The sequence below is a fragment of the Hakea prostrata genome, unplaced genomic scaffold (genome assembly GCF_041222555.1).
Source record: "Hakea prostrata isolate BN-2017 unplaced genomic scaffold, UWA_Hpros_2 contig_151, whole genome shotgun sequence".
Taxonomy (NCBI): Eukaryota; Viridiplantae; Streptophyta; class Magnoliopsida; order Proteales; family Proteaceae; genus Hakea; species Hakea prostrata.
In genome coordinates, this window is record NW_028291270.1 from 1 (window position 1) to 118,213 (window position 118,213).

General features: G+C 38.1%; 3 protein-coding genes across 3 annotated transcripts; all 3 read left to right on the top strand.

Moving 5' to 3' along the window:
- Nucleotides 1-3,250: 3,250 nt before the first annotated feature.
- On the top strand, nt 3,251-6,101 carry LOC148998762 (diacylglycerol O-acyltransferase 1-2-like; the record flags this gene model as incomplete). The annotated part of the gene is given in 3 exon segments (XM_089141733.1): nt 3,251-3,313; nt 4,236-4,289; nt 5,372-6,101. Coding segments are annotated over 3 exon segments (225 nt in total), but the record flags the coding sequence as incomplete, so codon positions are not given.
- Nucleotides 6,102-21,042: 14,941 nt separating this feature from the next.
- On the top strand, nt 21,043-53,164 carry LOC148998763 (disease resistance protein L6-like). The gene is made up of 8 exons (XM_089141730.1): nt 21,043-21,491; nt 21,546-21,666; nt 49,609-50,683; nt 50,793-51,071; nt 51,217-51,601; nt 51,674-51,952; nt 52,019-52,739; nt 52,876-53,164. The coding sequence occupies exons 1-8, from the start codon at nt 21,104-21,106 to the stop codon at nt 53,162-53,164; spliced, it is 3,537 nt and encodes a 1,178-aa protein (XP_088997856.1). The 5' UTR covers nt 21,043-21,103.
- A 6,522-nt stretch (nt 53,165-59,686) lies between these two features.
- On the top strand, nt 59,687-62,178 carry LOC148998764 (uncharacterized). The gene is made up of 4 exons (XM_089141731.1): nt 59,687-59,867; nt 59,979-60,901; nt 61,007-61,125; nt 61,560-62,178. Exons 1-4 carry the CDS (start codon nt 59,687-59,689, stop codon nt 62,176-62,178), a joined length of 1,842 nt encoding a protein of 613 aa, XP_088997857.1.
- The last annotated feature ends 56,035 nt before the right edge of the window (nt 62,179-118,213 follow it).

Consider the following 118,213-nt stretch of genomic DNA (forward strand, 5'->3'; position numbering starts at 1 on the left):
TGATAATTTCACTTTGTTCTTTGCTTAACAAACCCAGGGTATAAAAGCATCTTTTAAACCTTTTCTTACTAGCTATTTACTTTGAAAATGTTGCATTACACACTAGAAGGTAAAAAAGAAGAAAAGGGTAAAGTAGAAGGGAGGAAACGCATCATAGAAGAATAAGAAAGGATCCTTAACCTTTCTTTTCCCTTATTAAGAGATGGGTTGTGGCATTCTCTTGAAGCAATTGCTAGGTCCAATGTAGTAGTTGTAAACTGATTTGGTCAGTCCTTTTAAATATATAAATATCAACCAGAAAGTCATACCTGAACCTTTATCACTATCAAAACTTTGGTTTGCTTGTGAAGAGATGAAACAATTCTTGATAGGTGTTATTTAGGAGTTGACAATTCTTCTCCTCTAACAACCACCCCCCTTTTGGGGGGGGGGGGTTTCCTCTTGTTAAAAAGAGTGTCTTTGGAATGTTAACTATACTAGAAGACAGTTATGAAGGCAGCAAGGCAACCATAGTATTGGAGACTATTTGAAAAACCAACGCAATACCAACAAGGTGGGAGCCAAGGTGCGAAATTTTGCCAACACAAGGGGTTTTGCTACATGGCGAAACCCACGGAACTCCGAAATGTCAGTGAAATTTGGGAGAATTTTGTTGAGATTTTGCCCCTAGTTTCGGGGGGTGGGGTGGGTATTTGAGGTCATTTTGGCTTGCTTTTTGTTATCTAGCCTAATTTGAGGCCAATAAACACACTCAAAGTGCTATTTTGGCTAAAACATCACCTAAAGTGGTGTTCCTAATCGGCACATACCCGATTGTATGCGGGCGAAACTAAAAGCCTGGAACATGATTTTAAACCAATGTAAACATGCAAAGATGCAAAAGAACATAGATAACTTTCAATAAAGAAGAGAAGTACTAAAGTCTATAATTCATGATACAACTAGTGAAGGCAGGTGTACAAATACAATATACAACAGAAGTATACAAATGTAGGCAAGTACATAATAGTCATCCACTCATCTCAAATCTTAATACCAAGTATTGTGCCTAGGTGCATCCATCCCCTCCTAACTCTCCGTCAACACCCATAGTGTACAACATCCTCTCCCCCAAGGGCCCCAACCAATCAGCATATTGAACCTATGTCATTCAATACTGATGGTTGTTTAGATAGTTTTGAACTGCAACTCTATAGCAGTCATCTTCTGCCTCCAAGAGAACTCTGACGTGAGGTAAGTGTGAATAGGGAAAAGGAAGGTGTTATAGTGGTGGTGGTGATGTTACTAGTGCCTGTGAGTGTGCATATGGTGGGTCTATTTGCCATCCGAATATGAACTTTGTAATGGACTCTAGCCCCGAGAAACCACACTCATAATATCCATCATTGTGCCCATAGTGCGAACCACTAGAGGGGATACCCATACCCATAACCATAGCCATATCATAATATCAATGAGGAGAAGGGACACCATAAAGACCAATAGCCCCATAAGCAGATGTGGAATCTACAGACTCATCCAAGTTCATGGATCCCATCACTCCCACCAAGTTGTTCGCCAGATCCAAACCTGAAGGAGTTACGTAACAACCGTGTGATCCTTCATCATTATCATCTCTGTGCTGCTTCCCATGACCCCTTCCCATCTGTCTATAGGTCGTATTACAGACACACTGATGCTCACCACCATGATCTTGATCCTGGGTGGCATATGAGAAATGAGTCCTCTTGTATATCTCAGTGGGAGCTGTTGTGTCTCTAGTAATAGAACATGCAAACGCTCCTAACGTTCACCACCACTACCACCATCATCATCAGAATCCCTCCGAGTCAGACTGGGACTGGGAGGAACCGTGTCATCTAGATTATCGTCGCGCGTGCCTAGTGCCACAATCCAACCCTCATCCACAGTAGCAACTAGCTCATGTGCATGTTCTTGCCCATCTCGAGATGTCATAAACTCACCCACATCAACCCAGATGCAGCTTGAGCAAGCTCTGGGTTAAGCCTCCCTCCAGGATGGTCTAACATTGGCTCACCCCTGCCCATCAACCACTGAGTGAAGTGATCCTACTCTGCTGCACCCACCATGAATATATCGTTGAGGATTGTCGACTACTCTCAGCCTGTTTCTTGGATCATGCTAAATGTTCTCCAGTTCCTCTCGCACCCAGAGGCGCAGCAAGTCTAGGAGACGATCTTGATCGCTAGTCTCCTGAGGTTCGATGCACTCTTAGCATAGAGAACCCGCTACTTAGTTGCATTATCATAAAAATATTAAGTTAATACTTAACATATAATCTATTTATGTGTAAAATATAATAACCTGGATTAGCGTTTTCTCGCCCCTAATAGCAAAATTTGCACTAAAGGACCAAATGCGTCCCTAAACACCTTTATCCACAATCATTTGTGTTGATGGTTTATCTAAATTCTTTCAAAAATCAAATCCAAGTTCTCAGTCTGAAATCCCTGCTATCTCACCTTGGTGTGGCAAAATGATTGGAGTTGTCGATCTGGCTCCAACTTTGAAATCACGTGCATCACGGCATCGAGCATGTTTGTGTCCAATCCCAAATGTTCACTATACTGATATTTGTGGTTCAGATAATAGGTTGTACAATTCACAATAATTACTTACTAGCCCTATGCAGCGGATGCGTAAGATGATCGGTCCATTATTTATCAACAATACTTAAGAGAGCTAGGCGGCCTTTGGGGTTTGCTCTCTCTATAGCAACCTTCTTACGCTCAAGGGCTGCATACAAGTGGGGCATAGTGCCCCCTCAAGGAGGAGTACACCATGCACAAGACCTTTATGATGGGTTCGTGGTCTGCAACACAACCCCCACATTTCTCGAGAACTCATTGTGATAACTATGCTAGAAAACATGGTCTTTGTCATAGTATCAACCATTGAACTAAGAACCCAGCACCAAGGAGTTAAAGGAGATGGAAAATTAAGAAGACTAGGAAAGAGGACTAGAGGAGTCATAGATGGAATAAATTGGCTGACCAAGACCCCAATCAATACTATGTAGCCACTTAAGACATAAAATTAGACTGAACTCTACTGAATTACACATAGCAGATTAGGAATACCCTATATACGCCTAGTCTGATTTTACCACTGAACAGTCTCCTTGGTCTAAGGCGGGATGGTATGAATATGTTTTATTCTGTTCTGTGCTTTCAGTTGTTACTGTTACTTATTTTTTCTGATGATGACATCTTGCTTTGTATGTCTACAGTTATTAATTGGAGTGCCCTGCCACATATTCAACTTTTGGGCTTTCATAGGCATTATGTTTCAGGTGACTTACTATTTATAATATAATCTGTTTCTTTTTACTTTTATTTATGTATCATTTTAGTTTAATGGGCAAAGAGGGTCTTGAACAAACATTTAGTGTTGTTTTAATGGGAAAGCCAGCCCTGGCCTACCTTGAAATTTCTGGGATGTTAAATGCATCCTCTTGCATGACACCTGGACTTTCTAAAACCTAGTGTTTCTTGAACCTGTAATATATTATATTTAGAAAGAGGCAAGAATAAAAGTTGAAAAGGGACTTGTCCTCTCTCTTTCTCTCTGTGTCATCTGTTATCGTTTCCTCTCTTTCCATCTCTCCTTCTACCAGACCACCACCAGCTTTAGTGGTGAAAGGAGGCAAGGAATCAGCAATCAACAGTTCGAACTATGGATCTTCTACATTAAAAAATGACCGTCATTGTTGCATCCCTCTTCCTTAATTGATGTGCCTATAGCAATTCATGTCAAAGGTTTTCAGTATAGATTTTAAGGATTACATGAGAACATATTGTCTTACACAGGTTTTTGCTATAGATTTTGTAAATTACATTAAAGCTTATCCCAACTGATCTGGTGATAGCTAATAAACCATAACCTTAAGTTGTATGTTTTCGGTCCTAGTAAGCAAATCCAACTGGTAACAAGTACCATAGAGTCCAGGTATCACATGATCTAGTGTGCAATCTCTTCCTGTATGGCTGGGGCTATTCTTTTTTTTTTTTTTTGGGGTAACCATGGGTGGGGCTCTTCTTTGTCATGCTAAAAATTATGGGCTCTATGGCCATACAATTGCAAGATCTTCTGTCACAGAATCCATGGAAAACCTGTGCTATGAATTAAATAATTCTCTCTGCCTAACACTGTTAGTGGCAATAATTAATATTAGATGATATTTATGTGAGCTTTTGTTGTTATTTTGTTATCAGGTTCCTTTGGTCCTCCTTACGAACTACCTACAAAATAAATTCAGAAATACCATGGTATGGACTTTCTTCTCAACTATTTTCATCTAATAAGCTTGCCCTAGATTTTGCATACGATAGTTCAGTTGAGAGAGACTGTAAAGAGCACAATTTGATTAAGCTGATGTTCATGCTGTTCAGTGTGGGCATCCAATAGTTTGTGTGTCTACATCTTGGAACTCCCTGAACGAGCAGTGGGCTACCTGTTGGATGTTGCATAACAGCTAAACCACACCAAGTAGAGATTTATTGAGCTTTTCATGGGCCTTGCAATTGTCCCAATGCCTATTGGAACAAAAATCTTCAACACTGTTTGGTTTGGTTTTGAGTGTCATTCAAGTGGAAAAGGTTGGTCCATCTATTTAATGGGATCATTTAAATACTTGGATTTGCTAAGATGGATGAGTGACAAAACTAGGAAGGATAAGATAAATAATGATCATATTAGAGTTGGTTTGGGAGTTGCTCCTATAAGTGATAAGCTTCGAAAAAGTCGTTTGAGGTGGCACGATCATGTTCAACAGAGACTTATAAATGCCCATGTACGGAGAAGTGATATAATCCAGATTGAAGGAACTAGAAGAGCTAGGGGTAAACTTAAGATAACCTTAAGAGAAGTTGTGAGAAATGATATGCATAGCTTAGGCCTTGTATCGAGCATGACTTCAAACAGAACTTATTAGAAGGCAAGAATCCGTGTAGCCTACCCCATTTAATTGGGACAAAGCTTATTGTTGTTGTTGTTGTTGTATTTAAATACTTGGATTACATGAAGAATGGATAGGTTGAAATTGACACAGAATGCATCAATCACATCTATAGTACAGGACTTTATGCTAGTTCTATGTGGGGATGGGAGATGCAGATCAAACTTAAGCCTGTTTGCCTTGAGCTTCTTAGTAGGATTCTCTTCCTTACATCAGTAACGATCCGGAGTTCATGGGTAGATGGAAGTGGAACATTTTTTGAAATAACTCAATTACTCAAGTAGGAAAAAAAAGGGGGGGGGGGGTTGTTTTCTGTTCCAGTTTCTCCACAGTACTTCTTGAAGGTTCTTCTATGCATGGAAGCTAATTGGTTTTATTGTTGATCAATGCTAGGTTGGGAACATGATCTTCTGGTTCTTCTTCAGCATTCTTGGTCAGCCAATGTCTGTGCTCCTGTATTACCATGCTGTGATGAATCGAAAGGACAGTGTAGGCAAGTGATCCGATGTGTATCTCATTGACAAGTTGTGGGAAAAAAAAGAACAGCAGAATCAGTTTGGGGTGTTTAAACGTCGCAGCGCCTCGTTTGGTATTTTGACACCTAGCAGTATTGTTCGTTTTCGCATATCCATCTGATTTCATGGTGATTCATTCTTCATCTCATCGGATCATGGCCCTCACTACTGGATGCTTATTGGAGGGAAGGCATTTCCAATTCGTTTGATGTAATCCATTCTGGGCCGAGGATGGGACGTGGTAAAAATTTTCTATGAAGCTTCGAAGTCTTCATTTGTCTGATCATTCTTGAATCACCTGTAAATATATGGCTGTAGATTTTGTGTTATATTCATTTGTCATACAGTTGATGGACAAATCCTGAAGCTGCACTAATTAATATGAAGAGAGTTGGGGTAAATATTTCCGTGTTCACAAATAAAAGGGTAAGCTATGCCTTGGATATATCCATTCAAACCTCCCCTGCCAAAAGAATACATATTCCGGTGCTGCTCCTCTGTCTCAGAGGCCCTTCAGCAACTCTAAGGCTCCTTGTCGATGTTGTTTCTAGTTCTTCCTTCAGCAAAGCTACAGTTGCTGCTAGAGGAGCTGGACATTCCATCAACAGCTAGGCTCAAGCCCTAAAAGGCATCATTGTTCAATAGAAGTAAGAAGTGAATCCCAACAACAATGCCATTTGGGGCTTGAGCTTGGCCATTGATGGAATGTCCAGCTTCTCTGGCTGCAGCTGTGGCTTTGTTGAAGAACCAGAAACAATGTTGAGAAGGAGAGATCTCTTAGGGATATTGGGGCCTTAGAACTGCAGATGGGGAGTTGAAGTGAATTCTCCGGCACTCCAGAGACAGTGTAAGTGGCCGGGAGAAGGTTCAAAGGGCGAAAGTCCATTGGGCCGTCGATGAATAGAGAAGAGTATTAGACGACATTGAGAAGGATGAGGCTGCTGCAGAACTTAGAAAAATCCACGGATGCGCAAGTGGGAGGAGAGAATCTGAAGACATGGCCATTGAATCTGAACTTTAGACCTTGTCATTCTCTGTTGGCATGGAGATTAGTTAGAATGGAGATTGGTTTATGAATAGAAGTAGATGTGCATCCCACGTAGCAAGATATGAGTTTCAATCACATGAAAGTGGAAGTCATCTTTTTACCAAAAAAAAATTGTTTCTATTTCATGATATTTCAACTACAATATGGATTTACCCCACAAAAAAAAAAAACTACAATATGGAGCAAGGTGAATGATTAGTTTAGTTTGGTCTAGGTGGAGAAGCACTCTTTGAATGAGGAGACTAGCTGGTGAAGGGATAAAGGAACTCGAATGGCTTTTAATAGCATACGATTTAAGTGCTCGAGTCTCGTTATCACTTCAATATAAATCGAAAGGAATTATAGGCCGTATAAGAAAATGGCTAGGCTGTGATGCCAATTTTGAACCAAGTGTGAACCTTTTTCAACTAGAGGTGACCAATTTTGGTTTATATAAATGATCAGCCGAACACTTTTTGGAACGTCCCTTATTAGTTCTAAGAGTCATGCCGAGAATGAGCGCTTGATGGACTTCTCGGGTGCCGCTTCTCAACAAAAACACAGTTGGGCACAAGATAATCCTTATAAAGGTGGACGCGCATCAGAGTATTTAATGCTCCGTACCTATACATTAAATGAACTGCTCGTATTAAAAGATATGCCAATGTGTTCAAATCTCTAGGTATTGCTTCCCGCCATTTTGCTAAAGAGACGTATCTCATCTAGAAATTACAATTGGCAGAGTTCTCCGCCATCCTCGTGGATTGTGCACCAAATCCAGGGCTTCCCATGCAAGCTTGGTCCTAATCTTAATCTCTCTTGGACAATGGGATCTGACGATCGAATGGCTGAGGTTGATGTCCCCCGTGGTCTTTTCCTTCATCTATAATAACGGTGATAAAAACCTGGATGTGGTAAGCCAACAAGAATAGAGCATTAACTTCTACAACCACCTATGAAAAACACATCTTCTTGGGTGTTTATTCCTCCCTGAGAGATTTCTTGTTACCTAGAATCTAACTTCACCATCGGAGGCGGCTTCTCCCCACACTTCTTCTCCGCTACCTCTAGACTTTTCTTTGCAACCTCCAAGCAATTTGATACCTCTTCAAGCTTAAAGGCCAAATGCTAAAACCCCTTAAACTTTAGATTTGCCTCAATCAACTTTCTCTTATCCTTAATGGCCTCAGCATTGAGCACCAGCTTCTTCTGTGAAGTTCAGCCACTTCACCAACAACTGGTACATGTCCTTGTAGAACGAACAGGTCAACAAAAGAAAAAGAAGAAATCAAATGAATAGAAATCAAATAACTAGGCTTTTGTTGCTAACTTGCATGTCGGCATGACTTTCCAATTTACCCATCGACATTTCCTGGAACGACTTTTGATCCACAGAAGTTTTAGTATTTTTTATCCACTCAGTAGCTTTGACGGAGTCCCCCAAGACAATACTACCTTACACTATGCTCCATTTCAGAGCCCACCTATTGAAGGTTTATTTATGGATGGATTCCTCACTGTCGTGGGTACCGATCTTGTTGTTGTTGGTGCTGTTGTGGCTGTTTTGGATGCTGCAGCTATTGTCATGGCTTCAGTGGTTATTGGTGTTGTGATTATTGTTGTGCTAGTTGTTGTAGTAGATGTTACAACTCCCCCATACATGTCATTTGATTTTCCATACATGTCATTTGATTAAAAGGATTTTTTCCATAAAAATAAAGAGATGGATAGATTTTGTGAGGGAAAAAAGAAGAAAGAAAGTTGTACTGGGATAAATATAAGAAAAAATATATAATTTTAAAGAAAGTTAATGAAACTCTCCATACAATTTTTTCTAAAAAAATATTAAAAAATAAATTACCAAGAATATCTTAAAAAAAGTAGTAATTAAATATAAAGATTGTGATAAAAAAAATTTAAGGTAATAAGAAAATAAAATTAATTAAAATACATTTTTAAAGAAAGTAACTCCGCCAGTGTTTTGCTGCCGGTCCCAAGCCCGGGTAAAGGAGGAGGTTTGGTGCATCAGGTTGGCAGCCGGCATTGGAAAAAATCTAGCCAAACATTTTTTCATGGATTCGACCTTATATGATAAAAGCTATGCTAGGGCGTTCCCTGAAAAAAGAAGCGATGCGCTACACTATGGCCCGGGTGTAGTGATAAGTGGGCAAGGGTTAGCTAGGGCGTCCCTTGTAAGCCACGCATCGCATCGGCTCCCAGATGCGATGATAAGTAGGCAAGGGTTCCCGCGCCACGGACAAGTGCGGGTAAAGAAGCTAGTCCATAAGCGTAGGATTAGATTGGCATCCTGGAACATAGGATCTTTAACTGGTAAGAGCTTAGAATTGATAGATGTTATGAGAAGAAGAAGGATTAATGTAGCTTGCATCCAAGAGACTAGATGGAGGGGTAAAAAAGCCAAAGAGTTGGATGACTTTAAACTTTGGTATACTGGGGATAAAACAAATAAAAATGGAGTGGGTATAATAGTGGATAAAGATTTAAAAAATGATGTGGTGGATGTTAAAAGAGTGGGTGATAGGATTATTGCTATCAAGCTTGTAATGGAGAAATAATGCATAAATATAATTTGTGCATATGCACCTCAAGTAGGATTAGATGAAAGTCTAAAGCTAGAATTTTGGGAAAATATGGATGGATTAATGCAAGGTATTCGTCAAGGAGAAAAGATTATCATAGGAGGTGATTTAAATGGACATATTGAAAAAGATTAAAGAGGATATGAGAATGTTCATGGAGGATATGGTTTTGGAGAAAGGAATGAGGAGGGGATTCTAATTTTGGATTTTGCTACTGCTTTTGATCTATCTATATTAAATACTTACTTCAAAAAGAGAGATGAACATTTAATTACTTTCAAAAGTGGACAGCATAGAAGCCAAATAGATTTCTTCCTAACTAGAAGGACGGATAGATTGTTGTGTAAGGATTGCAAGGTGATACCGGGGGAAAGCTTAATTGCACAACATAGACTTGTGGTCTTGGATATGTGCTTAGTCCCAAGAACACATAAAAGGTCCAAGGTAAACTATCCCAGAATAAGATGGTGGAATTTGAAAGGAGAGTAATCTAAATCCTTCGTTAATGAAGTAGTCAAACAAAGAAAATGGGATTTTAAAGGGGTTACCAATGCAATGTGGAATGAGATGGCTATGTGTATTAAGAAGGTGGCTAAAGATGATCTAGGTGAATCAAAAGGAAAGATCCATTCTTATAGAGAGACGTGGTGGTGGGATAGTGAGGTTCAAGCTGCCATTAGGAATAAAAAAGCTAGTTTTAAGACATGGCAAAGAATTAAGGATGTTGATGATCTTCATAGGTATAGGTTGGATAGAAATGAAGCTAAGAAAATTACAGGAAAAGCAAGGGAAAGGAAGTATGAAGAGTTATATAATAAGTTGGGTACAAAGGAAGGGGGAAAATCTATTTATAAGATAGCTAAAATAAGGGATAGGAAGAGTAGAGATCTTGACCATGTTAGATGTATTGAAAATGGAGATGATAAAGTATTAGTTTGTGAAGAGGATATTAAGAAAAGATGGGAAACCTATTTCTCTAGTTTACTAAATGAGCATTCTTCAAGCACTTATGTTTCGGACGATTACACTTTTTACCAAGAAACCAATGTCCGAACTTATATACGTAAAATTTCGATGTCCGAAGTAAAAGAAGCTTTAAGGAGGATGAAACTCGGCAAGACACAAGGTCCTGATGAAATCCCAATTGAAGTATTGAAGAGCTTAGGAACCCATGGACTAGTTTGGTTGACTAAGTTGTTTAATAAGATTATGAGCATAGGGAAAATGCCAGATGATTGAAGGAGAAGTGTTGTGGTTCCAATTTACAGAAATAAAGGAGATATTCAAAGTTGTAATAACTATAGGGGCATTAAATTAATGAGCCATATGATGAAATTATGGGAGAGAATAATTGAAACCCGTTTGAGACACTTAACTACAGTTATGGAGAATCAATTTGGATTTATGCCGGGAAGATCTACAACGGAGGCTATTTACTTAATTAGGAGACTTATGGAAAGGTATAGAGAATGTAGGAAAGATTTTCATATGGTATTTATTGACCTAGAAAAAGCTTATGATAGAGTCCCTAGAGCGTTAATTTGGCAAGTACTAGAGAAAAGAAGTGTTGCAAGTAAATATATAGATATAGTTAATGATATGTATGATGATTCAGTGACTAGTGTTAGAACAGTGGGGGGACAAAGTAATGAATTCCCGATAACAGTTGGGCTACATCAAGGGTCAACTTTAAGCCCATATCTATTTGCACTGGTAATGGATGAATTAACCAAAGACATTCAAGATGAGGTCCCCTGGTGTATGCTTTTTGCGGATGATATTGTGTTGATTGATGAGACCCAAGTGAGGATTAATATCAAATTAGAATCATGGAGATTAGCTTTGGAATCAAATGGCTTTACACTTAGTAGATCGAAGACAGAATATTTAGTTTGTAACTTTAATCATGATCGGGCAGATGATGAGGTGGTGATACTTGACGATAAAGAGATTCCTCAGAGTGATTGTTTTAGGTACCTAGGTTCAATCATAAGTAAAAGAGGTGATTTGGAAGATGAGGTTTCCCAAAGAATTAAAATAGGGTGGATGAAGTGGAGAGGTGCGTCCGGGGTCTTATGTAATTGGCGTATTCTATTAAAGCTTAGAGGAAAATTTTATAACACCGTTGTTCGACCAGCTATGATGTACGGTGCAGAGTGTTGGGCTGTTAAAAAGAATCATATAGATAAACTCAGTGTAGCAGAAATGAGGATGCTAAGATGGATGAGTGGCAAAACTAGGATGGATAAGATAAGAAACGATCATATTAGAGTTGGTATGGGAGTTACTCCCATAAGTGATAAGCTTAGAGAAAGTCGTTTGAGGTGGCAATGCCACGTTCAACAGAGACCTATAAATGCTCCTGTACGAAGAAGTGATATAGTCCATATTGAAGGAACTAGAAGAGCTAGGGGTAGACCTAAGATGACCTTAGGAGAAGTGGTGAGAAATGATATGTATAGCTTAGGCGTTGTATCTAGCATGGCCTTGAACAGAACTGATTGGAGGGCAAAAATCCATGTAGCCGACCCCATTTAGTTGGGGCAAGGCTTATTGTTGTTGTTGTTGTTAGTGTACATTTTTAAAGAAAGTTAATTAATTCTACCAAAAAAAAAAAAAAAAGTTAATCAAACTTCCCTTAAGAATTTTTTTTCATATAAAAATTTAGATTTTGAGCGCACAAGAAAAGGAAATTAAATTCACAAGAATTGGATAAACTTTAAGAAAGATTTCTTTTAAAGAAAATTGAACTAAAAAAAAAAAAGGATTTTTTTTTAATTGGGAAACAATAACTATGATTATAATTTAGTTTAAAAAGAATAAAGCTAAAATGGTGGAAATGGTATAAAATTTTGAAGAAAATTGTTCTTAAAAAAAATTAAGCTAATAAGAAAATAAAATTAATAAAATTACATTTTTAAAGAAAGTTATTCAATGTACTGGAAAAAAAAATTATTCAAAGTTCTCATAAGAATTTTTTCATATAAAATTTTGGATTTTAAAGGAAATTAAATTCACGAGAGTTGGATAAATGTAGGAAAGATTTTTTTTTTTAAAGAAAAATTGAACTAAAGCACAAATGAGGATTTTTTTTTTAAATTGGAAAACATTAAATAGGATTGAAATTTCATTGAAAAAAATAGAAAATTAAAATCGTGGAATGCATAAACTTGAAGTAAACTTTCTCTTAAAAGGTTGACTTAAACTTTTGAAATCTTTTTTCCCTAATTACTCTCTTCTTCTTCTCTCTTTGTTTTAATTAACTTCTCAATTTAGATGAATTTTTTTTGGGAGAACATTAGAGATTGGATCAATTGATATAAAAGGAAAGTCAAATTTAATAAAAAAGATTTATTATGGATTAAATCGATTAAGTGAGTTTAAAATAACAATATTTATAAGTTATTTTTATATAATATCTAATTTAAACAAAATTTTATTTGTTCAGAATTGATATAAGATAATGAAATCAGTGGGAGAAAATTATCTTTTTTAATATGACATTTGAATAAACATAATGGAAACAATAGTCAAGGGAAAGATTTGTGGCGAAAGGAGAGTACATGCTTTTATAATAGTATGAATATATATAGTGAGCTTATTTTTGGGTTTGTGTCCCATTCTATATATAGTGGCCAAGATTTTTTTTTCTTTTAAATTGAAAAACAATAAATAGGATTGAAATTTCATTGAAAAAAATAGAAAATCAAAATCGTGGAATGCATAAACTTGAAGAAAACTTTCTCTTAAATGCTTGACTTAAACTTTTGAAATCTTTTTTCTTAAAGTTAATTATTAATTACCTGAATTTTATAAATTTAAATAAGAAAAAAATATAAGGATCTGAAAAAAAAACAAAGAAAATATTAATCAAGTTACAATTTATGTGGCTCGATATTTTTCCCTAATTTCTTTTTTTTTTTTTTTTTTGTTTTTTTTAACTTCTTTTTTTTTTTTTTTTTTTTTTGTGGATTATTGATGATTGATTTTTATTAAAAAGGAAAATTTAATTTTTAAAAAATTATTTTTTTTTTTTTTAAATTTTTTGTTTGTGGTTTATAAAAATAATAATATTTATTTTTATAATAATTATTTTTTTTTTTGTTTTTATCCCAAAGAGATTGTATTTCCATTTGATTTTCTTATTTATTGGGATTGTATTTTGGGTGATGTTGTAAACATCTCATTACACAATGTTGGTAGTCAATATTTCCATTCTATGCACCTTCTATCTTGGGCGACAATCTATCATTTCATATCAAGATTATCTTATTGTGTGTGTAAATCATATATTGTATTTCTTTGTAGACTTTGATATTACTATATCAGAGAATATACTAGTTCCATTATAAATATGTAATGACTAACTCAATAGAAGAGTTGAACTCATCTTGTCTTTCTTCTTTATTTTATAACACGTTATCAGCATGATTTCGCTCGAAACAATTGTGAACGACTTCGCTCAAAGTTATTGCGTTTTTTAGAAGAAAGATGACAGACTATATGATATTACGTTTTCTATTCCAAGGAGAAAATGAAAATTGACCTCCTCACATGTTTCTGTAAACAATGGAGTTTGTCTTCATCCATATTATAAGGTAAGTGCATCATGATAAAAATGTATGGTTTATTGAATTTAATAACCAAACAAATAATAAGATATTAGGTTGTCTTAACGATTGTGGTTTGTCATTAACCAATCTAAATATAATGGTTTTATTTATTGTATATAGTGGTTGCTAGTTTTGCACCACAAATATTATTAAATACACTTGAAGTTGCAAGATTTGAAACTGTAAATTAGTACAATTCTGCAGATGCGCTTAAAGTTGCAAGATTTGAAACTATAAATGAATACAGTTTTACAGATGCACATGAAATTTTATGTTTTGAAACTGTAAATTAGTAAAGTTTTGCAGATGCACATGAAATTTTAAGATTTGAAACTGTAAATTAGTAAAGTTTTATAGATGCACTTGAAGTTGTAAGATTTGAAAATGTAAATGAATACAGTTTTGCAGATGCATATGAAGTTGCAAGATTTGAAACTGTAAATAAGTACAGTTCTGCAGTTTTAAAATTAGTTCTCAATTGAAATTATGTAAAGAAAATATTATTGATGAAGATGACTTTTCATGCTTCAAATGTGCTATTACAATAGCAATATTATGAAAAAGGAGATTTAAGAAATACTCTGAATGATATGATGTCTTTTTGTGGCTGGGTAAAATAATGGACTATAAATGAAAAATCATGAAGCTCGTCTTATTTCTGCTTCATTCCTTGAAGTGAATGCAACAATTCATAATAAGCCTGAAAGAAGACAAATTTATAGTCTATAGTCATACTATGGATGTGGATGAAGTAAAAGACAAAATAATTAACGTTCTCATGATCGAAATAAATAAGACAATAATAAGAACTCTCAATCTAATTCTTCAAGGAGTAAAGATAATATATGTCATCGATGTGGTATGAAATATTATTGGGCACGTATCTGTTATACTCCACAATTTTTTGTTAATCTTTTTCAAACTTCAATTAAAGGAATCAAAATAATGTGGAGATAAATATGATTTTTCAAAATAATGATCACTGAAGCAAATTTTTCCCATAATACGAATGATTTTAATGGCCTTACAGATACTACACATCTAGATGTTGCAAATTCCTTTAAATATAATAATTGAAGATTTGGTTATATTACTGGAGTTCAAATAAAAATAAAATTGATATTATGTTATTTTGTAATTCTTTTCTCTTCAAATCTCATTTCATATGTTAGTTTATCTTAAATTTAATATTTTTCCTTTCTAATTTTTTTTATTGATTTCTATATATATTTTGATTATTTTGTTTCATTTTGATGAATAATGTGAATATTCTCTAATATGCTACGACACATATTATACTAAGAGAAAAAAATTATTTATCTTATTTGATGACGCAGAAGCTAATGTTCATATAAGAATTGATAGTACAAAATTGATTGAAGGCTCTGGAAGAGCTAATCTATTATTACTTGGGAGATCAATTGGCTATAGATAATACATTTTTTTGTAGTAAATCTCAAAGAAACTTATTAAATTTTGAAGATATATGTCAAAATGATTGAGACTACAAATAATGGTAAAAATGAATATATATATATTACTACAAAAGTGTTAGACATTTTCTCCGAGTTTGTACTACACGAATATTCGCATAATTGAAACACATGTTTGGGTAAATCAAATGAATATTGATTCCGATAATTTTATTATTTGGCATGACTGGTTGAACCATCCCGAATCAAGTATGATGCGAAAAAAATTATTGAAAATTCACTTGTCATCTATTGAAGAACCAGAAAATTCTTCAAATAAATAGATTTTCTTGTGCTATTTGTTCTCAAGGGAAATCTATTATTAGACATTTACTAGTTAAAGTTGAGATTGAACATTCTGCGTTTTTTGAACGTATATAGGGTGAAATATATGGGTCCATTGTACCCGAAAAAATATGGGCCCATTCACCCATCATGTGAACCATTCAGATAATATATGATTTTAGTAGATGCATCTATAAAATGGTCACATGTATGTTCATTATGAACTCGCAACTTGGTATTTGCGAAATTTTTTGCTCAAATAATTAGATTATGAGCACAATTTATGGATTATAAGATCAAGACAGTTTGTCTTGATAATACTAGTGAATTTACATCTCAAACTTTATGATTCTTGTATAAAAATTGAGATCTTTCTAACTGAATAGCATGTTACTCATATTTATATCCAAAACGGTTTGGCAAAATTATTTATTAAATGCATCCAATTAATAACTAAACCATTGTTTATGATAACAAAGCATCATTTGTAAGCATCAGGCCAAAAGGTTGTCATAAATTCTTCCTATTACAATTGGCTTATGATCAGAAGCCAAATATTTCTTATCTTAAAATTTTTTGATGTGCGGCTTAATTCCAATTGCTCCACCACAACGCTCAAAGATGAGTCATTAAATAAAGTTGGGAATATATGTTGGATATGAATCTCCTTATATAATTCAATATCTTGTTAATTATTGGAGATTTATTTAAAGCAAGACTTGATAATTATCATTTTGATGAATTAGTTTTTCCACCATGAATGGAAGAGAATAAACAGTAAGAAAAATGAGATTGATTGGAATGCATTATCATTATCTCACTTAGATCCTCGCACTGAGTAATGTGAATTTGAAGTTCAAAAGATAATGCATTTACAAAATATTATAAATCAACTGTCAGATTTGTTGACCTACTAAGAGTTACTAAATCTCATATTCCAACTGCAAATGCTCCAATTATAATTGATATCTCAGCAGGACAATCTATCAGTGCAAATATAATTAAACAACATTTAAAATGTGGAAAATCAATTGGTTCCAAGGATAAAAATCCTAGAAAAAAAAAAAAGAAATGAGCAAATGATCAAGATGGTCATAATATGGAGACAATTGATTATGAAAATCCTGAAAACATAACTTTTTATAAAACCCCAAAAGAGGTTCAGGTACCTGAGAATAATAAAAAGATTTCGATTAGTTATGTCACTGTAGGAAAAAGATGGAATCGAAAATATAAAGTTATCGACAACATTTTTGCATATTATGTTATTGTTGAAATAATGCAACAAGACGAGGATCTTGAATATAAATTTGTTGATGAATATAAATGAAGAAATGATTGGCCAAAACGTAAAAACGCAATTCAAGCATAATTGAATTCGCTTGAAAATTAAAGTTTTTAGACCTGTAGTCCAATATCTGAATGTATAAAGTCAATGGGGTACAAATGAGTTTCGTGCAAAAAATGAAATGAGAAAAAGAATGAAATCGTGATATATAAAGCATGAATTACAATACAAGAATTTTCGCAAAGGCATGACATTAATTATATGGAAACATGTTCTCTTATGATGGATGCAATCACCTTCAAGTATCTTATTAGTCTAGCAATATATAAAAATTTTGACATGCGTCTAATGGATATTATTATAGCCTATTTATATGGCTCACTCGAGTATAAAATTTATATGAAAATTCTCGAAGGATTCAAAATGCTTGAAGTACATAAAAATTCTAATGAAATTTGTTCAATAAGACTTCAGAGATGATCAGAGCATATATGGTATAATTTCCTTAGTGGATATTTACCTAATGAAAGGTATAAAAATGATCCAATTTATTATTGTGTCTTTATTAAATGATATGGATCTAATTTTTCTATAATAAGTATATATGTTGATATCATTGAAACTCCTGAAGAATTTCAAAAAGCAGTAAATTATTTGAAGAAAGTTGAAATGAAAATTTTGAAAAGACAATGTATTGTCTTGACTTGTAAATTGAGCATTTGACGAATGAAATATTCGTTCATCAATCAACTTATACAGAGAATATTTTGAAGCGATTTTACATAGATAAAATACATCCATTGAGTACCCCAATGGTTGTGAGATCGCTCAATATAAAGAAATATTAATTTCGACCCCAAGAAAACAATGAAGAATTTCTTGGTTCTGAAGTACCATATCTTAGTGCAATTGGGGCATTAATGTATCTTGCTAATAGTATAAGATCAGATATAGCATTTTCTATAAGTGTATTAGCAAGATTTATCTCTTCTCCAATACAAAGACACTGAGATGTTATAAAACATATATTTCGGTATATTCGAGAAATTATTGACATGATATTATTTTATGAATGTGGACATCAACTTACTTGTTATGCAGATGCATGATTTTTATCTGATCTATATAAAACTAGATCTCAAACAGACTATTTATTCACAAGTGAATGTTAGCTATTTTATGGCTAAAAAATTATAGGGTCACTTCTACAAATCATACAAAGATAATAGTGATTCATGAAGTCAATCGACAATATATTTGATTACGATTAATGATAAAACACATTGAGGAAGCATGTGATCTTCTACTAGAAGAAAGAGTTTCAACAATATTATATGAAGATAATGTTGCATGCATAGCTCAATTGAAGAAATGATATATCAAAGGAGATAAAACGATACATATTTTACCAAAATTCTTCTTCATTCATGGTCTTCAATAAAATGGTAAAATCGATGTTCACAATTAGTTCAAGTGATAATTTGCAGATTGATCTATCTTGAGAAGTTGCATATTTCAAATCTTGAGAAGCTGGTATATGATATTGGAATGTACGTACTTAAAGATACTCAATGATGTTATCATCAGGGGGAGTGAAATACGTGCTGCACTCTTTTTCCCTTAACCAAGGTTTTTTGTCCCACTGGGTTTTCCTTGTAAGGTTTTTAATGAGGCAGCTACCAATACGTATTATTTAGATATGTATATTCTTTTTCCTTCACTAAGATTTTTTTCCACAGGGTTTTTTTTAGTAAGGTTTTAACGAGGTACATTATCTATTGATAGACATCAAAGGGGAAGTATTATAAATAATATTTATTATGGATGTCCATTACCCCAAAGAGATTGTACTTCCAATTGAAGATCTCAATTATCTCAGGATGCTATATTGGTGAAGATCACAACCATCTCATTACACAATGTTGGCAGTCAATGTTTCCATTCTATACACCTTATATCTTAGGTGGCAATCTATTATTCCATATCAAGATTATCTTATTTTGTGTGAGAATCATATATTGTATTTCTTAATTTGTAGATTCTGATATTACCATATCAGAGAAGATGTTAGTTCTATTATAAATATGTAATGATTAACTCAATAGAAGAGTTTTTTTTTTCTTTTATAAATTTTTAATTTTAAATTTTTTTTTCCCTCGAGTTCATAAAATTATGCTGACAATTTCATTGTTTTCAATTCAGTCTAATTCTATGACCTACAAGTGATGTTGATCTTGACTAAAATATTAATTGGAATTCAGTTATATTTGAACCATCATTTTTTTTTATACTAGAACCATTTAGTTTATTTTTATTTTTGGTAAAGAACCATTTAGTTAAACCATTGACACATGATCCAACCACCATAATCCTTTAATAATCTTGAAAATTGAAACATTCTCACACAATAATAAAATAATAATATAAAAAGATGTGGGAACATCTTAGTATCACAAGCCACGGTCCAAAGTCCAATCTTTTTTGTGTAAACTTGTAGAGCAAGTATATGATTTTTCACAAGCCACGGTCCAAAGTCCAATTTTTTTGTGTTTTTATTCTGTGGTGTCTTTGCCCGTAAAGCATTTAATTCTTTGGGATCACTCCTCTCCTTAGTTTCCCATCAATATTTATGAAAAGCTTGAAATTATTGCACTAAACCTGTAAGTAATACTTTTCAAAAAGTGATGGAAGAATCTTTCGCATCCTTTCACACGAAACATGAAAAAGAAACATGTACGTACGAATCCGGATCTTCTCCCCGTCGGGGGAGCACAGAGTGCTCTCCCATGGCTTCTTGACCACAAACATCAGTGGGTCCCACTGGTGAATTTTTTTTATTTTTTCTAAAAAGTGTTTTTCACCGTGGGCCCCACTGATATTTGTGGTCAGGAAGCGTGGGGGGAGCACTTTGTGCTCCCCGTACGGGTCGCTGATCAGGACTCTGTACGTACAGCGATGAGCCCTAGACACATGGGTAGTGTCATAGTGAATTGAATAATTTTCAAATTTAAATATTACACTAAATGACATTAAAAATAACAGTCAAATTGTCCTTGATGCTTTTAAAGGGTTTCTTTTTTTCTTGAGAAATTAACAGAACTACTCTTAATATTCGTGTCATCCCAAAATATAAACCAAAATGGGGTCATGCTTAGGTCATGATGACATCAAGCCATACATTTTCGACGGTAGGATCAGAATTTCGGTCGAAATTCCGAATCTAACGGTTGAAATTTTGTCTTGATATTAATGCGCATGACCTAAACAAAATTAACCAAAATATCAAGTAGACCCTTTTAATATATTATTTAAAAAAAATTGCTCAAACACCCCCATGCCTTTATGTATTTATACCCGTCTTTATATTTCATAAGCATTTTTTTTAGAATATGTTTCATAAACATAGACATCTTTTTAAAAAATATAAACATAGACATCCTAAAATTGAACTTATGATGGACACATTAGTCTAGTCCATTAGTGGTTTCTATTAACCATTATTATAATTATTTTAATTCTAAAATTATCTCTGATTTTAAACCAAAAGAAATATCGAACGTGTGACCTCTTCATTAAAATGTGTCAGTCATTACCACTAAACCCTTCAATGTAAACTTATTTAAAATTAAAACTATGAAAAAAAGTATAGTGAATATTAACAATTAAGATTGGCCAACATAAAAAGAAGAATAATGATACGAGGAGATACACTAAAGGGGTATAAGAGTTATTCTACTCCTGTAGGGTGTAATATGATCCTATATAAAAAAAAAAAAAGTCATTTGATTTTTAATGATTTGAGTATAAACCGTTTGCTGAAGGGGTTTTGTGAGATTTTTGGTTTTGAGGGATATTCCATAGTGTTAAATGGAAACGGAGGAGGCCTATGTAATTCTTCTACCCTTTCATCTTTACGTTTGAAAGTTTTGATGCAATTTTCTGTTTGGTTTCTCCAATGGTTTTAAGACAACAGCTCCCAGCTGTAATGATTTTGTCATTTTCTACGAAAAAGCTTGTATCCCATCAAGTCGAAATTTCGGATCCCACCGCCCAAAATGCATAGCTTGATGATCCTGCGCATTTATGGCGCAGGACCCAAACAAAGTCCCATTTTCTAGACGTCTGGTCTGGTGTGGTTTCCTTTTCTTTGATTTCTTTTTGAATTTTCTTAGCTCCCAGCTGTAATGATAAGCCACTTGCTAGCAACCGAAGACCGAGTTGACTTCAGAAATATGAAGAGGTGAAATGTTTTATAACAATTCAGAGAATAACCAACATTCACTTTTCAAAGGATCCGTTGGTTGATTATCAAGCAATTTGTGAGAATGGCATCCTTCTCCTCCTCCTCTTCTTCTTCTTCATCATCGTCTCAAGGTTGGCGTTTTGATGTGTTCTTGAGCTTTTGTGGTAAAGATGTTCGTACTGGTTTTGCTGATTGCCTCTATCATGCTTTGGTTGAAGCTGGAATTCAAACTTACAGGGATGAGAATGAACTCACCAAGGGAGACAAGATTGGTCATCAGCTAAACACTGCAATTCAAGAGTCAAAAATCTTCATTCCCATCTTTTCTAAGGGTTATACTTCTACCAAGTGGTGTCTCAATGAATTGGTCGAGGCATTCAAATGCAAAGAGACAAAGAATCAGGTCATCTTTCCCATTTTCTATAAAATTGAACCAAGGGATGTACGAAACGAGGAAGAATTCGATGCGAGTGCCCCTCCGGAATACAATTTGTGCCTCGACAAATACCAAAAGCATTTAGTAGAAATAAATGCTGAAGTCTTTGAAGATCACCAGAAGAATAATGAAGAGACGATCGTACAGGGATGGAAAAAAGTTGTAAAAGATGTTGGAGAACTAGTCGGATGGCATTTGAAGGAGCACATGTAAGTCCAACACAACGCTTCTATTTTATTGGATCCATAATATTTTAGGTATAGTTTCTACGTTTTCTCTTCTTTTAATTTAAGTCACAAAGTCGGATCTACTAGATAAGAAAATAAATAAGTGCAACTCAGCTTTATTTATGTGCAAGTAAAATTTTAAAACACCTTTAATTTTTTATAAATTTCTACTTACTGCAATTCAACATTATCTTTATTTTATGTTCCTAACCTAGCTTAAACGTATTTTTATTTATAGATTTTTTTTAATTTAAGTTAAGTTGAAATTGACTAGATCTATGTGGAAAAACATCATCTGTTGTCACAGTAGTGCACATATATGCCAAATAACTGGCTGAGAAAGCAAAGAAATTACAAGGTTATTTTAGACTTTTTAAATTTGAAGTCGAGCTTTAAATCTTAGCTAGTTATTTGGTATAAAAGTACACTATTGTGCACAATAGAAGATTTTTTTCTTTTTTCTTTTTTCGATTTATTATAGAAGAAAAAAAAATGAGGTTTATTTTGGTTTTGCACCGACATGTTTTGGATCTTTTCAATTTAGTATGTTTCTAGAAAATTTGTCACTTTAACTAATATTTTTAATAGGTTTTGTGCAAATGAGAAGATCCTAAAGCTCTTTTTACATTATTATTTTTTTTTTCTACTTTTTCTTGCTGGGGGTCTTCCTTTTCACAAAAGATGGCTCCAATCTCAAAACACTCTATTTGGTGTTCGGCTTCAAAAATATTGATTGTCATGATATTTTTTTTTTGGGTTACAAAGAGAATAACTTCTATTAAATTAGTCAAAAACCGAACAAGTACAAAGATGTTGCGGTACAATTTTGAACAGAGTCATAGGCCCTTGCATGTAGAGGACCCATTTGGCTAGACTAGTAAACCATTTTAAAAGAGTCGAATTATGGAACATCACTAGGGCAACCCATCCTATCAATTCTTTTATGCGAAGCATGGTATGGATGTGTCTAGTGGCCAAGGAAGTGAAAGACAATGAGGAACATTTGGATAGTATCAGGATTCAAGCACGTACCACACATTGGTCGATGCAAGTAAAGATCCACTAATATTGGATAATCCCTTCTGAACACAAAGAAGCATGTTAGGGAAGAACATCCCCTCAACCCCTATTCCTAATTCAATATGTTGGAATTTATGATTCCAATACACACAAAAGCACCAACCAATCTTCATACGCTGTTGACTAAAGATACCTACACACATTAAGAGAGAATTTTCAAGAGCTAGACCAAATATATTGCATATACAAGATGGAATACGATCATAGGAGTCTCTTGTGAAGAGTCCTCATGAAGCTCGGGTTTGGGGGGGGGGGGGGGAGGATATTTGAAGCTTAGAAATATGGGAAGAAACAGATTGCATAACTTTAATTGGGTTGGGGGTTTTGTTTTTGAAACTGATGCGTCCAAAATCTGCTCAGCCCTTAGATCTCCTCGAGATGACCTGCAAAACGAAAGCGTCAGATGTGGCCCGACCGCTGGGGTCGGGAGTCCACCTCCAAAGGCTAAGTCAGTTGATGAATTTAATCACAAACGGCTCTGTTAGAAGCACAGAGCTAAGGAATGAAGAACTGGGAAAGGTGATCTAGATCGTAAGCCGCTGATAGTTTAAGTCTATCAGTATGTATCTGAACCTGAGTCTCAGATTGTATCTTTTTTCGATCCCCTCACCTCGTATGTTAGTGAGGTTTATATAGAGTGTACCTTCGAATCTCCTTCGTTGGATGCACTTGAGCCTTCTTCGGGTAGTCGTTGGATCTTAACAGTTAGATCCGTTGAGCAATAGACTTCTACTAGTTTGGACTAGTAGAGGACTCTTGAGATAACCCTTTAGGTTATGCGATGATTATCCCTTCGATAATGATTAGCCGCAGCCGTCAGTTCAAGTCTGCCATCATTAGGGTAATTACCCTAATCCATAAGTAGGATTAGGGCGCGCTTGTAGCTGAATAAGTTTTCTTCTTCAGCAAGCCATCTTCTGGATCCGGTTCGCTCGGGAGCGAGTCGGTTCCCTCTGTCTCGACCGGGGTCGAGGGTCAAACCAGGTATGAACCCGGTCTGATCATAATTTCTCCATATCACGAGCCCCCCAGACCAAGCGTTCGGTCGATCCCGAGGGCTTGGTTTTTAACTGGGTTCTTCGTCAGGCGATAGTCTCTGCGTGCTCCATTAAATGTCATATCACATTTAATGCGGTGGTCATTTTTCCTCGAGCGTTGTGAGGGTAATTAGGCCACGTGTCTCTTTGCAGTCGATCTGTCGTGGCTCATGTAATCCAAGCGACGGTTTCCGAATGCCTGTTTCGGATTCGTGAGTTCAAACTTTCAAAACGTCTTTCAATCTCGTTCGTCGATTTTGAATCAATCTCGATCGTTCAGATTCCCGAACACTCGTGCGGGAGTTTTAAAAGCGGTTCGTTGTCTTCGTAGGTTTCATTCTTCTTGTCTGGAATTTGAACCTTTGTTGTCTGCTTCGCGCCTTCTTGCTCTCAAGCTTTTGCCTCATTGAATCGGTAAGTTTCTTGGTCTTTTTCTTTTTGTAGTTCTATGGAAACAAGTAATGGCGGATAATAGGGCTTCTCCGGTACCCAGTGTTGGTAATAGTAGTGAAGCTTTTGCTTCTCCTGCTTCTGAACAGTCGGATAGTGATAACAAAACCCTAACTGTCCTCTGGCGCGAGTTTGCTGAAGTTTCTCAAAAAGGTTTAGAGAGAAAAACCGAAACTCCTCTTGCCTTCCTCGAGTCTGGATCTTCCAAGATCGTCGAGTCTTCTAAGCAGCCTCAAACTTCCAGGTCCGATCGTGGACCTGGTTTTGTTCCCTCCATTTATAATGAGGAAACCCTTCTTTCAGCCATCCAAGATTTTGATTTTCCTTCCTCTTATCAGGTTAGGGCTCCCCTTTCTGATGAGAGGGTTGATTCAACCCTTTCGGGTGAATTTTCTCTGTACATAGATGCACTGGAAAGCGGGGTTCGCTTTCCCTTTTTTAATCCTTTGTTCTCCGCAGTTTTGAATCATTGGGACATTTGTCCCGGAATGCTCCTTCCCAATAGCTGGCGTCTCATCGTCGGCTTCTTGGGTTTGTGTTTTGAGCTTGGCATTACGCCATCTCTTTCTCTCTTTGTACATTTTCATGTTCTTTCTATCTCCCATCCTCCCAGATGGGTTTTTCTGTCCAAACGCAATAAGGCTGAACTTGATTGGAGGGGCAGCATCCTTGCCAAAGGAACTTGCCCTTCTAACCACAAAAGATGGCGCGAACGATACTTTTTCTGTCGAGCGCCTCCATCGGATCTTAACTTCCCAACCGCCTGGAGGCGGTGTACTTCTTCTTCCGAGAATAACCGAGGCCTCCCCTTATCCAAAGAAGACGAGGTGGTCGTCAGGAAGATCAAATCCATTCTATGGTATCAAGAGATACATGGACTTGAGGTGGAGTATAACTCCATTCTTCAGTACTGGGGCTTGGCTCATTGTGAGCTTCTAACCATCATCCTTTAATTTTACTGAAGTGATATGTCTTTAATTCTGACTCTTGTTCTTCTTTGCAGTGCCTCCAAGAATGAACCCCGAGAACCTGTGAGTGAAGGCCGCTAGGGCCGTTGCGACAGCCGAGCAACGATCACCCAGAGCCTTGACCGTAGATCAAAAGGCTTCTGTTCCCTCTCCCGACCCCTCCTATAGGGGTATCAGGAATATCAAGCCCGTGGCTGATGCTTCGGGTAAAGGGAAGAAGCCAATGGTGGAGATGTCCAATGTCTCCTCCTCTGCCCGAACCAAAAGGAGGCATGATACAATTGATGCTTCCTCTCATAAAAAATCAAAAGCTTCAACGAATTGTGAGGAGGTCTTCACCCCCCAGTGGACCTTGAAGTTGACCGACAGGATGACTCGGGACCTTGAGAAAGCTGCTGAGTGGAGCTCCCTCAGTCTTATTCCTTCTGATCGCCAGGAATTTGAAAAACTGGATGACGTTGCCCTTGTTAGTCAATCCACAAGGTACCGATCTTCTTGCTTACTTATTTTTTCATAATTTCTTATGACTTCTTCTGATATTTTCCGCCTTTCTAGGAATGCCGTATTGAGCTTCTATCAACACATGGAAGCATTGAGCCGGGTTGGCCGCAACAGGTCCTTGTTGCAAACCTGTGAAGAGAATTTGGCCAAGGCCAATTCTGAGATAGACCGGCTGACTGCAGCTGCTGAGGAGCTGCAGAAAAAGCATGAGGAAGAAGTGATCTCCCTCAAGGAGGCCCTCAATGCTTCGAAGGCTCGAGCTGCTGCTGCCGAGCGCGAGGCCAGGAAGCAAAAAAAAAGCTGCCACGTTGTTCGGTGACAGGCTTGAATTTCGATGTAGGGAGAACGAAGAATATCTGAAGTTGGCGATCCCTAGCAAGCCCGAGCATATAAAGCCAGAGCTTCGGATGGAGTGTGTTCGGAAATACCTGAACATCGTGCTTTTCTCCGAGCTGCTAGGGGCCTACAACATTCAAGCTTATCGCTTGGGGCAGAATGACGTTTGGGAGCAAATTCTCGCATCAATCCCTTCCTTCGATACTGCTCCCTTCAGTGAGGTGTGCCATAAAGAGGTCTTCGAGAAAGTTGGCATGGATCTCCCAGACTGGGCTCAGGAAGAAAATTATCCTTTTCCAGCTGGCCCTCAATATGAGGCATACCTGGCTGACGAGCCGGCGCTTCCAGAGGAGAAATCACAAGCCGAGTCTCAAGCTGCTGCTATAGAGGACTCAGTCAATGTCATTCTTGAGGAAGGCTCTTCTGAGAAAAGTCCTCCCGACCAGGGTCCCTCGGGCAACGATGAAGAAGAGGCTTAGGGAGCTATCTTTTTTTTTTTTTTTTGTAAAGATTGACCTCCTTATTAATGAATAGACATTTCTTTTTCATGTTTGGCCCTTCCATTTCCTTGTCTCCTGCTAAACTCCTGTCTTGAATATCGAAGTATAAATGATAAAACTTATCACTTAACTTTACATTCCTCGACGAATAATATTCTTGTAGAAATGTTGCGAAGATGCATTTTGGAAAGATGCATTAATCTTCCCCACTACTTCATTTATTGCAAAGTCCACACGTTTCCCTTCTGCGAAGTGCAAATGTTTTCTTGCTTTGGCATACCATTCATTGTTTCCAATGAATCGGAAATACACCCATTATTATAATGGAGGTGCGACGATTGGAGGTATCTCTGCATCGGGTGCTCGCTTCCACATGTTTCCATGTGGCATCCCTCCGACCGTTGATCTTGCTTTCTGCGAATTTCGAAGCGTCATTTCGATCTGGGTCGTTGGTTGTCCTTAGCTTTCAACCGTCGTCTTAATACCTGAGGCTATTTAAAGCCTTCGTGGGTACTCTCCATCTATCCTGCTAGCTGCAAGTTAGATTTGCTAAAGTGCTAAAGCGACATTCCGTCCTTCTGCCTGCTCCCGTATTCCTCGTACTCCAACAATAGCTCTATCAACTTCTGAACAAGTGAGTTTTTGTTTTCGATTACTCATCTCTTTCCCCACTTTCCCCTTGAGTAAACTGCACAATAGTAATACTTGGGGTTTAGTTAATCGGGTTTGTCAGAAGTGATAGAGAACTAGGGTTTTCCCTCTTTTTTTTTTTTTTTTTTTTTTTTTTTTTTTGTCGTCGTTGGATTTCTATACTAATACGGTTTTTCTGTTTGTATAGTGGTTCTCAAGATCAACCCGAACTTTATCAGAGCGAAGTCTAGCAAGAAAATCGTTCCGTCGGCGGTGGTTGGGGCCAGTGAGGTGGTTTCAGCTAGTGAATCCTCTAAGCGTAAGGCGACTGCTGTTGGTGAATCTTCATGTCAGATTCCCACAGTTTCTATTGATGCCACCCATACGCCTCTTTTGCCCGAAGTGATCGCTCGTCTTTCCCAGGAAGATCTTGATCACTCCGTTGTTGATGGCGCTGCCGACGCCCCTGCTGCAGAGACCGTTGGTGCACCCCCGAAGGAGACTCTTTGGGCATCTGAGGCAACTATGTTGGTGTCTAATGAAGGTGTGGTCCCAGCAGGCACTGCTCCTATTTCTAATTCTAGTGCTTGTTTGGCATCCTCCTCCTCTCCTTCCGAGTTGGAGGATTTTGCCACCAGGAAGCGCCGTCGGGTGACAGGTGATGCAGCTCATCCTTCTCTTGATGTAGCTCATCCTTCTCATCCTTCGCCCGAATTAGTGTCAAACGAGTTTGACAGAGCGTTGGAATGGTGCACTGCTGCTCGAATGACTTCTGAGAGCGCAGTTCTTTCCAAACTTCCAGATGAAGTCTTTACGAAGTCACTGGTGATGTAAGTCTTTCTTCATTATCTTTTGATTCTGAAAAATTACTCTTCTGCTCCTTTTTAACTCGGAAGTTGTTTCCAGGAGTCTTACTGGTAACTTCCACAACCAAGTGGAAGTAGTTTCTAGGCTCAGTAGGTTGAGCAATGAAGTTTCCAGGCTTCGGGAAATCTCTGAAGCTAAAGATGCTGAGATTGCTCGCCTTCAGAAACTAGCTTGGGAGGAGGTAGGAGAAAAGAATTCAATGATCGGTCGTCTTCAGTCGGATTTGGATGATGCCAGGGAGAAGATCCGGCGACTGGAGTGAGCAGTTGGAAAGTCAGGAGCCAAAGGATTTGAAACGTTACCCCAAAGGCAAGCTGTCGTTCCTTTGCCCGAATCCCTTCCAACTGATGTTCGCAGAGCCTGCATCTTCAAGTATTTACACAAGTAAGCCCTTTGTTGATTTGCTGAATGCTTATAACTTGCAGGGCGTCCGGGATGGTGAGAACGAAGTATGGGAATCAATATTAAGGAAGGATCCTCATTTTGATACGACTGCCCTCAAAGTCTTGTTTGCCATCCCGAAGTATTCTACCGACACGGGTATTCCTCCTCCCGACTGGACCAAAGATAAGATTGATCCTCCACCTTCCGATTCAGATATTATGCATTATTTGGAAGATTCTCCTGTTTATTCTCCCCTGGAAGAAGTCAATTATGACGAGCTCGTCTTGAATGCAGGTTTGGTCGAGGACCATACTTCTCCTGGACAAGCTGGACAAAGAGTATGAAATTGCGGAGGATCTTATGCATACCGAAACATTTTTTGTAATCCTCATTTCTCCTCTTCTTTTCCTTGAATCTACACCAATGGTTGACTCATATGTTTGTTCTAGCAAAGTTGTGTCGATCTTGTCTAACTTCTCAACAATCACTGATGATGACTTTCTTTTTTGACCGAAGATTGTATCCAGCTCGTGTAATTGTTTTGATACTGGCCTCTTTCGATCTTTTGAAGAAATAAGAAATTAACTTCATCTTGAACTTTGCTAGCCACTTGCATCGCTGTTGAATTAGGTCTTAGTTGTTTGAAACAATGCCTTTACTTAAAGATTTCCGGAGAAATACAATAAGTCTGAGAAGGAACTCACTCGGGTTTTAAACCGATGCCTTTACTTAAGGATTTCTGGAGAAATACAATAAGTCTGAGAAGGAACTCACTCGGGTTTTAAACCGATGCCTTTACTTAAGGATTTCCTGAGAAATACAATAAGTCTGAGAAGGAACTCACTTGGGTTTCAAACCGATGCCTTTACTTAAGGATTATTCGAAAATTCAATAAGTCTTGAAGGAACTTACTCGGGTTTCAAACCGACGCCTTGCAAAAGGAACTCACTCGGATTCTCATCCGATGCCTCGACTTAAGAAGATCCGAAAAAATTCCATAAGTGTTGAAGGACCCACACGAATTTTCATCCGATGCCTTATAGTTGGATCTTGTGCTTGAATGTGGTGTATGAGGCCCCCCAATCAAAAGATTGTTTGTTGAAAGCCAAAAATTGCATTGATTGAGTTGAAAATGATTACATCGTGAGCAAAATTGAAATCATCATCAAGGATAAAACTTTTTGAGATGCCTGGCATTCCACGACCGATCCAACTCTTTCTGGGTGTTGATGTTCTTCAGCCTGTAAGCTCCTGAGTCAACTGGTTTTACAATCATATAAGGTCCTTCCCAGGAAGGGTCCAATTTTCTTTGGTGACGCGGGTCGGAAGCTAGGGTGTTCCTCAACACCAAATCTCCGGCTAAATACCGACGATTCTTCACTCGAGTATTATAATGAGACGCTATCCTTCTTTGATAATGTTGAGTTCGTGCTATTGCCTTTGCACGAACTTCGTCCAACAGATCAAGACTATCAAGCAGTCCTTGTTCATTTGCTTTTTCCTCGAACTAACGATCCCGTAGTGTCCCCGCCATTATCTCCACTGGTGCCAATGCTTCGGATTCATATGCCAACCTGAATGGAGTTTCTCCTGTGGGTGTTCGAACCATAGTTCTATAGGCCCACAGTACATTATAAAGTTCTTCGACCCAAGAAGCTTTGTCAGCTTCGAGTCTTCTCTTTATTCCTTCCAGTAGCGTTCGGTTAGTAACCTCTACCTGTCCATTGCCCTGGGGGTATGCCACTGAGGACATACGATGCTCGATCATATATGTTCCGCAAAATTGCTCAAATTGCGGACAGTTGAACTGAGTACCATGGTCAGTGACGATAATCTTTGGAATCCCAAAGCGATATATGATTGACTCAAGCACGAATTTCTCCACTTTTTTCTCAGTAATTGCTGCCAGTGCACTGGCTTCAACCCATTTCGTAAAGTAATCAATTGCTACTATCAGATATTCCCGTCCGCCTGACGTCTTGGTGAATTTGCCCATGATATCAATTCCCCACACCGCAAATGGAATGGGATCTAGAATTGAAGTCATGGTTTCAGCCGGGCGCTTTGATACTGTAGCATGAATTTGACAGTTACCACACCGACGAACATATTCCATAGCAGCCTCTTGGACCTTAGGCCAATATAACCCAAGTCTTAGAATTTTGTGAGCCAGGGCTCGTCCACCCATGTGAGCTCCACAAATTCCTTCATGAACCTCAGCCAAAGCTGATTTTGCTCCTTCGGGGCCTATACATCTCATAAGGGGTCCAGAATAAGATCTTTTGTATAGTCTCCCATTCTGAATGACAAATCTAGCTGATCGTATCTTGATCAACTTTGCCTCTTTCAGATCCTCAGGTAATTTGTCATCCCTCAGATATTCGATTATCGGATCCATCCAGCAACGCTCTGCTTCAATATAAGAAATTTCTTTCTCATGATAACTTGAGAAAGTTATCTCTTCAATATAGACCGAAGGGTCTAGATTCTTTTCTTTGGCATTGGCTAGTTGGGATAGCTCATCTGCCATTGAATTTTCATTCCTCGAAATCTGAGATATCTTCAAATTCCGAAATTGGCTTTGAAATGCTTGCACTATCTCTTGATATTTCTGCAAGCGTGGTTCTTTAATACCATACTCCCCCTGGACTTGGTTGACTATAAGTTGAGAGTCACTATAAATAGTAACATCTGCAATAGATAATGCTTTTGACAACTGAAGTCCAGCTATCAGAGCCTCATATTCTCGCTTCGTTATTACTTGCTTCAAATGCAAATCTCAAAGCACATCGAATAATAAATCCTGCTGGACTTTTTAATAGAATTCCAGCTCTTGCTCCATCTTTATTACTCGAACCATCCACATATACCTCCCAAGTGGTTGGTATAATGGGATCCTCGATGGTGGATTCCACCGGTGCAGTAGTTTCTACTACAAAATCGGCTAATGCCCGAGCCTTGATTGCGGTTCGGGCTTAAAGCTCACTTGGAACTCGCCGAGTTCAATCGACCCGAGAGACCATCCTTCCGGACAAATCAGGTTTATTAAGAACTTTACTAAGAGGAAAAGTTGTAAATACCTCAATTGGATGAGCCTGAAAATATGGCCTTAGCTTCCTAGCGGCCATCATGAGAGCCAGAGCCTGCTTCTCAATCTGCGAATATCTTGTCTCCGCATCTAGCAACACGTGGCTTACATAGTAAATCGGCCACTGGTTTTTATTTTTTTCACAAACAAGTACTGCATTGACCGCTGAAAGGGACGTCGCTAGATATAGCTGTAATATTTCCCCCTTCTCTGGTCTGGACAAGATCGGTGGTTGCCCAAGTGCTTCTTTTAACTCCTCGAAAGCTTTCTGGCACTCTTCGGTCCATTTTGCTTCCTTGCTGCCTTTCAAGTCTTTGAGTGCCTTGAAGAAAAGCAAACATTTTTCTCCTGACTTGGAGATGAATCGATTCAAAGCAGCAACTCTCCCTGTTAAACACTGCACATCATGAACAGTTTTGGGAGCCTCCATATCAACCAGAGCTTGTATTTTGGCAGTATTAGCCTCAATTCCTCTCTGTGATACCATGAAGCCCAAAAATTTGCCCGAGGAGACTCCAAAGGCGAATTTTTCTGGGTTCAGCTTCATTTTATACTTTCGCAGTACTGAGAATACCTCAGTCAAATCTGCAATATGATTTGCTTTTGTAAAGCTTTTCACTAGCATGTCGTCAACATAAGCTTCAACATTCTTTCCTATCAGCTCTTTGAAAATCTTGTTGACGGCCCTCTGATATGTTGCTCCTGCATTCTTCAGGCCAAAAGGCATGACCTTATAATAATAGCTTTCACGATCAGTCATGAAAGTTGTAAACTTCTCATCCTCCTTGTTCATGAGGATCTGATTATACCCTGAGTAGGCATCCATGAAACTTAAAGTTTCATATCCTGCAGTCGCATCTATCAAGAGGTCGATCTGAGGCAACGGATAGCAATCTTTAGGCAAGCCTTGTTAAGATCTGTGTAGTCTGTACACATCCTCCACTTCCCATTCGCCTTTTTTACCATTACCACGTTGGCCAACCAAGTTGGGCATTCAATTGGTTCTATGAAACCAGAATTCTTGAGTTTTTCAACTTCGCTACGAACGGCTTCATACTTTTCAATGGAGAAATTTCTCCTTTTCTGTATCACTGGTTTTACCTTAGGATCTATCCAGAGTTTATGCTCTGCGACAGCCCGATCGATTCCTGGCATGTCTTCAACAGACCATGCAAATACGTCTTTATTCTGTTGAAGAAATAACTTCAACTTATTTTTAAATTCCTCCAGCTGTTCAGACCCGATATAAGTAATCTTTTTCTCATCCTCGGTACACAGCTGGATTTGTTCCAGCTTCTCCACTGGTTCGGGTCTTTGCATCTCTGCTTCTTCCTGATCGTCTCGAACTTCTATAGGTAGGGCAGTTACCTTCCTCGGGCCCTCCTTGTCTTTTAAATAGGCAACGTAACATTGCCGAGAGATCCTCTGGTCAGAGGAGACTTGACCAATTCCCATATCAGTCGGGAATTTTATCTTCAGGTGTTTTGTCGAAACGATAGCACCTATTTTGGATAAAGATGGTCGCCCGAGGATAATATTATAAGCTGGCAGTTCCCAAACCACCAAAAAATTGATTCGGACGGTTGTTTCCTAAGAAAAACTTCCAATAGATAAGTCCAACTGGACCGATCCTTCCGCCATCGCAGATGACCCTGCAAAACCATATAGATGTGTGGATGAAGGTTTCATCAAGTCCTGATCCATCTTCAATTTTTGATACACTTCGTAAGAAATTAGGTCAGCTGCAGACCCTGTATCAACCAAAACTCTATGCACTTCCCGACATGCAATCTCTACCTTGATGACTATGGCATCATCATGAGGTAAACAAACGTCTCTTTCGTCCTCCTCGCTAAAGGTGATAGAATCTTCACATTCAGCTTTTTTCGCTTATGCGTCTCTCCGGTTCCAACAAATTTGGATTTTGTTTTCAAACTCCGGAGTGATTCAGGCTCTGGTAAGGATCGGTGACCGAGTAGCTTCAGTCACCTCCTTGCTCTTCTTAGATTTTGGGGCCTCCCTTGATCGTTCTGAACTAACCGAACGATCCCTTTTAGGAGCAGCCGCGCGTGGCTCACGTGGCTCCTCCCTCCTTCTGCTAACAAAACTGGACAAATGTCCCTGAGATATTAATCTCTCAATATCTGCTTTCAGATGACGACAGTCATTTGTATAATGACCATAGTCCTTGTGGAATCGGCAATACTTTTCTCGATCCTGCTGCTCTCCGGGTTTCAAAAGAATTTTAGGCGGCCACTTCAAGATATTTTTTCTTTTGATGATATTTAAAATATCAGCCCGAGGAACATTCAATGGAGTATACTCACTTTTACCGGGAGACCTCTGGATCCAAGCCTGAGATTTTCCAACCCGATCACGGACATTTTTCTTTGGCTTCTGCTTTTGATCAGGAGCCTTCTGTTCCTTATTGGAGACTTTATTATCTCCTTGGCGCGCATCTAGAATCTCCATGACTTTAGCCTGCTTCTGGCATCTCTGTACCAACTCAGCATAAGTCGCAGGCATATCCTGTAGTAATAACTCCAGGAGTTTCCGATTAGTGAGTCCCGTGAATAGAGCAGTTTTGGCTACTTGCTCATCCAAATTTTCTATCTCCATCGTTACTTTGTTGAATCTTTTCAGAAACTCTCTAATTGATTCGTTCTTTCCTTGTCTGATAGTAAACAAGGTTTCTTCCGTTTTCTTGACCTGTATTCCACTCTGGAATCGCCCTATGAATTTGCGGGCCAATTCATCAAAGTTTATGATCCTTCCAGAGGGGAGGTTTGAAAACCACTTTTGTCTTTGCTCCGCTTAGAGATGAACCAAAAACCCTGCATAAAATTTCATCAGAATTACCTGAAACTGCCATGGTCTATTGGTAATAGCCAATGTGAGCTATTGGATCTCCGGAGCCATCGAATGTAGAAAAGGTAGGCAAGCGGAAGTTATGGGGAAACTGATATCCCGCAATTGGCTCGGCAAAGGGGGTCTTCCGAATGACTGAGTAAATATCCTCAGCTATCCTGCCCTTAGCCAACTGCCCTAATTTCTCATTGATGTTGGCCAACTCTTGACCAATCTGGGTCGGGTGATCTTCAGCAATATGATCACGACCTCGATTAACACGATCATCCGGTGCTATCCGATCATCACGAACAGCCCGTCCTTCCCGAACATTCCGCTCGTCGCGAACGGTTCTTCTGACAGTTGGTGAGTGAGTTCTTACCCCTGTATCCAACCTTGTATTTGAATCAGTTGTACTCTCTTGCGGTCTGTCGAACCGATCGTCTCACCTAGGTTGATCGTCAATCCTCCTAGGTCCTCGGTCTCCTTCATGAAAATTCTGACCGATATTCCGGTCTTCAGCCAATCTTTGATCACGTGGTAACGTACGTCTCCCTGAATCACGTTGATCAGGTTCTTGTGGTAAAACCACTCGTCTGGTGAGCAGGCGGAGTGCTTGGCTCACCACCAAAAGTTGAATCTTTACCTGATCCAATTGATCTTGGAATGTATCAGGAGGATCACGTCCTCTCTGACCATCATCTACCTCGATAGGATTTTGGCTTCCTTGGGGAATATCTGGATTATTCGCTCCAGGGATCTGAACACCGGAATTGTGCTGTGCAGTGGCTGCTGATCTAGTCACCATGGCTTTTCAAGTCGTTTCCCACAGACGGCGCCAAATGATGCGTCCAAAATCTGCTCAGCCCTTAGATCTCCTTGAGATGACCTGCAAAACGAAAGCGTCAGATGTGGCCTGACCGCTGGGGTCGGGAGTCCACCTCCGAAGGCTAAGTCAGTTGATGAACTTAATCACAAACGGCTCTGTTAGAAGCACAGAGCTAAGGAATGAAGAACTGGGAAAGGTGATCTAGATCGGAAGCCGCTGATAGTTTAAGTCTATCAGTATGTATCTGAACCTGGGTCTCAGATTGTATCTTTTTTCGATCCCCTCACCTCGTATGTTAGTGAGGTTTATATAGAGTGTACCTTCGAATCTCCTTCGTTGGATGTTCTTGAGCCTTCTTCGGGTAGTCGTTGGATCTTAACAGTTAGATCCGTTGAGCAATAGACTTCTACTAGTTTGGACTAGTAGAGGACTCTTGAGAAACGCTTTAGGTTATGCGATGATTATCCCTTCGATAATGATTAGCCACAACCGTCAATTCAAGTCTGCCATCATTAGGGTAATTACCCTAATCCATAAGTAGGATTAGGGCGCGCTTGTAGCTGAATAAGTTTTCTTCTTCAGCAAGCCATCTTCTGGATCCGGTTCGCTCGGGAGCGAGTCGGTTCCCTCTGTCTCGACCGAGGGTCAAGGGTCAAGGGTCAAACCAGGTATGAACCCGGTCTGATCATAATTTCTCCATATCAGAAACATACTAAATTACGTTCATTTCAAATGAAATAACAAGTTATAGTGAACACAAAACATCCTTTCAATGAAGCTTTATCAAGATCAGGATCTAAAAAGATAGATTTGTACAGGTGAAGAAAATATCTCCATGTAAATTTTTTCCCCCTCAACCCTAGAGGTCTCACTGCTCATATACGATTGCTCCATTCACAAGATAGAAAAAGGTGCCACTGGGACTTTGAACCACCATGAACAAAAGTAGATTGAATTGGGATGCAGTGGGATAATGTAGAGCAAACTGGTATACGTTAATTCAGAAGATGCCAAAAGAATAGTTTAAATTTAGGATGAATATTTAACTTCCAAAAAAATTTCACCCTGAAGTAAATTCATTGCTCATAGAATTATGCTTTAATAAGAAAAGTGTTTGGCCAACAAGTGTAGAGAAAATATGAGATAACGGATTTCCAATAATTATAAGAAGGGTACAATGAGATGGAAGAGACTAATTTAGCCACAGTTGGACTAAAGGGGGAGTAAATCTCTAAAATTAGGGCATGTCTAGTTCCAACCATGTCTGCGACACTGACACCCTATGGTTGAAGATGGCAATCGGTCACACCAATCTTTTGATCTGGGGTGTAGTAGACCCAAGGGTCAAACTAGAAAGAGGTGTTCTTGCCATCCCCCACACATCTAAGCACCATTATTGTGAGCAAATTTAGTATAGAACATAAGCTTTTCCAAGTTTTAGAACTACATTTTCTAGCAACCTTGGATCAAACAAGGAAGAAGATGGAAAATATTTTGCTCATAGAATTTGGCACCGTAGCGCAGATGGATTTGTCACCAGCCCCCATGTAGCAACAGAGCTCTGTTGAACTCCTCCATCTTCTTGAAACCCAAACCGCCCAGTCTTTTAGGTAGATAGCATTTGTCCCCCACAATAAGGGTCAATTTCTTGCCTTCTTGTGAAACAAATTGGGTCCTTCTGTAGGCAAGTAACCTTTGGAAAAGCCAAATGGTTCATATGTTGTAGCAGAAGAGATTGAATCACAAATTGAACAAGAACTCCCCTTCCTACAAAGGATAGGGATCTAGATTTACAAACATAGAGTTTCCTACACATATTATTAAGTAGGGGTTGAAAGTCTCTAGACCTAGCCCTAGAGAAGAACAAGGGTGTTCCTAAATAGACAACATTCTACTACATTTCCCTAAACCATAGAATTCTAAGAACCCTTTGTTTGTCCTCTATAGACACATTTCTGTTGAAAAAAGCCTGACTTTTCTCAAGATTAATAACCTCGTGAGTTAGACTAGAGAACAAATCAATTACAACTTTAATAGCCAACGTATAATCACAGGTGGCACGACAGAAAAGGAAGGAGTCATCAATAAAGAACAGATGGGCTACCTCTAGAGCTTGCTTAGCAACCTGGATCCCTTTGAACATGTTTACTCATGTACTTTACCAAGAGTCTGCAAAAGACCTCCATGACTAGAAGGAATATGTAAGGGCTAAGAGGGCATCTTTGCCTACGGCCGTGGTCCCAAAGAACCTTGATAAGGCAATCCATTAAGCTTGGTGGAGAAAGATGCAGTGGAGATAAGATGCTCAACTAGGCTATAACACTTTGGGTTGAAACCTAAAAAAAACATTACCCAAAGGATGATTTCCCATTCAACGTTGTCATAGGCCTTAGACATATCTAACTTTAAATCAACATAGCCACACTTAGCACAAGGTGAGTTCACACGTAATGAAAAATCTCATGTAAAATATAAATATTATCAATGACTCACTTAGATGGCACAAAAGCGCCTTGCAAGGGAGAGATAATACCCGACAAGAATGGTTTAAGCCATAAAGTAAGCAATTTTGCAATGATTTTATAAGCTACATTACATACACTTATGAGTCTGAAATCCTGTACACAAACTGCATAATTTTTCTTGGGAATGAAACATAAAAGAGTGTGAGTGATGCCAAAAGGGAGAGAGCCGATTCCAAAAAAATTCTTCACAAAAACATTGAGATCATTATAGATAGCATTCCAGAACTTTGGGGAAAAAATGGCTTGAAACCCATCTAAACCAGGGGCTTTACAAGCCCATAGGGAAAACAATACCCTTCAGAAATGTGCTTATGTCTAGAATTCTGAGACCAAAATAACTCTTCAGCAACGTAAATCTAAGACAAGCTATTTTTTCTGCATTGTAAGCACTCCAATTGGGGGTAGGGTATTCACAGATAGCTTTAGGTTCAGATTCAATTTGCATACATAGATTATTAATATTACCAAAACATTCATGATTCCATTTGCAAAGAAAATGATAAAGATTTCTAACTTCCCTTCCAGGCCATACTCAACATAAGGAATTCATGAAAAAGTTACTACCTTAAAGAACTCTAGGTAGAGAAGCCAAGCTGCTTGATAGTGGTAGAGTTTCTTTCCTATCATAAAATTAGGGTTAGTTTCTACGAGTAGAGAATTATGGTCAAACTCAATGGCTAGAAGGTAGGATAGGGATGATTTAGGAAAGAGACAGAGGGTATCATACCCCAGAAACAATTTATCCAAATGTTCACACACTAAATGAGGGGGGAGGTTTCTTATTAGATCAGGTGAAATTCTTACCAGGGCAAAGCAGTTCCAACGAGGTTGAAATCAAACAAACATTCAAGGAATGAGGTAAAGCAGCGGAAGGGCGAAAGGGGCTTCCAATTTTTTCTCAAGCATAGCAGATTTATAGAGTCTCTACGCAAAAAGAATGGAAGAGGGGAGAGAAAGGAGGGAATGCAAAGAAAACGATGCATCTTTCCCTGGGACCATACGAGGGCGGCCACAAACAAACACAAAGATCTATTCAAAATGTAAGTCATAGGATTTTACAGCAATGAAAGAAAACTGGTGAGAAATAACTGAGAATTTAATATAAGACTTTGCAAGGACCAAAGCCCCCCAGACCCTTTACTGCTTGAACTAACACACTCAAACACAGAGACCAATCCAAAAAAAGTGTGATTTATAAAAACCATAAGATTAGAGTGAAAGGCACACTTAGTTTCACATAGAAAGAGGACATCAAGATCATTGCGTTTGATTACCTTTCACATCCTACATACTGTAAATTTTCTTTTTTGAACCCCAGACATTCCATACAAGAGACTTCATGAAGGGTAAAAATGAAACATGCCAAAAAGCCTTGCCTTCAAGAATCAACGAACGGGGACAAAAAGCACAAACATAGGGACATAAGCACAAATAGAAACTCACAATTCCAGAGAAACAAGAAGCAGGAACATAAACAAAGGAGCACGCAAATAAGAGATAACGCGTTAGAAGCATAAAAACACTACATAGAAAGCCCAAACAATCTAGAATAAGCATAGACTAGGATAAAGACAGAGATGATATGAAATTTAAACCACCAGGAAGGAAGTTTAGAAAAAACTAGCTCAGATAAAGACACAAAAAAGATCAAGAAAAGTACCATTTTTCTAGAGAGCAGTGAGCTAGTGAGGAAATTTATTTGAATTGATTAAGGAAGTGGGCTCAATTTGGGGGGTCAAGATTGGTGATAGAAGTGATGAGAGCCCTAGGATTGGCCTTAGATTGAGCGTTGATGGGGTGTGTGTCGAGTGAGCGTCAGGTGGTGGTAGTGGGTAGGGTTTCCTGAGTCTCATAAGAGAGATCAACAACCGGCTGAATGAGTCAGGTTGATTCGGCCAAGGGGTTAGAGGAAACGTCAGAATCGTGGGGGCTGGAGAGGAAGCCTCGGTTTGGAAGTGTGGGACTCAATAGGTGGTGTGCGGGAGTAAGAGTCAGCAAGAGAAACCCTAGGAGGGGAGTTCGGCCTAGGTGGGTTCTCAAGAGAGGTGGTGGTCCTAAAATTGTGGGAAGTGGTTGGGTTGGTGTGGGGTTTACCTCACCGGTAGAGAAAGGAAAACACCTTTCATCAAACCCAACATGGCAAGAATAATAATTTTGCTAATACTAGGGTCAAACCAATTATATCTTCGGTGGCGGGAACTATATCCGATAAAAATATGTAATGCATACCTAAATTCCAACTTGTGTTTATCATATGATATCAAGCAAGGATAGCATGCACATCCAAAATTCCTCAAAGAATCATAATCAGGCCTTACTTTGAACAATTTCAAATAGGGAGAAACATTTTAGAACTTTGGTGGGTAATCTATTTATTAAAAACAAAGCAGTTTCAAAGGCATGCACCCAAATTTTTTTAGGACAAAGTCTCTACGAATGTCAATGACAACGCTTAACAGCCCCATTTTGTTCAAGTGTGTAAGGGTAAGAAAGTCTATGTTCAATTCCATTTTCTTAAAGGAAGGTAGAGACAATCCTATTCTTCTTCCCAGTCACTATGAAAACGTTTAATATATCTAGAAAATAGGTTCTCAACAAGCAACTTGAACCTTTTAAAAATTTCAACAACTTTAGATTTGATAGTCATAGGATAAAATTATGTATACTTGCTGAAATCATCCACATAAATAACATAGTAGTGATAGCCACCAATAGATTCAATAGGCGGAGGTCCCCACACATCTAAAAAACTAAGTCCAAGGGTCCATAAGAATTAGAATTAGAAGGGTGAAAGTGAAGTTTGTGACTTTTCCTTTCTGATAAGCATCACATAGAAAACAAAATTTTCTGATAAATCAAAACTTGAAATCAAACTTTTAATGACTTTAGAGTTAGAATGCCTTAAACACGAATGCCAATTCAAAAAAGATGTCTTTTCTCCAACCAATGCTTTGGGAGATGTCACACCCCACCGCCCGACAACCCGTGGGTGTGATCCATGCCATGAGATCCATAGTAACACTGTTAGTAATAATAAATACATAATCATGAGCAAAGAACAATTTAAACATTAATATTAGGGGTAAAGAGTTCCAAAATCCAATAAAGCACTAAATGAAATTGAAGGAATAATAAAAAGAATGTATCAGCGAAAGCCAAAAAAAAGGAAAATATCATAGTTAAGTATTGTTCTTGTTTTCTCAGGACTAACACTATCTTCCTCTAATTTCTCAATAAATGGGGTCATAATCGACTAATCCAAGTGATGAACTACCTGGACCCTCTTCCTGTCAATAGGTGCCATAAGAGCACTTCATACACCTGTAGGAAGCTTCGTGTTGTGCAGCACCAACTCCCATTGATGTATCCACAAGGTCTTCATTGGAGTTCTCCCAGTCATACAGAACTTTTCATGTTTCTTTATAGTCATCTGAAGAAAAACAGAAATAATCCAAAAAAATGAGTTCTAACGAACTCAACAAGGCAACAATCTCATATATGCTTCGATATCACAATCACATGATATGTAATGATGGAACAATGATCTGCAAAAATATGGATGCACCTAATAGCTAACTATATAAGTCTTTATTCAAGCAGACATGCTTCAAGTTATGACACCAGCCCTCCTCTGGGTAGGTCTTGTCACTCTGATCCCTCACGGACTGGCTACCTCTGTTGGGAAGCCGGGCAAGGGGGTATAGTCCTCGTCAATCAACCATGGTTGGGGTTTAGATCAACACTCTCTCACCACGGCCATTGGCATGAGTATTGGAGCATGTTGGGGATTTTAGCCCAATGCAAGGTCCTATGGTAACATACTAAATGTGGTCTAAATACCAACCCTATGGCACCAACCAACTCGGTTTAGTATCCTTTCCACCTAGAAATGAGAATCCTCAAGGAGTGATTACCTCTATTGAACTCCATTCCCTAACCCTATAGTCATCCCCATATTGTTGGGGTGGATGCTCTCATGTCTCCTCACGACACCCAAGCCGTCTCTTTGACGCCCATGATCTCAACTCTAACATATGCAAATCTATCATTGCATGACCAACAATGGACCACTGAATCTCCGCACGGACTGGCTACCGTTGTTGGATGAAACAGAGTCATGTCATTGTCATCACGGGTCATTCAGCTTCAATAACCCTACCGAAAGGTAGTAGCATGTGGGAGTACCTAACTATGCACTCTAGACCTCCTGGATATGTAGGACAACAAATATGAAAGTTCTAAGGGTATCAAGAGGATAGTGTCCCATACCACAACCCCTAATATTCCAAGCTAGGAGTACCCAGCATGGATAACCCTTAGTCATAGTCACTCACACAACACATCATCCACATAAACAAAATGATGCAATGCTTCAATCAATACTCATGATAATAAACTGATATTTAGACATGTACAACAGTAACCACACCAGGTAATAAAAGTTTGATCATGCTTAGAAAAGAAATCAAATCATCATATCATAAATTCAGTCATACATGCAATTGCAGCCTTACCTGTCTTAGCGGAAATATTACGGAAAAGCATATCAAATCTCTCAAATAACCATTCCAACAGACCTCAAAGATCACCTAGATTAGGATTAAGAAGTTTCATCAATGTCTGGGATCCAAACAGAGTGAAAACAAAATCAATAGAGCCTCTAGAAGTAGGCCGGTTTCTAAGGTAGTTGGTTGGGTCAATTCACCGCCTTAAGTGACCGCTCCATTCTTGAATAGAATTCCAAGTCTGAAATTCAGACTTTTGATTACCCATCCTTGATCTGATTTTGGGTTGATCTAAATCCGAATTTCATCCCTAGGACTCCAAAGAGGTCACCACACATCAGATCACAAAAGAAGAATGATTTGAATCCACATCATCTTCTTCGACAAGATCAGCCCTTGATTCGGATATAAAAATCCATCTCTTGGCATGATCCAATCGAGATTATCGATGGAAAAGATCTAATCACTCCAACTCACCACTACATGATTTTAGAGGGAGAAACTACTCTCTAACAATATAAAATACACGTGGAGTAAGAGAGTGCTTAACTAACCTCTAAAAGATCTGAAAGTCAAAGCAAGATCCAAGCTTTCTTTGCAAATCGAGAGTTCTTCACCACCAACCACATGTACACAACCTTTACTCAATCCACAACAGCCTCCATGAATATAATAATGCAAAATTAGGTCGTGGATGGCTATTTATAAGGTGTTAGGGGCAAAACAGGGTTTAAATCCCGCAGTCCAACCAGTCGAGCACTTGGGCCGGTTGGGTAGCCAATCAACTGCCTCAAGCAATAGCCCCATATTACTTTTCAATACTTGGGTGTTTTGCTCTCCTAGTTGATCCCTTTACGCCATGTCAACTTAAACCAACACGTGGAGGGCTCTTACCTTATTCACAAGCTTCTTCCAACTCAGCCCGTCACAATCCATCCTTAACATTGCCTTAAAGGAGACATCTCCCCATCGTACGATCTGTCACATAAAAGATATTAGGGTGAAGTTCAAACATAACGTTGTTGTCCCTTGTGAAATGTGCGATAATAAATTGTTGCAAATAGAGGGCATATAAATAATTGAATTTAGATATATCAGAGAGGAATTTGTACCAATAGAGATGTTATCAGTCTTACTAGTAGGCAAAACACAATCTGATCCAATGAGGGTTGAGCAACATGAAGGATGTCAAGAGCATTGATAATGTGGTGAGTCGCTCAAGAATCAAAGTACCAATATTTTCTAGAATAGAAGCACTAGAAATTTCAGAAATATTCATAGAAGGATGTGTTTTTTTGGTACCTTGATTTGCATGGTTGAAGTGTTGATAACAGTCATTGGCTTTATGGCCAAGACAATTATAGATCTAACAGATGATTCTTGATCTAGTGCCACCAAACTGAAAAAGTGACTAAGCTGAATGAGAGGGACAATTAGAAGGGAAGTGTCCGCGACCAAATCTACCCCTTTGAGAAAAAACGTTCTATAGGGCTGTCTTGGAGGTTGAATTCCAAGAGGTTGGCTACCAGCCAGATTTGCCATAGGCTGAGATGCATCAGCACTAGACAGTTTATCTTTCAAACGAATTTCTTGAGTTAATAACATACCTCGTAATTCACCATATAAGATGGGGGAATATCGATTGAAGATTATTCAACTCCCAAACCATTCAAAACATGGAGACACAGTTCTTCATGCGGTCTCCCGCGGTTGCAAGCTAATTAGAAATAGTCTTGATTCGAAGGAGCTAATCATGGATACTGTTGTTACCTCTTTTAACATTTTAAATCTAAAGGTGAAGTTGCATAATGTGACCGGTGAGGAAGCATAGTAGATTCACTTAAGCTACAACCATACATCTCGAGGTGTAGTGGATCCAACAATTTGAGCATGAACAAATTCAGTGAAGAAAGCAATAAGCCAACACATCAATAGTTGATCCTGGAAATTCCACTTTTGGTAGTCAGGTTTTGTCTTGAAAGTTGCAACATTGTTATTATCAATGATGGTAGAGGGTGGGAAAAGAGAAGATCCATCCACAATATCATAAAGATCATATGTTTCTAGAAGAGGCACAATCTGAGACCTCCGCAGTAGGTAATTCGTTTCATTCAACTTGATTGTGAAAAAAATGCAAAACAATTGGGTGGGAACATGAAGCTTTGAAGCCATATTAAAAGCATGGGATATAGAGAGAGGGTTTATGTGGCCCTTTTTTACTTTGCAACCTACGGCCATGAGAATGATAATTGCACTTTGTTCGTTCTTTGATTGCATTACATCTTACGTATATAGGTCAGAGACCTTATTCACCACAAGTCTAGGACTTTTATACTCTAGAGTTCTATTTCCACAAGTATAGCTAGGTACTAGGGTTTTATGTTGCCTGTGTCTCTTGTGTGTTTCAGATGAGGTACAACTCTAAGTGTATTTTAGTTGTTGGGATAATGCAAACTTCTGAAGACCTTGAGGTGTTTGAGATAATGTTAACCTCTGAAAGTCCAGCTGTTTTGAGATAATGTATGCTTCTATGTTTTGGATAAGGTAAAACATTGAATGCTATCTATTGTTGAGGAATAGGCCAAGATTGTATGTTGTCTTCCAAAAATACCCTTGATGACTGGAGATGAAGTAGTGGCTAGGCAACCCTAGGTTCGGCCAAGGTTGTTAGGGAATTGCCAAAAATATCCTTAAAACAAAGATATCAGACACCTCCATTTTGTGAACTTTTTCAATTAAATTCTATTGTTACTGTTAATATTTTTTTATTTTTTTGAAAACCCAAAACTACTCTTAAATAAGAGGTTGTTTTGGTAACCGCAAATTAACCTCAATTACAATTGTAGTTAAAACTCTAAGTTACACTCAATTAGTATTGTTATAAAAATCCCAAAATAGCTTCAACTACCTTAGTAGTTAAAAGCTAATTACCCTAAATTAATTAAAACTCCAAAATAAAGTTAATTGATGTTAATTTAGGGTTTTAACTACTAAAGTAATTGAGGGCATTTTGAGTTAACAATAATATTAAGAGCTTTTACACGGCACCTACTATTATTGGGATGAAACTAATGTCCACCCACCATTATGGGCTAAATTACATGACCACAACTTTCAAAATTACAAGTTATCCACAGATAGGATTTTCTTTTAAGTGGGTTGTAAAATGACCTAAATGCCCTTTGGACAATAAAATGACTTAATTACCCATATTTAATACCCTCTTATACCTGACCCTTAGGTGTGTCACCCATCTTCTTCCTATCCCGGGATGGAAACCACTCGCCTTTACCGGAAACCACCATACCCCCTCCTCGCCAACGAGTGCCAACCCCCATTTAATTAACCCCCCCCTCCCCCAATTTCTCTCTATCTCTCTGATGCTTCTTCTTCTTCTTCTTCTTCTTCTTCTTTCTCTGTTGCCTTTGAATACGTCTACAGTTGGAAGATCGGAAATTTGTTTCAAATGAATGTCTTAAATGAAACAAACTCATGGATCAGAAATAATGTCAAGCTGAATTTTTTTTGACATACATACTACAGGCTAACCACAAGTAGCAACAATTAAGTTCATATAAGAAAAATACAAATACAAGAATTTCTTGATTACTCAGTGCTCTTTTTCAAATTCTCCACCTTTGTGGAGTGGCATTGATTATTAAACCTTGCTCCATGAGCTAGGGTTTCTTTCTCCAGATGACGAAAAAAGGGTCTTCAGTTTTTTGCTTGGTAACAGCATGATAAGAAAAACTAACAACCAACCGGGTCGAATCACGATCGGTTCAATCACCCTGGTCGAGACCGTTTCAAGAGTTAAAAACAAAAGTATCTTAAAGCATGAAGAAACTTGATGCTTAAGGAAAGAGACGTGATCCCGTCACGTCTCCCGTCAAGTTTAGGATAAACAAATCGTGCCTCACATGAAAACCATAACTGACTCAGATTGAAGGAGGAAAACCCTACAATCGGATGACTACATATGGGACTTGTAAATAAATCCAACGGTAAAAAATAGGAGGTAAACCTTATATAAACTAAAGCACAGCACAAAGGAAAGGTAATTGAATTGTTTCCCTCCACTCTCATCTTTCAATTAAGCTCTGTAACTCACTGGAGTTCTGTAGTGATTCACTTATTGACTTAACCTTTGGAGGTGGCTTCCCAACCGCTAAGTCGGCCCACATTTGACATTGTTTTGCAGGAACCTGAGGGTTTATCAATTTTTGGACGCATCACATCATAGTGTAGGTGTAGAACAAAGAGTAGATCGAGTAATAAGCACAAGATAAAATGTTATCATGCTTACATTAAATATGACGCTATCACTTGACCTCAAATTAAAATTTCTAGGCCAAAGATACAGGACCAAAATATCATATACAATTCAAAGAACTAAAGCAATTATGATCAAATGGACCATGACCGTAACAGTCACATCAACCCTAAAAGGGGAGGAAAAAACTACATTCTTGAAGTGTAACAATTTAATTGAAGTTGCAAGGCATAGAATTAGAAACCTTATTGCATTGCAATCAAAAAAAGAAATGCAAAGGTAAACAAGAAGAATAAATATTTAACTAATCGCAAAGGGAATAATACTTCAACGGATTTGGGGAAACTTGCTGATGGTAACATTGCCATCGGGGCTTGAAAGCATTTTGTCCAAGCCTTTAGCGCCAAGTGAGGTGCGGGGAATCCGAGTGACGGCTTTGCTGGCCAAAATGTTAGCCTTTTGTGCATCTAAGCCTCTCAATCTAAGGAGATGGGGGATTGAGAGAGAGAGAGAGAGAGAGAGAGAGAGAGAGAGAGAGAGAGAGAGAGAGAGAGAGATGGGGTTAATTAAATGGGGGTGCATCGTGGCGCAAGGAGGGGGTGTGGTGGTTTCTGGTAGAGGTGAGCGGTTTCCAGCAAGGGATAGGAAGAAGATGGTGAAGGAAGCACCTAAGGGTTGGGTATGGGAGGGTATTAAATAAGGGCAATTAAGTCATTTTACTGCCCACTTAGCAAAAAATCTTAATTGAGTCTTATAATTTTGAAAGTGGGTACCATGTAATTTGGACGGTACTTTAGGATTTTAGCCACTATATAAAAAATCGATGATATATCGCTGTATTGGATGAACTTGACACCAAACCCATGGCTGACATTAATTTTGCCAAAAGTTGCCGATACATCATCAACGGTCAATTTCTTGCATATTTTTCGTCTTTTTTTTTTTTTTTTTTTTTTTTCTGTCAAACAAAATTTTCCGCAATTTTTTGTCATTTATATACAAAGTTAGGGCGAAAGGTAAAGTTGATTGACTAAAATATATAAAGTAAGGTGAGGTTGATTGAAAACTTGAAAGGCATAATTAGAAACCAATAAGATTGATTGAAATTATAATTGAAAATCAAATTGTAAAGGTAAGGTTGATTGAAATTATACTTGGAAACAAAGATGTAATTGAAATTATAAAGTATGGTTGACTAAATCTATAAATTTATAATTAGAAATGAAATCATAAGTTAATATTTGTATATCTTTCTCATATAATTACTATTTATTAAAAAAAATTTGACCGAGACCCCTACAAATGTCACTGAAATCAATTGGAAACAAAGATGTAATTGAAATTATGTAAAATTGTTATAAATGGAAATAAAAAAGTAATTGAAATTTTGTAAGGTTGATTGAAATTATAATTGAAAAAAAAATATTAAAATTATAAAGTGAAGTTGGCTAAATCTGTAAATTTATAATTAGAAATCAAATCATAAGATAATATTTATATCTCCTTCTAATTTAATTATTATTTATAGAATAAAAATAAAAAAGAAAAGAAAATTGACCGAAATCCTTGCAAATGTCGCCGAAATTTCAGCGACAATTCAGGTGTCAGTGGTGTCAATAACCACCCCTACACCCGAAATGCGACATTTCGAACCTTGGTTTAACTAATAGGATAATTGAGGATAATTTGGAGTTTAAGTTAAAAAAAGAATTTTAGTTGAGGGCAATTTGGGATTTTAAAATATTATTGAATGCTAAAAGTAGAATTTAACCAAATTTTTTTTGAGAAGGGAGGTGTTCAATATATTTGCGAGGTAATAGGGGAGATAAGTGATGTTTACCCTTAAAATTATTATGGTTTTAGGCATTGATTTAAAATTATCCCATGATAGGATGTGTACTTGCCAATTATACACAGCTGATATTATACACCTATAAAAGGTACTTATTGTATTTCATCAAAATGAATTGACCGGTACAATGAAATACTTGATACAAGACGATGTGTCTCTCAAAATCACCTTACCTATATAATACTCAATACTAATACTTCAAACATTAATTTTATTATTTTTTTCTTAAAAAAAATTATAAAACCATTCTTTGGTATTCAATATAGAAAGTTTTTTTTATTTTTTATTTTATAATCTCTTATTTTTATTGTTATTGGACTGCCTTTCATTTTTCTATAAAAAAATAAAAAAACTGTTTTTCATTTTTGATTGAAAATGGTTGTTAGTATTAGATTTTTTGACTAGGCAAAGAAAAGAATCATAATTGACACCAAAAATAGTTTTGCCCAACAATAAAAAGTGAAAGATAATTAGAAGAGGAAAATCAGGAACATCTTAAGGGCCGTGACATAATAGGATCAACATCCAAGTTTTTCATTATATATACTTTTAAATAAATAACATCAATTTCAATTTCTTTTATGTACTAAAAGAGAAATAATTGTATGTTGTCATCCAGTTCCCCTTTCTTGCTGATATTAATTTTTATCATGTTGAATATATATTCGGTTAAGGTCACTCAAAATTTGACATATGGGATATTGTTTTATTTGCTTTGCTTGCTTGCATTCTATTTGCTCATTATAAACTTTGTTTTCCTTTTTTTCCTTTTTTTCGCTGAAAGAGAAAAAACTACAAGAGAACTTCATTACAGATTTATACATCTCCCTTTGTCTTGGGTTACAATTGATGTCAATCTCCTCCAAGATAGGTAAATGGGTAACAAACTTAAGGTAAATACAGAAAGGAACTAAAGGTAGATGTTGTCACCAAAAGAGACTCAGAATATATCAGCCATGACCTAGTAGGAGATGTGATTGACTGATCCAAAAGCTGGTAGTCTGAAACAACAGAATGAACAGCTAGATGGAGAACTTTAGCCTATTGCAGCCCTTTATAAAGTGCTATAACTGGAATATTATGGACAATTTTTATGAAGAATTCATGCAAAATTGAAAGCATACAAATGAGACCCAAATATTAATCCACTTAATGTTTCTTCCCTGTTAAGAATTCTTCATCCGTTTCATTATATGTATCATTCATCACCTAAATTATTTTATTATTATTAAGTTTTGTTTCAACTATGCAGGTATGAAGGGAAGTTAATACAAGAAGTTGTTAAAACAGTTCGGATTGAATTGCAAAGGAGAAGTTCCATTATTCCTAACAACCTAGTTGGAATTCAATCTCATATTGAAAAGATGCTAAAGCTTTTAGACATAGAATCTAATTGCGAAAGAATTATAGTGGTCCATGGTCTTGGTGGTATTGGAAAAACAACAATTGCTAGAGCTGTTTACAGTAAAGTCTTCAATCATTTTGAAGATCATAGATTCATTGAAGATGTTCGTGACAAGGATCAAAAACATGGGATTGAATATTTGCAAAACCAACTCATCCCTAAACATGAAATTACTAGCAAGTCACAGGGATTTGAATTGATCAAGCGAAACTTCTGTAACAAAAAAGTCCTTATTGTGCTTGACGATGTTAGTGATAGTGATCAAGTAAAGTTTTTGGTTGGAGATGGTAAATCATTTAGTATTGGAAGTAGGGTCATTATCACAAGTAGAAATATGGATATCATAGTTGCCCCAAATCGAAGGACTTATGAACCCGATATAATGGATTCAAATGATTCACTTGTCCTTTTCAGCCACCATGCATTTAGAGCTGACCAACCTCCAACTGATTATTTGGATTTGTCAACAAAGATTGTGAAAACTACTGGAGGACTTCCATTGGCTCTTCAACTTGTAGGCTCATCTTTATATTTACAGAAAAAATCAAAGTGGGAAAACGTGTTAAAGAAATTGCAAAAATTTCCCAATACTGATGTCATGAAAAGCTTGAAAGTAAGTTATGGAGAGTTAGATATTGAGGAGAAACAGATTTTTCTTGATATTGCTTGTCTTTTAATTGGAGAGGATAAAGCCATTGCATGCTATTTTTGGGAAAAGGATGGTTTTTCTGCTCAAGAGGGGCTTGATACACTTTGTGCAAGGTCAATGCTAATAATCAATGAACATAATGAGCTAAAGATGCATGATCAGCTTCGAGATTTTGGAAGGCGTATTGTTTATGAAGAAAACGAAAACGAAGCGGGAAAGCGTTCTCGGATATGGTCTGGAGAGGAAGCCATTGAAGTACTCAATAAACAGATGGTGGGTATTGAATACTTTTTATTATTGTTTGTGAGGAGGTTTGTGAAATACTTTTAGTCTTTCAGGTTAACTTTGTAAAATATACTTAATTGAGGTTGTCATTTTGTAGGGAACAAGTACTGTTAAAGGACTCCATGTTAAACACTATGGATGTCTTCTGATGGGCGAAGGATTTGCTGCAATGACGGAACTAAAGTTACTGCATCTTCATAATGTAGGTTTATTTGGGAACATCACTAATTTTCTTTCAAAGCTAAGATGGCTTAGATGGAAGGCATTCCCTTTTGAAAGTTATCCACTCCCCAATTTCTCTCCAGAACAATTGGTCATTCTTGATCTATCCAGTAGTTGGATTACAGACAAATGGATTGGCTGGAAGCACATTAAGGTTTGGAAGAACATAGCTTTCTACTTCGTTTAATTCGTTAATAGCAAAATCTTGCAGGAAGGGAAGGGAAAAAAATAATAAAAATTCTCTATTTTGTCCTTCTCGAGCTAATTATACTAATTAATACATAAATTCAATTTTGTAGGTGGCTGTCAATCTGAAAGTAATAGATCTCTCGGCTTGTGCTAAATTAACTAGAACTCCTGATGTTTCAGCAAACTTACTGCTGGAGGTATTGATTCTTACTTATTGTTACCAATTGGAGGAGATTGACAAATCCATTTGTTGTCTCAAGAACTTAATCATGTTAGATATGGATCTCTGTTGGGATCTAAAGGATCTGCCGAGTGAAATTTCCCAGTTGACGTCACTCAAAAGGCTCAATTTAAGCGGCTGCGGTCTGGTGAAGCTCCGCAATGAACTTTGTCGGTTGACTTCTCTGGGAAGTCTTGATTTACAAAATTGCAGCTTGGTGCAGCTCCCCAATGAACTTTATCGGTTGTCTTCTCTCCAAAGTCTCAAATTACATGGATGCCACACACTACAAAAGCTGCCGGAGAAATTGGGTTGCATGACCTCCTTGCTGATGCTTAATATAAGTAATTGCGAGCAACTTAAATCGCTTCCAAACCTTCCTTCAAGTCTGAAACACTTAGATGCTTCTGATTGTAAATCATTAACGTCACTCCCAACGCTTTCAAGCCTAAAACATCTCGAAATGTTGAGGCTTGAAAGCTGCAGTAAACTTGGATGGGTTCCAAATCTTCCCCAAGGTCTGTTATGCCTTCATATGCCCAATTGTGCTTCGGTTCGAGGCATCTCAGGTCCTCTTCCATCAAGTTTGACTAGCCTTGATATGAGTTGCTGTGATTCGATTCGAGGCATCTCAGTTCCACTTCCATCGAGTTTGACTAGCCTTGTTATGCACGGTTGCCATTCACTTCGAGATATCTTAGGTCCACTTCCCTCAAGTTTGACTAGACTTCGGGCCAACAGTTGCACGTCATTGGTAACACTATCAAGTACACCAGAAGGCTTGAGGAATTTAGAGGAATTAGATCTTCAAGACTGCAGCAGCCTAGAAGAAATTGAAGGTGTCGACGAGAAGCTGGATTCCCTGGTGGACTTCGGGATTAGGGGCTGTGCAATATTGAAGAAGATACCAAAACTTAGGGGCTCGAAATATCTGAGGACTTTAAAGCTGCTTAGGAATCACTACATATCTGATTTTGAAGGCGAGGGGATGGACTCTCTGGATATGTTGGAATTACGGGACTGCAATTCATTGAGAAAAATACCATATCTGCGAGATTCAAAAACGTTGAGGAAAATAAAGATCGTTGACTGTCCTCTACTGTCCGAGATTGAGCTCCTTGAGTACTATGAATGCTTACAAGAGTTGATAATTGAGGCCACATCATTAGAGAGATTACCTGCTGATCTTTCAAGGATGAAAAAGTTGCGGATATTGAAGATTTTTGACTCTGGTAATTTAACCCACATTCCAGGCCTCAGCAGATTGGAGTCCCTGCGTGTATTGGTGATAGCAGGATGCCCTCTCATTCCAAGACTATCTGATCTGTCCAACAAGTTGAGTAATCTAAAGATCCAAGGCTGCAAGAATCTAACTGAGATTCATGGTCTTGACGGGTTGGAATTCATGGAGGAATTGCATATCAGTGACTGAATCTCTGAAAAGATTACCTGATCTGTCCAATTTAAAAAACTTAAAGCATCTATCGATTGTTGACTTAAAGAATCTAGCCGAGATTCATGGCGTGCATGAACTGGAATTCTTACAGACTCTGGATATTAGTGGGTGCGTGTCCTTGGAAAGATTACCAGATCTCTCAAATTTTCAAAATTTGGAGATGCTATATATCAGATCCTGCGAGAAGCTGACTGAGATTCAAGCTGGTAATGGATTGTTGGAGTCTTTAAAGATCTTGGATATTACAGGGTGTACATCCTTGGTAAGATTACCAAGATCGACACAGTCAAAGAAATTGATCAAGCTAAATGGTTTGTATCTAGAAGATTATGGATCACTAGAGGATTTGTTGGCTGCTGCATCCGCCATGGAATTGTTTTAGACTTGTTGCACCTGTTGACGAAGTATTTGTATAAGGTAATTCTCTCTCAGCTGTTTTTGTTTATTTGCCTTTATGTTTGATTAAGCGTTGAGGCTTTTTAATTCTCATCTTCGATTTCAGTAGCTTCAACATCCTTTGCTTTTGCCTTCTTTTTGTGCGTGGGCATGAATGTATGTAAAGGCCCCTCTATCTCAGTAAAATCTGGCCTTCTGGCCCCTTGTTATCTTAAAAGAAGTCGTTAAAATGTCTTACGGAAAGCAGATCCTTGAAAAGTTTTCGTTTGGAAAAGGACAGGAAAGAGAGACTAGTCAGCGCAAAGCAGCTAGTTGAGCTCTATCTTGATGGCTGTTTTTGTGCCAACTACCCTTCTCCAAGATGTTGCTTGCATTTCAAAAAAAGGAATGCTTAGGTCAGCTCTCTGTTTCTCAGATTTACTGCATTCAACTGCCAATCTGAACCTACTCTAAATGGTTTATCTTATATTCACAAACAGATTTTTGAATAAAATCCCCCGTTTATATATTCATACTCTAGTGTAAAGGTTCCTATTTGTCAAAGTGAGTAAGGAGATCAAACCTAAGACAAAACAGAACCATTACAAACTTATTTCATTACTTTACTTCCTTTTTTATTTTTTAATTTTTTTGGGGTCATCATCAAATCAGTCACAAGGACTTGAGGCCCATAAGATAGGATGGAGAAGGGGAGGGACACAGGTAAGGGAAGGTGTGGAGGGACGGAGATTTGGACCAAAAACTTCTTGGTCTTACTACTGCCTCTACATAGGAAGCTGCCACCACTATGCCAAAAGCACTTCCAATACAAAAAACCTACTACATATCCAAACTAGGACCAAATCAAATTTTAGGGTAGGAAATTTGTCATGTTGCATGGCTCTAGATCCATTAAGTCTTGCATCCCTTGTTTTAGCTTCTGTTTTCATATTTGGTATTGATCACTTCGCCTTTATCTACATCTATACGGTTACTTGTACATTGGTTTTGTTTGGTACTACATACACTGTGACATGGTTCACATGCATTCATGTTTATCACCTATATTGGAAATGGATTGCAATACCCATGTCCATACTGAGAAGTTGTTTTGTGGGAAAAAATGCTTCAGATGATTTGGATTATTAGATATGTCAAATTTTGAGAACGAAATTCCTATAAGGTTAGGGGAATGGTTTTGTCAAATTAAGAGAGAACCAGTATATCTCCAAATTCACATGGATTAATTATCTGAAACATTTTGAATAAGAATTAGAGAAGAGTAGCTCCACCAAATTTGGATCCTTCTAATCTCGTTTGATAGGATAAAAAGTTATCAAAAAACAAATTAATGACCTGAAATTGTATTCCAAACGCTGTATTTGTAAAAATCATGTCTGAAGTTATGTAATGCATTTTAATCTGAACTTCTTATGTTGAGTCTTTAAGCATTCTGTGATAAATCAAGCAAAAAAAATATGAAAAATCGTCAAAGTATAGTTCCTGGAGTTGTCTTTCTACTCGGTGCAAGATTTGAATGAATCAAGACAGTGTAGTTTAGGGAATCTGAAACCTAACTTTTGAGGGATTTTGTATTTTAAACTCTAGCATAACTGATACTAGATTTATATTTATTTGAATCCAGGACATATTCATCAATACATATTTTATGATTTTGGTTTGCAGAATAGGGTAGAATCTATGAACCGGAATTGTGAAATAGATTTCTACTACAAGTTTGTTAAGGTTTGATACATTTAATATGTCCAAGGTTTTAATTGTGGGGTGATATTGGACACTTGAAACCTAACGTACATAGACTGTCGCCACAAGTGAGGGGTTGTGTGCTAGAATTAGGTTTATGCTCTTTCAAGAAGTCTTATATTTGTTACTATGATTACAGTGATGAAAACTTTGATTAAATTCTGCTCTCGTATGCATGCATTGAAACACATGTAGGTTTAAATTTACAAGGATGGTTGTATTTAAACAAGTTATATCCCCTCTATCAAATTCCAGTGTGATCAACTTTATATTTTGATCAAGGAGCTGGTTATGGATGTGAAGGTAAGACTTGACATGTGAATTAAAATTTGTTGGATATGTTCATGTAAGGGGATGGGGGAAGTAGACTACAAACTCACATCCACACACTTTGTTGCATTTGATCATGATGGATGCATAACCCATATAGAAGCATGGCTAAGAGAGACCCGTAACACGTGCTAGTCCCAAACCCTAGTTAATTTACTTTTCTGTTGTTATGAACATGAGTAGAGTGAATTGCTTGAACCTATCGTTTGATGTGAGTGAGAGTATAGACCAAATCTATTGAACCTACTGGTTGATGTGTGCAACATTGTAGACTGAATTCCTAAGTCACCCGTTGATTTACATTAATTGAAGCATTGAACGGACTGTTAAATTGTATTGGGTCGGGTCATAACCCGTACCCAGGTAGTGGGGGTAAGGCGGTGGAAATAAGCCTATAAATTGTGGATCATTGTAAAACCCTAGAATTAATAAAAACTAAAGTAGCTTCCTTTCTCCCGTGGACGTAGGCCTCTGGCCGAACCACGTTATCTCCTCTTTTCTTCCTAAATCTCACATCTTTTTCCTTGATTATACAATTAACATGGTATCAGTTAAGGTTGTAACAACCCCCATATTTCTAACCCGAGATCCGTATTACAGGTCCGAGAACCCGAAGGTCTAGTCAGATAAGTTTGTGGGATGTACGGATAGAAGTCCATGATCCATACCCTGAACCCTTGGATCTGGATCTTTTGTCTGAAGAGCCTGCCTTGCTTGTTGGTTTGACTTCTGAAAGTCATGTGTTGTTCGGAGACGTCCGGAATGAAGGTAAGATCTCCCCCATCTCTTCTTTAGGGCTAGGCAGTACTTGGGTATCAACCCCCTAGCAAAAGCACCCTTGTATGGCAAAATACATGGGGGCGGTTGCTAGTGGCGGTCGATCAGACCAAGCGACCGCCTGGAGCGATCGCCTGGAGCGACCGCCCGGTCTGTTTTAGGGAATTCTGCCCTATTTTGCCCCCTGACTTCTATAAAAGGCAACCCTCATCCAAGTTACGAATATTTTATTCGGGATTGCTAATTTTGGAGGCTAGACGGCTGCGGGGAAGTTCCGAAAGTGGATCTCGAGTGCTGGCAGTGACCTGGAGATCAGGCCTTCCCTTTTTCGGATATTCTGAAGTGAGGTAAGGGTTTCACCCTTCGTCTTTTGTATCCTGTGTCTTTCAATTTAGTGTTAACCTATCCCCTTGTCATTGTGGTTACCCTCTTTAATCAATTGGTAACTCTCTTTCCAATCTACTTGAGATGGATCATCCGAAAATGAAACCCTGTTTTCGTGAAAAGGATAATCCAATCAAGGGGAGAGTTCTGGGTAATCTATTGATGGTAATGGTTAGTTTTCCCTCACCCTTTGGCTTTAGGAGTAGTAGATTTGAGACTTAGGCCATGATTACTCGAATTTTGGATTGAAAACGAGTGATCAGAAGCCTGAGTTTCGAGTTGAAACTCTCTGTTTTTGGGGCGGTCACTAGTGGCGGTCGCTCAACCTAAGCGACCGGCCCAAGCGACCGGCTGGTAAACAGTGACCAAATGACATTTGGTTCTGATTCAAATTGATTCAATTGACTTATATATTATTGTAACCCTGTGTATAGGTATCCATTGTTTGAAAGAAAAGTCTTATAATAGTTAACGAATTCCATTTTACAGACAATTCACTTATATGCAAGTAAGGACTTTCAAACCTATCTTTATGAAAATGCTTAAACATGCTAGTCCAGTATCTGTTAGATATAGCCTTTCATTATATAAATTGTTGTAGTTATGTTTTACTTATTAATCATATTATACTACTGCTGTTTGTTAAAGAAATGGAAAAAGGATCACAGTATTTGAGCTGGAACTTCTAGGCGCGTTATAACGTCGCTTTCCTTAAGACGTAATTCGCCCTCACATCAAGGTGCTATGAGGTACTGTGAACCGTCTCCCAGGATACAAAGAAGCCCAACTTCGAGTTGAATCTCTTGTGTTTTGCTAAGCACTCGCAAAACTCAAGAACAGAGAAGACTTCGGGATTTTCTCTCTTGTCCTGCTGTTGTGAAGCTAGACGTATTTATAGGCATTGAGGTGCCTCTACTGAACAGTTCATGACTCTGTTCGTATGGGTGCACCTCTCTGTAGGGATACGAATGCTGACGTTCAGATATGAGCCGTCGGATCGTTCGGCCGCACGATCTAACGGTCCATATTGAACCATCAAAACGATATTTATGGATCTACTTCCATCGTCATAGATCTACCGTTGATCATAACACACGGTTTAGATCTGATCTCGCTCGAAGCGTGCAAAGTGCTAAGTGCGTGCGCCACAAACTCCCACAGCCCACGCCGCGCGCGCTCGGACGGTATACCGTCCTCACTCATACACTGCACACACACTGGCGTGTCTCATTATTATAAGTTAGAGTTAATAGGTGGTACCTATTAATTAACCTGGATTCCGACACCTCGGTTTCCAATGTGGGACTATATAATAATACACTTTCCTAAAATAAATAAAAGGAAAGTTTTCCGCACTTACAAATCCAATAAAATGAAACATATTTTATTATATTAAAAATAATACAACACTGTTTGTCTTGGTTTCATATCTACTTTGTTGATTTTGAGTATTATGTGTTGATGATGATGAGTTTATGGTTCTGATAGATGAGGTATTTCCTTTTGGGATATCTTAGCTTGGGATATCAGAAGGCTGTGGAATGGGACACATGCCTGCTGATGTCTCCAGAACTGTCATGACTAATTGATGACATTATTAGGATGAGTCTAGATTGCATGGTTAGGTACCCCACATGCTACTACCCTTTCGGTAGGGGAATTGAAACCGAGTGACCCGTGATGACAGTGATGTGATAGTTTTGGTCCACTGTTGGTCATGTAAATGGTAGGGTTGCATATGTTAGGGTTGGGCTCATGGATGTCCAAGGATCGGACCGGGTGTCGTGAGGAATCATGAGAGCATCCGCCCCAATAATATGTGGATGACCATAGGGTTAAGGAGTGGAGTCCAACAGCGGTAGCCAGTCCGTGAGGATTCTTATTCCTAGGTTGCGAAGGATACTGAACCGAGTTGGTTGGTGCCATAGGGGATGTATCTGGACTTCATGTAGACATGTAACCAGTATGACCTTGCATTGGATTAGAAACCCCGACTGCGCCAGTACTCATTACCAATGGTCGTGGTAAGAGAGTGTTGACTTAACCCCCAGCCATGGAAATGAGAGCCAAGTGTGGACTTTCCCTTTTTCCCTGGATCCCTACAGAGTTAACCAGTCCTTGCTGGATCAGAGTGATTAGACCCACCCAGAGGAGGGCTGGTGTATATCTTAAGGCATGTCAGCTGTTAGAGACTTGCATAGTTAGAAATCATAGTATCATTCATACTTTGCATTCATTCATATTGTTTATGTATCTTGGCATTGTTGGATAATTGATGGGTATTATGATTGTTTCTTACTGAGTTCTCCAGAACTCATTCCTTTATTCTTTGTATGTTTATTAGCCTGTACAGAAGAAGGAGTTATATCTGAAGATGGGCTGGTTTCCTATGAAGGAACCATCCCGTATGAAGAGGATGTGGCACCGTCAGTGGGAAATGGAGATAGCCTGTGCGGGAGCTCCTGCGGGTGCATGGAGTGCGCTTATCGCACCTATTGATGGTCAGAGGCGAAAGGTGGTTAGGCAGTTCGCCCAGAGATTAGAGAAGAATTGGAGGACTCCTCACCTTATTAAACTTGAGTCTAAGTTTATGGACTTAGAAAAGGAAACTGGAAAGAAACTGATATAAACTCTTTTGAATTATTTCCGCTGCACTCATATTTGTTTTATTCTTTATTCTTTCATTTGATATTGGAGTATTTGGGACTCCTGTAATACTTTTATTTCAGATATTGATATGTCTTTGCTCTTGATTATCTTTATTTGTCTTAAATATTGTTGATAGACTAGAACCTTGGATCTTGTGACGGATAGCACCCACGGGTTGTCGGGCGGGTAAACGAGACCAGCGGATGGGGTGTGACAAAGGTTCTCGATCCGTCTCTTCCATAGGTGCCGCCAATTTTTTTCTCCCACCGTTGGATTCTTCATTCCGCTGCAAATTTATTTTTTTCTGGTTTCGTTGGAGGCGTCGTTCTTGGCGAAGACATCGTTGGTGATCAAACAGTATTTATTCGATTGGCAGCCACTCTTCTTGTTGATATATTGCACATCATATAAAGACAAAACAACAGGTTTTATTTATTCGATTGGCAGCCATCCTTTACTGCTGATCTATTGCACATCATATACAGCCAAAACGGGAGGTTGCTGATCTATTGCAAAAGCCTATACGGCAAAAAAAAAAAAAAAAAAAAAAAAAAAAAAAAGAAGAAGAAGAGAAAGAAAAAGAGAGGATTATATTTAGTTTGATTTGCAACCATCTTAGTGCACGATGGCTGCCTCTTTGGATGCTTCGACGTCTGCCATTGACTCAAGTGGTTATCATTCACCTTATTATCTTCATCCTTCTGACAATCCGGGTATCACTTTGGTTACTCAAGTCCTCACTGGCGATAATTATCATACTTGGCGACGGGCAATGCGGATGGCTCTTTCTGCCAAGAATAAAGTTGGTTTCATTACTGGCACATTATCTAAACCTTCATCCCCACCTTCCGCGGTCGATGCTTGGATTAGGTGCAATGACATGGTCTTATCTTGATTACTTAATGTTATTTCTCCAGAGATCTTATCTTCAGTGGCTTTTATTGATACGGTCTATGATCTTTGGAATGATTTGGCGGAACGTTTTACTGAAGGGAATGCCACCCGCATATATCACTTGAAATGGACTATTAGTAACCACATTCAAGGTCAGTCTTCTGTTTCAGTTTACTTTAATAAGTTGAAAGCTCTTTGGGATGAGTTGGCTTCACTTTCTATTATTTCACAATGCTCTTGTGGGGCCTTAAGAGAATTGACAACATTACAGCACGCAGAGAAGGTCTTTCAATTCTTAATGGGACTTAATGATAGCTACTCTATTATTAGTAGTCAAATTTTGACCATAGAACCTCTTCCAAATATCAACAAAGTGTTTTCTATGGTTCTTCAAGAAGAGCGACAACACGAATTGCGGATTACTCATTCTGTACCTACTCATCCTGATGCCGCTGCACTTGCCGCTACTCGCAATAATTCTAGCCGTGCGAGTCGTTTTTCTGGCACTCATCGAACAAGACCTAAATGTGATCATTGTGGACGTGAAGGGCACTTGAAGGCTCGCTGTTATAAACTTCATGGTTTTCCTCCTAAAGTGCTAGATTCAGGTTCTTCTTCATCCAGTGTTGCAACTTCTACAGTAGCTCCTAGCTTTAGCCCATCTCTCACTGCCGAACAGTATCAGCAGTTTATGCAATTTGTCAATACTGGAAGCCCTCAACCTTCTGCGAATCTATCTGTTGAGTCTATCTGTTGTTCCTCTATTTCTTCATCTCATTGGATCATTGATACAGGTGCCACCAACCATATAACTCACTCTTTGCATCTTTTAAATAATGTTTTACCTTATGCTTATTCTAAACCTATTCGTCTACCCAATGGTACATCTGTCCCAGTGACTCACAAAGGGACTGCTCACTTATCTTCTTCTATTCACCTTCATGATGTGCTTTATGTTCCTGATTTTCATTATAATTTATTGTCTATCAGCCAACTCACTAAATCTCTACATTGTGTTGTTATTTTCTTTCCTGATTTTTGTGTTTTTCAGGACCTCACCACGAAACGGGTGATTGGGATTGGTGAAAAGCATCCTGGTCTCTACTTTTATCGTGTTCATGGTCATTTTGCTTCATTTGTTTCACAAACTTCACAAAATTTTGACATGTGGCATTGGCGATTAGGGCATCCTTCTCATTTTCCTCACAATTTTTTATCTCAAATTGTTTCTGATGTTACCATTTCACCTCGACATTGTGATATTTGTCCTCTTGCTAAACAATCACGTTTACCTTTTCCAATGCATGTTGAATGGAGTAATTGTCCTTTTTCTCTTTTACATTGTGACATATGGGGTGATTTTTCTATTGCTTCATTTTCTGGTGCTCATTAATTTCTTACTATTGTTGATGATTATTCTCAATGTACTTGGGTTTTTCTTATGCGTCACAAGTCTGAAACTCAATGTCTTCTTAAAAATTTCATTGCCATGGTAAAAACCCAATTTAATTGCCTTGTCAAGAAATTTCGTAGTGATAATGGTCTTGAGTTTCTCTCTCTCTCTCTTCTTACTTTAATGAGTTGGGCATAATTCATGAACGTAGTTGTGTTGCTACTCCTCAACAAAATGGAGTTGCTGAACGTAAACATCGACATATCCTTGAGGTTGCTCGTGCTTTACGTTTTCAAGCACATCTACCTTTAACTTTTTGGGGGGAATGTGTTCAGACTGCAGTTTATCTCATTAATCATCTCCCTACCCCCTTATTAAAGGTGAAAACCCCAAATGAGCTTGTGACTGGTGTTTCACCTAAGTATTCTCATCTTCGTGTTTTTGGTTGTTTATGTTATGCTAAGAATTTAACTCCTCATCAATCTAAGTTTTCTCCACGTGCTATTCCAGGCATTTTTGTTGGGTATCCATATGGGCAAAAGGCATATCGTATTTATAACCCTGTCACTCGTAAGATATTCACTAGTAGGGATGTCATATTTCATGAGACGATATTTCCATACCAGTATGCAACCTTCCCTCAATCCGTTCCTTCTCCCCACACCTCTTCTCCACCTGTCCTTCCTTGTCCTGCAATTGATGATTCAATATCCCGTCCTCCTCCTACCCCACCCCCCTCTTTACTAGAATCACACTCTAATGATCCTAGCGTCCCTCTTCGTCGTAGTACTCGTCCTACTCGCCTTCCTCCTCACCTCCACTACTATTAGTGCAATGTTGCTTCTCTTCCTTCTTGCCCTTATCCTCTCAATAATTACCTCTAGTATTTGGCTTTTTCCCCTACTCACCGTGCTTTCCTTTCTAGTATTTCTAATGATTCTGAACCTCTTCCCTTTGTTGAGGCTTCCCACAATCCCAAATGGTGTGCTGCAATGGCTGATGAGATTAAGGCTCTTGAGCTAAACCATACTTGGAGCTTGCAACCTCTTCCCCCTGGCAAGGTCGCTATCCAGTGTAAATGGGTATACAAAATCAAATATCAAGCTGATGGTTCTACTGAATGCTACAAAGCTCGCTTGATTGCCAAAGGCTTTACTCAAATTGAAGGTGTTGACTACCAAGAAACATTTTCCCCTGTTGCGAAATTAGTCATTGTGCGATGCCTTCTTGCTATTGCTTCAATTAAAGGTTGGCCTCTTTTTCAAATGAATGTTAACAATGCTTTTCTTCAGGGTGATCTAGATGAGGAAGTTTACATGTCTTTGCCACCTGGTTTTTTCCTGAAAGGGGAGAACAATCTGGTTTGTCGTCTTCACAAGTCCATATATGGTTTAAAACAAGCTTCTCGCAATTGGTTCTCCAAGTTCACTTCTGCTCTACAACTTGCTGGATTCAAACAATCATTAGCTGATTATTCTTTGTTTGTATCTTCCAGTGGGTCTAGCATCACTATTGTTTTGGTTTATGTGGATGATATAATTATTACTGGCAACGATCAAGTTGCCATCAATGCTTTGAAATTGTTTCTTCATAGTCGCTTTCATATCAAAGACTTGGGCACTCTCAAATTCTTTCTTGGCATTGAGGTTGCTCGATCAACTAAAGGTATCTTCCTTTCTCAAAGGAAATATACCTTGGAGATGCTTAATGATGCAGGTTTACTTGGATCCAAACCCATCAATTGTCCTATGGAGCTAAACTTAAAATTGAACAGTGAAGATGGCGAACTTCTTTCTACTCCAACAGAATATAGAAGACTTATTGGAAGATTGATTTATCTCACAGTCACTAGACCTGATATTGTTTATGTTGTGCAAGTTCTCAGTCAATTTATGGAGAAACCTAGAAAACCTCACTTGGATGCTGCATTTCGGATTTACGCTATTTAAAATCTTGTCCAGGGAAAGGCATTTTGTTATCTTCTGCTAGCGACTTACACATCAATGCCTATTGTGACTCAGATTGAGCAAGTTGTGCCACTTCTCGTTGTTCTACTACTGGCTATTGTGTTTTCATTGGATCAAGTCCTATCTCTTGGAAGAGTAAAAAGCAGTCAACTGTTTCCAGATCTTCTGCTGAAGCAGAATACAGATCCATGGCCACGACAACCTGTGAATTGACTTGGCTGCGCTATTTACTTAAGGATTTAGGAGTTTTGCATCCAGAACCTATGGATCTATTTTGTGACAATAAAGCGGCTATACACATTGCTGCAAATCCAGTCTTCCATGAGCGAACAAAGAATATTGAGATCGATTGTCATGTGATTCGTGAAAAACTTCAGGCTCGGCAAATTCAAACAATTTATGTTTCTTCTAAGCATCAAGTGGCAGATATTTTTACTAAAGCTTTGAGTCAAGAACAATATCATTTTCTTCTTAGCAAGTTGGGCGTTCATGATGTCCATGCTCCAACTTGAGGGGGAGTGTTAAATTGTATTGGGTCGGGTCATAACCCGTACCCAGGTAGTGGGGGTAAGGCGGTGGAAATAAGCATATAAATTGTGGATCATTGTAAAACCCTAGAATTAATAAAAACTAAAGTAGCTTCCTTTCTCCTGTGGACATAGGCCTCTGGCCGAACCACGTTATCTCCTCTTGTTATTCTTAAATCTCACATCTTTTTCCTTGATTATACAATTAACACGGACTGACCCCAATAGTGGAGACTGGATCCCATTACCCCTTGACTGATGTGACATGAGATGATGAATGAAGAAAGACCCCCAAGGGGCTGATTCCCATAAAAGCATGTTTGCCATAGTTAGACATTATTGTGCACAGTGGCGGACCTATGAAGGGGCCGAGGGGGGCTATGCCCCCCCCCCCGGATTTTTTAAAATTTTATGCATATCCCCTTAATTCCTTTAATTTTTCCAGTTTTTTCTCTTCCCACATGTAAAATGTCACTATTTGGCCCCTCCCAATATCGAGATGATGAGTATAAATGTTATTCCTAATAAAAAAACTAATTCATCAATCCCTATTTATTCTCCCCTCTCTTCTCTCTCATCTTTTCTTCCTATTTATTCTCTTATGTTTCTATAAACGTGGGTTAAAGGAATTAAAAAAATATATATATATTATTAGGTTTTCAAAAATCAAAATGTTATTTCTAATTAGAAACTAATTCTTCAATCCCTATTTATTCTCCTATCTCCTCTCTCTTCTATCCTCTTTTCTTCCTATTTATTCTCTTCCCTTTCTATAAGCGTGGGTTAAGAAAATTTGGAAAAAAATCTACTCCACAATTAGGTATCTTTCTCTTTCTCAATTTATTTATCGTTTCTTTTTTTTTTTTTGTTATTCTTTTTATTTGATTCTATATTCTATGTTTCTTTATTTCTTATGAAATTTTTGTTATTTGATTTTGTATTGTGAATAAAATGTCTATAGTTAGTAGGTAACTAACTACCATTGATTTGCATCTCTTACCTAAAAATTTTTTTGTTTACATCTCCTACCAAAGAAAATTTTGGCTTGCATCTAACTTTTTAGGGTTGAAGTCATGTGTATATATTTTTTTTATATTGTTGCTTTAATTTTACCTATATTTTGTTGAAAAAAAATATCATTATCAATAATTTACCCTTTTTTTCAAATATGTGTGGGCCCCACAAAATATATGTGGTCTATTCTTTAATTTAATAAAATAGTTTAGAGGTGGGACCCCAAATGGGCCTTATAAGAACCCACACAATATGTGTGGCAAAAAAACATTAGTGTTTCTTCAACAGGAAGGTTATCTGGTTTTCATTCTTCAGCCCCCCATTATTGCATCCTGGGTCCGCCCCTAATTGTGCATATATTGTAATGGCATCTAGGTTGCAACTTGCTCATGCCTTTGGATGTGTTTGTGCCTCTGAGAACTCACCTCGTGGTTGTTCTTTCTTTTTAGATGATGGTATAGGTGTAGCAGTCCCTGTGCATGTTACTCAGGATTGCAGAGTGGATGGTGGTACTGTAGCTGCCGAACAGTTGGATGCTGACCATGGTGTGTGCTTGTTACCAATGCTCATATGAAATTCATCTAGTGGACTAGGAGTTTGACAGTATATTAAGATAGCATTAATTATAAATTCTGTGCTATTTACGTTTGGATTATGTTATCTTGTTTCATTTTGGAACTAATATGGGATTGGTAATTAGTTACCATTGGAACTCCTTAATTATTTGATATTTCAAGTTGTTCAAATCCTCAAGACTCTTACCTGTTATTTGTGTCGCGAATGAGATGTATGGTTATGGTACAACATTTGTGATACAGTGGGGGTATTCAACATCATTTACACAGCCCACTCGGGTGGGGCTTGACAGTGATCAATTATTCAAACCTTATTTGTTCAATTATTCAGATGATTCAGCTTAGTCATGATAAGAAGTTTGGTGGTACCTTCTCCTGTATGCTGCCTCAACTCTGTGTCTGATTTCCACATTTCTTTAAATCATCTTCTTTTACATGAATGAATTGCATTGCCTTCTATTTTTTATTTATTTATTTCTATTTCCAAGAATGTAGTACTCTTTGAACAGTTTGACCAAGAAGTGTTTCTGTTTGTTTTAATATCAGGATTCTGTTGCGGTTGTTTTCCTTTTCTCTGCCCGTATTCCATGAGGCATATTGCTGTTTTGTACCTATATCTGTATAACAATTCACATTATATGGAGTATAAACTCTTAACTTTATGATGCTGCATTTATCTGTTTCCTTTTCTTGGTGTTTCGTTCTTATGACTGGTAATTGTAGTACAAAATATGGTCCCTCATTTCATCTTACTTTTATTGAACATGGTGTCTGAGCCATAATTTTAGATCCTACCAAGCAAAATGGTGAAATGGGTTTTTGTTTGGTTTCCCATTGCATGAATTAGGGTACAACAAACTTGGTTTTAATCGTTCATCGTTCAAATCTCCCCACCCGAATGGTGAACTGTGCTAACTACTAATTTGGTTGTTAATAATTTTTCATGGTTTCTCTCTTAACTTAAAAACTTCTTTTAACTTTTTTTTTTTTTCCTTTTCCTTTGTTTACTAGCTATTTACTTTGACGATGTTGCATTACACACTAGACGGTAAAAATGAACAAAGGGTAAAGAAGATGGGAAGAAGCACATCATAGAAGAATAAGAAGGGATTCATAACCTTTCTTTAACCCCCCCTGGCTGGGTTTCTTCTTCTTCTGTTAGAAAGAGTCTTTGGAATGTTAACTATATAGACGGCATAGTTATCAAGGCATCAAGGCAACACAGTATTAGAGACTGTCTGAAAAATCAATGCAATACCAACCAGGTGGCAACACACCAGAAGACTTGGCTGCATCATGATAAATATGCTAGAAGAACATGGTCTTTGTCACAGTATCAACTATTGAACTAAGAAAACAGAACCAAGAAGTTAAAGCAGAGACAACTAGATTAGAGAAGAGAAGTCATAGATGGAATAAATTGGCCGGCCGGCCAAGACCCCAATCAATACTATGTAACCACTTAAGATGCAAAAGGACACAAAATTATACTGAACTGTACAGAATTATGCATAACAAATTACGAATACCCAACATACCCCTAGTCTGATTTGAGCATTGGGATGGTATGAATATTTTTCATTATGTTCTGTTCTTTCAGTTGTTACTATTACTACTTTTTGGATGATGGCATCTTGTTTTGGATGTCTACAGTTATTAATTGGAGTGCCCTGCCACATATTCAACTTTTGGGTTTTCATAGGCATTATGTTTCAGGTGACTTATTGTTTACAACATCATCTGTTTCTTTTTCCTTTTATTTATGTATCATTTCAGTTTGATGGGCAAAGAGGTCTGGAACAAACTTTGAGTGTTGTTTTAATGTGAAAGCCAGCCCTTGCCTACCTTCAACTTTCTTGGATGTTAAATGCATCCTCTTGCATGACACCTGGACTTTCTAATACCTGTTGTTTCTTGAACCAGTAAAACAGTATATTTAGAAAGAGGCAAAAATAAAAGGGGGAAAAGGACTTTTCATCTCTCTGTGTGTGTGTCATCCATTATCTTTTCCTGCCTTTCTATCTCTCCTTCTACCTGACCACCAGCTATTAGTAGTGAAAGGAGGCGAGGAATCAGCAATCAACAGTTCAAACTACAGATCTTCTACATTAGAAGATGACCATCAGCGTTGTATCCCTCTTCCTTAATTGATGTGCGTATAGAGTTTAAGGATTATATGAGAACATATGGTCTTACACAGATTTTGCTATAGATTTTTGTAGATCACCTTAAAGGTCATCTCAACCGATCTGGTGACAGCTCATAAACCACAACCTTAAGTTGTAAGTTGTCAGTCCTGGTAAGCAAATTCAACTGTTAACAAGTACCACAGAGTCCAGGTATCACATGATCTAGTGTGCAATCTCTAAGTGTGGTGGGGCTATTCTTTGTCATGCTAAAAGTTATGGGCCTTATGGCCATACAATTGCAAGATCTTCTGATATAGAATCCATGGAACACCAGTGCTCTGAACATAAATAATTATCTCTGCCTAACATTGTTAGTGGCAATAATAATAATCAGATGAGATTTATGTGAACTTTTGTTGTTATTTTGTTATCAGGTTCCTCAGCTCCTCCTCATGAGCTACCTACAAAATAAATTCAGAAATACCATGGTATGGACTTCTTCTCAACTATTTTCATCTAATCTTGCCCTAGCATGTTTGACTTTTGCATACGGGAATTCAGTTGAGACTCTGTAAAGAGCACAATTTCGGTCAAGCTGATGTTCATGCTGTTCAGCATGGGCATCCGATAGTTGTGTGCCTACATTTTGAAACCCCTGAACGAGCAGTGTGCCACCTGTTGGATGTTGCACAACAGCAAAACCACACCAAGAAGAGATTTATTGAGCTTTCATGGGCCTTGCAATTGTCCCATGCGTATTGAAATAAAAATCTTCAACACTGTTTGGGTTGATTTTGAGTGTCATCCAGGTGCAAAAGGTTGGCCATCTATTTAAGGGGATCATTCGAATACTTGGATTACATGAAGAGAGTGGATAGGTTGAAACTGACACAGAATGCATCAATGACATCTATGATACAGGACTTTATGCTAGTTCTATGTGGGGATGGCAGCTGCAGGTCAAACGTAAGCCTGTTTGCCTTGAGCTTCTTGGTAGGGTTTCTTGCAAGCCTTAAAGCTTCGTTACGTCAGTAACGATCCAGAGCTCATGGTGTAGATGGAAGTGGAACATTTTTTGAAATAAATCAACTGGGAAAGAGAGGAAGGTGGGGAGGGGGAGGGGGGGGGGGTTCTGAACCAGTTTCCAGCTTGACCTTACATTTTAGTTATAACCTACCTTCAGAGTACTTCTTGAAAGTTCTTTTATGCATGAAGCTAAATTTGGTTTTGCTGTTGATTCATTGCTAGGTTGGGAACATGGTCTTCTGGTTCTTCTTCAGCATTCTTGGTCAACCAATGTCTGTGCTTCTATATTACCATGCTGTGATGAATCGAATGGAGAGGGTAGGCAAGTGAGCCATTGACAAGTTGTGAGGAAAAAAAGAACAGCAGGATCAGTTTGGAGGTGTTTAAACGTCGCAACACCTTCTTCGGTATAATGACTCGGAGCAGTATTGTTCATTTTCACTAACCCATCTGATTTCATGGTGGTTCATTCTTCATTTCATCGGATCATGGCCCTCACTACTAAGTGCTTATCGGAGGGAAGGCATTTCCAATTCGTTTGATGTAATCCATTCTAGGCCAAGCATGGTACATTGGTAACAATTTTCTATGAAGCTTGGAAGTCTTCATTTGTCCGATCATTTTTGAATCACCTGTAAATATATGGCTGTAGATTTTGTGTTATATTCATTTGTCATACAGTTGATGGACAAATCCTGAAGCTGCACTAATTGATCTGGAGAGAGTGGGGGGCTATATTTCTGTGTTCACAGTAAAGGGGTAAGCCATTTGAGTTTATAAGCCTTGGATATCCAAAGCTATTCGGTGTAAGATTGAAGAGGGAGTAGTTTTGAGTGTGATATTCTCTTCCATTCCCTTTAATATAAATCAAAAGGAATTATATGTCGTATAAGAAAATAACAAGACCTATACACAAGGTGGGTATGAAGATATAAGACCCAAGTACCCAACGGAAATCTTGAATTTAAGTGATGTTATGATAGCAAAAAGATTGACTTTGCAAATCAAGCTTGTGGGTCCACTTCTTCTTGCGGAAGTATTTGGAATCCACCTTAGAGTGGATGCCCTAAGGGCCTGTTTGGTTACATGAATCCAGAGATTTCAAATCTCTAGATTCATGAATCTAAGAGTTATACCCGTTTGGTTGTAAAAATCTCTAGATTCATGAAATCTAGAGATTCACATTTTTACACTAAAAACGTGAATCTGTAGATTTATGGGTAAGGGGTGAAATCCAGAGATTTCAAAAAAGCTTTACATTTACACATTCACAAAAATCACGTCGATCAAATAATTTTTTAGGATGAATCCACAAATTTCATTCCACAACCAAACATTTAATTTTTTAAATTATAACTCCATAGATTTAAAATTTATAGATTTCAAATCTCTAGATATTTGAAATCTCCAGACTCATGTAACCAAACAGGCCCTAAGATAATCACGGATAGCTGCTTTGTTGGGAATCCTATGAATTAGAGACGAATTAGCAATGGTTGTAGATTCTTTTCATGCTTCTTTTTTTCTTTTTTCTTTTTTTGGAAGCATGCAAAAATTATGAGTCCAAAGTATAAGCACTATTAAGAGGATCAAAAAGGGTGAGGGATACTTCAAGTCAATAAGGTAGGGGTGGAATACAATTTAGCAACAGTTGTGGTGCCTTTTCAAATAGAAAGAACACACGGTTCATGATCCAAATATGAAATGTCCTTCAACTCGTGACCAATTAATGAAAAATATCAAATCGACACAAGGAAACGAATGTCTTAGTGGATTTTATTTCCTTTCTTATTCTTGCACCCCACTACATTTGGTGGAAAAAGTGGAAAGGACATGTCATGTCAACAAATAATCGTGAAAAAGTTGCAAATGTAGAAACTCATAGCATAAGACTTGATGGTGCTACTATTGCTTGCTATCCACAAATTCAAGCCTCGCCAATAGATTCAACAACAATAACAGCAACACCAATAAGCCTTGTCCCAACTAAATGAGGTTGACTACATGGATTCTTGTCATCCAATCAATTCTGTTCGAGGACATGTTAGATACAAGGCTTAAGCTATACATATCATTTCTCACCACTTCTCCTAAGGTTATCTTCGGTCTACTCCTCGGTCTTCTAGTTCCTTCAATCTCGATTATATCACTTCTCTGTACAGGGGCATTTATAAGTCTCCATTGAACATGGCCATGCCATCTCAAATGACTTTCTCGAAACTTATCACTTATGAGAGCAACTCCTAAACCAACTTTAATATGATCATTTTTTATCTTATCCATCCTAGTTTTGTTACTCATCCATCTTAGTATCCTCATTTCTGCTACACTGAGTTTATCTATATGATTCTTTTTAGGGATAATTACTGTTGCCCCCCTGTATTATAGTTTTATTACTAAAAGAACCTACTCTTATGAAATTACTGTTGCCCCCCTCAATTCTAACAGTGTTAAGCGACTGTTGATGTTGAATGTTTAATGTCTATTTTGCCCTTTTATAATTAAGAATGCCAAATAAAATATTATCCTCATTTAGAAAAAATCATATGAAATAATTTTACATGTGTATTTATATCATCTTGAATTAAAAAAAAGGCATCCTATTGGTAGTAGGACTTCTTAAAATAGCTAACGTCAAATTAGACAATAAATAAATAATAATCTATTGGAAGTAGAAACTTCTTAAACTGATAACATTAAACTAGAAAGTAAATAACAAAATTAAAAATATCACAAAAAATTAGGAATTACTATTTTTTTATTACCAAATTGAAAAGTACATATCGAAATTTGAAAATGAGTATCCCTTGATTTTCTCTCTTTCTTTAAACTAGGAAAGAAGATTGTTTAATTAGGTTTAAGTTTTCCCTAATTACTCAGGATAGTAATGTAATTTAATATAAAGTGTAAATAAATAATATAAGACTATAGGGTTAATTTGAGATTTTAAAATAAATAAAATATGTCATATCATCATTTAACTAACGGAGTTTAACAGTAGGGGGACAATAATAATTACAAGCAAAGTTGAAGGTTGAATTAGTAATTTCAAAAAGTACAGGGGATATATTAGTAATTAAGCTATAGTACAGGGGGACAATAGTAATTATCCCTTCTTTTTAACAGTCTAACACTCTGCACCATACATCATAGCTGGTCAAACAATGGTTCTATAAAATTTTTCTTTAAGCTTTAATGGAATACGCCAATCACATAAGACACCGTACGCACCTCTCCACTTCATCCACCCTATTTTAATTCTTTGGGAAACCTCATCCTCTAAATCACCTCTTTTACTTATGATAGAACCTAGGTACCTAAAACAATATTCACTCTGAGGAATCTCTTTATCGTCAAGTATCACCACCTCATCATCTGCTCGATCTTGCCTAAAGTTACAAACTAGATATTCTGTCTTCGATCTACTAAGTTTAAAGCCTTTTGATTCCAAAGTTACTCTCCATGATTCTAATTTGGTATTAATCCCCACTTGGGTCTCATCAATCAGCACAATATCATCCACAAAAAGCATACACCAAGCGACCTCATATTGAATGTCTTTGTTTAATTCATCCATTACTAGTGCAAATAGATATGGGCTTAAAGTTAACCCTTGATGTAGCCCAACTGTTATCGGGAATTCATTACTTTGTCCCCCACTGTACTTACACTAGTCACCGAACCATCATACATATCCTTAACTATAACTACATATTTACTTGCAACACTTCTTTTCTCTAGTACTTGCCAAATTAACGCTCTAGGAACTATATCATAATTTTTTTCTTAGTCAATAAATACCATATAAAGGTCTTTCCTACATTCTTTATACATTTCCATAAGTCTCCTAATTAAGTAAATAGCCTCCGTTGTAGATCTTCCCGGCATAAACCCAAATTGGTTCTCTGTAACTGTAGTAAAGTGTCTTAAACGGGTTTCAATTATTCTCTCCCATAACTTCATAGTATAGCTCATCAATTTAATGCCCCTATAGCTATTACAACTTTGAATATCTCCTTTATTTTTGTCACGATCAACTTCCCAATATAGTGACTAGATATCTTTCAGTACTTCATTGCAAAAAATGAGAAGGAAAGGAAAGAAGAGCAATTATATTCTGACTTGGTCCTTGTTTCTCTCTCACACATTTTACATTTGAATATGTTTCCAACCTACCATGTGGTGTACTTGTATTTCACGTGGTAACTAACGCATTGTAGGCTTTTCAAGCATTTTAAAAATATGACTATTTGCATAGTTTTGGTTAGGATGCGCTGCGCTAGCATGCATGGGTTTGCAACTGACCAAAGTGAATCTAACAATTAGGATTATGAGTTCTTTTTGCTTTGGTGTATCGAAGACTTCGATGTTTTTTGGGAAAAACAACCAAACTCGTGAGGTTCCTTCAATGGCGAACCTGTAATATCTACACTATGGCAAAGGAAGAAGAAAAAAAGCTACCCCTAAAGAACAAAAGATAAAAGTGTAATGTTATCAAGCATTTTTAAAATGTGATCAAACAAGAAGTCATGCTTTTATGACCGCACAGATCCCTCTCACAACTCTCAAGCACCCACAACCAGAAATGCTTAAATTAAATTCCCCTTATATAAGAGGAAAATCTAAAGTGGAACTCTTTGCCTTCTTATTCATTGTAGTATAAGTTCTCAAACAACCAAAACACAAGTCCTTCTCGTAACTTTGAAGCACCCACAACCACAAATACCCAAAATTAAAATTTCCTCAAATAAGGGGTAAACCCAAACTGAAACTCTTTGGCCTCTTCTTCATTTTGGTATAAGTTTTCAAATTAAAAAAAAAAAAAAAAAAAAAAAAACACAGGTCCCTCTCATCATGGAAGAAGATCTTGCCACCTTGAAAAACCGAGATCTCAACCATCTCGGTTGAGATATGCTATTTTTTTGCGTCAACTTGGTGGCTTATCTTGGTGGGTTTTAGGATCCCAATTGGGTTGAAACTTGGTATTTAACATACTTAAGGCCTTTTGAACACATTGGTGGCCTTGGATTTGTTAGCAAACAACTCTAAGTATGATTTCTAAGTCTACCTATAGTGTGAAACCGAAATATTGTAGGATTAGAGAATGCAAGGTTATACAACATGCAACATAAAACCTTAAGGCATAAATGAAAAGTATATATGTTCTAAAATACAAAGAGCACTAGTCCCTCTCATAATATCAAGTAGCCACAAGTCTCATCCATATCATTGAGCATGTCATGACCATTTTTCATATATGTTGTTAATTTATTTTGTATAAAATTTTTATTTGATTAAATAAATAAAAAGTTTGTTGACCTATATTTGGTTCTACTTGTGAAGTTTCATTTCAAAACTTATCCTTTATTTCTATAGATGATGGATTGAGTTAGGGTGGTGGTGGATACTTGGAGGATGAAGATAAAAAAAAAAAATGTTTATTTTATTTCTTAGGATAGTTTAATTTGAGACTTTTGTTAATTGTAGTTCTCAAGATATAAAAGTTTATTTTGGACTTCATTAGAATTTTCAGACCATTTATGGCTATATTTCAGATCTAAGTTTGAATAATTTTCCATTTCAACTTATTGTGCTTTTGGTGGATTTTCATTTATTTACATTGTCTATGAATAAATTCCTTAGTGTGTTTTAGTTCACTATCAAAGCAATGTCGATCCTGCCGACGCAGAGCTGTTATAGTGCAGAGCTGTTACAGTGGTTGAAACCAACACCTCGAAGAGGTCGTGGGTTCGACTCTCGCTGAGCATATTAATATCCCATCCCCCGGCGTAATAAAGCACCTTTGAAAAAAAAAAAAAAAAAAAAAAAAAAAAAAGAAGAAAAAGAAAGAAAGAAAGAAAGAAGAAGCAATGTCGATTCTTGACAAATGTCAACATTCTCCTTTACATAGAGATTTGGGCGTTATAGAGTGAATCAAAACTGAAAGGCTTAGTTACAATGAACTTAGAAAATACTAGAAGATTGATTATCTAATTAATTTAGAAAACTTCTTAAAGCTTTGGTGCTCAACCTTGAACTAAACTCATTATGTTACATACCCCCCCCCCTTAAAGAAGTGTTGAATACCAAGAATCAAATAATTTCCAATGGTATCCCAATTCCTTTGAAAAAAAATCAGGCTGGGAGACCATCAATGCCAGAGGCTTTAATGCCCTTCATTAGAAACAAGTCCTTTCTAATTTCCTGAATTGTGAAAGGACTACAAGGAGAATCATTTACATGGTCACTAATGCATTGTGGGGTGCTTTCAAGAAAGTCAAGGGGGGGGGGGGGGGGAAGAGGATCTAAGGATTTACACAAAGAGAAGAAATGAATCCAAATTTCAGATTTTATTGAGCTTTCCTCATAATTAATCCAGTGATCATTTCTATGCTTAAGTCTGAGAGTAGAAGTCTTGTGCCTTCTTTGGGCTGTGGAAGCATGGAAAAATTTTGTATTGCGGTCCCCTTCTTTTAACCAACTAATTCTAGAGTTTGAAACCAATATTTTTCTTTTGCAATTAAGGAAGATTCTAGTTGATGTCTAAGTCTCAATTCATCCTGAGTATTTTGATCACTAGGGGGTTGTTGCTGGCAAATCTCCAAGTCCAATTGGATTCTAGCAATTTCTTTGGTAGAAAACTGAAAAGTGTACTTCCTCCAATGTTTGAGGACCTTTGTACAGTTATTGATTTTTTATTTGAGTTTAAAAAGGTCTGAGCCAGCTCCAGAAACATCCCACCCTCTTTGGATTTGGGAGAAAAGATCAGGATGATCTTCCTATTTCATCTCATAGTGGAATCTAACAAGTTTCCTCCTGAATGGTTGTAAAATGATCTCCACTAGGGTATGATCAAAGCCCACCATTGCATGTCTATGACCTGATATACCCCCAAAGAGATGCAAAAAGTCACTATTTGCAAAAGCTCTATCTAAACGCTCTGTTACAACTGCTCTACCCCTTCTCTTGTTAGACCAAAAGAACTTTGATCTAGAACATCGAATCTCATGTAAATGACACCTATCTATGTCCCCCCCTGAATCTATCCATTTGAACTTGAGGTTTAGGAACACCTCCATATTTATCCACATGAATCCAAGGGGTACTTACAGTGCTTCAAAGATTAATCAAATTGGTCCAAAATTGTGCTCTATACCCTACCTGTGGAGGTCCATAAATCAAAGAAATTTGAATTCTGCACTAGAAGAATTTACATAAATAATTACATTAGATATGTTAGAGTCTAAAGAAATTAAAGAAAGAACCATTCCAAGAAATCGCAGTTCCACCAGACCTATCCACAGGAGCTAAAAGAAAGTTATCCAAAAAAACCCAATCTTCTAGAGAGTCCATTCATCTCATCATTTGGTTGCCAAGTCTCCAAAAGGAACACTAGACTCGGTTTAGTCCTCTTGTAGAGGGATTTTTATTTGTGGCAGTAGCTGCCTGCTGCTGCCGACGGCCCTTATTTTGCCACGTCATCAAAATTGAAATGAACTGTTGGGATTTAAACAATGAGAATTTATATGTAAATAATAGTTTTTTGTTTCACACTTTAAGGATTGAATTTTATTAATTTACATTAGTAAGTCCCTCGTTCAACCGATACCAAAACTCTCTCCCCCTCATTTTCTTTCGCACTGACGCTGCTATATCACGATTCCGAGAAACCAGGTCACGCCGGTGACAATAACTCGTCATCGGTTGCCGTTGAAGCTGTATTTGCAAGAACTTCATTTGGTTTTTTTTAGTTTTGACGTATTTCGAGGGCTGAGAAGCCTTGCAGTAACCAGTAAAGTTATTCCCCTCTCCAAGATTCTGAAAATCAACCTACGATGACAAGTCTCATTCCAGCCCTTGCCCACCCCTATTCTCTCTTTTACAGCTTTTGAATCCGTTTCCCCAACTGTGCTGTGATTCCATAACCCCTGCAACCCCATCACAGCCTTTCACCCCATCCCCCCTAATCTACGATCCTCTTCCCCAGCCTCACGAAAGCCTAGAAACCCCCCAAACCCCATCACGGCTCTGTTTTGTGATTGCAGAAATTCTGCAACTCCATTTCCTTCTTGAATCTGCACTAAAATAGCAAGGAGAGAGAACAGAAAAGAAAAACAAAAGAAAGAAGAAAGACAGAAAAAGAAAAGAAAAGAAGAAAGACAGAAAAAGAAAGAAAAGAAAGCATGCAAGAAAGAAAGAGAAAGAAGAAGATTCAACAAGATTCATAAAGACACCCCAAACCTTCCCAGGTCTAAATGGCAAGAACCCAGCCCCTGTGCCACAAGCCTTCTTGCCCGCTTTTTCCTTTATATCCCTAAACCCAAAATTTATCCAAAACTATCCCATGTTTTTTATTGTTAATCGAACTCATTCCATAGCTAATCTTTTTTCACAAGTTCCTTTGAAATAGATTCCAAAATTTATCCAAAACTATCCCATGTTTCCTGGTTTCTCCGAATCATGATAGCAACGTCTGTGCAAAGAAAATGAGAGAGGGTTTTGGTATCAGGTGAACGAGGGACTTACTAATGTAAATTAACAAAATTCAATCCTTAAAGTGTGAAACAAAAAATTATTATTTACATATAAATTTTCATTTTTTAAATCCCAACCGTTCATTTCAATTTTGATGACGTGGCAAAATCCCTTGTAGAGACGTTGCAGGTAATTCTGTGTCGGAGATGGACCACTTCCCTGACAGTTCCACAATAGCAGATTCATGGCTCACTTGGGGGCTGGTTAAGGGCAGCCGACCACACCCTTTCAAAAGACAAATGAATTTTTTTTACTTCCTCTAGAAGTTGTACCATACCTGTACCTCCGCATAGAAGTCTTACCCCTGTTCAGACCCTGTAGGAATCTTCCAGGACTAATACATCCATTTTCAGTTTCCTGTTCAGTCTTTTCCTCACCTTTCAGCTTTAATTTGTTTAGTTGCTATGTGATCTAGAAATGTTTGACTTGAATCAAAATTGGGCAACTCCTCAATCCACACATTTGAGGCTATCGTAGCTGGTATAAGTGAGGGCTCGATTGTTCTAATAATGATAAGAGCTGCTCTTGTTAAAACTTTGGAGGAAGCTGAGTTTTTCAAATCTGAAGATATCTCTGTAGGCTTTAGATCAAATTACCTTCGATAATAGGGCATTCCACCTCCTCTCCAGACCCGTTGGATTGTCTCACTATTTCTTTACCCTTATCAGAAGTCCTTTAATTAAGATTTATATTTTTTAAAGGCTCAACAAAATCGGGAAAGCATTCTATTGTGTTAGAAACTTCCAAAAACTCAGTAGGAGACAGAAAGTTTTTAGGAGTGGGACTAGAATCCTCAATACAACCATAATAGAGAAAGATGGGTCCTATTCAATTTTGCAAAGAATTAGCTTGATTTTTGAGTGATCATTTAAATAAAGAGATGTTGGCCTATTAATTTAAAAGATTGCAATTACTTACCTAGGCTTCAAAATTTTTGAAGTGGCCTACAACTCAAGAAGGCTTTACCCTTATTAAGTACTCCAAATTTATTATTATTACTAGACTACCCTTCTTCATTTACTGAGGTTGTATGGACAGGAGTTAGAATAGTATCTTGTGGGATTGCTCCTTCAATCAACCTGAGTGGGTTTGATCGAAGTGGACCCAAATCGCTCAAATTGTTTTTTGCACCTGGGTCAACATCTTTCTCATTTAGGGTTTGCAGCCATAAGTGCTCTCGTTGGCCACCGCCAAACTGGTCAGAATTGTAGGAAGCAATCTCCATCAAATAATCATCGGTCCTCAACAAATCAGCGATGTAGTCTATGAGTGATGATGGAGCTTTGGTAAAAACCTTGTTCGGTTTTGGTGGACAAAAAGCTTCATATTCAATCAATGCTAGAAGAAAAGGTTGCTTTGCAACCGATGGTCGAGCCTCCAGGCTTCCTGAACATAGCCAATCCCCAAAAGTGGTATTACAACTATTTACACATCCTTCCTTCGTGAGGGATTGAAATCTTGGAAGACCCCCATTTGCAGTAAGGGATCTAATCTCACATTTTTTGGAATCATGCCCAATAACTCCACAAAAGTAACAAATTGAAGGAAGCTTTACATACAGTATCACAATCCAAATTGGAGCCTTATTAGGACGTGGAAACTTCAGTCTAGGTTTAATAGGCTCAAGGATTTTCCTCTCCACCGGAATAGCAAGAGGTTTTCCAAAATCCCTCAGAGATTTAGGGAATTTTGTACTATTGAATCGACCCAATCTCCCCCCTATAAGTCTAGAAATTTCATCTGTTTGCATGCTTGCAGGGAGACACAGAGCATGGACCCATATTTTAAACTTCTCAACCTTACATCTTCAATAGGAATATTAGAATCCAGCTGTTAAAGAGCAAGTAGGTGGTTTTTCACAAGCCACGGTCAAAGTCCAATCCTTTTATGTTTTTATTCTGTGATGTCTTTGCCAGTAAAGCATCACAAATCAAAAGAAAAAGGATCAGTTGGTGGACCCAAACTTGACAAAGGCATTATGTATAATTACAGTTAGGTTTTTTTTATTAAAATCTATATTAAGTTTCAAAATTAGTTCTTGCACTTCTTTTATTTTAGTTGTTTTGTTAGTGTGTGGGACCCAAGAGGTAAGGGTGGTAATGAGGCACCCATGAGTAAAGGAGGCCCTTCATGACCTTGGTTATGAGGCTCTTTATGACGTTGATCATGAGTCTTAAATGTCTTGATCATGGTGATGAGGTGGGCTAACTTGTGTGCTGGAAATTACTCAATTTCTAACTATTGACCTTCAATTCTCATTTCAACTTCATGACCATTCATGGTCATTACCATGAGTGGGGTTAAGGTTATTGAATGGATTAAATCCAATTCATACAAAAGAGGTGAACATGAGAGTTAATTCTCCATTTAGTGGGGAGGTTAGGTCAAGGTGGTTTATTCCCATTAATGGAGAAGGGACAAACCCACTGATTCTCCATTAGTAGGGAATTGATTCTTTCCCTTGTGAGGAGGTGTGTCGTTGTGATTCGTCAATGGACCATTTCATTTCCTTGAGAATATCAAGGGGTGTAAGGTGTGGTTTGGACCTATATAAATTCAACCCCTTCCTTGCATGTGGTGTGGAATAGAAACACTCCTCACACTTGCATTATTTGTTTTACAAAGTTCATTTCTTTCTTTGAGTTTGTCTAAGTGTTGCGCTATAGCTTTTGGCTCCTTGAAGGGACTAGAAGAACTTCATTTTCTAGTTGGAGGTTGCTGTATCTTGGAGGTGGTGATGCTAAGAACCCTTGGTAGTAGGGTGCATCAATTACCTTAAAGACAGTACTCAAGGTGTGACTCAACCTCATTCATCCGTTGTTCATTCGATTGCAACATCGAGCTCTCCGGATTGACTAATGATCATCTTTCAATTGTATTGCAATTTCATTATTGTGTTCTGTAGATTTGTAATATAATTACCCAACAATTACTATTATGAAAAAGAAAATATTAATAGGACCTACATTGCAAGAAGAAGACAAGAAGAATCACAGATTTAACTATTAGTGAGAGGAATAAAGAAGTGATAAAGAAAGAAACCACTCACAGAGATAAGCTATAAAGTATTGAAAGAGACAAAGTAGAAAGAAGAAAGTTAAGGAGAAATAGAAGTTAAAAAAGTGTACAAGGGGCAAGAAAACCTTCAAAACCGCAGAACTCGACAGTGAGGTAGAAATTGAAACCTCAAAATGGCTAGAAGTATGTGTTGTTCCTAAAAAATGGAGAAAAATAGAAGATTTACCGATGAAATCACTTTTAGAGAATACCCTGTTCACAGGAGAGAAAACCAAACCCTAGCTTTCTTCGCAGGGGAGGAGTGAGAGACACACCTTTCACGGGAATAGATCTACCGACACCAACCCACATGCTTTACGCCTCTCTCAGCGAAAAATAAACCCTAAGCACCGTCAGGAGGCGGAGAGCCTCTCTCCGTCCCGTTTTCCGGTCTCAGCTTCCATCTCCGCCTCTCTCCGCCTTACTCCTCTTTCTGCCTCTCTTTGCCTGAGGCTATCAGGTATTTTCCGCCCATTTCCGCCTCTCTTCACCTCTATTTTTCTTTCTCTTTTTCACTCTCAGTGTTTTGTCCATCTTCCTCATCGTTTTTTCTCTGTTTTTTTATCTTTGTTTCACTGTTTAAAGCTTTCAGTTTAAAAAAAAAAAAAAACAAGACTGGTGGTTGATGCAAGCTTTGGTCGTGTATTCTGCGGATTTGGTGTTTTTTATGCCAGATTGTGTTCGTCTTCTGCTGCTGGTGGTGTCCATGTTTGCGGTTTCAAGATGGGAGTTCAGAAACAAGATCCGGTGCTTCTTGCTTCAACAACTAAGTTGGCGCCCTTGTGGCGTGTTCTGTCGCCTTTTTGGCGTGCTCTGTTTTCGCTCTTGAGGCATGTGGTATGTAAGTCCTTGTGGCGTGTGGTATGTCAACCCTTGTGGCGTGTTCTGTTTTCGCCTATGAGGCGTGTTTTGTATCCGCCCTTGTGGCGTGTGGAATGTAAGCCCTTGTGGCGTGTTTATGTTTGCGTCGGTGTCCGCCTTTGTGGTGTGTCTCCACAGGCGGTGGTGGTGGATATGTTTATCATACCCATTATGTTTTTCTGGTTCTGTGGTTGTTACAACCAGTTTTTTGAGGGTTTATTGGACTCGACCCATCCTAGCTCTTGTTTTTTTTTCCTTTTATTTGGTGCTTGTGTCTGTGTTTTCCTTCAAGTTTATGAATGAAGTGTTTGAACTTTTGACAAAAAAAAAGAAAAAAAAGATCTACCAACAGCATAATCATTCCCTTTGGGACCACTCCTATCCTCAATGTCCTCACTCTTGCTGGCAGCTATCACTACGAAAAAGCTTGGTCATGCGCATTTAATGCGCATGACCGTCTAGCCAAGATTTCGGCTGTCGAATCCGAATCCGAAATCTCGGTTGAGATTTCGATCCAACCGCCTGAAATGCATGGCTTGATGGCACAGGACCCAAGCAAGACCCTATCCTTCTCAATATTTCTGAAAAGCTTGAAACTAGTGCACTGAACCTTTAATTTATTATTTAGTTTTAATTGCAATACATCTCATTATTAGCTTTTTAATTAATAAAATATTTTTTAAAAGTGACGGAAGATCTTTTGCACCCTTTCACATGCAAGATGGAAAAGAAACATACTACACATGGCCACATGGGTACATGGGTAGTGAATTGAATAACTTTCACATTTAAATATTACACTAAATGACATTAAAAGTCAAAGTCAATTGTCCTCGATGCTTCTAAGGAGTTTTTTTTTTTTGTCAAGTAATAATATCATAATTTAACTTCAATCATGAACAGTAAAGATGTATTTGTAATTAATTTTCTTACAAGGGTAATAGATATAATTGACTCAAACTCATAAGCTCTATATGTAATTTGTTCCTTATATTTTATTTAAGAATAATGAATGTAATTAATTATAAGAGGATCTATATGTAATTTAATCATAATATTCTGGCTTCGGCTTTCACGGTCTAAGACTTGAAAATCTTGGAATTTTTTTTTAATCTAATAAAATACTTTTCAATTAATAAAATACTTTTCAAAAATGATGGAAGAATCTTTTGCACCCTTTCACACACAAGATGGAAAAGAAAAATACACAGGCGATGAGCCCTAAGCACATGGGAAGTGAATTGAATAATTTTCACATTTAAATATATACTAAATGACATTAAATGTTACAGTCAATTGTCCTCGATGCTTCCAAGGTTTCTTTGTTTTTGAGAAATTAACATTGCTAATTGCTACTCTCATAGCTATTCTTAATATTCGTGTCATCCCAAAATATAAACCAATTATACCCTTCTAATATATTAATTAAAAAAAATTGCTCAAACACCCACAATGCCTTAATGTATTAACATCACTCTTTATATTTCATAAGCATTTTTTAGAATAAGTTTCATAAACATAGACATCTTAAAATTGAACTTATGATGGACACATTAGTCTAAGTCCATTAGTGGTTTCCATTAACCATTATTTTGATTATTTTAATTTTAAAATTATCTTTAATTATAAACTAAAGAGAGCATCGAATGTGTGACCTCTTCACTAAGAAGTGTCAGTCATTACCTACTAAATCCTTCAATGTAAAGTAAACTTATTTAAAATTAAAACTATGAGGAAAAGTAGTAAATATTAGTAATTAACATTGGCCAACATAAAAAGAGAAATAATAATTTGAAAACTAAAAGGGGTATAAGAGTCACACTACTCCTTTAGGGTGTAATATGATCATATAAAAAGAAATCATTTGATTTTTAATGATTGAGTATAAACCGTTTTATAGAAGGGGTTTTGAGGTTTTTTTGTTTTGCCTATGTAATTCTTCTTCCTTTTCATCTTTGCATTTGAAAGTTTTGATGCAATTTTCTATTTGGTTTCTTGACTTTCTTCAATGGTTTAAGACAACAGTTCACAGCTGTAATGATTTTGTCGTTTTCTAATAGTTTAAGACAACAGCTCACAACTGTAATGGTTTTGTTGTTTTCTAGATGTCCATCTGCCGATCCGCGTATGGTGTGGTTTTTCTTTTCTAATTTTAAATCTTCTTTATTAAAATACAAAAATGAGCCACTTGCTAGGAAACGAAGAGGGAGTTGACTTCAGAAATATAAAGAGGTGAAATAGATTCTAACACTTCACAATACCCAGCATTCACATCTCAAAGGATCCGTCGATTGACTATCAAGCAATTTGTTTGAATGGCATCCTTCTCCTCTTCCTCCTCCTCTTCTTCTTCTTCTTCTTCTTCTTCTTCTTCTTCATTGTCTCAAGGTTGGCGTTTTGATGTGTTCTTGAGCTTTTGTGGTAAAGATGTCCGTACTGGTTTTGCTGATTGCCTCTATTATGCTTTGGTTGAAGCTGGAATTCAAACTTATAGGGATGAGAATGAACTCACCAAGGGAGACAAGATTGGTCCTCAACTAAACACTGCAATTCAAGAGTCAAAAATCTTCATTCCCATCTTTTCAAAAGGTTATACTTCTACCAAGTGGTGTCTCAATGAATTGGTCGAGGTATTCAAATGCAAAAAGACAAAGAATCAGGTCATCTTTCCCATTTTCTACAAACTTGAACCAAGGGATGTACGAAAAGGGGAAGAATCCGATGCGAATGCCCCTCCGGAATACAATTTGCGCCTCAACGAATCCCAAAAGCATTTAGTAGAAATAAATGCTAAAATCTTTGAAGAACGCCAGAACGATGATGAAAAGACGATCCTACAGCGATGGAAGAAGCTATAAAAGATGTTGGAGAACTCGTTGGATGGCATTTGAAGGAGGGCATGTAAGTCCAACCAACACTTCTATTTTATTGGATCCATAATATTCAAGGTATAGTTTGTACATAGTCTCTTCTTTTAATTTAAGTCACAAAGATTTACTAGATAAGAAAATAAATAACTGCAACTCAGCTTTATTTATGGGCAAGTTAAAATTTAAAACTCCTTTTATTTTTTATAAATTTCTACTTACCACAATTCAACATTATCTTTATTTTATGTTCCTAACCTAGCTTAAACATATTTTTATTTAAATAAGTTAAAATTGACTAGATCTATTATAGAAAAACATCCTCTACTATCACAACAGTGCACATATATGCCAAATAATTGACTGAGAAAGCAAAGAAACTACAAGGCTATTTTAGACTTTTTAAATTTGAAATCAAACTTTAAATCTCAGCCAGTTATTTGGTATAAAAAGTGATGCACAACAGATGATTTTTTTTCCAATCTACTATATAAGAAAAAAAATGAGGTTGATTTTAATTTTGCACTGACTTGTTTTGGATATTTTCAATTTAGTAGGTTTCTATAAAATTTGTCACTTTAACTAATATTTTTAATAAGTTTTGTGCAAATGAGAAGATTCTTAAGCTCTTTTTACATTATATATATTTTCTCCTTTTTCTTGTTGTGGGTCTTCCTTTTCACAGAAGATGGCTCCAATCATGAAACACTCTATCTGATGTTCTGCTTCAAAATATTGATTGTCATATGATATATTTTTTTTAAGTTACAAAGAGAAGAACTTCTATTGAATTAGTCAAAAACCGAACAAGTTAAAAAAAATTGCAGTACAATTTTGAGGAGAGTCATGGGGCCTTGCATGTAGAGGACCCACTTGGCTAGACTAGCAAACCATTTTAAAAGAGTCGGATTATGGAACATCACAAGGGCAACCCATCCTATCAATTCTTTTATACGAAGCATGGTATGGATGTGTCTAGTGGCCAAGGGTGAGAAAGAGGATGATGAACATTTGGACATTATCAGGATTCGAGCATGTACCACACATTGGTCGATGTAGGTAGAGATCCACTAAAATAGGATAATCCCTTCTAAACACAAAGAAGCATGTCAGGGAAGAACATCCCCTCAACCCCTATTCCTAATTCAATCTGTTGGAATTTATAATTCCAATACACACAAAAGTATCAACTGATTTTCATAAGTTATTGACTAAAGATACCTGCACACATTAAGAGAGGGTTTTCAAGAGCTAGACCAAATATATTGCATATACACGATGGAATATGATCATAGGGAGTCTCTTGTGAAGAGCCCTCATGAAGCTCGGGAGGGGGGGGGGGGGGGGGGATATGTGAAGCTTAGAAATATAGGAAGAAACAGATTACATGACTTTAATTGGGTTGGGAGTAGTGTTTTTGAAACATACTAAAGTACATTATTTTCAAATGAAATAACAAGTTATAATGAACACAAAACATCCATTTCAAGGAAGCTTTATCAAGATCAAGATCTGAAATATAGATTTGCACAGGTGAAGAAAAGATCTCCATGTAAATTTTTTTTCCTCAACCCTAGAGGTCTTGCTGCCCATATACGATTGCTCCATTCACAAGATAGAAAAAGGTGCCACTGGGACTTTGAACCACCATGATATAGAATAGAAGTAGATTGAATTGGGATGCAATGGTATAATGTAGAGCAAACTGGTATACCTACATTCAGAAGATGCCAAAAGAATAGTTTGAATTTAGGATGAATATTTAACTTCCAAAAAATTTCCACCATGAAGTAAATTCATTTTTCATAGATTTATGATTTAATAAGAAAAGTGCTTGGCCAACAAGTCTACAGGGAAAAGATGAGATAACAGATTTCTAATAATTAGAAGAAGGGCACAAAGAGATGGAAGAGACTAATTTAGCCACAGTTGGACTAAAGGGAGAGTGAATCTCTAAAATTAGGGCATGTCTATTTCCAACCATGTCTGCAACAGTGGCACCCTATGGTTGAAGATGATAATCAATCACACCAATATTCTGATCCAAGGTGTAGTAGACCCAAGGGTCAAACTAGAAAGAGGTGTTTTTGACATCCCCCACACATCTAAGCACCATTCTTGTGAGCAAATTTAGTATAGAACATAAGTTTTTCTAGGTTTTAGAAATAGATGGAAAATATTTTGCTCGTAGAGAATCTGGTACCATAGCGCAGATGGATTTGTCACCAACCCCCATGTAGCAACTGAGCTTTGTTGAACTCTTCCATCTTCTTGAAACCCAAACTGCCCAGTCTCTTAGGTAGATAGCATTTGTCCCACGCAATGAGGGTCAATTTCTTCCCTTCTTGTGAAACATGTTGGGTCTTTGTGTAGGCAAGTAACCTTATGAAAAGCCGAATGGTTCATATGCTGTAGTGGAAGAGATTGAATCATAGATTAAACAAGAACTCACCTTCCTACAAAGGATAGAGATATAGATATACAAACATAGAGTTTCCTACACATCTTATTAAGTAGGGGTTAAAAGTCTCTAGACCTAGCCCTAGAGGAGAACAAGGGTGTTCGTAAATAGACAACATTCTTCTACATTTCCCTCAACCCTAGAATTCTAAGAACCCTTTGTTTGTCTTCTATAGACACATTTCTATTGGAAAAAGCCTCACTTTTCTCAAGATTAATAACTTGGTGAGTTAGACTAGAGAACATATCAATTTCAGCTTTAATAGCCAACACATCATCACAAGTGGCACGACAGAAAAGGAAGGACTCATCAATAAAGAATAGATGGGTTACCACTAGAGCTTGCGTAACAACCTAGATCCCTTTGAACATGGTTAGTCATGTACTTTACCAAGAGTCTGCAAAAGACCTCCATGACTAGAAGGAATACATCAGGGCTAAGAGGGCATCCCTGCCACGGGCCCTGGTCCCAGAGAACCTTGATAAGGCAATCCATTTAGCTTGGTGGAGAAAGATGCAGAGGAGATAAGATGCTCAACTAGGCTATAACACTTTGGGTTGAAACCTAAAAAAGCCATTACCCGAAGGATGATTTCCCATTCAATGATGTCATAGGCCATAGACATATCTAACTTTAAATCAACATAGCCAGACTTAGCACAAGGTGAATTCACACGTAATGAAAAATCGCATGTGGAATATAAATATTATCAATGACTCATTTAGATGGCACAAAAGTGCCTTGCATGGGAGAGATAATACCCAACAAGAATGGCTTAAGCCATAAAACAAGCAATTTTGCAATAATTCTATAAGCTACATTACATAGACTTATGAATCTGAAATCTTGTACACAAACTGCATCATTTTTCTTGGGAATGAAACATAAAAGAGTGTGATTGATGCCAAAATGGAGAGAGCCAATTCCAAAAAAATTCTTCACAAAAACATTGAGATTATTATAGATAGTATTCCAGAACTTTTGGGGGAAAATGGCTTGAAACCCATCTAAACCAGGGGCTTTACAAGCCCCTAGGGAGAACACAACCCTTCTTATCTCATCTATATCTGGCAGTTCAGTCAAGGTTGAAGCTGAAACAATCGTTGAAGTGTTGGGAATAAACATTCTACAAAAAGAAAAGTTAAGGGGTGAAGATGACGTGTAAAGAGAACACGTAGAGTTTGCAAATAAAGCGGCTATTTTACATGGCTAGGAAACACCAGCATCATTATCCATTAAGAAACTTCTACTAGGGGCAAACCTTGTTTTAGCAATTGAATGATAAAATTTTATGTTTCTATCTCCTTCATAAATTTACTTATTTCTAGAGTTTTGAGACCAAAAGAACTCTTCAGCAACATAAATCCAAGACAAGCTATTTTTTTCCGCATTGTAAGCACTCCAACTGGGGGTAGGGGATTCATGGATAGCTTCAGGTTTAGATTCAATTTGCATAGAAAGATTGTTAATATTACCAAAAGATTCACGATTCCATTTGCAAAAAAAGCGATAAAGATTTGCTAACTTCCATTCAAACCATACTCAACATAGGGAATCCATGAAGAACTTACTACCTTAAAGAACTCTAGGTACAGATGCCAAGCTGCTTGATAGTGGTAGAGTTTCTTTCCTATCATCAAAATAGGGTTAGTTTTTAAGAGTATAGGATTATGGTCAAACTCAATGGCTGGAAGGTAGGATAGGGATGAATTAGGAAAGAGATAGAGGGAATCATGCCCCAAAAACAATTTATCCAAACGTTCACACACTAAATGAGGGGGGAGGTTTATCAGGTGAAATTCTTACCAAGGCAAAGTAGTTCCAACGAGGCTGAAATCAGACAAACATTAAAGGGATGAGGTAAAGCAGGGGAAGGGCGAAAGGGGCTTCCAATTTTTTTTAGAAGCATAGCACAGTTATAGAGTCTCCACACAAAAAGAAAGGAAGAGTGGAGAGAAAGGAGGGAATGTAGAGAAACCCGTGCATCTTTCCTGGGACCATATTGAGGGGGGCCACAAACAAACACGCAGATCTATTCAAAATGTAAGTCATAGAATTGTATAGCAATGAAAGCAAAATGGTGAGAAATAACTGAGAATTTAATATAAGACTTTGCAAGGACCAAAGCCCCCCAGACCCTTTACTGCTAGAACTAGCATATTCCAACACAGAGTACCCAGTCCAAAAAAGTGTGATTTATAGATTAGAGTAAAAGGCAAACTTAGTTTCACACAGAAAGAGGACATTAGGATCATTGTATTTGATTAACTTTCGCATCCAACATACTGGTAAATTTTCTTTTTTGAACCCCAAACATTCCATGTAAGAAACTTCATGATGGCTAAAAATGAAACATGCTAAAAAGCCTTGCCTTCAAGAATCAACGAGGGGGGCCAAAAAGCACAAACATAGGAATTACGCACAGATAGAAATTCACAATACCAGAGAAACAATAAACAAGAAGCAGGAACAACAACAAAGGAGCACACAAATAAGAGATAACATGTTAGAAGCAAAAAACAACTACACAGAAAGCCCAAATAATCTAGAATAAGCATAGATTAGGATAAAGATAGAGATGATATGAAATTTAAACCAGAAGGAAAGAAGTTTAGAAAAAAACTAGCTCAAATAAAGACACAAAAAAGATCAAGAAAAGTACCAATTTTCCAGAGAGCAGTGAACTCTTCATCTATAGCTCTTCGCTAGTGAGGATATTTATTTGAAGTGATTAAGGAAGTGGGCGCAACTTGGATAGGGTCAGGATTGGGGATAGAAGTGATGAGAGCCCTAGGACTGGCCTTAGATCAAGTGATGACAAGGTGGGTGTCGAGTGAGTGTTGGGTGGTAATGGGTAGGGTTTCTTGAATCTCAATAGAGAGATCAACAACCAGCTGAATGGGTCAGGTTGATTCGGCCAAGGGGTTAGAGGAAACTTTAGAATCATGGGGGCTAGGAGAGGAAGCCCTAGGTTTGGAAGTGTGGGACTCAATAGGTGGTGTGGGGGAGTAAGAGTCAGCAAGAGAAACCCTAGCAGGGGAGTTCGGCCTAGGTGGGTTCTCCAAAGAGGTGGTGGTCCTAAAATTTTGGGAAGCGGTTGGGTTGGTGTGGGGTTTACCTCATTGGGAGAGAAAGGAAAACACCTTTCATCAAACACAACATGGGGCAAGAATAATAATTTTCCTAGTGCTAGGGTCAACCTATTATATCTTCGGTGGCGGGAACTATATCCCATAAAAATATGTAATGCATACCTAAATTCGAAACTAGTGTTTATCATATGATATCAAGCAAGGATAGCATGCACATCTAAAAATCCTCAAATAATCATAATCAGGCCTTACTTTGAACAATTTGAATAGGGAGAAACATTTTCTAGAACTTTGGTGGGTAATCTATTTATCAGAAACAAAGCAGTTTTAAAGGCTTGCACCCAAAATCTTCCAGGGCAAAGTCTCTACGAATGTCTATGACAATGCTTAACAGCCTCATTTTGTTCATGTGTGAGGGCAAGAAAGTCTATGTTCAATTCCATTTTCTTTAAGGAAGGTAGAGCCAGTCTTATACTTTTTTCCCCAGTCACACTATGAAAACGTTTAATACGTCTAGAAAGTACATTCTCAACAAGCAACTTGAACCTTAAAATATTTCAACAACTTTAGATTTGGAAGTCATAGGATAAAACTATATATACTTGCATTAATCATCCACAAAAATAACATAGTAGCGGCAGCCATCAATAGACTCAATGGGTGGAGGTCATCCAAAAAAATTAAGTCCAAGGGCCCATGAGAAATAGAATTAGAAGGGTGAAAGTGGAGTTTGTGACTTTTCCTTTCTGATAAGCATCACACAGGAAACAAAATTTTTTGTACTAAATGATAAATCAAAACTCGAATTCAAACTTTTAATGACTTTAGAGTTAGAATGTCTTAAACACGAAAGCCAATTCAAAAAAGTTGTTTTTTTTTTTTTTCAACCAATGCTTTACGAGATGTCACACCCCACCTGCCGGTATATGACCCGCTCGACAACCCATGGGTGTGATCCATAACCACAAGATCCACAATAACACTGTCAGTAATAAGAAATCCACATAATACCATAATCAATAACAAAGAACAATTTAATCATTAATATAATGGGTAAAGAGTTCCAAAATCCAATGAAGCACTAAATGAAATTGAAGGAATCATAAAAAGAATGTATAAGCGGAAGCCCAAAAAAAAAAGGAAAATATCATAGTCAAGTCTTGTTTTTGTCTTTCTTAGGACTAACACTATCTTCCTCTAATTTCTCAATAAATGGGGTCATAAAACCCTCTTTCATCGATTTATCCAAATGACAAACCACCTAGACCCTCTTTCTATCAATAGGTGCCACAAGAGCACTCCATACACCCATAGGAAGCTTCATGTTGTACAACCCAACTCCCTTGACGTCTCCACAAGGTCTTCATTGGAGTTCTCCCAGTCATACGAAACTTCTCTTGTTTCTTTATAGTCATCTGAAGAAAAACATAAATAATGACCATCGGATCATCGCTCCTCTTTGGACGTTGCTGATCATCCCTCCTTTATTCTTTTAATCAAACCCAGCTAAGATTGGTTAGACCGGTATAAACCGGAAATGGATACTTTAGTCACAACATAAGCCCCCAAGCCTACTAATCAGGTTGAACTTATATGAGACTCTGATCAGTAGGTTTAATCCCGCTTGTCGAAATCATCCAGCATACCCTGTTCAGCCATTACGCCTTTTCGCTTGGTACTCCTTGATTTCTTCAGAACATTGTTGCCAAGTCATCATATCATCATTAACTTGAAAGTTGATTTATGGCTCTCTCCCTTATAAAATTATATCCTCTGTAATAGTTGAATATAATAGTTGAACTGCCTTGCGTGATTATTATATTGCTGTACCCAGCCCCCAAATCATCCTGAAACCGGCTGAAATCACTTCCTTGTCAAACTTTTCGACAATTTTTAAAGATCACTTTTCATCTTCCTTAACGTTACCGCCGCTTGATCATAAATTTTGTCTCTTTCCCACGTACGATCATCATGTCTTCCCTTACTCTTCATACATCATCCTCATGCTTTTCGACTGCAATTTCCTATATTCACCGATTGATCCCACGCGTCGGTTATGAAAAGTAATGACCATTGATTTTGGACCATTGTGTATTTCCCCCCATTTTTCAAGAGATTTTCCTTCGCCTCTTTTCACTCTTTATATATAGCTGTCAACTGTCACCTGCTTTCCTCCGTACTTTGTTCTCCTTCTTTGAGAATATCAAACATACCTATCCGCCATTTTTCCTATCACTTCTCTCCTGATTTTGTCCTTTGAGTCCTCTTCTTCTTTCCTGTTTTCTCTTATGGATACTGCATCTAACCCTTCTATTCCCAGTACCTCCATACACCTGCTATTCCTCTCAGTACTGAACAACCGAAAGATATGTCTGGCGCTTCTTCTTCTCATCAAGGTCCTCAGATTGGAAACCCACTCCATATGCTCACGATGAAGCCATCGTCGTTTATACTCCTGTAGATATGTCCAGAGAGAAGATGGACCCAAAATACGCAGGCCCTGAGTAGTATCCCACAAAAATAAAGAAATCTCACCTGGCCTCATATTTGGAAAATTACCATTTCCCTTCTGATGCCAGAATATGGGTTCGTGAATCTTCTGACCGTCCCTATTCAGTTGATCCAGGAGTCATCACCATTTACCTTGATCACCTTGATTCAGGTTTCAGAATCCCTTTGATTCCCATAGTTCAATCTTTGTTGGACTACTATCATGTCTGTCCCTCTCAACTCACTCCAAACAATTGGAGACTAGTTTACTATTTTGTTGCTTTTATCCTCAAAATGAATCGCGTTCCCTCTGTTGAACTTTTCAGAAATTACTACACCCTGAAATTATCCCTCGAACGCGGATACCTTCATTTTGCCAGAAGAACCTGCATTTCAAATGAACTGGGTAATGATTCCCAAATTTTCATCGATTCCTCCATTCCCCATGATAACAAGCAATGGCGAGAAAAGTATTTTTTCTGCGCCATTCCGAATCCAAACTTTCGGTCCCAATGGTGTTTACATTCCCTGAACTCCTTATCTCCTTTGAAAGTGCGTCCAAAACTCAATGAGTACGACCGAGAAACTTGGAGTTTGATTTCTACTGGAACTCCAATCGATGTGGCCAACTTAAAAACGGATGTAGGTCTTATCAGTCATGGTCTCTTTCCAGGTAAAGGTGATAACAATGATATACCCTTCTTTCCTTTACCATTACTTTTCCTTTAAATCTTTTTCTTCATTTTTTGCATCTACAGAAACAGTTGCTTGTCCAATCCCTAGCGTTGCTGATCTTCGAAGAATTGTCTTAGAAGAAAAGAAATCTGACCCCAAAGTTATCAAATCTTCCAAGAAAATGAAACACATTGCCCTTCGCCCTTCAAAGAGAAAGCCCTCTGAGAAGGAAACTTCCCTTGGTCAAGAAAAAGTTGACCACGCGCCAGAAGATTCCGCCAGAGAAAACATTGACGTTCAAATTGTGAAGACTGTTGTCAGCAAAACACCTGGTCCCAAGATGAGGACCTCAAGAACTTCCAACACCCTGAGATGTAGACTTAGGTCTACAGGTCCAGTTTCTGATCAAGGTTTATCTGGTTAAAAGAAAAAGAAAAGAAAAGAATCCCATCCTGCTCCTACAAAAGTCCCCACTGAGGAAAACAATCCTCATGAAGAAATTCCCGCTGCCACCGAAGCTAATGTTGAAGAAAATAGAGAAAGCTCACTGCCACACATACCAGCTGATTTATCCCACGATACTTCTATCTTCACAGAAAAGATGGTTGAGGATGAAGATCGAGGTAAGGACTTTTTTGACTATTCTCCTGATCATCTGAAGAGAATTGCTGAAGATAATATTAATTCATGCTGCAGGTAATATTATTGAGGAAATTGCTGACCAATTGTGTGATATGAATGTTGATATGTCTGCCTCTCCCTTGGAAGTTGTTGCCAAGGATAATGTGAATGAACCCTCTGCTTCTGTCTTACCCTTATCAATCCCCATGTTAGATGTTGTTGTTCCAGTCATTAATGGTCCCCCTTTTGTTGAAGAAAATGATCAAGATGTTCCTCCCTTAGAAGAAAATAATCAGAATATTCCTCTCCCTGAAGAAATTCATGAAGTTGCCCCACCAGAACATAATGCTGTCCATCCAAAAGCTCTTATGGTAGTTGATCTCCAGATTGCTCATGGAGATCAAGAAAATATTCTTATGCATATTGGTTCAAATGATGCTGCCGTAAATGTAGATCATGAAAATGTAATTGAGGTTGCTGATCCTCAACCAGTCCCTGACCAACCTGATGATACCATGACTGTTGCTAACTCTGGAAACCCTTTCAATCCTGAGTGGCTTTTAAAAGAAAATCATACAGCCAACCATAATTGGGAGGTTGCCAGAGAGTGGGGAACCAAAGGCCCGATCCCCCGTGACAAGAGAAAAACAGCTCGAATGTCCGACTCTAAACTTTACTCTCACGGATGGGGGTAAGAAACAGATCCATACTCTTATTCTTTTACTAAAATTGATTTACTATTGATTTATATATTTATTCTATTTCGTTTATATTGATTAATCTACAGATGTTTTGGAGCTACTTTTAATGCATTTTCTGAAGTGTTGGAGAGGGAAAAAACTTTATCCCAGAAAAATGATAATTTGATCAAGAGGAATTTTGAGCTGGTCAATGAGGTACAAGAACTTCGAAGAAATTTGGACTCTTCAGAGAGAAAATTAATAGCTGTTGAGTTCAAAGAAATTGATTTGATCAATGATCTTGATAGTTTGCACACTGATTATGAACTTTGCTCTGACCATTGTGCTGATTTATAGGAAGAGATTTCCATGTTGAGAGATGCCATTTTGAATTATAAAGATGAGCTCCTTCAGCTCGAGATGTTAAAAAATAATGCCCTTGAAAGGGCCAGGATTGCCACTGATGAGAGAGAAAATTTTAGAGAAAGATTAACCAGAGCTTTTGCCTGGTCTAGAGATGTTGAAAAGGAAAAGGATGAACTTTTGGAAAAGTTCAAAAAGATTGAAGAATTGAATACCAACTTGGAGTTGGCTCAGGAATATCATGTGAAAGCTTTCAGTTCAATTTCTACAGAAAAGTCCGCTTTAGAGGATAAAAATGATGGTTTGGGATTGAGACTGCGAGGTGACAGCAGAGAAAGATAATCTTGAGGTTTCCCTAGGCTTGATTTCAAAGGAAAAGGAAAGCCTTCATGCTCTTTTGGATGAAACTCTAAAATTTAAAGCCTTACTGCATGAAGATTTAGAATTAGAGAGAAGACAATTTGAGGCAGAAAAGAAAAGAATACATAATGAAAATCAGATTGTTCTAAGTTCAGTCGTCACCTCTTCTATGAAGGAAGTTGGAGATAATCCGACTTTCCTCGGATTTTGCAAAAGCATGGTGAAAGACTGCTCTGATCAAATCTTCTCAGAAATCCTCAAGATTCACCCTGATATAGATTTCAAATTGTTACCTCCAGAATTTCTCCCATCCAGAACATTTTTCGATCTCAGGAATTTGAGATACCCCGATTCTGATAGTCCATCAGAAGATGATTCTGATAATGATGAAAGTGAGTCTTCCAGCTCTGGCCAGAATCATTCTACCAGTGATGTAGGAGATAATGATGATGATGACTCATCTTTTCAAGGTGGTGAAGGACTTGTTGCTGATAAACCTGTTGATAAAGCTGCAGATGTTGATCCGTTTGATAATGTTGCAGATGTTGATTCGTCTGCAAAATCACAAATTTAGGAAAACCTTCCCTTTGTTTATGAATCTTACCTTTTTCCTTCCTCTTGTTAACCTCTTCAGCATATGAGGTCTTTGATCTTGTGTATCTTTTATGTGAATGAAATTTTCTTTTTTCTTTTGCTCCTTTTGGCTTTTGACAGAATAGTATCTTTTATAATATTGGCTATCATCTTCTGACCATTGCATGTCTTAATAACTGATTAGATATTCCCAGATAATGGTCTGCGGAAAATCTTTAAGCTTTCAATGAATAATCCTCCACATAATTTGTTTCATGAATTACTTTATTGATTAGCTTCTTCGTTCTCGATCAAAAGGCTGCCTTAGAGAAATGGCTGCTGGAGCCTGACTTTGGAAAGTCGGGATCATCCTTGAAAGACATGATCTGTGATTAGCTTAGCATGACTTGGCTACCTGAGCCTGACTTACGTAAAGTCGGGACCACCCTCAAAAGGAATGATCCGTGATCAGCTTCGGAAAGCATGACCAGGCCTCGGAAGGCTGGCTACTTGAGGCTGACTTACGAAAAGTCGGGACCACCCTTGGAAGGAATGATCCATGATCAGCTTCAGAAAGCACGACCAGGCCTCAGAAGGCTGGCTACTTGAGTGTGACTTACGAAAAGTCGGGACCATCCTCGGAAGGAATGATCCGAATCAGCTAGCATAATCAGGCCTCGGATGGCCGGCTACTTGAGCCTGACTTCGAAAAGTTAGGATCACCCTTGGAAGGAATGACCCTGGATCAGCGTTAAAAGGCATGATCAGACCTCGAAAGGCTGGCCACTTGAGCCTGGACTCGGAAAGTCAAGATCACCCTCGGAAGGAATGACCCTGGATCAGCGTTGAAAGGGATGATTAGATAACTGGTTCGCAAAAGCATCTTTCGGATAAAATGAAGAAGAAACTTTTGATGACAACAATTAATAAGATGATTTCTTCAAGAATACCAAAAAATCCTGCCTCCTTTCTATTGATAATATTTCTTGAGGTGAATTACATTCCACGGTCGTTTCAAACAACTCCCATGAGCATCTTTTAGCCAATATGTGTTTCTGCTCACAGTTTTTGTCACCACATATGGCCCCTCCTAGTTTGCAGAAAGCTTTCCACAGTTTCTTGGATCTGATGCTAACTTTTTTCTCAAAACCAAATCTCCCACTCTAAAAGATTTAGGTTTGACTCGAGCATTGTAATACGCCGCTGTTCTCCTCTGATATTCTATGTTGTGGTATAAAGCTTTTTCTCTGACTTCATCTAAGACTCAAGATTTGCCCTCAACCCTTCTTCATTAGTTCTTTGGATCAAATCTTTCTGATCTGTTTGTTCCCACCATAACCTCCACTGGAGCCAATGCCTCAGACCCATACGCTAGTCTAAAAGGTGTTTCTCCTGTTGGTGTCCTGACTGTAGTCCTATACGCCCACAATACATGAGGTAGTTCATCAATCCACAAGCTATTTGCCTCATCCAGTCTCCTTTTTATTCCCTGCAGAAGTGTTCTATTGGTTACCTCGATTTGGCCATTGCATTGAGGATACGCCACAGATTAGTGCTTGCATTCAATATGATAATCTGCACAAAATTCTTTGAATCTTTCATTGTTAAATTGTGGTCCGTGATCAGTCAATAAAATCTTTGGCAGACCATATCTGAATATGACATGATTTCTAAAGAACTTCTCAATTTGATTTGTGGTAGTCGTGGCTAAGGCTTCTGCTTCTACCCACTTTGTAAAATAATCAATTGTAGCTACCACGAACTTTTTCCCTCCAGTTGTAATAGGAAACGGACCTAATAAATCCATACCCCACATAGCAAATGGAAGGGGATTAAGTATCGATGTCAATTGTTCTCATTGATCGGCTTTGAATTGGTGCATGAATCGACATTGATGACATCTCCTAACATACTCAATTGCTTCAGATTGCATACGAGGCCAATAAAATCCTTGTCTTAGAATCTTATAAGCCAAAGCCTTCCCACCTAAGTGACTTCCACAAATTCCTTCATAGACCTCTGACAAAGCATATCGTGCATCAAATGGTCCCAAACATTTCAAAAGTGGCCCAGAAACTGTCCTTTTATATAATAGTTCATTCTTTTGGATAAACCTAGCAGCTCTTCTTTTCACAGTTCTAACCTTTTCTCCATCCTTAGGAAGAACGCCATCTTTAAGATACTGTATAATAGGATCCATCCAAGATACTTTTGCATCGATTTCGATTATCTCTGGCTCTGAATATGCTGGAATATCCAGCTCCTCAAAATATACAGCCTGTGGTATAGAAGTAGATTTTGCAGATGCTAATTTCACCAGAGAATCGCCTCCACTGTTTTGATTTCGGGATATTCTCATAATTGAGAATTGTGAAAACCATTCTTTACACTCCCATACCTTCTTAAGATAGTTGACCATCCGATTATCCTTCACATCATATGCTCCCGTAACTTGGCTGACCACCAGCTCGGAATCACTTTTTACTTCAATGTTCTGTACACAGAGAGATTTGGTCAATCACAAACCTGCAATAAGAGCTTCATATTCCGCTTCATTGTTTGAAGCATGAAAATTAAATCGAAGTGCATTCTGAATTAGAAATCCGAACGGACTTTGTAAAATCACCCCTGCTCCTGATCCCTAAGAATGACTTGACCCATCAACATGCCAACTAGAAGACATTTCAATGGAATCTTTTTCCTCCTCCGGTAGTGAAATACTTTTAGCAATAAAATCAGCCAACACCTGTGCTTTTATCGCAGATTCGGGTTTATAATCTATATCATGTTCTGTTAATTCTACTGCCCATGATACCATTCTCCCCGCCAGATCAGGCTTATGCAATATTTTCTTTAAAGGCCAGTTAGTAAGAACAATAATTGGATGAGCCTAAAAATAAGGTCTAAGCTTCCTAGCTGCCATTATCAAAGCTAAAGCCTGTTTTTCAAATTCTGGATATCTAGATTCTGCATCTAACAATGTATGACTTACAAAGTAGATAGGATTTTGGACAGTACCTTCTTCCCGAATTAACATTACGCTTACCGTTGCCTTCGAAGAAGATAAATATATCTGCAAGATCTCTCCTGGCTTTGGTCGAGATAGAACTGGTGGACTGGTTAATCTCCTCTTTAATTCTTCAAATGACTTTTGACAATCCTCTATCTAGTTGAATTCATTGAGTGCATTTAGATTTTTCAACGCGTTGAAGAATGGTGCACATTTATCTCCTGATCTCGATATGAACCTGCTTAATGCCGCTACTCTTCCTGTTAGACTTTGGATCTCCTTCATACTGTTGGGCGCCATCATATTCAAGATAGCCCTGATTTTTTCTGGATTCGCCTCAATATCCCTCTGCCTAACCATATAACCAAGAAATTTACCAGATGAAACCCCGAACGCACATTTTTCAAGATTGAGTCTCATTCCATTTCTCCTCAGTACATCAAAGCACTCCCCTAGATCAGCAAGATGATCAGATCTGAATTGACATTTTACAAGAAGATCATCTACATAAACCTCCATATTTCTTCCAATCTGATCAGCGAATAGCTTATTCATTTCCCTATGATATGTTGCACCAGCATTTTTTAACTCGAAAGGCATAACCTTATAACAATAGCTTTCCCGATTCGTCATGAATGCCGTGTGGGGTTGATCCTCCTTTTTCATAAGAATTTGATTATAACCAGAATAAGCATCCATAAAACTCAACATCTGCTGACTTGATGTGGCATCAATTAACTGATCAATTCGCGGCAGAGGATAGCAATCCTTAGGACATGCCTTGTTCAAACAGTATAGTCTACACACATTCGCCACTTGCCATTATGTTTCTTCACCATTACCATGTTCGCCAGCCATTTAGGACATTCAATTTGCTCGATAAACTGAGATTCCCTAAACTTTTGCACTTCAATCATAATCACATCATGTTTTTCTGATGAGAAATTCCTCCGCCTTTGTTTTACTGGTTTGATAGAAGAATCTATCCAGAGACAATGTTCTGCCACCTCTCTGCTTAAACCTGGCATATCCTGTGCTGACCAAGCAAAAACATCTGCATTTTGCTGAAGAAATTCTTTTAACCGGTCCTTGTCTTGATTGCTCTGATCAGCCCCAATCATGGTTCCTTTATCTGGATTTTCAAGGCCAAAACAAATTTTCTCCAGCTTTTCCACTGGTTCACCTCTTTGAAAATTTTGTTCGTCCCTATTGTCCATGACCTCCACAGTGAGAGCAAGAGCTTTACCTTGTGCCTTTGAATCCTTTAAAAAAGTTGTATAGCTTTGCCTTGAAGTTCTTTGATCAGACTTGCACTCTCCAATGCCTCCTTCAATTGGGAATTTGACCTTTAAATGTCTTGTCGAAACTACAGCTCCAATAGCGTTCAACGTTGGTCTTCCCAAAATTATATTGTATGCCGACAAACTCTTTATCAACAAGAATTTAGTAACCGTAGTTACTGTTTGTGGATGTGTTCCCAGTGTTATTGTTAACTCCATAGTTCCTTCTACCGAGGTAGATTCTCCAGAAAATCCGAATAGTCTTGTGCCGCAAGGCTTTATCTTGACTGTATCTAATTTCAATCGCTGAAAATCTTCATAAGACATTATGTCTACAGAAGACCCCGTATCGATTAGAACCCTGTGAATATCCCTGTTTGCCAGCTCAATGACTACCACAATGGCATCATCATGTGGTTCCTGAATTCCTTCCATCTCCTCCTCCGTGAAGACTATCTCCTTCATCATTTTGATTCTTCTAGGAATAACATGAGATTCGACAGCACTTACATACCTGGCATGTGCCTTAGACTTTGAAATTGAATTCAAATCTAAACTTCCCAAGATGGTCATGACAGGAGACTGCTTCTGTTGAACTTGCTGGTTTTCCTGGTGCTTAGCATTTTCGTCTGGAGATTTATATTGAAAATCTCCCTTTGGTTGATCTTCCCTTGCTGGGGCTGGTTATTCCATCTTCTTGGCTGATCAGGAACATTTCTCCGATTACCTCCATTTCTCCTTTGAACAAAGTGATCCAGTCTTCCCTGACTAATTAATCGTTCAATCTCATTTTTTAAAATTCTACAATCATCAGTATCATGACCATGATCTCTGTGATATCTGCAAAATCTATTTGGATTCCTCTCATCTGCCTTTGCTATCATTGGTAATGGCCATTTAGAAATTCCTTGATGTTGAATTCGCATCAAAATTTCTGATCTTCTAGTATTGAGAGGAGTATAATTTTCCTGGAATGGCCTCGGAATATCCCTTCTGAATTGACGATCAGGATCATTTCTTGGAAAATTTCTGTTATTTCTTCGATCCCTCTGATCAGATCTCATGACTCAGTCCTCCTTCCTTTTGCTTCCACCGCCATCAGTTTCTTTTCTCGCCTGAAGGATGTCTTTCATATTAGCATATTGATTACAACGAGTCGTCAGCTCTGCAATATTTGCCGGCTTGTTCATGATCAGGAATTCCAATAAATGATCATCCGTCAGACCTCTGAACATAGCATCATATGCTACTGCCTCATTCAAATTTTTAATCTGAATCGATTCTTGATTGAATCTCTTCATGTAACTTCAAACTGATTCTCCTGATTTTTGACGAATCGCAGCCAAATTATCAACAATTTTGCTACTCTTCATACTACTTTGGAACCTCGACAAGAATATTTTCGTCAAATCTTTGAAATCCTTAATAGAATCTGATAGTAAATTGAAGAACCAAGTTGTTGCAGAACCTTTCAATGAAGATGGAAAGGATCGACATTTTAAAACGTCAGAATTACCTGCCAACATCATCACAGAACTGAACTGAGCCAGATGCTCCATCGGATCTGTGCTTCCATCATACATCGTGAATATCGGGAGTTTAAAATTGCGCGGCAATGGTGCTGACATAATCTCCTTAGCGAATGGATTTTGATTCATCACTTCCTCCACTTTTTCTCCAAAATCTTTGTTCGCCAATCGTTGAATTTGATCATCTAGGATACGAAATCTTTTACTGATTTCCGATCCGTGAACTTCAGATTTGCTACCTTCTGACCTTCCTGTTTCTCTCTTATCTCTCCAATCTCCGACACTTTTACTCTTTTTTCTTTGAATGTGACTCAATTGATCATCTTTGGATGATCCTCGGTCTTCAGTCTCCAGCGGAATATAGTTCGGATCTGCACTCTCTCCTGATCCTTCCTTCAGAATTGATCTCCTTTGGCCCTCTCCTGACCTTTGAATCTGATTCGGGAAAGAAATTGCCTCGGCTTGGGAAAAAGTTCAAGATCTTCTAGTTGGTGAAGCCGAGACTCTTCCCTCCGGATGAATTCCAATTTGTTTGATGAATGTCCTCATCAAATTTTGTGTCTCCGAGGATTTGATGCTTGCATGCTCTCAAATCGTTCGAACTCGATTTGGATCTAGTTCCGGACGAGATGCCGCCAATGTATCCGCCAATTGTTTCTCTTGTCTTTCGAACTGATCAATAGGGACGAGGTGAATGATCTTCTACCATTCTCTCGCCTCTCGCCGAGTCTGCATCATTGGAATTTGTGGTACCAGAACCACTTCTCTCGTTCTCCTTTTTGGATTTACTCTCCTCGGTTCTCTTTGACTTGTCTCTGCCATTTCGGTTGGTAATTCCTCCTCTCGCTCAGGTGATTGAGCCATAGCCTCTGTTTTGAACTTGTTCCAGTTACTGTTCTTCCCACAGACGGCGCCAAAATGTTGGTGCTAAATCTGCCGATCGCCTTGAACCATTACTTTCGCACTGAACTCCTCAGATCTGAATCGATCTGGTTTGCTCTTCGATCAATCAACCTTTCACTCCTGAAAGAGATAGAACACTAGTAAGAAACGGAGCGGATCGTCTTGATCGGCGTCTCGTCTCCGTCGATCTAGTCAGTATTGTGAAGAGGATGCTTCAGAGCTCACTGGAGCTTCCAAAGTGTTCTAATGGAGTTCAATCAGAGTGAATTTAGAGTCTGGTTGATTTCAGAGACTTACCTTCCTCGAGTCTTCCTTTCCACTTTATATAAACTTTTCCGCTTATAACACTTTTTCAATCATGACCGTCGGATCATCGCTCCTCTTTGGACGTCATTGATCATCCCTCCTTTATTCTTTTAATCGAACCCAGCTAAGATTGGTTAGACCGGTATAAACCGGAAATGGATACTTTAGTCACAACACATACACCAATGTCCCAGTGTTTGGGTCGAGACAGCGTTCGACCAGTGCATATAGATTGGGAGTTGGGACATAGATCAGAAATTGGGGCAACTCATAAAAGGTAAGGGAACTGATGATATTTACTCAATCATCAGGAAAACCCCATTTGCAGATGCTATTGCCAGGATCGAGTTTCCTCATAATTTTAGACTCCCCACCTTCTCTTCCTTTGACGGTTCGGGAGATCCTGTTGCCCACATCATCTATTACTAGCAGACCATGGCCATTGCCAAAAATTCTGATGCAATTCTATGTAGAGTGTTTGGGTCTTCACTTACAGGGGCAGCACAAAAGTGGTTTTCGAATCTTCCTTGGGGAAGAATTGCTTATTTTGAAGAACTGGCCAGAAATTTCATCGGTCGGTTCCGAATCTAGACCAAGAAGACGGAAGAAATGTTGTTCACCGTCAAGCAAGCAAAGAACTAATCTATTCGAGATTATCTGAAAAGGCTCAATAAAGTCACCATGGAGATCGAGAACTTGGACGAACAGGTGGCTAAGACTGCACTCTTCACCAGACTCACCAATAGAAGACTCTTGGAGTTGTTGCTTCATGATATGCCTACCACCTATTCCGAACTTGTACAAAGGTGCTAAAAGCAAGCTGAAGTGACTGAGATCCTTGACGCTCAGCAAGGAGAAATCAAAGCTTCTAACAAAGACCAGAAGGTGCCTGAGAAAGGCCAAGGATCGAGGTGCAAAATAACGATCGAGGTAGGAAACAACGTTTGGGATGGAGGCAAAGATCGCCCTATCATGCAGATTATACACCACTGAATGTCTCACATTCGAAAGTCTTAATGCAAATCAAAGATCAAGATTTCCTGAAATGGCCACCAAAGATGACTGCTAAAGCAAGAGAGAGAAACATGGAAAAATATTGTCGTTTTCATAAAGATTATGGACATTACACGAATGAGTACAAACATCCGAAGCGGACATTAAAAGGCTAATATCACAGGGATACCTGTCAAATTTTGTTAAAGGCCAGTGACATGATCGGGAAAGAAGAGCACCTGCTAAAAAGAGAAGGGAGCGTTCCAAAAGCAGTGATCGTAGAGCTGAAGTTCCCCAATCAAAGAAGGGAAAGGAGGCTGTAGCAGCATGCCGATCTCCAATTCTCACCATATTCGGGGGACTAGAACCCGAATCCCTCAGGAAACTGAAAGCCAAATCTAGGTTCGTGGGATCTGGAGAACCACAGAAGCAAAAGAGACAAAATGTAGAAGACAACATTACATTCAATGAAGAAGATGAAAGAGGCGTCTGTACACCTCGCGATGATGTGACCGTGATCAAAGTTCAGATTGGTTGACGGGAGGCACACAGAGTATTGGTGGACACAAGGTCATCAACAGACCTCTTATCATATGAAGCATACCAGAAGCTGAAAATGGAGGAAGATTTGGTAAAGCCATCCTCAACTCATCTATATGGATTTGCTAGATCATCAACAATTGTGGAAGGATCGGTGCAACTGGACCTCACAGTGGGAAATTTCCTGAAGGAAGTCACTGTTCTATAAATTTCTTGGTCGTTCGGGATTTGCCAGCTTATAATGTCATACTCGGGAGGCCTTCGCTAACAAAGCTAGGAGCAATAGTTTCGACTAACCACATGAAGATCAAGTTCCCGAATGATCATGGAATTGGAGAGGTAACTTTTGATCATAAAACCTCCAGACATTGCTATATTTCATACCTGAAGGATAAGGATGGTCCCAGAAAGGCCACAACTTTATCAATAGAGGTTCATGATGATCGGGACGAAGAGGTAATGCAGAGGCCTGAACCCGTAGAGACTCTCAAGGGAATCCAGTTGGATTCCAAGGACGAATGAAGTATAACTTTTATCAGGTCTGAATATACAGCAAAATTCAAAGATAAAGTGAAGGGTTTTATTCAAGAAAACATTCATGAATTTGCATGGTCGGCTGATGATATGCCAGGCATTGATCGATCAATTGTAGAACATAAACTTTGGATAGATAAGAAGGCCACGCCTATGATTCAAAGAAGAAGAAACTTTTCGATCGAAAAGCATGAAGCTGTCAGAGGAGAGGTCGAGAAGCTGAAGAATTCGGATTTCATCGAACCGATCAAATGCCCAACTTGGTTGGCCAATGTTGTGATGGTCAAGAAATCAAGTGGGAAATGGAGGATGTGTACCAACTACATAGATCTCAACAAGTCATGCCCGAAGGATTGTTATCCTTTGCCTCGAATAGATCTCCTGATCGATGCAACCATCGGGTATGAGACTCTGAGCTTATGGTTGCTTATTCGGGCTACAACCAGATTTTGATGAACAATGAAGATGAGAAATTTACAGCCTTCATGACCGATCGTGAAAGTTTCTATTACAAAGGCATGTCATTCGGATTAAAGAATGCGAGAGCAACTTACCAAAGGGCTGTGAACAAAATCTTTGAGGATCTGATCGGAAGGAACATGGAAACATATGTGGACGACATGCTAGTAAAGAGCCTTCAACCTTCGAGACATATAGCTGATTTGATAGAGGCATTTTCAGTCTTAAGAAAATATCATATGAAACTAAACCTAGAAAAATGTGCGTTCAAGGTGTCTTCGGGGAAAGTTTCTAGGGTTCATGGTTTCTCAAAGAGGGATAGAAGCTAATCTAGTCAAGATACAAGCTTTGATCGATATGGAGCCTCCAAAGACCGTTCGGGACATACAGTGCCTAACAGGTAGAGTTGCGGCATTGAACCGGTTCATAGCAGAATCGGGAGAAAAGTGTCCGCCATTTTTCAAAGCCTTGAAGGATTTGAAAGGAAGCAAAGAGGCACGATGGATGGATGAATGCCAGAAAGCTTTCGAGAATCTAAAATCCATGCTTGGGAAGCCACCACACTGTCCTGACCAGAAAAGGGTGAGACTTTACAAGTATACTTAGCAACTTCACTTTCAGCATCTAGTGCAGTTCTTGTTTGGGAAAAGGAGACAAAGCATGGCCAATCTACTATGTCAGCCGCGTACTCTTGTATGCCAAAACCAGATATTCAGAGATTGAGAAGCAAGTGTTAGCCCTAATGATTGCAGCTCGAAAGCTAAGGCCATACTTTCAAGCACACCTGATCGAGGTATTGACCACTTTTCCTTTGAAAAAAATTATTTACAAGCCTGATTTATCAGGAAGGATGGTCGCATGGTCAATAGAACTTGGAGAATTCCAGTTAGATTTTAAGCCCTGTACAGCCATAAAGGCTCAGGCCTTAGCAAATTTTGTGGTAGAAACTACAACTCCAATGGAAGAAGTTACCGAACCCAACATCCCGACCATGTGGGATATCTATGTGGATGGTTCAAGCAACAAACATGGGGCTGGAGTAGGAGTCTTTTTAAAAAGTCTAGGAGGCTTTATCATTCGGTATGCTTTATGGTTCGGGTTCGAAGCAAGCAACAATAAGGCCGAGTATGAAGCTTTTATAGTTGGCCTTCGGTTGGCGAAAGCTTGGCAATATCTGAGATGATTATGTACAGTGATTCTCAGCTTATTATTAATAAAGTATAGGGAGAATACAGGACCAAAGAGCCTAGGTTGCAGAAATATCAGGAGATGATAGAAATCCTAAGAAAAGAGTTCAAAGATGTCAAAATCACAACTCCCGAGAAAGAAGAATCTCATGGTGGACGAACTCTCAAGGCTAGCTAATGCCGATAAAGACTCTTGAGCCTTTGGTCTACATTGAAGAATGAAAGAAGTTTCCTACATTGAAGATGAACGATGCTAGATGGACCTGATCGTTGAATACATCCGAGACGACAAGCTGCCCGAAGATCCGAAGAAGCCGTGAATTGTTCAAGTTTGAGCAAGCAAGATTCACAATGCAAAATGGAAGGCTATATCGAAGATCTTTTGCTGGACCACTTGCTCAAATGTCTAGGACCGAAGGATCGAAAACTACTTTAGTAGAGGTACATGAAGGGATCTGTGGGGAACACATGGGTAGTCGGGCACTAGTGCACAAGATTTTGAGGCTCGGGTTATACTGGCCAAAGGATCAAGAAGATGCTATGGAGTATGTACGCCACTGCAACAATTGCAAAATTCATTCGACCGTGTCAAAAAATCCTGCAGCAACCCTAACGTCAATTCTTGATCCAATCCCATTTGCAATGTGGGGAATTGACATCATGGGAAAGTTCTCCAAAGCTTCCAGCGGTCAAGAATACTTGATTGTGACGATCGACCACTTCACCAAATGGGTTGAAGCAATCCCCTTGGCAACTACTAATGAGAAAAGAGTGGAAAGTTCGTGTTGGAGTCAATTATCCATAGGTTTGGGATCCTCAAAATTCTTGTCACCGACCATGGAACACAATTCGACAACCCCGGCTCGGGCAATTCTGCAACATATACATGATTGAGCATCAAATGTCATCAGTAGCATATCCTCGAGCAATGGTCAAGTAAAGGCAACAAACCGAACCCCGCTAGATGGGATAAAGAAGAGACTCAAGTTTGACAAAGCTTCGGTCGAAGAACTCCCGAATGTGCTTTGGGCTTACCCAACTATAGTTCGAACATCAACGGGAGAAACTCTATTCAAGTTAGCTTACGGGTCAAAAGCCTTTGCTCTAGTAGAGGTGATGGCAGGGACTCTCAGAGTTCGAGAATTTGAAGAAAAAGCAAATGAACAACGGCAGTTAGACAGTCTGGGTCTACTAGACGAAGTCCGAACAAGAGCCATCGCACGAATACAGCAATATCAAAGAAGCGTAGCCTCTCACCACAATGCTTGAGTAAAGCACCGACCGTACCGATCGGGGAGACCTAGTCCCGAGAAGCACTCTAGCCTCTGATCCACGTCATCAAAGGAAATTGGATCCTTAGTACATGGTCGTGAAACCAGTTAGTTCGGGAGGTTATAAGTTGAAGAATTCGGTAACCAATCGAGAGCTAGATCGATCATGGAATGCAAGGCCTCTTAAGAAGTTTTATCCGTAGAAGTCATTTTCAGCCTTTGAAATCTAATACATTTCAATTTTTTGAACTTGCAATATGATTCATATTTTTGAGAACCAAATCTTTTTTGAATGGAGGCATGACATGATCGCACAGATGGCACTGATCAATCCAAGAGGCATCGGCTATGCCTGAGTCAGACCTCCCAACAAAGCATTAGCTTTTCCCGAACGAGACTTCCGAAGATGAGGCATCAGTTTAAAACCCGAGTGGGACCTCCGAATGCTTAGAATAATTCTTCGGAATTCTCTAAGTTGAGGCACTCGGTTTAAAATTTGAGTGGGACCTCCGAAAGCTTGGAAGAATTCTCCAAAATATTCTAAGTTAAGGCATCGGTTTAAAACCCGAGTGGGACCTCCAAAAGCTTAAAAGAATTCTCCGGAATCCTCTAAGTCGAGGTATCGGTTTAAAACCCGAGTGGGACCTCCGAAAGCTTAGAAGAATTCTCCGGAATTCTCTGAGTTGAGGCATCAGTTTAAAACCCGAGTGGGACCTTCAAAAGCTTAGAAGAGTTCTCGGAATTCTCTAAGTCAAGGCTTCGGTTCCAACCGACTAAGACCTTCGAGCAAAGCTTCGGTTTCGACCGACTAAGACCTTCCAAAGACAAGGCTTCGGTTTCAACCGACTAAGACCTTTCAACCAAGGCTTCGGTTCCGACCGACTAAGACCTTCTAACGAGGCTATGGATTTCCCTATAATGCACCTGTTGAGAATTTACTACGACCGGGTTATCACCAAAGAAGATTGCAAGGGCTCAAATTTTTTGAGTGAGAGAAATCAATGCCACATTGGGCATTCCGGAGAGCGTCTGACTCTTTGCATTCTCCATTCCGATGATTGTGATTAACTGGAACTCAACCAAGACCTCGGTTGTAGTGAGCACTTGGCTTGGGGGGCTTATGATATAGGGAAAATTTACACCGAACCAGGTTCATATTCGGTTCAGGTCTTCGACCTCGGTCGAAGGCAGCCGTAACCACGGTCCGGTTCGGACAATCTGTAAGTACCGAACCCTTGCGGTTCCAAGGATGAACGTGACCTCGAAAAGTTCGAGATACGTGATTGAGTTACAAACGGTTACTGCTACTTTGAGAAACCATGTTTAACATGGGGACTACCACTAATGCGGGGGAAGGATCATGCCCTATGAGAAACTACTTCCTCCCTCGAGAAAAGGGGTAAAACTCTACAATCGGACGGCCACCAATGAAGATCATGAACGAATCCAACGATCGAGAACAAGAGGTAAAACCTATATAAACAAGTAGCCTATGCACGACAGAGGTATCTGAATTGTTTCCCTTACAATTTGTATTCAATTTATGCTCTGCAACTAGCCAGAGTCTTGTGATCAGTTCCTTAACTGACTTAGCCTTCGGAGGTGGCTTCCTGACCCCACGGTCAGGCCACTTCTAACACTATTTTGCAGGTGATTCCTCAAGCATCTCAAGGTTGAGCAGATTTTGGACGCATCGCATTCCAATTTTCTTTTCATTTTTCATTTTTCTTTTTCTTTATTAAACAAAACCAAAATGCTACCTCGTAGAGAAGACACCTTCAGCCTAAACCACACAAGTGGCATCAATCTCAGTCTCAGATGTTTTCAGTAAGAGATTCTCTTTTCAGTCTTTTTGCACAAGGCTAGGTGTTTTATATAGGAGCCCATCATCGGTCTAGTCTATCTTTCCACTTTTTAGTCTTGCTTCATGCCCCCCTTTTGGGTACACTAAGTACCAAGATTTACAAAAGCCGTTTCACGCCCTCCCATTTGGGTACGCCAAGTACCAGGACTTATAGAAGCCATTAACATTTTATTTCTTTTTCTTTTACTCTTTTTATATTTAATTTCAGTATTGCATTACTATACCCTATCCATTTCAATGTACCTCTTGCATTTCAATCATCACTTAGCCTTATCTGAATAAGACTTAATACAATTCATACAATCCCATAATTTAAAAAACAAAGCATGAAAATTCTAAATTTAACGAACATGAATATCATTTTAAATTCATAATTTAACAGCTCAAGCATACTATCAACATTTCAATTCAAATACTTCAATCAAGTTCTTAAGTCTGTCATTCAATCCCATGCATTTTTGTTCTATTCACAAAGCAATATATCATGCACTTTCCATCGATTGCATCAGTGAATAAATAAGAGAAGGTTTATATTAACATGTGAATGCTACCTGTCTACTAAGTGGAATCACCCACTTATAACATACATAGGTTGGTCAATATTACTTACCCGTTCCTGCTCCATGTTCGTCTCTCGATCTTGCCTCGCCTAAAAGTATATTCTCTCTCCCGTATTCGGTAATGATTATCGGCTATTTTAGGATATGCAATTGAAACTTTCGCAGCCTTTCTCTCTCCTCCTTTCTCTTTCCTCTCCTCTCAAAGTCTCCGCCTCTCTCACCTCTCTTCTCTTTCTCTCTCCTCCATTCTCTTTCCTCTCCTCTCAAAGTCTCGGCCTCTCTCCCTCTCTCTCTTTCTCTCTCCTCCATTCTCTCTCTCCTCTCAAAGTCCCGCCCCGCCCCGCCCCCCCCTCTCTCTCTCTCTCTCTCTCTCTCTCTCTCTCTCTCCCTCTCTCGCCCACACTTCAAATTAACTCTCTCTCTCAATACTTTTCTCTTTCTCTTCTCTCTCCACTCCACTTCTCTTTGTTTACGCAGAGCCACCTCCCCGATGCTCTTTCTTTTACCTTATCAATGTTATTTAGATAAAGTAATGATATGGATTGAAGACACCACTTAGGTATCACTTCCTCTCTTTATTTATAAATCTCATATGCTTGAATTAAAAGACACTTAATTGTCTTCCACGTGAGGAGGAGGGAGAGAGAGGGGGAGGTGTCATCTCCTCCTTCTCTCTCCTTAAATTTCATTTTTCTATTTTACTATTTAATTATAATATTTTTTATATCGCAACTTGTACATATGTATTTAACTAAAATATATATATATATATATATATACTCTATTTCTTTACACCGAGCCCACACACGGATACAAATATTAATACCTCCAGGTTCAAAAATTATACTGACTATTTCCTTGTTTACAATTTAGTCTAATTCTACCGTATGATACCCACAAGTGATGTCTGATATTGACCAAAATATTAATTAGAATCTAGTTTCATTTGAAGTATCATTTAATTATACTCGAACCATTTGGTTAAATCATTGACACATGATCCAACCACCATAATCCTTTAATAATCTTGAGAATTGAAATATTCTCACACAATAATAAATGATAATTAAAAAAAGATATGGGGCATCACAATATCACAATCCAAATTGGAGCCTTATCAGGACGTGGAAACCTCAGTCCAGGTTTAATAGGCTCAAGGATTTTCCTCTCCCACCTAAATAGCAAGAGGTTTTTCAAAGTCCCTCAGAGATTTAGGGAATTTTATACTTCAGAATCGACCCAATCTTTTCCCTATAAGTCTAGCAATTTTCTCTGTTTGCAAGCTTCAAGGAGATTCAGAGCATGAACCCATATTTCAAACTTCTTAAACCTTGCATCTTCAACAGGAATATCAGGATCTAGCTGCTGAAGAGCAAATAGTTGGTTTTTCACAAGTCATGGTCGAAAGTCCAATCCTTTTATGTTTTTGTTATGTGATGTCTTTACCAATAAAGCATAAAGCATCGAGATTAATAGATAATCAAAAGAAAAGGCTCATCAATGGACCCAGAACTTGACAAAGCCATCTTGTAAAATTATGTTACAAAGAAAGAAAAAGTATTATTAGGACCTACATTGCATGAAGAGGACAACTATATATATACAGTGAGAGGAATAAAGAAGTGATAAACAAAGCAACCACTCACAGAGATAAGCTATAAAGTATTGAAAAAGCATTACCAAAAAGAAAATAAAGTATTGAAATAGACAAAATAAAAAGAAGAAAGTTAAAAGACAAAGTAGAAAGAAGAAAGTTAAGTAGAGAAAGAAGTGAGAAACAAACAGCCACTCACAATCTCATCAGTGTCCTCACTCTTGCTGGCAGCTATATATCCCTATCAACATTTCTGAAAAGCTCGAAACTAGTGCACTGAACCTGTAATATATTATTTAGTTTTAATTGTACAGTACATCCCATTATTAGATTTTTAATTAATAAAATATTTCTTATAAATAATGGAGGAATATTTTGCACCTTTTCATACCCAAGATGGAAAAGAAACATACACAGCGATGAGCCCTAGGCACATGGGTAGTGTATTGAATAATTTTCACATTTAAATATTACACTAAATGACATTAAAGCTTACAGTCACTTTTGATGCAATTTTCTGTTTCGTTTCTTAAATGGTTTAAGACAACAGCTCACAGCTGTAATGATTTTGTCGTTTCCTAGATGTCCATCTGAGTTGAAAATGAGTCACTTGCTAGGAACCGAAGACCGAGTTGACTTCAGAAATATAAAGAGGTGAAATAGATTCTAACACTTCAGATTTCAGAATACCCAGCATTCACATCTCAAAGGATCCGTCGATTTATTATCAAGCAATTTGTTTGAATGGCATCCTTCTCCTCTTCCTTTTCTTCTTCTTCTTCTTCTTCTTCTTCTTCTTCTTCTTCTTCGTCTCAAGGGTGGCGTTTTGATGTGTTCTTGAGCTTTTGTGGTAAAGATGTCCGTACTGGTTTTGCTGATTGCCTCTATTATGCTTTGGATGAAGCTGGAATTCAAACTTATAGGGATGAAAATAATCTCACCCAGGGAGACAAGATTGGTCATCAGCTAAATACTGCAATTCAAGAGTCAAAAATCTTCATTCCCATCTTTTCTAAGGGTTATACTTCTACCAAGTGGTGCCTCAATGAATTGGTTGAAGCACTCAAATGCAAAGAGACAAAGAATCAAGTCATCTTTCCCTTTTTCTACAAAATTGAACCAAGGGATGTACGAAACGAGGAAGAATTCGATGCGAATGCCCCTACAGAATACAATTTGTGTCTCAAAAAATACCAAAAGCATTTAGTAGAAATAAATGTTGAAGTCACTAAGAAACACCAGAAAGATAATGAAGAGATGATCGTACGGCGATGGAAAGAAGCTGTAGAAAAGGTTGGAGAACTCGTTGGATGGCATTTGAAGGAGGGCATGTAAGTCCAACACAACACTTCTATTTTATTGGATCCATAATATTCAAGGTATAGTTTTTACGTAGTCTCTTCTTTTAATTTAAGTCACAAAGTCGGATCTACTAGATAAGAAAATAAATAACTGCAACTCAACTTTATTTATGGCAAGTTAAAATTTAAAACACCTTTTATTTTTTTTAAAATTTCTACTTAGCACAATTCAACATTATTTTTATTTTATGTTCCTAACCTAGCCTAAACGTTTTTTTATTTTATTTTTTTATAGATTTTTTATTTATATTAAGTTAAAATTGACTAGATCTATTATGGAAAAACATCCTCTATTGTCACAAAATGTACATATAGGCCAAATAACTGGCTGAGAAAGTAAAGAAACTACAAGGCTATTTTAGACTTCTTAAATTTGAAATCAAACTTTAACTCTCAGCCAATTATTTGGTATAAAAAATGAGGTTGTTTTAATTTTGCACCGACTTGTTTTGGATCTTTTCAATTTAGTAGGTTTCTAGAAAATTTGTCACTTTAACTATTATCTTTAATAGGTTTTGTGCAAATGAGAAGATCTTTAAGCTCTTTTTACATTATACTTTTTTTTCTCCTTTTTCTTGCTGTGGGTCTTCCTTTTCACAGAAGATGGCTCCAATCTCGAAACACTCTATTTGGTGTTTGGCTTAAAAAATATTGACTGTCATATGATATCTTTTTTTTGTTACAAAGAGAAGAACTTCTATTGAATTAGTCAAAAACCGAACAAGTACAAAGATGTTGCGGTACAATTTTGAACAGAGTCATGGGGCCTTGCATGTAGAGGGCCCACTTGGCTAGACTAGCAAACCATTTTAAAAGAGTTGAATTATGGAACATCACAAGGGCAACCCATCCTATCAATTCTTTTATGCGAAGCATGGTATGGATGTGTCTAGTGGCCAAGGGTTTGAAAGAGAATGATGAACATTTGGACATTATCAGGATTCGAGCACGTACCACACATTGGTCGATGGAGGTAGTGATCCACCGAAATAGGATAATCCCTTTCGAACATAAAGAAACATGTTAGGGAAGAACATCCCCTCAACCCCTATTCCTAATTCAATCTTTTGGAATTTATGATTCCAATACACACAAAAGCACCAACCGATCGTCATAAGTTTTTTACTAAAGATACCTACACACATTAAGAGAGGGTTTTCAAGAGCTAGGCCAAATATATTACACATACAGGACGGAATACAATCATAGGGAGTCGCTTGTGAAGAGGTCCTCATGAAGCTCGGGGGGGGGTATGTGAAGCTTAGAATATAGGAAGAAATAGATTGCATAACTTTAATTGGGTTGCGGGTACTGTTTTTGAAACATACTGAATTACATGATTTTCAAATGAACACAAAACATCCATTTCAGGGAAACTTTATCAAGATCATGATCTCAAAAGATAGATTTGCATAGGTAAAAAAAGATCTCCATGTAAAAAAAAAAAAAAAAAATTCCTCAACCCTAGAGATCCCGCTACCCATATACGATTGCTCCATTCACAAGACAGAAAAAGGTGCCACTGGGACTTTGAACCACCATGATATAGAACATAAGTAGATTGAACTGGGATGCAGTGGGATAAAGTAGAGCAAACTGGTATACCTGCATACAGAAGATGCCAAAAGAATAGTTTGAATTTAGGATGAATATTTAACTTCCAAAAAAATTCCACCATGAAGTAAATTCATTGCTCATAAAATTATGCTTTAATAAGAAAAGTGCTTCGCCAACAAGTGTTGAGGTAAAAGATGAGATAACAGATTCCCAATAATTAGAAGAAGGGTACAAAGAGATGGAAGAGACCAATTTAGCTTTAGTTGGACCAAAGGGGGAGTGAATCTCTAAAATTAGGGCATGTCTATTTCCAACCATGTCTGCAACACTGGCACCCTATGGTTGAAGATGGCAATCAATCACACCAATCTTTTGATCCGGCGTGTAGTAGATCCAAGGGTCAATCTAGAAAGAGGTGTTCTTGCCATCCCCCACACATCTAAGCAACATTCTTGTGAGCAAATTTAGTATAGAACATAAGATTTTCTAGGTTTTAGAACTAGATTTGCTAGCAACCTTAGGATCAAACAAGGAAGAAGATGGAAAATATTTTCCTCGTAGAATCGCACCGCAACATACACAGATGAATTTGTCACCAGCCCCCAGCAGCAACAGAGTTTTGTTGAACTCCTCCATCTTCTTGAAAACCCAAACTACCATGTCTCTTAGGTAGATAGAATTTGTCCCACACAATAAGAGTCAATTTCATCCCTTCTTGTGAAACAAATTGGGTCCTTGTCTAGGCAAGTAACCCTAGGAAAAGCCAAACGGTTCATATGTTGTAGCAAGAAGAGATTGAATCACGACAACCGAACCCCCTCCTACAAAGGATAGGGGGTCTAGATTTACAAACAAAGAGTTTCCCACACATCTTATTAAGTATGGGTGAAAGTCCCTAGACCTAGGCCCAGAGGGAGAACAAGGGAGTTCCTAACAGACAACATTCTTCTACATTCCTAAACCCTAGAATTCTAAGAACCCTTTGTTTGTCCTCTACAGACACATTTCTGCTGAAAGCCTCACTTTCCTCAAGATTAATAACTTGGTGAGTTAGACTAGAGAACAGATCAATTATAACTTTAATAGCCAATATATCATCACAGGTGGCACAACAGAGAAGGAAGGAGTCATCAATAAAGAATAGATGGGATACCTCTAGAGCTTGCTTAGCAACCTAGATCCCTTTGAACATGTTTAGTTATGTACTTTACCAAGAGTCTGGAAAAGACCTCCATGACTAGAAGGAATACGTAAGGGCTAAGAGGGAATCCCGCCTACAGACCTGGTCCCAGAGAACCTTGATAAGGCAATCCATTAAGCTTCGTGGAGAAAGATGCAAAGGAGATAAGATGCTCAACGAGGCTATAACACTTTGGGTTGAAACCTTAAAAAGACATTATCCAAAGGATGATTTCCCATTCAACGTTGTCATAGGCCCGAGACATATCTAACTTTAAATCAACATAGCCGGACTTAGCACAAGCCGAATTCACACGGAATGAAAAATCTGATGTGGAATATAAATATTCTCAATGACTCATTTAGATGGCACAAAAGCACCTTGCATAGGATAGGTAATATATAATAAGAATGGCTTAAGCCATAAAGCAAGCAATTTTGTAATAATTTTATAAGCTACGTACATTACATAGACTTGTGAGTTTAAAATCCTGTACACAAACTGCATCATTTTTCTTGGGAATGAAACATAAAAGAGTGTGATTGATGCCAAAAGGGAGAGAGCCAATTCTAGAAAAATTCTTCACAAAAATTGAGATCATTATAGATAATATCTAGAACTTCTAGGAAAAAATGGCTTGAAACCCATCTAAACCAGGGGCTTTACAAGCCCCTAGGGAGAACACAACCCTTCTTATCTCATCTATGTCCAGCGGTTCAGTCAAGGTTGAAGCTGAAACAATGGTTGACGTGTTGGGAATAAACATTCTACAAAAAGAAGAGTCAAGCGTGAAGATGATGTGTAAATAGAACACATAAAGTCTACAAATAAAGCAACTATTTTACATGGCTAGGAAACAACATCATTATCCATAAAGAAATTAATTCTACTAGGGGCAAACCTTGTTTTAGCAATAGAATCATGAAATTTTGTGTTTCTCTATCTCCTTCATAAATGTACTTATGTCTAGAGTTCTAAGACCAAAAGAACTCTTCAGCAACGTAAATCTAAGACAAGCGATCTTTTTTTGCATTGTAAGCACTCCAACTGGGGGTAGGGGATTCTTGGATAGCTTATGGTTCAGATTCAATTTGCATACAAAGATTATTAATATTACCAAAAGATTCACAATTCTGTTTGCAAAGAAAATGATAAAGATTGCTAACTTCCCTTCCAGGCCATACTCAAGATAGGGAATTCATGAAAAACTTACTACCTTAAAGAACTCTAGGTAGAGATGCCAAGTTACCTAATAGTGGTAGAGTTTCTTTCCTATCATCAAACTAGGGTTAGTTTTTAAGAGTAGAGGATTATGGTCAAACTTAATGGCTAGAAGATAGGATAGGGATGAATTAGGAAAGAGACAGAGGGAATCATGCCCCAGAAACAATTTATCCAAACGTTCTCACACTAAATGAGGGGGAGATTTCTTATTAGATCAGGTGAAATTCTTACCAGTGCAACGTAGTTCCAACGAGGTTGAAATCAGACACACATTCAAGGAATGAGGTAAAGCAGGGAAGGTGAAAGGGGTTTCCAATTTTTTCAGAAGCATAGCAGAGTTATAGAGTCTCCACACAAAAAGAAAGGAAGAGGGGAGAGAAAGGAGGGAATGAAAAGAAACCCATGCATCTTTCTTGGGACCATACCGAGGGGGGCCACTAACAAACACAGAGATCTATTCAAACACGAGAGGGAGGGGGGACTAACAAACATAGAAATCTATTCGAAATGTAAGTCATAGAATTTTACAGCAATGAAAGCAAAATGGTGAGAAATAACCGAGAATTTAATACAAGACTTTGCAAGAACCAAAGCCCCCCCCCCCCCTCCAAACCCTTTACCGCTAGAACTAGCACATTGAAACATAGAGACCAGTCCAAAAAAGTGTGATTCAAAAAAATCATAAGACTAGAGTGAAAGGCACACTTAGTTTCACATAAAAGAGGACTTCAGATCTCTGCTTGATTAACTTTCGCATCCTACACACCCGGAAATTTCTTTTGAACCTTGGACATTCCATGCAAGAAACTTCATGATGGGTAAAAATAAAACATGCTAAAAAGCCTTGCCTTCAAGAATCAATGAAGGGGGACAAAAAGCACAAACATAGGGACATAAGCACAAATAGAAATTCACAATTCTAGAGAAACAAGAAGCAAGAACACCAACAAAGGAGCACACAAATAAGAGATAACGTGTTAGAAGCATAAAACACTACATAGAAAGCCCCTAACAAACTAGAATAAGCATAGAGTAGGATAAAGACAGAGATGATATGAAATTAAACCAACGAGAAAGAAGTTTAGAAAAAACTAGCTCAAATAGAGACACAAAAAAGATCAAGAAAGTACAATTTTTCCAGAGAGCGAAGGAACTCTTCATCTATAGCTTTCCGACAATGAGGAAATTTATTTGAAGTGATTAAGGAAATGGGCTCAACTTGGGTAGGGTTAGGATTGGTGATAGAAGTGGATGAGAGCCTTAGGACTGGCCTTAGATCGAGTGATGATGGGGTGGGTGTCGGGTGAGTGTTGGGTGGTGTTAGTGGGTAGGGTTTCCCCGAGTCTCATAAGAGAGATCAACAACCAGCTGAATAGGATCATGTTGAATCGGACAAGGGTTAGAGGAAACTTTAGAATCATGGGGGGCTAGGAGAGGAAGCCCTAGGTTTGGAAGTGTGGGACCCAGTAGGTGGTGGGGGGAGTAAGAGCTCGAACAAGAGAAACCCTAGGAGGGGAGTTCGGGCTCAGGTGGGTTCTCAAGAGAGGTGGTGGTCCTAAAATTGTGGAAAGTGGTTGGGTTGGAGTGGGGTTTACCTCAATGGCAGAGAAAGGAAAACACCTTTCATCAAACACAACATG

What these genes read in the sequence shown, in the direction of transcription:
- LOC148998763 (XM_089141730.1), top strand. Translation starts at nt 21,104, where the DNA reads ATGGCATCCTTCTCCTCCTCCTCTTCTTCTTCTTCATCATCGTCTCAA. An exon ending in CGAGGAAGAATTCGATGCGA is followed by an intron (nt 21,492 to 21,545) that starts GTGCCCCTCCGG and finishes AGCATTTAGTAG; the next exon opens with AAATAAATGCTGAAGTCTTT. An exon ending in AAGTACTCAATAAACAGATG is followed by an intron (nt 50,684 to 50,792) that starts GTGGGTATTGAA and finishes GTCATTTTGTAG; the next exon opens with GGAACAAGTACTGTTAAAGG.
- LOC148998764 (XM_089141731.1), top strand. Translation starts at nt 59,687, where the DNA reads ATGGCTGCCTCTTTGGATGCTTCGACGTCTGCCATTGACTCAAGTGGT. An exon ending in TTCTGCCAAGAATAAAGTTG is followed by an intron (nt 59,868 to 59,978) that starts GTTTCATTACTG and finishes TTATTTCTCCAG; the next exon opens with AGATCTTATCTTCAGTGGCT. An exon ending in CTTCTATTCACCTTCATGAT is followed by an intron (nt 60,902 to 61,006) that starts GTGCTTTATGTT and finishes TGTGTTTTTCAG; the next exon opens with GACCTCACCACGAAACGGGT.